This window comes from Mustela nigripes, chromosome 1 (genome assembly GCF_022355385.1).
Source record: "Mustela nigripes isolate SB6536 chromosome 1, MUSNIG.SB6536, whole genome shotgun sequence".
In the NCBI taxonomy this organism is placed as follows: Eukaryota; Metazoa; Chordata; class Mammalia; order Carnivora; family Mustelidae; genus Mustela; species Mustela nigripes.
Window position 1 is genome coordinate 235961424 of NC_081557.1, and position 144179 is coordinate 236105602.

A 144179-nucleotide genomic window follows, 5' to 3' on the forward strand; every position below is an offset into this window, starting at 1 on the left:
TCGGTCTTGCAGTTAAATCCATTCAAGTAAATAGTCAACCATTTGAAGTTCACCTCCCCACCAGAGCTCTTCTCTTCTCATTCTTCCTCCTTCAAAATGGCGCCATTTGCCGGGAGCTCATGTAACGTCAAGGCAAGGGGGAGAAGCTCTGGATCTTCATGTTGGTCTGTGGTCTTTGCTGGTTTCTGATGCAGCGGGATGTTTAACGTAATCTCTGGGGGTTTGGTCCTGGTTCTGATGCTGATCAATGGAGTCTGTGGCCAGTGAAACTGTTTGCTTTTCTTTCCCTGTGTGGGGAGAAGAGGTTTATCTAGCTCACCAGAGCATTCCACGGTGCTGGCGTTGTGGACCCTTGGAGTCTCAGTCACATCGTCCATCAGCCCCCTGCCTTGGGTGTTCATGGCAACCTTTGCTATGGGCACCCTGGTTATGTTTCCTTCTCCACGGGGCTGGTGAGGCATGGCAGGGGTGGGGAGTTGGAGGCAGGTGGGAGCATGTGGGGAAATATCATCATAAGATTGTGGAGAACCTAGAACCACTAACACTATCTTAGGTGTATCTATCCAGTCACCAGCCTCCAAAAGATTATTCTACCTCTCACGCCATATTGGATTTGAAGGGAAGTAGAGTACCAGCTACAATATTCTTTGACTTTCCTTGAGCATATCTGGGGTCCCCATTGGATTTTGGATATCTCATCCTGTGCCAAAATATTTTAAAAATTTATGCTCATCCTCTTGCCAAATTTTGTTTTGTTTGTACTCTGGACCAGAACTTTTGCCACCAATTTCCTAGTCTCCCTCCCACATTTTGCTGCCTCCTCCTCCCTGTTGGGTGAGCATGACACAGAATCCACAGATCACAGTGGAGGCTGATCCGTTGGAGTGCTATTGGCTGATGCCCATGGACTCTCTGCTGAACCGTCATGACAGTGCTCAATGGTCTGTCTGGCTTGAAGATGAAGCAGTCACAATTCAGACATTCTGCTTCTCTTTTGATAATATCTAACTTTCAAAACAATTGTCTTACAATGGACCTCCTGGCTGGCCTCTCACTCTTCAAATCATTGAATGCCATTATCCCAGGTATGAGAAGTCCCAGAACGTCATGATTAAAGCAAATGAAAAATACATCCATTGATATTTTCCAGAAGTACGGGCCCCTGGACAGCTCAGTCGGTTAAGCGTCTGCCTTCGGCTCAGGTTGTGATCTCAGAGTCCTGGGATGGAGCCCTTCATTGGGCTCCCTGCTCGATGGGCAGCCCTCTCCACCACTTGTGCTCTCTCGCGCGTTCTCTCTCTCAAATAAATAAATAAAATCTTTTTATTTTTCAAAGAAACTTTCCAGAGGTAATATTTCATTATAAAGGGTCATCCTTTTAAAACCCATAGTTTTAACCCACTTTTATATACCCGGTTACCTTCTGGACTTGGCCTCAGTTCTCTACAGGTGTTTCAAATTCAGTACATCTCTAAAGTGAGCTCACCAAGGGCTTAACCGAATTCGCTGCTGCCTCTATACTCTTTAGTTAAGTAAATCGCAATCCAGGGATCTGGTTAAGAATGTGGATTCTGGGGTGCCCTGATGGTGCAGTCCGTTAAGCATCCGACTCTTGATTTCATCTCAGGTCATGATCTCAGGATTGTGAGATGGAGTCTGCTGGAGATTCTTCCTCTCCCTCTGCCCCTTCCTGCCCCACCCCCACTCCTGCCGATGCTCTCTCTCTGTCTTGCTCTCAAATAAGTAAACAAATAAAATCTTAAATAAATAAATAAATACATACATACATAAAAAAGAATGGATTCTGGATTCTGTACTCAGATTGCCTGAGTCCAAATCCTGATTCCATCACCTACTAGCTGTGTGACCTTGGATAACTTACTCGACCTCTCTGTGACTCTGGTTCCTTGTTTACAAAATGGGGATAAGAGAAATATCTCGGGTAAAACAAAACAAAAACAAAAACAAAAACTCCAGAAGGATCAATTGAATATCTATTTAAAGAGTAGTAAGGGGGCGCCTGGGTGGCTCAGTGGGTTAAAGCCTCTGCCTTCAGCTCAGGTCATGATCCCAGAGTCCTGGGATCGAGCCCCACATCGGGCTCCCTGCTCAGCAGGGAACCTGCTTCCTCCTCTCTCTCTCTCTGCCTGCCTCTCTGCCTACTTGTGATCTCTGTCAAATAAATAAATAAAATCTTAAAAAAAAAAAAAAAAAAGAAGAGTACTCAGAACCCCCAGTCCCCTCCTTGCTTCAGCTGAGTGTATGGCTGTCATGTCTGTTCTCATCCCAGCAGAAGCCTGGGGTTTTATTCTCTGGAGAGGAATCTGAACTGCAGGCTACCAGGCATATACCCTAACCCCTAACCCTAACCTAAAAACAACAAAAACAGTATCTCATGGAGTTGTTAAGAGGATTAAATGAGCCAATTTCTGTTAAGTGCTTGACACAGGGCTATGTGATATTAGCTCCATAAAACTGTACCACTACCCACCCAGTTACCCGGGCCAGAGACCTGGAGTTATTTCCCATTTCCCGTTGTCCCATCACTAGTCACCAAAGTTCATTGACTTTAACTTAACACCTCTTGAGCTCATTCCGTCACTAACTCACTTGCCAGTGCCTTAGCCCAGGCCGTTACCATCTCTCATGGGTTTCCTGCAACAGCTTCCTAAGGGATCTCCCTCCCCTTTTTCCTTCCCTTTCTGTCTGTTCTCCATGCTCCGGCCAGAATATCCTCTCTAAGATACAATGCTACTCATTTCCTTGATGAAAATGAATGACTGATTCCCCACTGCGCTCAGGATGGAATCTTATGCCTGAATCTTATGCCAAATCTGCTCTTCCTGCCCCTTCCCTTCCCTGCCCCTTCCCCCCCGCGCTCGCACACACCCCCATCCCAGAAGACTCTCTCTTCAAACTCACATCACAAGCCTCACCCCTATTTAGGTTTCACTTCTTTTGTGCTGTTTACAGGCCCTTTGCTCCCTTTATCAATGATTCCTTCTCCCCCTTCTCAGCCTTCAGAACCCAGCATAAATAGTTTCCCCTCTCCAGGAACAGCTCCCTGAACCCTGAGTCTGGCTTAAGTATCCCTCCTCGGTACCCCACAAGCCCCCAAATTTCTCTATCCTGACAGTTCTCTCACTGCACCAGAACTTTCTTTCTTTCTTTTTTTATTTTTAAACTTTCTTTCTTTTAAAAAAAATATATTTTTATTTATTTGACAGAGATCACAAGCAGGCAGAGAGGCAGGCAGAGAGAGAGGGGGAAGGAGGCTCCCCGCTGAGCAGAGAGCCTGATGCAGGCTTGATCCCAGGACCCTGGGATCTTGACCCGAGCCAAATGCAGTGGCCCAACCCACTGAGCCACCCAGGTACCCCAACACCAGAACTTTCTTGAATGCATCACACAATGCTTACTATATAACCGATGCTCAATAAATGTTCGATGAATGAATGGAAGTTTGTTGGGTAGACACGTAGAGGTAAGAAGAGAACTTCCAAAAAGAACAGAGATCGTTTGTTATAATGGGAGAGAATGGTGATCAGGGAAAAGGAGCATAGTCAAATCTTCAGCTACCAACATGGCCTCTGGTCCATCAGAGGGGCCGCCAGAGATAAATGTCTGGAAAGGCCAGTTCTGACTATATGTGACTGGCAGGAGATAATTCTAGAGGGATGCCCAGGGGCCAGATTATAGAGGGCTGTGTGTGCTGTAAGCTAATGTCTGAGCTTCATTCGGTCAACAAGGCAATGCCAGTGAAGGTTTTTGACGTGTTATTCAGGTTTGGTTTTAGGGAGGACCACTCTGGCTATGATGTGAAGGGTGAATGGGAAGTGGAGAGGGAGTAAGATCAGAGGCGGGGAGACCCATGAGGAGGCCGACTGTGCCACCGTTGTCCTTACAACATGGTAATAGGTACTGCTGGTGCTTCGTAGAGAAAATGGGATGCTGTCTCTTACTGTGGAAATCTCAAAACACAAGGAGCCAGACACTGCCTCATGTGATTACCCCACGGTGAGATTAATCTTGGGGGTAAAGAGGTACACAGACACTCAGATTACCAGGGGGAACATGCCAAAAAGCAGAAGTGGAGTCTCAATGGCCAATCTCCCTGCCATCAGTGGGATAGCTTAGCTCTATTTGGGACAGAGTATTTAAAAGAAAGCATCAAGCTATTGTGGTATGGTTTTTTAAATTTCAAGTTCCAAGTTGTTTGAATGAATGTATTTAACATCTGGGTGAAACAGCTGTTCTGAGAGATGCATTGAAATATGTTTCACCCAAGAAGGAGGGCTGATACTGAGCCAACCAAGTCTCTTTCCAGACTCCCTCAGAACCATAGAACTCTTACCGTTTTATGGCTTGCCTCAGCGTTGAAGCTCCTGTGAGGGAGTGAGGTAGGGTTCAGACGGGACGTTGGTTGTTAAATCTGTAAAATAATGTCTACGCTCTCATTTCCCGAGTAGACCCAACAAGGGCGTGAATGGTTACTCTTCCACCGACAGCTGTGAGGCCTTGGCAGTCATTTAGCTTCTGTCTGCCCCTCAGTTTGTTCATTCATGACATGGGACTTAAAAGAATGGTAACTGCCTCATGGAGTTGTCATGAGGTCTTAGTGAGACACTGTTTAAAATCTTGGTCACCACGTAGACAGTCATGCCGTATTATTTAATTTAGAGCGTCACTGTCATCTTGGGCAAGCCATGTATCCCCTTTGGGTCTCAATTTCTTCCTTGATAACATGGAGATAAGGTTCACCATTGTTTCTTTAGGCCCCACCACAATGCTTGGCACATAATAGATGTTCGACTGCCCCCCAAAACACCTTTGTCGAGTGAACAAATGAATGAATGAGGAGAACAGGAAGGAGAGGCATGTCTTCTGTAACTGTCTTAGGGATTGTCCTGAGGGTCAAGTGACATAGATCTGAAGACAGCCTTCTGTGGACAGTGAAATGCTATTCAAAGGTAAGATGATAATAATATTACCATTTTAGAATAAAGACGTTCCCTTGAGTGGCATGTCTTTCCAGGATTTTATTCAGTATGTCTCATATGTGGGCCATTGGTCCTTAACATTAGTCAATTAACTCTCCAAAGGTCTAATTATTTGGCCCCTGGCAACTCAGAATTCCTAGGTTGAGCTCCCTTCTGGGATGTCTTTGTGGCACATGGTCATGAGCAGTTGGAGGACCTTCCCGATCCTTAGTTATTTTCTTTATCCTACTGGGTATAGCCTTAAATGCCAAAAAGAGAACTTTACTCCTCAGTTTATTGAACAAGGGATTTGCCCTTACTGAAAAATGTCCAACCCTGAGTGACTTAGCTCATTCTTTCCCTTTCTGGAAATGGAGTTTCATACAAGGGACGCTGGAGTGCAAGAGATTTGGAGCCACAGGGAATAAAAGAAGGACAATCCACAGGGCCCAGGAACTCCTAAAGATTTCCTGTCCCACTCTCTGCTGTGTGTGCTGGTTTTTATTCTTTCTTTTCCAATGACCTTTATGGTGATATGACTATTAGGAAATAGTGTAAACTTCTAAAATAAATAAATTAAGTCCTTACAAAATGGGTATATGATAATTACCCCCCATCCCCTCTACCTACCCAGATACAAACCCTTGTCCCCAAGTCTGAAGTTAGATGATCTGGGTTCAAATTCAGACTCCTCACTTACCAGCTATGTGACTTTGGGAAAGTTATTAAGGCTCTCTGCCTCCTTGCTTAATAGTAGCAGTGGTCTCAAGTATGAGAAAAATGACCCATGTGAAACTGATCTATGTTGTTAGAGGTCAGAGTGGTGGTTACCCTTGGGGAGGAGAAGGGGACTGGATGGGGCCATAGGAGTTTCTGGGATGGAGGTTATGTCTCATCTGGATGCTGGTAACATGGATATACTGTTTCTGACATTCTTCAAGCTATATGTGATATGTGCACAATTCTAGATCTACATTATTTTTAATAAGGTTTTAAAAATCCATGTAAACTACATGACTTGATCAGCATAGACGTTACTGTGTACTCATTACACTGTTAAATTTTTCTTACCTCTTGCTGAATGATCACCCTCTTAAGACTTTAGCATTATTTCCAAGCATAAAAAAAATGAGTAACAGGAAGAAATACTCACGGAGGGCAGGAGTATATTTGTACTTCGGTGTTAGGAAATGATGCAAAATAGATTATTTTCTCTATCATCTCTTATGCTCTGAATGCTTCCTTCTAGAAATGCTGGAGCCCATTTAGACTCGGCCACATTTCCAGAATTTCTTAGGGGTGCATCTTATTTGGAAAGGGGAGATTAAGGGCCTGTCAGGAGCTGGGTTTACTTAGCACCTTATGTAAGATTACGGCCCCTCAAGGGGCCGTATTTGAATCAGGGTTGGGGTGAAGCTGGTGAGGTCGGTAGAAATAGCATTTCCTGGTGCCACCGCTCTTTAGAATAAAGGTCCTGAAAACAGAGAGGAAAATTCCCTGCAAAAAGTAAACTGACCTGGCCCAGTGTTATCATAATACCATAGCTCAAAATGTCTTGACCCAGGGCCCCCTAGCAAGGTCACCTCAGAAACAACTGGACCTCAGCAACTTGTCTTACCTGCCTCAGAATGACTAAGGCCTATTTAAGCCTCGTGGTTGGTTAATCATTAATGAAGATTTTTGACAAACAAAGTAGAGCAAGCCAAGAAAGAGGGATGGCTAAAAAATAACTCAGGAAAGGTCATATTTTTTGCAAATGCAGGGTTTGATATCCCATTTGATTGTGGGTATAACTGTGTGGAACAGAGTCACAGGAAAATACAAGCCCACCGAGGAAGCCAGTAAGGCTTGGAAGATACTCCTTGGAACCCTCCTCTGCCCTCACAGCCCTGGGGAGGACTAAATTTAGGCCTCCCTCATCTTTGATGAGAAGCCCGCCTGTCTGTAGGGCTGCCAGGGGGAAAGTGGGGAAGCTGTGTCTGGCACATGTAGCTGCAGTCTGATTTCTGAGAGAAAAGGGAAGAAGGGTCCAGAGGCTGGAAAGTGGACCTGAGGAAGGAGGAGGTGGGGAACCCTGAGAGGCCGGGCTGCCCTACAAACTCTGCGCCATGAGATCAAGGTTGGTGGGCATCACCCGGGACCAGGAAGACAGAACGGCAGGCGCAGCCCAATAGGGCAAGTGTTCAGAGGCACCGTGCTGTCAATGGAGAGAAAGCTCTGTTTCTCCGCAGTTTAGTAAATGCAGGGCGCCGCCATTTTCTGGAACTCAAAACTCTAAGGAAGAATGATTTAGGGTTCTTCCCACTTCCTTGTTTTAGGGGCCAAATCTCTTCCGTTTACAGCTAACACAGGCCCATAAACCCTGTTTAACGCTGAATGGAACAAAGGTCGAGTTTCTTCACTGCACACCCTTTCTCTTTCTCCAAGACAGACAGCCCTACTCAGCTTGTTCCGGGTACCTGACAATTCCACGTTTTTTTTTTTTTTTTGGTGGCGACTTCCTGTTCCCTCTTCTTTCTGCTCAGCTTCCCTGACTCCTGCTCATTCTGTAGATCTTGGCTCAGATGCCACTTCTTTCCCTGAGTCCTTCTGAACCCCCTGCCCAAGCCTGCGGGGCTGCCTCTTCCCACTTCAGAGGGCTTGTGACCCTATCGTACCAGGCCTGGGACAGTCAGTTTTGTTGGCTGGTGTCTCTCCAGTACCTCACGCTGTGCTGGCACACAGTTAGCATTCAATAAATGGTTACTAAACCAATGAAAACAAAGAGGAATCAAAAGGGGTAAAATGGAAAGGCTTAATGAGTTAATATAGCAGAATGCATTCACCCTGCAGGGGAAGGGGAAGGAAATGTGTTTCTTGAGTACCTACAGCAATTAGGCTTTTTTCGATTCATTAATTCATCTGATTTACCCAATAACTTTGTTGAGGTCTGGACTAGTATGTCTATTTTACCAGTTAAGAAACTGGTGCTCAGAGTGGCGAGGTGTCTTTTCTAAAGTCACGTGTCTGCTAAGTAGTAAAGCTGGGGTGTTACCACCCCCCAGGGAGGTGGCCTCCAAACCCAGCCTTGTTCCACGAGACCACGGGGCTTGCCCACAAGGACAAGTCTTTGGGCAACCAGATTATTTCCAGGTATACTGGTGTGAGAAGTTAAGAGACAGAGGAATACTGAGTATCCAGAAAGGGATGACTGAAGAGGGAAAAGAGAAAAAAAGGCTGTATCCAGTCTGACAGCATCGAACTTGAAGTTGAAGCAAAACCCAGGTGGTCTCCTGAACCTAATGAGGTATGGTATTAAAGCTGAATCCTGCCCTTGACCTGGGGTGGTCAGAGGTGGGGAGTGTGTCAGGAAAGTGGGAATGCGGGGATAAAGTGAGTACGTTTGTATCTTCCTACCCGGTCATTTTTTTAAAAGCTGAAGATGTAATTTTTTTTTTAAGGGTCATGATACCAAAAATGTCATTTTGTCAAAAGAGCCATGCCAAAATGTCACATTTCATGTTAATCAAACAAAACCAACTCTGGTAGAAGCTGAGTGCCCAGAAGACTTTACAATAAAGATATAATACCATGTAATAATTGAGGTAATATATTATATATTTCTGTTCAATAGTCAAGCCCCCCAATATCCTTGAAACCGAGTTTGATAAGCCAGGAAGGTGAATTACAGCTAACAAAACACGCCCCACACTGTCCATATGCCACGTAACAGAACCCAGTGAGTGTTGGACTGGCCTGGGATTATCCTTCACTAGAAAAGACAAACCAGAGCTTTGTTTCCTAACATTCTGACTTTCAACTAGATAACTGCTTACGTATATTGTCATGACAGTTATTTTTGGAATAAAAAGGGGGCACCTATTCCACTGAAGAATCAGAGAAGGGAGCAGCTGACTTCCTGTGATAGTTCTTTCATCTTCTCTATCATCTCTGGTCCAGCTTGGTAGGTAGAATTCCTTCAGTCTCCCAGAGTGGACATTTCCGGCAGCTCCACTTAGAGCTGTGAGGTCTTGCAGGCTGAGAAGAGGCATTTTCAGCCATTCAGCCTTCGGTTCTCACCCAAGCGAAGAAGTCGCCTATGGAAACATACTAGAACCCAATGGAAAACTGCACTATAGAGAAGCTTTGCTTTTCTCTCTCTGAGCTCTGAGGTGGGATGTTGGTGTGACTGGTTTTACCCACTTCCAGAGTCAGTGTACTGTTCACAAGCATCTGGGATGTGGAATCTGAGCATAAACTGCAGTTCAAGTCCTTCTCAGCTGTGACACCTTGGCCAGTCACCCTGCTTACTTCCCTGAGTTATTGTGAGGTCCGCATGAGATTATGGAAGCCAAAAAGCCTAATGAGTCACATAATCATAACTTTTGTCCCTGCTCACCATGCTGTTTATCTGCTCAGTCTGTGTTCTCCCCCCTGCGGAATGTAAGCTCTACTTGTGCAAGATTTTGTGGGTTTGCTCAAGCTGTGGTTGCTACAGCACAGAGTCAACCTGGCACCTAGTAGAGGAGTGATACACATTTTGTACGATTATTCTTTTTCTAATGAGATCAATCAAACTGTGATTCTGTAATTTGCAGGGCGTCTCTACTCTTCTTCCAGAATAAAAAGAAATCAGCAGATCTTGTTGCCCTTGAAAATATTGCCTAGCCATCTGTCATCTTGGGATGTTTGGCAGCCCCTCCTGCCTCTGAAAAAGGGCTTTATCTTTTTAAGAGGAAGCAACAACTTATTATTCCCAGAACCGTGAGAAGGAAGGCTGTAAGCCAGACTGCCCGAGACTGAAAGGTAAAATTCTTAATCAATGGTAAAGCCACGTGGGGCAAGTTTTTTAGAAGTAATTCCATTGATAACCCATCACCTGCCCTTGAATCATTTGACTGGCTTTGCTAATGGATATTGTCTGAAGTTAGTGATGCTCTCTAGAGAAAAGGGAAGCAAGTTTGCTAACCTTGCTGTGCACCGAGAAAATGAGGAACGCAAGGCTTTGGTTTCTGAATGCAGTGAGGGACCTTCAGGTCGCCCAGCACTTTCACGAGATCACCTAACAAACTCAGTGTCTCGTCAGCGGCCTCCATTTAGAGGTCTGAGTGTGGAGCTCTTGGGATCATAAACTTGAGGACTCACAGCAGCGACAGGCTTAGCCACACCCTATGTAAGTCCAGATGTTGAATATAATTTGGGTGCTAAGCCTTCAACCACCTAAGCTCAAGTCTGAGGATACGGATAATTCACAATTTTTACTTAAAACCCATCTTCAATGTAATTCCAAGCCAAAAACATGATAGTAACTTGTTGGTTACTCTGGCTGAAAATACTGAACTAGTTGTTTTCTTCCACTTTGAAAGGGTTTCTCTGGTCTTGTTAGGGAAAAAAAAAAAAAAATCAGTATAATGAAAACACAATTTAAAATAAGGTCTGGAAACTGCTTTAAAGAAAGCTTTATTTACTACATACATCCTAAGAATGTATTGTAAATGGAGGAAAATCTAAATAAATTTAAAAGCTTTTCAAATACAAAGCAACTAAAGATAACTAAACTGCTAACATGTTTGAAAACAGAGAACACTAAAGCTTTTTTTTTTTTAATATTTATATAGTTTGTTCTTAACCCTAAAAAAAAAAAAAAGTTCACATTTCAAGTTATAAACTTACCTCAGTAGTGTATGTGAAATGGTTTTGAAACAGAAACAGACAGACCATAGAGAATAGGCTCACCAAAATCTGTTTTTAGGGTAGTTTGGTAGTTGTCATGTTGAGATACCAATTTTTTTTTCTTTTCTTCTCATTATTGGTTTTTTTTTTTTTTCTTCCAAATAATTTACAGGTATATGTAAAATACAGTAAGACCGCTGGGTCAGAGTCTCATCTAGTGAACCTCTGCGACAATCCTTCACTGGAAGGAGTTCTTTCACGCTAAGTCAAGGGACGAGGATCTGATCCAAATTGCATTTAGTTGATGACACACTCTGAAAGGTTCGATGCAGCTTGCTGGGTACATCACCAGGAACATTGCACAATCATCTTATGTCATTTAAGAATGATGGAAAGAAATGTTAGAAATGTTTAAAGGCCTTGGTAGGCACTCAATAATTTTATAGAATAGTTAAATAAATATTGCTTATATATAAAAAATTCATCCCACCCTAAGATGAGGGGGAGGGAAAAGGCATTTGGGAGTTTAATTTAAATTTTAAGACAAAACTAAAATATTTGCTAAAGGCGTGATCCTATTATTAATCCATAAATAAGAATTCAGCCATTAGCAAAAATTCAGTGAGTTCAAAGATTTTATAGATCTCTAATGTGACATAAACACACAACTGTGTCCTTGCTACCTATTGCACAGCTCAATTCCTTGATGGAGCCTTTTAAAAAAGTTCCAAGTTGATGTATTTCGTAAAGCAGATGACAACCTTATCATTTTACTGTATTTTACATTCACTCTGCTGAACAAAAGCCTGGAAACAGGCACAACACTGCAACAATACATTTACTTCCTAATAATAAAACTTTTTAATAACATTGAAATAAAATGGTTTCACTCTGCATTAAACTCTATACCATGAACTTCCGCAACATAAAACAACTGAAAACCAGCATTAGATTATGTACAAGCTATCTTTTAACTTCTAGAGGTCTCTCCTCCTCCTCCTGGATATGCACGTCCCAAGTCAGCTCACCTACCACGTGCACAGCAACGGAGGAAAGCCCTGCTCAATAAACATAGTATTACCAACACCCTTGACGATCACAGACATTTTGCATTGAAACATGGTAAGTCAGCTAGAAGCATAACTTTCTGCGACAAGAGTCTCTGGGGGCCTTGTCGACAATAACATTCACTGTCTCTATAAACTCATACTTCAAAAATGAGTAAGATAAAAGCGTTAGAAAAGGAACTAAGGTTTTATATGAGACATTAAATAACTATGCAAAGATATCTTATGGAAACTATTAAAATCTTGTGCTTATGCATACTCTGCTATTGAAAATACCTCCCCAACCAAGACAAAATAAACAAACAAAAAAAAAACCCCAAACAAACGAAACAAAAAACCCCCAACAAAAAAACCCCCCACAAAAACCCAGAAGAAGTATAAAAGCTATCAATGCTTTCTCTATCAGAGTAATTCATTTGCCCTAGACTTGCCAGACTCGGAGGTGGGGGTGGGGATAGGAAGGAAGGAATGAGTAGGGGGGTAGGGAGGCAAGACACATGGAGAAGAAAGGGGAAACAGGGTAATGTGGCAGGTAAGAGCTTTCCAGTGTTTGGACTCAGAAGTGTGACAAGTCTTTTCAACGTGGGCTTAAGGAGAGATCGAGTGTTTCTTTAAAAACAAAACAAAACAAAAAACCAGAACCGTCATAGATAACACATGGTAACACCGTCACCCCTTAAAGCCAGCTGAAATAGAGATTCTACTCACTTTAAAATTGCACTTTCCAGTATAACTTTTAAAATAATATTTTATGTAGTATTTTAAAGCACTATTGTTTGTATCTTTAAATATTGAATATATTTTTCAAAATAGTTCCCTAGCTGCTCAAGTGTGCTTTTCCATATATAGTTGATATATTATTGAAGGTACTACAAAATAGAAATCTCTGGAGTGCAGAAGTTAAGAAAATAACCTTCATACTGAAAATATATCCTTAAAAATACAAAAACAAAAACCTCTATACAAATATACTAACGGCGTACAAATGTCTGAGAGATGGTATTAAGGCACGAACCGTCGCGAGTCTCTTAGAAATGTATGAACAGGGTCTGCTAAGTGGAAAACAGTCTTTAAAAAACAACAACAACAACAACAACTAGTGGAAACTTCATGAATATAAAATCTTTCAGGATGATACTGGATAACATTCTTCACTTTCAGGTTTCAGGAGTGCGGTAATGCCGCACGTTCTTTCTTCATAAATAGTAAAGTGTTCCTTCAGGGGTAGTCTGTGGTCTGCCTGCACTCTCCTCGCCAGTGTCAGTATGTCTGGTAGACGTCGTGGATGGGCACTGGGATAGCAGCGGCGGGGAAGGCCTGAGGTATGTAGCCCGCGTAGCCTCCGTACACGGCAGCGGCCGCATTCTTCTGTAGTGTGGCGATCGTGGCAGTGGCCGGAGCAGCGAACGGGACGTAACTGGCCCCGTAGATTCCAGCAGTGGGAATTCTCTGAACGTTCGGAGCCACTGTGTACACGGGGGTAATTGGGCGGCCCTGAAGGGGGAGACACAGAAAGGCCCCTTAATGACCGCGCCCATGGTGCCCTTCCCATGGAGTCAACCCGTGGACTCATTCTTCCCATTCCTGGAAGGGGACAGGAAGAGGTGAAGGCAAACGTTTTCATTCTCAGGGCAAGGAGGCAGCCAGGTAAAATAAATAATTATTGTAAGGGAAGGTGGTAAGGGCCATTAAGGTAAGCTGGAGATGTTGCGCCCTCAAGTCAAGGCTCCTGTGAGTTCAAAAGGTCAAAGTGACAGAACTGCTAAGCTAAGTTTAAATACTTTGGAATCTTCCATCTTGCCATTCCTTTCCAACGGCAAGGAAGTTGGGAATCTACCCTTTGCTCAGCTGATCTCACTGTAATTAAAAATATGGTCCGGGGGCACCTGGGTGGCTCAGTGAGTTAAAGCCTCTGCCTTCAGCTCGGGTTGTGATCCCAGGGTCCTGGGATCGAGCCCCACGTCGGGCTCTCTGCTCCGCGGGGAGCCTGCTTCCTCCCCTGTCTCTCTCTGCCTGCCTCTCTGCCTACTTGTGATTTCTCTCTATCAAATAAGTAAAATCTTTAAAAAAAAAAAAAAAGAAAGAAAAAAGAAAAAAAAAATACGGTCCATAAAATATATGCCAGTGCCTCCACTCTTACTTAACTGAAGGAACATGGTGCTTCAAAAATGGGAGAGGACAACCAACTGTGACAATGTTATGGAACCCAGTGTATAGATCTCCACAGGGGCAGCTTTGGAAGCTGTGACCTGAAAACCCTGCAACCACATATAATTTTCAGCTGGTGTCACTGATGACTTTGACCATCTCTCACCTAAGATAGGATACCCACGACGCATACGGTTGACCCTCAAACAACAGGGGTTTGTTTGAGGATCTACTTCCATGTGGATTTTTCCCACTATGCAGCACAGTACCTATATGTATTTTCTCTTCCTTATAATTTTTCTTACCTTATGACTTTCTTACTGTAAGAATACAGTACCCAATCCATGTAACATACAGAACGTATGTTTCATCGACTGTTTATTTAGCAGGAAGCCTTCCAGTCAACAGTAGGCTGTCAGTAGTTATGCTGCCATGGAGTCAAAAGTTACATGTGGGTTTATGTACAACTGCGTGGAGGGTGGGGGAAGGTGGGCACACCTAACCCCTGCGTTGCTCAAGGTCAACTGTGCAGGTGGCTGTAGAGGCTCAGAAAAGGAACTAACTCACTTGGGAAGTTGGAGAAAGCAATGTTGGAAGCAGAGACATTTGAGCTGGGTCTTGAAGGATGAGGAGGAGTTTCTGCAGGAGAAGGCAGTAGGGAACGGCTAGCTCACTCACTAAAGCTTCCTTACTGCAGACACCACCTCGGGCTCCATCAGAGTCCCGGCTACGTGCTCTCGACTCTACCTGAAAGTCTAACATGCTACATTTCCCCAGCCAACAGGTGTAAAGAGTAAAGACTGCAGCTCAGTATTTCCCAAAGGGTTTGCTCCAGAACCAGTTCCGTGAGATGCTTTATGGCAAGGGGGATTTGTGGTGAAAGAAACACATGCTTAACAAAATACCTAGTATGCCTTACGTTCCTCACGATGCCCTGCAGTAAATGCCTATACGGCCTGTCTGTCTTCGTGCATCTTCAAAATAAACAATTGGGGATATACGAAATGGAGAATTCAATTTTTAAAAATGAGTTCTTCCTGGATTTTTGTAAGGGAATTAGTTATCTTTCCCTAACAAAATTTGCAAATGAGAGTCATAAAATTACGTTCAAAGGTGACTCACCATCGAAGAGCCATTTTTTCCACCGTAACCAAAATAATAATTATACTAAATGATAGTAACAACCGAGGGACTGTGGTCTGCTGGGCACTATTCTAAGTGCCTTATTTGTATGATGTTCTGGAATCATCCCAATCATCCCAACTACCAATGAAGCTGGTACTATGATTATACGGAGAGGTCTGATGTGTTAAATGACTTGCACAAGGTGACACAGTTTTTAAGCAAAGGAATGGTGATTCTGGAGCCTGCACTTTTAGCCCTGTGTTAGCTCATCTCCTACAACACTAAAACAGCAAAGATCTCATGGGCAAGAGAGAAACTTCAGAACTGGGAAGATGGTGTCTTAAAGCAAGACACAAGCCCTCTTTTCCAAATGGGCAGACATATATTCAGTGACAAATGCACAAAGGGATGAAATTGCAGGGAAGGGGACATCCGAGAGAAACCTCTCCATGTGCTAAGGTAGAGCTCAACACCTAGGCCTGGAAGGGTTGAGCATGGGGAGCTGGCGGAGGAAGGAGCAGAGGAAGAGACCTCATCAAGGGGAAATGCCTATCCCTGTTCTACTTATACCAGAGGTTTGTGAAGATGGAGAACTCTCTGAGAAATAAATTTTAAAAAATGTCTATGCCAGTAAATGTTTCCTTCCGTTACTTACAAAGCCTTTATGAAGTGGAGGATATAAAGTGGCTGAGCAGGAACATGCCTGAGCATGTGCAAGATAGAGGAGAACAACCGAAGGTGTTCCACAGGAAGGTTCTAGAAGTAATGCTGGGAGCAGGTTTCTAGTGTGGCTCCACTCGGAAGAGTGTTCTAGTCACTCATCAGCAGCGCTTAAAATGCTCCTTCCGCTGCTGCAATTTGGCAGAGAATACAGGGGTGGGGACAGAGAGCCAAACGTTCAGAGAGCCCAGGGTCAAAGGACTCAGAGGGAGGATGCAGAGAACAGAGACTGGCGGGTAGGCACCGAGGCCGCTCATACACAAAGAAGTCATTCTCAAGTTCAAAAGTAATAGCTCCACATATGTTGAAGGACGGGGTTGAGGGGGGGGTGGAATCTCCATCAGAATAAACTGATCGTCACTGTCTACTGAGCAAACTCATAAGCAAAGACTCGGAACAGAGACCCTGATGGCAACACCGAGTGGAGACTGGTCAAAGACCGAGAATAGCCTGGAACAGTGAATATGAGAACGGGAATCTGGGACACCACGCACCACGGACAAAGTGCACGAGTTTCTTAGTCAAGGGAACTCTGACATTATTACCAGAATTCCACTAAATACTATTTGGAGGTTATTGTAGATATTTACAGTCAGGCCACAAGCCATAGCTACGCTCAATTGCCACTTAGAGTGTGAGTCATTTACGACTTACTCCTTTTCCAGGTTTTCAAAAGTCCAGACTCAAGGAAGACCTGACGACACACCGACACAGGAATATATTTCAACTGGTGTGACCCTTTCTGAATAGCACAGTAAGACTGTGCACAGCGAGGGCAAAAGTGACACGAGGGCCATGTGATGGGTCCCCAGTCTGGCTCTAATCTCTACATCACTGGGTTCTAGAACCCCAGCTGAGTTCTACCCAGTGGGTGTCTTCAAGGTGCGAGTCTAAGAATCTGCTCTGTAAACATACTCCCTGGATAGTTCTGACCCAGTTAGGGAAGAGAGCCCCAGCCTGGGTATCTGTGCTTCTTGACTAAGAAGGTATCTGAGAGCCACTGCCTCATGAAAAGTAGCTTTAACATGATTTTTTTTTGTTTTGTTTTGTTCGGGAGAATGACGTATCATCAATAGGTATTCCCTATGTGCTATGCGCTGATGATAAAAAGAAGATACAAGATGTGACTCTCGGTCTAGAGGAGCTTCATGAGTTGGGAGACAGAACAAAGCGGCAATCATTCGCCAAGGTATAATGTGGGTAACGAGACATACAGGGGACAGGATCTCCAAGGCTATGGTGGATGGGGAAGATTCCACAGAAGTCACGAGACTGAAGACACCACAGAGTAGAGAAGCTGTGAGCAAAGGTGGGGAAGGAGGCTGGAACCGTGAGACTGGACTTGGAGGAGGAATGGGAACAGCTGGGTCTGCCTGGAGGAGACGGTTAAGGACACATTTTGTAATGTTTCATAGATCTCTATCTCTACAGGCAGTTCTCTCTCCACACACACTGTATATGGATATATAGGTTGAAATATTTATACACAGAAGGGGGCAGAGAGAACTTTACTTTTTAGAGATTTTATTTATTTATTTGAGATAGAGAGTGTGAGACAGAGAGCATGAGCTGGGGGGCTGAGGGAGATGGAGAAGCAGACTCCCCCACCCAGTAGGGAGCCGGATGCGGGGCTGGATCCCAGGACCCCGGGATCATGACCTGAGCTGAAGGCAGATGCTTAACCACTGTGCTCTGAGAACTTTATTTAAAAAAAAAAAAAAAAATTTATTGAGTTATTGAGAGAGAGAGAGAGAGAAAGAGAGAGCTCAGGGAGGGAGACAGAAAGTCTCCAACAGACTGCTCTGAGCACAGAGCCCGACGTGAGGCTCGATCTCACGACCCCAAGCTGAAATGAAGAGTCAGACACTTAACCGACTGAGCCATCCAGGCACCCTGAGAGAGAGAATGGAAAAAAAGAAAAAATCTTCCTCGAGCTGCAATTTGGAATGTGAAAGCGTGAGCTATCTCCCTGGACTTTGGGAGTCAGCCCCTTAGCAGTAAGAACAGAAGTTAAAAATTACCCAGCGTCATTAAAAAAAAGAAAAGAAGTATGTACACTATCATGGCACTGTGAAGAATTACGTGTGTCATTTTTGTATACGGCTTCCCATCTTTAATCCAGTGATGACCTTAGGGTAGTACAATTATAATTTTGAATTTTTCTGTCCTGACATGATTTATAGGACCCATTTCTCCCGTCGCCCCATCCCAGGCTTCATCAGAGAGCGAGGCACACAGCTGATTGTCCTGCCGACCGGGAAATGAATCCATGCTAAAGAATGGAGGCCTCCCACAAGGACGTTGACAACCCCAGCCAGAGCTCTACCTGGAACGGTGGCGGCGTGGACACAGTGGGAATGACGGCGGCAGCGGCGGCTGCAGCCGCTGCGGCCGCGGCGGCGCTGGCTGGGTCTGGCTGCACGGCGATGGGGCTGATCATGTGCTCCATTGTGTGGATTTTCCCGTCCTCGATCATTTTAGGGGCTGGCGCTGCCTGAAACATGGAGTACTGGGCCCCGATGGCAGGGATGGCCACTGCAAGAGAAGGGACAAGGGAAAATGCGTGTCGCTTGAGAGTCCATGAGCGAGATCCATCCTTTCTTGTTATTTTGCAAAGCCAAGTGTGGTGGTCATGGGCCTCGCCAGCTAATTAATGCTCCCTGAGGCCAGGTAACAAGGTGCGAGCGAGGAGGAAGAGAGGGCAGCTGGCAGGTATGCTCTCCAGCTCCCTGCTCATCCTGCAGAAGGAGGAACCACGTGGGACCAATGGTGTCTCCCAACAGATGCTCACGGAGAGATCTCCAGAGTTAGGTCTCCGCACCAACGTTTTTCCTATTGCCTCTACAGAGAACTCTAATCTGGAATCCCACTCTTGATTTCCTACAGCACAGGCAAGGGCCTTCTGACCGAGAGGAGAGGCTCAGAGTGAAACACGAGATCAGAGGCTCGAGGCCCCACCAGATGTGGGCGAGAGGGAACCTGCCTGCCCTCATCCCCCACCCGGCTCATTACCAGACCTGCCACCCTTTCACTTTCACGTTTTAAGAAACAGGTGCTGCTAAGGGTTTCCTTCTGGGAATTCAGAGGTCTGTGCATGCCTTCCCCACTCTGTTTTAGCTTTCAGCATTACTGATTCAAGCAAAAATACTTAATAAAAAACGGCAAATGCCCTCATCTTCTAATGTCCACTCATAGCAGCGAAGCAGGCAGAGTGACTGGTTTGGGGACAGGCCCCGCCAACTCAAAGATGTGATCTGTGAGTCAAGTCTCTATTTTAACCAGGGCTCAAACAGACAGCAGGTAATAAATGCCGACATCTGATAAAGACAGGTACAAGGAAGAAATTCTGGCTCTGGTTTTGGAGGAGTCTGAGTACGTGGTACTACAGGTGTGCTGAAGGGTAAGCAAGAATATAAAATGCATACAGAGTGTGCTTTCACGTTTTTTCTACAACTATACGTATATTTATTCTACTACAAACTCACTTGACATAAGGTAAAGAGACAAATGATTGCAGGCTAAACCACGGTACGATCTTTCAATAAAATGGACCTAAAACTTTCACCAAATCCTTCACCTACCTTTTCAATCACAGGGTCTGTGGTCATGTATTTCAACATTGCCCTGGTGTTTCTCCTAAAATATAAAGTCCTAATTTTCTGGATAAGCTAGAAAGAGAGGACATGGGGATGGGGACCTGAGGTGATTAGGAGTTTAAGCTACACTGGGATTTTACTGAGTAACTCTGGATCATTTTTGGCTGTCAGCCCGCAGGAATTTCTATGTCAGGCCCCAGGACACGACTATATGCTTAAAGATGGTCTAAAAGCTCTTTTCTCTAGTTAAATCTTAAATTAGCACAACTTGCCAACAGGAGTCCCTTTTCCAACAGGAAGAAGTGACAGCTCCCACATCTAGGCTCTGTCTTACGGCATTAGGGACATCCATGATCAATTTAACAAACTTAACAGTGTCAGTGGCATTTACAGGGAAATCCAGTGTAAGGAGTCACTTGACTGAGAATTTGCAACACTTTTTCACAGGCCAAAAAAAAAAAAAAAAAAAAAAAAATCGCTGGATTATCAAAAGGAAGCTCTACTGGGAAAACACTTTTTAAGCCCTACGTGGCAATGCAGACTCCTGGGATCTCTTAGCTAGGGAAAGGAGTGTACAATCCTCAACTAGAAGAAAGTTGGAGCAGCTGAGCCTTAAGGGGAGGATTCTCTCCAAGAGCTTTTCAATCTGCCCTCCCTGAAACCGGGAAGAGGGCTGCGGGAGGATGGCTCTGACCGTCCACGAATGAGGCTTCCCTACATTTGGACACCTGTGTGGTGTGAGCTGGTGCTACGCTGCCCTCGGGATTCGAGTTCTTCACAAGTTTGGATCAGAAAGACCTGCCTCCTGTTAGGTTGACCAATGGGCACTAGTCACAGGGGCAAACTGGTTTGTGGGGCTTGCAGGTGAAAGCAAAGTTCAAGGTTGCTGGCTTGAATTATATGAGTGTCCTTACCCCCAATCTACTGCTCCAGCAAGGCGGGGAGAGAAGAGTGCTGGGAAGAAATGAGCACCCTTCAAAGCTTTCACTGCTGCTTTGTTCCCAGGTTTTCTGGCTTGTTCTAAGACCATAACAAGGGACGCTTGTGTTTTGTACTCGCGAAGAAATTTTTTACCCTTTCCACCAACTCTTGGAACCAGCAGCGATCAGCCGTACCTTGTGGCTGCTGACTGCTGGTGTAGCAAAAGGAGGGAGAAGACATTCTGGGCCAGCAGAAGATACAGAAGGATCTCCCAGTTTTCTGTGTCTTCTGCCACCCCTCCTCACCACTCCAACTCGGTCACAGATTGAGAAACAGGTTAACCTCTGGTGACACCCATTGGAAAAACCCACCACTGAAAAGTTTGACTTGAACATGATCCAAGGTAGAAGAGCCCCTTAAGTTCTAGAGAAGGTGGCTCAGGAGGGAGTCCAAGTCTTTGCCTGACCTCTGGCTGCCTGTGAGAAGAGGAACACACGTGTCAATGAAGGAGCCCGAGGAAATCTTGGGGTCACTTCAAAGACAGCGCTGGGGTTTCAGCTGAGTGGATATGGACTATCTCTGGTTTATACTGACCTGTACCAGGTTTAATGGCAACGGGATTGACAGCAGAGATTTCCAAATTCGGCACAAGCTCATATCCTTTTTCTTGTTGCTTTCCTTTCCCTTCATGGTATCGGCTATATATACCACGGCCAGCTGAATATCCCCCAAGGTAGGAACCCCTGGGCCCTGGGGCTCTGTTGCCAGCTGCACCTCGACCTCGGCCTCGTATGCTGCCTGCTTGGAATAACAACACAAAAAATGGTGAGCATCCAACAGGTGACGGTACAAGAGGCAGACCTTAACTCAAGATTCTCGGCGTTACGGTGTTTGCCCTAAGTCTAGTTGCAGGTGCTGCTCTAGAATGAGCTGGTAAGAGGCTTCCAACATTCTGTTCCAGCCTGGATTCGTATCCTAAGCACTTACAGTCATGCAAGAGATGAACTTACATGGCAAGTTCCTAGGACTGTGACTGCAACTTCAATAAAGAACAACATTCCTCAACTGCAAAGATGTTGTATCTGTAAGGGGATCTGCTGGCTCACCTTCCTCGTCGTATGGTAAGAAAACTGGCGGAGGGAGGGTCAAGGAACTGATGAAAGTCACACAGCCAGTCAATCTGATGACAGCAGGACTTGGAACCTAGGTATTGGTTTCCCGGTGTAATGCCTGGTTTCACTCTATCCTAGCGAGTAAGTTAACTACCACCGCCATGCAAACAACATCCTAAAGATTAATTTCACAAGGAGGCTTTAACTTAAGTACCCAGACACTGGTGGACTAGCCCCAGATCCGGTAGGTCCTGCAAAGGTAGTGTGCAAGAAAATGCTTGCATGCCCCCGTGATTGCAGGGCTCATCCCATACAGAGGAATGACCTGCGTGTCCCCCAATGCTATGGAAACAAATGCTCTACGTGCCCGTGAAGAACAGACCCCAGAACCGACACCCAAAGGAGGGTGGGTGAGAGGGCGGAGGAGCCCATCTAGCAGCTCAGCAAATTACAGCCACAACACCCCTGATGCTGCCCGGGCCATGTGGTTCTCGGCACCGCCCCCCCCTCACCCCCACAGAACAGCCCCCACTAACCTTTCACAAAGTAGTCTCTGTTGGGCCCGATGAGCGCGTTGTAGGGGTAGCCGTAGTAAGCCAGCGTATAGGGGTCGCACGAGTACACGTAGCTGGGCTGCTGCACCGCCGCCTCCGCCACGCCGCCGCCCTTGGCCGCCTTCTGGTAGCGGGAGTACTGCTCCTTGTCCACAGGCTTGGCCAGCGTCACCTCGAGGCACGAGCCCTCCAGCTCGGTGCCGTTGAGGTTGTTCATGGCGTGCACGGCGTCCTCGCGGCTGACGAAGTGCACGAAGGCGTAGTCGCGGATCTTCTTGACGCGCTCCACGCAGCCCGGGTTGAACTGGCCGAAGCTCTTCTTGATGGTGTCCTCCGTGGTCTCGATCATGAGGTTGCGCACGTAGAGGATCTTGACGGTCTCCATCACGTCCTCGTCCACGTCGATCTCGGGCTCGGCCCAGTCCACGGCGATCTGGTGGCCCCAGAGCTGGATGCGGCCGGGCATGAGCTTGCGGCGCGCCATGGCGGCGGCGCGGTGGCTCTCGTACTCGACGAAGGCGAAGCCGCGGTTCTTCATCTTGTCGGCCGCGCTGGCGTAGACGATCACGTCCAGCACGCCCTCGGTGACCTTGGCGATCTCCTCCAGGATCTCCTCGCGCTTCTTCATCTTGGGGATGCCGCCGATGAAGAGGCGGCAGTTGTCCACGCTGCAGCACACGCCGAGCAGGCGGCCCGGGCGGATCTCGTAGTTGTTGAGCTCGCGCACGGCGCGCTTGGCCTCGCTCTTGTGGCAGTACATGACGAAGGCGTAGCCGCGGTTCTTGCCGTCGAAGTCCATCATGAGGCGCAGCTCGTAGATGCGGCCCACCGCCTCGAACACGGGCACCAGCTCGTCCTCGTACACATCGCGCGGGATCTTGCCCACGAAGACCTCGCAGCCGCGCTGCGGGTGCGGGCCCTCCCAGCCGGGCGGCGGGCCGCCGTACTTGCGCTGCCCGTTCTCCTGCACCATGCTGTAGCCCGTGCGCTCCATCAGCGCCAGCAGCGCCGCCTCGTTGGGCGCGCCGGCCACGCCCTCGGGCACCTTGGCCGAGGACGCGGCGGCCGAGTCGCTGCTCATGGCTGCGGTGGAATCCTCTGCGGTCATAATGTCAAAGGCATCCACGGCTGCAGGAGACCTGGGGGCAGGGAGGAGGAGGCAGAAGGCAGGGTGAGTGTGGAGTCCGCACCGCGTACAGCCCCAACCTGGCTACTTCATTCTTTTAAGACCTGCGAGACTCACGCCTTAACCGGCAGGTGGTTAGATGAGAAATAAATACTGCAGCTCGAACGGAGTCTAAATTAGCCAAGTTGTTTTGCCGGAAAAACCAGAAGGGACTCGGGAAAAAAAAAAAAAAAAATCAGAAGGAGCAAGGACTTCCGCTGAATCAGTACCCCCAACAGCTTTGAAGCACGGTGAACCTGCTGTAATTGGGAGTGAAAACCTCACGTTCTTGCAGCAAATGGGAACATCTTTTGCTCAACTCCTGCACTGTCGACTCAGACTGATTTCCCTTTCGTTATATAGCATTTTACCCCATTTATTTCTTGGGCAGGCAGAGGCTCTTTCTTTGCTTTTTTTTTTTTTTTTTTTTTTTAAAGACAATCTTGTCCTTTAGGAATGGACATAGAGCAGTGCATTTAAGTTGTCAAGGAAAACTTGGAGGACGTGTTATTCTACAGGAGAGAGCTGTGTGCGGAAGCATTTTCCTAGAAAGAAATGGAACAACCGCACTGCCAAGGACGTGGCCTAGGAGCTGTGGCAGGAGCTGGTGAGTCGGATTTTTAGGTAAAAGTTTGGGTAGGAACCATGTATGGATTTGGAATCAGTCTACAAAGAGCTATATTAAGTTCAACTTGCGGGGGGGGTGGGGGTTTGAAGCAGCTACAATCCTGTGAGCCACAGTACGGGTTTTTAGGGAACTGTCACACGCACTATCTAATTTCTGATTTTCTTAACCTCATTACATGGAAAGCGGTATTATTACTCCTAATTTGTCTGTAGGCTCAGAGAGGTTAAGTAAATTGCCCATTTCACACAGCCAAAAGTCATCTCCTACCAGGATTTGATTCCAAGTCACCTGGTTCCTGATGCCACATTTTTTTCTTTGAAAGCAGTGCTGTGCAACAGAACTTTCGGTGAGGATTGGAAAAGCTGTCATTAGCCACTTGTGGCTACTGAACAATTAAAAGGGGGCTAGCGTAACTGTTGAACTGAGTTTTTTATTTTACTGTTTTAGTTAACTTAAAATTAAATAGCCATGGGGTGCCTGGGTGGCTGAGTCGATTAAACATCCTACTCTTGATTTCGGTTTAGGACTCGATCTCAGGGTCATAGGATGGAGCCTGCATTGGGCTCCATGCTCAGCGGGGAGTCAAGGACTTGAGTCCCTCTGCCCCTCCCCCCCACTAGTGCATGCGCACGCATGGGCAGGCTCAAGCTCTCAAATAAACCTTAAAAAAAATCCATATATAATAGTGTAAACCATTTCACCTTCACTCGTACAGAATGGGGCTCTGTGGAGATGATTTTAACTATACAGTAAGGTTATCATTAGGAGCTTTGTGCCGTGCTTTTGTAAAAAGGTCCTTTAAAAAACGAAGTTTATTTCATTTTTTGGGCTACAAAAGTATTCAGGTAAATTTTATGGAAAATTAAGAAAAGCAGGAAAAGAAATCATTCCTGTTATTCCTACCCAATGATAGCCAAAATTAAACTCTCCCATATATATATATTTTTAATATGATTTTTTGGGGGGTGGGGACGGAGCTTGGCTTCCAACAAATTTGCATCTTGTTGCTTTGCTTCATTTTATATGCATCCCTCCAGATTCTCAAAAACTCTTTGTAAAAACATATTATTTAATGGCATAAAGTTTCATCATTCAGCAGGAATCTGGAGTATGATCTATAAAAATTCACCAGAAGGAACCATATAGAATATTAAGGGAAATTTCAAGAATAATTAATGTAAGTTTAAGCATTTTAAAAACACACACACAAAGAAATTGGAGGGACACGACAGAAATCTGAGATGTTTATTTGTCAGCTGGCTGAACAAGTACTTTCTTGGTTCACCTGCCATTAACACCAAGGGGCAGTATGATTTCATGGGGAACTGAGTGGCCCCTGGAGCCAGACTACATGGTGTTTTTTTTTTGTTGTTGTTGTTGTTTTAAAGATTTTATTTGTTTATTTGTCAGAGAGAAAGAAAGCACAGCAGGCTGAGGGAGAAGCACACTCCCTGTTGAGCAAAGAGCTGGATATACAGCTCAATTCCTAGTCTCTGGGATCATGACCTGAGCCAAAGGCAGCTGCTTAACCGACTGAGCCACACAGGCATCCCTAGCCCAAGTCTTTCAATTTCAGGGTAATTTGACACTTTCTCAGTTCTTTTTTAAAAAATATTTATCTTTTAATATTTTTAATATATTTTTAAAATATTTATTTATTTGACAGAGAGGCAGGTAAAGAGAGAGAGGAGGAAGCAGGCTTCCTGCTGAGCAGAGAGCCCGATGCAGGGCCCGATCCCAGGACCCTGAGACCACGACCTGAGCCAAAGGCAGAGGCTTAACCCACAGAGCCACCCAGGTGCCCCACTTTCTCAGTTCTTTAAAAACATGTTTCATATGGCTTCTATTCTTTTATTTCTTTTGCTTTTTAAGTGCTTGAGACTGGTTTGACAACAGAGCTACTTATCATGAAGTCTTTTTTTCTATTACAAATCTGAAAATGATACATTTGTGCCTGTAGTTTCTCACTGAAACAGAAATTTCAATATCAGATTTGAACATGAAGCTCTTCCCTTACTTCAAAAGGGAGATAAGGATATATTGTTAAGAAGACTATTGGTACAAACATGTATGTGACCTGGGAAGGAAATGCCAGGACATACATAAACACGTATGAGGCAATGAAAGATCTTACATGTTGTGCTACATAAAACGTTAAATGAAGTCCAGAGGAAGACACCCTATTGCTCTGAGATGAGCAGAGTTGACTTCGTGTTTTCCTAATTTTACTCTGAAATTACCATTTTACACCGAGAGAAGTCTTATAAGGGTCAGGCTATGAGAGTCATTTCCAGTGGCAATTTCATTAATTTTATAAAAATTTTTGATTGCTTTCAGTTTGAAATCTGATGGGTCAGTAATATAATCACTCTTTAAAAAAAAATCACTTCCTTTAAAATTGTTATAGCTTATTTCTTACATCTATAAGCCAAGAAGTCTTTTTTCCCGAGCTGTCATCATCTGGAATAAATGAATCGTGTTATTGTCCCTCTTTCCCCTTTTTCTTTGGCCACTAGGAAGTTCAGGATGAAATCTGCCACTTCAATTTTAGTAATCTTCAAAGACATTATGACACAGTCTCACGTTTATCTAATTTTGGCTATAGTGTCTTTTTTTTTTTTTTAGTCTTCTGTATACCTTGATGCCATGAATTCAGCTATTTGTATTATTCATCTTATTGTTCATATATTCCCGGAGGTCATCTCACTTAATTTTGGAACTAGGAGAGGAATGAAAGCATCTACACACACACACACACACACACACACACACACACACACATTTGCACCAGACACTGATGAACGTAATGTCTAAATGAACTGTCTTTTACACTAACTAAAAACACTGACCTACAAATAAATGAGAACCACAGTGATTCTCACTTATTAGCATGGCTATTATAAAAAACAAAACAAAACACAAAATGAGCATTAGCAAGACCATGAAAAAAATTGGAACCTTTTCACATTGCTAGAAGGAATGTAAAATGGTACCATTACTGTGGAAGACCATATGGTGGTTCCTCAAAGCTTAAATCTAGAATTGTCATAAGATCCAACAATTCCACTATTGGTTATATACCCAAAAGAACTGAAAAAAGGATTCAAACAGGTATTTGTACACCAATGATCCTAACAGCATTATTCCCAATAGTCAAAAAGTAGAAACAACCCAACTGTCCATTGGATGCATAGGAGGACAAATGAAGTGTGGTAGGTATACTTAGTTGAATATTATTCAGCCTTGATAAGGGAATTAGAACACATGTTACAACTTGGATGCACCATGGAGACATCATGTTAAGTGAAATAACCCAGCACAAAAGAACAAATATTGTATGATTCCAGTTATATGAAGTACCTAGAACAGACAAATTCAGAGACAGAAAGTAGAATCATGGCTGTCTGGAGATAGGGAATGGGAAAAGGGAGCACCAGTGTTTATAGAGTTTCAATTAGGCATGATGGGAAAGTTCTAGAGGTGGACAGTGATGGTTACGCAACAGTGTGAATGGACTTAATGCCACTGAACTGTATACTTAAAAAGAATTTTAAAATAGTTAAAATGATTAATTGTTATGTATATTTTACACAATTAAAAAAAAAAAAACTCAAAAAGAAAGTGAGAAAGCTCAGAGATGCCAAAGGAACAACAAAAGAAAACCCCATAAAATTAGGATTTCATTAGAGGCCTTTAAACAAGGAAGTTTAACACATTCATGAAAATCTTGTCTACAAACTCCATTCTCCTTATCTTTATGTCTATTGTACTATCGTTAAACAAATTATATGGTGTGCTGCTCAATGAATTTTTAAGGCCAAAGGCTTCAATATATAAAAAAGATATATGATTTATTTAATGCCTTAAAAAAGGGTACTATACAGCTAATATGACCCTTCTCTCAGAGACGGAACAATTAGACCAGCTTTAGACCAAGAGCCTGGTAATTACGACCATGGGCCAAACCCAGCCTGCCATTAGCTTTTTTTTTTTTTTTTTTTTAATATTTTATTTATTTATTCAACACACAGCAAGAGAGATCACAAGTAGGCAGAGCAGCAGCAGACAGAGAGACGGGGCAGCAGATTCCCCGCCGAGGAGAGAGCCCGACGTGAGACTTGATCCCAGGAACCCCAGACCATGACCTGAGCCGAAGGCAGAGGCTCAACCCACCGAGCCACCCAGGCGCCCCTGCCATTAGTTTTTTATAAATAAAATTTTATCAGAACACAGCCATACCCTTAAAGGAAATATTAGCTATGATTGCTTTTGTAGTACCACGGCAGAGTCAAATAGTTCAGAGATGATATGGCCTGCAAAGCCTAAAATATCTGCTGTCTGACTAGGTAGAGACCAAGTATGCTGACCTCTGCTCTAGGAGATGCACAGTGAACATCAGCAGGGGTAAGTAGCATAGATTGCTACCGCTAAGTATTTCAATCACTTCTCCCTCAGTTTCCTAGGCTGAGCAACGACTTTATTTCAGGACCAACTTTTAAGTTCTAACATATTTCAAAGAAGGTCGTCTTGATCTGCCTTTTCCCGTCCTCAGTCTAAGTTACTTGACCTTTAAATATGTAGCCAAGTTTATGAGACCTAGAAGAAGAGAGAGCTGGTGAAGGTGGCTGGCTCGGCTTCCAACACTTATATATGCACAATAATAATTTTTTTCAAAGTTCATTTATTTATTTGAGAGAGCGAGTGAGTGAGTGAGAGAGCACAAGCAGGGGGAGGAACAGAGCCAGAGAGAGAAGCAGATTCCTCGCTGAGCAAGGAGCCCAACGTGGGGCTCAATCCCAGGACCCTGAGATCATGAGCTGAGCAGAAGGCAGACGATTAACCAACTGAGCCACCCAGATGCCCCAAATAATTTCTTAAGAGACACCAACACAGAAGTTCATTTATATTCATTCATTCTGCAAATATTTCCTGAGCACCTACTATGTGACAGCTACGGGTAGACCTCGTTTTCATGGAGCCTACCTTGGAGTTAACGGAACTAGAGAATTATGCTACAAATCCCAAAAAGCTGAGAATGAAGGCATCTTGTATTTGTGCTCAATGACCAGAGACTGCTTTAAAAGAGCTGTACCTCTTAATTATTAATTGTTAATATTATTAACAGTTTGTTTCTAATAAGGCTGTCATTTCCCAAGTTAAAAGCATAGCCACCATCACTATTGTGTTTTAAAAAATTCGTTTAGAATACCTTCTTCGGAAGGATGGAAGTGTATGTATACATGTGTGTTTTTTGGAGGGGGATGTCTAAGTAATGAGAAATACCATCTTTTGAATAACGAGATTCTTGTAGTAGAGATGTGGAAACAATGAGTAATAAGTACACTTTATAAGCTGAACCTTGTGAGTAAAAACAACAACAAAAATTTGGATAAACGGCACAGAATTATCCATTCAATATAAGTTGTGTGTTTTTTTTTTTTTTTTAAGATTTCATTTATTTTGCGGGGTAGAGAAAGAGAGAGCGGGTGGAGGGAGGGACAGAGGGAAAGAATCTCAGGCAGGCTCCGTGCTGAGCCCAATGTGGGGTTCAGTCTCACAACCCTGAGATCATGACCTGAGGCGGAAATCAAGAGTTGGACATTTCACCCACTGAGCCACTCAGGTACCCCAATATAAGATAATTTAAAAATAGATCTGATAGTCTGGTTTGGGTTGCCTAGCAGGGACCTAGGGCCAGAACTTGGCTCCTCTGGTTACCAGTTGTGAACCATGGAGAAAGCCACCTAACCTCTTAAGCCTCCATCTTCTCATCTTTAAAATGGTGACAAAAACAGCTAATGTTTCTTAAATGCCCATTATGTGCCCGGCAGTGTGCTAAACTCTTTATTTAATGCGTTAACTCGCTCCAACCCTCATGACATCTGTGCGGGGCATTATTATGCGCTTCACTTTACAGAGAAGGAAACTGAGGCACAGAGAGATTAAGCAGATTCTCAGTTCATGAGCCTCAGAGCTGATATTTGCGTCACTGGCTCAAGTCATTGGGCATCTGCCTTCGGCTCAGGTCGTGGTCCCAGGGTCCTGGGATCGAGCCCTACATCAGGCTCCCTGCTCGGCTGGGAAGCTTGCTTCTCCCTCCCCCTGCTCCTTTCCCTTTCCCACTGTCTCTCTCTAGGTCAAGTAAATAAATAAAATCTTAAAAACAAAACAAACTGTTAGAAGAAATTTAACTTAGAAAAAAAAAAAACTGAATTTGAGATGAGATTCTTGCTTTTGTGTAGGAGTCTTCTGTGTGCAGGGAAACAAGTGCTTACCCTGGCCAACCTCACGCCAGTTAGTGTGGGAAGCCTAGCCCGCGTGTTCTGGTGTGGACTGGTGTACCAGATTCTCCCAGATTCCATTCCTAGCAGGTAAGCTATCTGGCAGTGTAATTCTCCACTGGCAATGCGGCTCAGGCACCCAAGTGTAAGCCTGTTTTGCACCTAAACTTTGGCTACAGCAGTCTGCGGAGACTTTTCCAGAAGGAACCTGAAGAGACTTGTGCTGGATGCAAAGGGTCCAGTCATCCGCACGGATGCCAGGTCCCCTGAGGCAGGACCATCCCAACATAACCCATCCTTGCACATGCTAAAAATGCTTCTGTCTTCATGGAGGGCTGCTGGCTTACAAACATGGCAATATATGTGAAACATTTATTCACAGCTGGGCATATAAAACAGCGTAGAATATATTTTCAAATCCAGCCATTATTCTGACCTATTAGCCAGAGTTTTTGTTGTCTTTGTTTTAGGCCAAGTTCGAGCTTGTCAGAGTAAAATAAAATTTCAGGGCTAACTCAGACTTAATGCAGACATAAATCAAGGATTTAAATTCTTAGTAGTGGTTCAGAGTATCTTTTGGGAGGACTTTAACTTTGAACTGGGACATTTTAGAGGGCGAGGAATACCACAGTACTGGGAAAATATTTCCCATGTTTGCCAACCAGTCTTTACCTAGGATTAAAAACAGAGTGCATATACTCTAGGATTATCCAAACTACTAGTTAACTCTGCTTCACGGCTATAAGGATGTATGAGTGTGTGTGGGTGTGTGTGTGCATGTGCGTGTGTGCACGTATATCATGTACCTGAGATTAATGTGCAATCTGGAATTCACGGGAGAGTTTTATTTGCTGACGAACACACTGCAATTTGAAGATCATATACAGCAGTAAGCAGTGTCTTCCAGCACCGGCTGGAACTTAGTTCGGTGGAAGGATTTAGGATGTATTCATCCAAGCGGTAATTCTATCTGTTTGTGGTTAGCTTTCTATTTTGATGTCCCTTATTTGTACCACAACATTTTTGTCTTTCCTGACAGTCAATTCTTAGGCATGGCCTCACAGACTGGTAAAATAAACCATACAATATATTAAAATACATAACATAATGGAAGATTCTAGAAGAGTGAAGACTTTAGAGTCAAAGAAAAAGGATTTCAAATCATGACGGTATCACTGTCATATGAGGCAAACTACCTCAGCTCCATGCCCATAGGTCCAGGATGGCTCTAGTGAAAGCACCCATTTCAGAGGACTGGTTCCAGGATGAAGTAACATTTAATGCCACAAATCAAGGGCAGAAAATATCGAAGGCCAGCTTCTGCAGAAAGCTGCCAAGGTCTGGCCTCACCCTGAGTGGTTATCATATTGCCCTGGGCCCACATTACCACCACCCATTAGAGTAAACAGCAGAGAACACTCCCACCACCAGGCAGGCCTCTGGCACTGGGACATTCCTGTTACCTCAGGGTTTGGAAAGCCATAAAGGAGTTCCACTCAAAATGGAGGCAGACTACCTGGAATTTACCTTGGAGGCCTGAACAGTAAGCTCAAGATTCCAGTAAGCTCAAGATTCCAGCACAGGCTCTCCCCACTGCCACCCCTCCCCCCATCCCTACCAGCAACCCCATGCTATTGGAAGGCATGGCACTTGCAACACATAAAAATCCTTCCATGACTCTCTCTTCTTTAGGTAAAATCCCAAAAGGGATAAAGAGGCAGTAGAATAGAGTATTTGGGGCTGTACCTCTGTCGGCTCCCGGCTAATCTGAGAAGAGTTAATTCTCCAAGGGTCTCACACTGTGTTGATGGTTGTACAGATTTTGTTAGGGCAAAGCACACCATTCAATGAATGACTGTGTTTGATAAACAGATGCAGAAGCCAAGAGACTCACTTTTCCCAGGCCATTTCTATCAACACATCCTCCAAAACGAGGCATTTTGCTGTGGGTTCCCAGGGAAGCTGGCTGTATACCATGAGAGGGGAAAAGCCACCCGCTTTTGCAGTAGGAGTGAGTTTTCTACGGGTGTTTCGCAGCCCACAAATACTGTTAAGGATCTGTTATCAGGTTCCCTTTCAATAGACGTTACACGCTTGTATATTTTTTCTCAACAGGTTGATGGGGTAATGCCGAAAAAATGAATCCCACAAAGCTGACATATATCCCTCTCCTGAATTAATGTTTTCCCAAACTGTAAACAAGCTGTAGAAAAGACTTCTAGTCTCAACCCTTATCTTGGCTCCTTTGACCCAAACCTTTGAGGGATTTGGCAAGGAACAGAAAGGCCGACTGGCAGAGACAGAGAGGAAAAGGACGAAGGAGAAGCAGCAATGCTTTGATATCATATAATAGTATGTTGTGTTCTGCAATTTGTAAAATTCTTTCACACAGATTTTCTAATTTCACAAAATCCCAGAATCTGAGCTGCAAAGGGACCTCTGGTACCCTTTAATCCTAAGTTTCTCAACCTTGTTCCCACTGACATTTGGGATGTGATAATTCTTCATTGTGGGGAGCTGTCCAGGGCACTGTACCATGTCCTAGCATCCCCAACATCCACCGACTTGATGCCCACCCCCCTACCATGTGTGATCATCCAAAATGTCCCCTGGGGGTGCAGGCAAAATTGCCCTCTCTTGTGAATTCCTGATTGAGTCTATTTTTTCCTCCTAAAAATCTTTGTATTCATTTGAGAGAGAGAGAGAGAGAGAAAGGGACGGAGAAGCAGGCTCCACACTGAGCAAGGAGCCCAATGCGGGACTGGATCCCAAGACCCTGAGATCATGACTTGAGCCAAAGGAAGATGCTTCGCTGACTGAGCCACCTAGGCGCCCCAAGTCTGACTATATTGTGGATTGATAACCAGATTATATACTTGTACATGGCAGGTATTAATTAAATAGTAATAGAAGTTATTTTATACTCACTACTCATGGCACAGACTTGGCATCTTGGCCTGGCTCTTACTGCTGCCGAGACTGAGAACTGTACAACATCCTTCACAGGTCCAGTGTGTCTCTGACACCAAACTACTCATTTAATTTGTTTCAAATTCAATTTAATTCTTCAAACCAAGCAACTACCACCATACTGCCCTATCAGATGGATACTTTCATCAAACTGATTTGTCCCCGCAGGCAAGCCAACAGGCGTGGGTCCCACAAACACTATTTCTGGAATCAGCCTAAGGATCTGCCAAGCTATAGAAATGCCTCATTTAAATTCAGACCTCTCTACTACATAGCATGGGAAAACTGCTAGCATCTGGCTTTTAAGACCCGAACCCTTCTCAAATGTCCCTGCTGGTGTCTTCAGTAATTTAGAAAGCCTTACTCAAGAGTCAGCATTTTGTTTTTTTTAAAAGACATACTATGAACAATCACTACAAATGTTCTGGACCCCAGTTCACTGGTACTATTGTCAACACTTGTACTCCTTAGGCAAGAGGCAATGATCTGATGAACTAGATGATTCAGCAATATTCATGGATGCATTTATTCATTCATTCACTCATTCATTCAAATGATGATGGGACACATGGCTGTGTGCCAGGCTGTGCTAGGTCTTGGGGATATGGTGGTGACTGGCATAGCCCTTGGGCTTCCTAGTCTACCAAGGCCAGATGAAGAAGAAGGAAAGAGAGGAAAGAGGGTTGAGTGAAACCAAGAGCCAAGATGGGCAGCCACATAAGATGACTCAACCCTAGGAGGTCACACATATCCTTTCAATGTTTTATCGAGTGTCAAGGTTATGACAGTGGCTTAAGCAAGTGTACCAGCAAGAAAGACCATGGGTCAAAAAAGCAACCAGGGAGTTGCCCAGCTGTAACAAGGACTGAAAATCTGCATGTATCTGCTTTACTTATATTTACAGACCATTGGAAATTCTTCAAGAGTGAAGTTCTCCTTATCCTCCTATACTTAGAACTAATACATGATCATCTATCACCTGTTACAAATCTAATATATACCCAATGACACTGTAATCCAGTAAATTCATTAAAATCGTAAAAACCAAAGTCCATTTTATCAAGCATCTTTGCGACACACAACCTCTGTTGACTGCTGTCTTTAGCACAGTGGGGATTTTGGAGGAGGACACCACTCCCCAGTGTGCCTCACTTACATGCCAAGAAGAGAGCAGCCCTGAGGGAGAAACAGAACTTAAATGCAAGTCTCTCTAGAGGGAAAGAGATGGACTAGAAATAGTATCTCATTGAGTTTCCGTAATGTTTAAAGACCCCTGAGTTAACGATAGCTGCCATTTTGGAGCACCTGTTATACGTATAATATACCTTTAGGAAGACACTTGATTTTTCATGTCATTCCTATGAGTTGAAGTTTACAATGTGGGCTCTAGAGTAGAGTAAAGTAGGCTCTAGAGTAAGTTTTGTTGGAACATGGCCATGCCTATTTGTTTAGATACTGCCTATGGCTGACTCATGCTTCAACGGCAGAGGTGAGTTGCTACAACAGAGATAGTCCAGCCTGCAAAACCTGAAATATTCACTGTCTGGCCCTTTACAGCAAAAGCCCCCTGCTCCAGGGTCAGATTTCCTGGGTTTGAGCCCCAGCTCTTTCCCTGTGTAGCTGCATGATGGTAAGTCATTTAACTGTTAGCTGTTTCTGCCCCCTTGTAAAAACCAGGCGCTTGAGACTCAGATCAAATAGCTTGAGTAGGATCACTCAGAACTGAAACTGAGCTGATGACACACCCAAGCTCTCCCTACCCTGGTACTTTGTTACTCTGTTTTTGCATTTTTCCTAGCGATAGCAGGGTTAGCAATAGCCAGTGTCACCAGAGTAAACCCATGATCATTGCAAAGCAAACACTGGTTCAAGGAACCCCAAGTCCAGACCCTTTCCACCACATGCCTCAGTGCATCTTCCCACCCTCCCCGTCCTTTCCTTGAGCTTTCAGATTCCCAAGGTCTGTCCCATAACCAGTTTCTGGCCCTTTGTGAAATAGTGAATATATTCCAATTGTATCTCTAGACTTAAAAATCCACTGAATTCAGCAGGTAGAAAGATAAAAGGGCTAGAATTCACATGATCTAGATGCTTCCATGAGAAGGTGGGATTGCGATGAGGTGGTGGGGACAGTGGGGACACCACCAGGCTCTGGGGCCAGACTGCCGGGCTTCGTATTCTGGCTCCATCACCTCGTCCTCCTGAGCCTCAGTCTCACCACCTATAAAAGGCTGATAACAGACCTCCTGATGCTGTGAGGATTAAATGAGATAATACCTACAAAGCACCCAGAAAGGTACCTAGCTGAGGTAAATGCCCCAATCCCATCATCATCATCGTTGTTGTCGTTTCAACTACTGGGCAAAGCAGTAGATGTGTTTCAAGGATGTTCTCTTTGTAGAGAATTATAGAGCCACAGTTTAGAATCACACATTTTCTGCTTGAGAACGTAATTTTAGAAGCCAAAGAATTTGAGGGACTTTGCTTCAAAATTGGTGTGAACAAACTGGAAGGGAACTTAGGTAGATAATGCTTTCTCTTTTATATGCAAGTACTTTAAGATGCTGTATATGAGGGGCGCCTGGGTGGCTCAGTGGGCTGAGCATCTGCCTCTGACTGAGGTCATGATCTCAGGGTCCTGGGATTGAAACCCACAAGTCTGGCTCCGTGCTCAGTGGGGAGTCTGCTTCTTCTCCCTCTGCTCCTCCCCCTTGCTCGTGCACGTACTGTCTCTCAAATAAATAAAATCTTAAAAACAAGACAGTACATGTGAAATATGTGGTTAAAATCATGCATTTTAAAGCTAATGTTAATGTAAAAAGTAGCCATGTTCTTTTTGAGATTTGTCCAATTGTATATTATATTTTTTTTTTACTGCTGCTAAGTAGACCTACACTACTGCTTTGTGCCTACTCATTGAATGTAATAGACCCTAAATACTGTTTGCTAACTATTAGATATTAATTGAAATTACTAACACAAATTTAAGAAAGTAACCTGAGCACAATAGTCTCAGAAAAACTTATGTGGAACCACTTGAATTTAAGAACTGGTCATTTAAGGGATGGTCATTTTTATTATAAAAATATTCTTTAATTCACAAAGGGATTAATACTAGAGTTCCTTTACAAAGTAAGTCCTCTATGTCATTTAGAATATGACTGATGTTATTCAAAGATTGATTTCTCCCTACATAGCCTTCCTATGTATATATCTTCCCTATGTGTCTATACGTACCTATAATACCGTGCAAAAGGATCAGTCCCATTTTCCTGATGGAGGAACTAAGAACAAGGGTGATTAAGTCCTGAATCTCAAAACCACAATTAGATAGTGGTAAATTCAGAATTACAATTTAATTGAGAAGGCTTATCTTTGGGGTGATAATCTCTAGTTTAACTTCTAATTGACAACAGTCTGTTTATATTCAAAAGCAAACCAAACCCAGGCAGTCAAATACAAGAGAGTTCCAGATATAAATAAATACATACATACATATAAATATAAATATATATATTTACACATACATATATATACATAGACTTTTTAAAAATTCTAAAATTTATGTGCAAAGGATACTTTTCATTCATTGAGTTTCTTGAACTTATCTCAAAACAGATTAAGAAAGTGAATTTTCTCAAACATAAGCCTACACAGTCTTTATAACAATGTATAAATGCTATTCTTTCCCGCTCCCCAACTGCAAACAATATTAGTGGTTTGTAAGTAGTAGTTATAGAGTAATGATATGGTCTAGTATTGCTATGTCATATTGTACCAGAGTACATGTTCTATAGGACGTGTTCTTTTATTACCTCTTGGTGCTATACCAGATGTACTATACATCTTTGTAAGGAAAAGTAATTTTCCATGGTCTCTTTGTTTTTTTTGTTTTTTGTTTTTTTAAGATTATTTATTTATTTATTTGACAGAGATCACAAGTAGGCAGAGAGAAAGAGAGGGGGAAGCAGGCCCCTGCCAAGCAGAGAGCCTGATGCGGGGCTCGATCTAGGACCCTGGGATCGTGACCTGAGCTGAAGGTAGAGGCTTTAACCCACTGAGCCACCCAGGCACCCCGCCATGGTCTCTTTGTAAGGAAAGTCACAGGCATACTGCCTGTCTCAGAACAAAGCCTCTGAAACAGAGTGACACAGTCAAACATTAGCTTCAGTGTTAGGTGTGACCTTCTGATTTATTTGGTTAACATTAGTCATTTCGGTTGTGACTAGGAAACATTATCCGCTCCCACAGGGGAAAAAAAAAAAACAGATCCTGTTTAACATGGATGTCCTTGCAGTTCACTGACCAGTATCTCAAGGCAATAGTTACAGCGAACTCGCATTTGGCCAATAATACTCTTAACATCGAGGAAGCCACGGATTACTATCTCCTCAGTGTTTAAGTTGAATGTGGGTTTGGTTTTTTTTTAAGGTTTTTATTTATTTGACACAGAGAGACAGAATGAAGGAGGGAACACAATGTGGTTTTTTGTTTTTTTTTAAGACTTTGTCAGAGGGAGCACAAGCAGGGGGAACACCAGGCAGAGAGAGAAGCGGGCTCCCCTCTGAGCAGGGAGGCCGATGTGGGACTCAATTCCAGGACCCTGGGACCATGACCTGAGCCGAAGGCAGATGCTTCACTGACTGAGCCACCCAGGTGTCCCAATGCAGGGTATTTTTGAAGTTAAAAATATTTTCAAATACTACAACACTCTTTTTTATAAGTTTTTTTTTTTTTTAAGAGTTTAATTTACTTGACAGACAGGGACCACAAGTAGACAGAGAGGCAGGCAGAGAGACAGGGAAGGAGGCTTCCTGCTGAGCAGAGAGCCCTACGTGGGGCTCGATCCCAGGACCCTGGGATCACGACCCAAGCCGAAGGCAGAGGCTTAACCCACTAAGCCACTCAGGCGCCCCTACAACACTCTTTCTTGACAATGTGACCATCATAGGCTCTTTGTGAGAAAAAAAAATATGTATATAAAACGAAGTGAACTTCCTAGTGGGAGACTAAGACAGCATGCATTAGAACGCATCTTTAATAAAAAAATACTTTTTCTTTTTATTCATTAAATATTTAATGTTGTTTTCCCTTTACTCAGCTTTCTAGCTTCATTTTATCTCTGGTGATGGTTGGACTTATCATTACTATTATATTATTATTTGGCATTCGGTGGGAAACAAAAATGATAGTTTATTGAACAGGTTTTTCTAGCAAAAGAATGGCTGAAGTCAAACCCTAATGCCCAATAAATTAATTCTTTATTATAAAAAACTTGGAAAAGAAAGGAAGAACCGTGAATTCATTAGCATGAAGGAACTTGAGTTATTCCGGGTGGGCATCTGTGAATATTGTGGTATGTTTTATCAACTTCATTTGTTTTTCAGTTTTCAAAAAAGACTCAATGGGAAAAGGAACCATCTGAGAGGTCCTTTAATAACAGAAAAAGTAAAATTCACTTTCTACTATGGAGGGATTTTAGGCTATTTCTACTTTTATCTATACCACTTGAAATGTATTAGAAAAATCAAAACAATATGGTTTATTTCATTAGCTCTCACTGAAGCTTTCCAAAGGCAGGGAGGCTGATTTCAGTATCCTAAGCGCCTAGCACTGAATGGAGGGATGTTCCAATAAAAGCATGAATGAATGAAAGAATCACTGAATGAGCACATGAGCACTGTCTTTTCTAAGAAACATGGTAAGATAAATCTACAAAGAGAATTTTACTATCATATATAATTACCAGCAAATTGCTTTGGACATTTTTTTCCATTTATCTACTTACAGGCAACTTCCGTGGTTTACCTACATCCAGAACTGTGTACAAAGAGCCATATCAGGCAGTGTATGGGACCAAAAGGAGCCCATTAAAGAACAGATAAGCCAGCTTTGGAACAGGAGCTGGCATTGCTGATACACAGCTTAGACAACAGTAGCGTCAAGGGACAAAGCTATTTGGAACCCATCAATGGAGGACACCCGATGCAAATGTTAATGAACCTCCTTAGAAACTTCCTGGTAGGGACGCCTGGGTGGCTCAGTCTGTTAAGGGTCTGCCTGCCTTTAGCTTGGGTCATGATCTCAGGGTTCGGGGATGGCATCCCGCAGCCAGGTCCTGGGGAGCCTGCTTCTCCTTCTGCCTGCAGCTACCCCTTTTGTGTTCTCTTTCTCTCTCTGACAAATAAAAATTTGTTTAATAAATAAAATCTTTAAAAAAGAAAAAAAAAAAGAAACTTCTTGGTAGAGGAGGCACTGGTCACTGGTCAGAGAACTATAGAATCTAAATGACCTTTTTTTTTTTTAATTAGCTGATATGCTTAGCTTCCACTATGTTGTTTCAGGGTAAGGATTTTAAGCCACAGGGAAATAGGCGCAGACCATGCCTGACAAGGAAGTCAGTTTCCAAACGCTCCTTGACACGCAGGTATTTCGAGAGGTTGCGTGTTCCAGGGCTTGAGCTTATGAGCACTGGCTGGGAGACGGTCCTTATCTCCTTGGTACTGCTCTGCTCTGGGGCACTTCTCTGCTGTATCGGTAGGGGGTCTTGATGAATTGGAAAACAGATACAAATTTATCTGATACTAAATATAACAGAATTTCACAAATGCTTATATGTGAAATCCAAGGCTTGGGATCCAGTAATGTCACTCACTTATCTGTCTTTCTCCTTTCCATGAATGTGCCACGCAGGGACACCTCTTACTACAGAAGGACAAAGGTGGGAAAGCAGCATCAGAACTTCTAGTTTCAGTGGGGGAAAAAAAGAAATCACTAAGTGCTGCCACTGTTCCTCCTCTTTCATATTTCCCTCACCATTTTTCCGATTATTTTCCTCTCATTCTCATCTCAAATTCTCATTTAACAGCCCTGGTTTTCAAATGTAATCACCTAGGTTAATAAATACCCCGGAGTAACATACAGAAATAGGGCAATGCTGTGTGATTAGCTATTTGCTTTAATCCTTAAATCACACACAAACACACACACATCCCCTACTTTTTAAAGTAGTACGAGTAAGTATTCACCATCTGAACAAAATATAGGAAGATATGGTTTAAAAGCAGGGAAGGGAAGAGAGATTGTCAATTATAAATTATTTAAATGCTATACTTATAAATTTTTTTTAAGATTTTATTTATCTATTTGGCAGAGAGAGAGATCACAAGTATGCAGAGAGGCAGGCAGAGGGGGTGGGAAGCAGGATCCCTGCTGAGCAGAGAGCCCAATGCGGGGCTCAATCCCAGGACCCTGAGATCATGACCTGAGCTGAAGGCAGAGGCCTAACCACTGAGCCACCCAGGTGCCCCACTTATAATCTTTTGAGGTAGAATTTGTAGATATTTGGAAAGACACAATGTTGCTCTACTCTGAGCAAAGATATTCATTAAAAGAAGGAAGAAAAGAGAGCGAAGGGAAACCAGTTTTCCCAGTCTCTGTAATTTAACTAGGCAGTTAAAGTTAGTTGGAAATTTACATAAAGTTCCACAGGCTATAAAAGTTCCACAGAAGCAGAACCATATGAATTAGAGAACTTCATAAAATATAGACTTAGATTTTAAGAATAGAAATGAATAGAAAATATATATCTAGAGTTTTACTGAGCCTAGGGCATTTAGAATGAAATTTTCAAGTGTGAGGAAGCTTATGATTTTCCAGGTGTATTAAACTACGTGGGATCATTTTTGTAGACATAATTGCTAGTCACATCTCACACACTCTGTAATTTCACTGTGTGCACTTGGAGTTGATATTTCAATTGAAAAACGAACAAACTGGTAAAAATGCCCCAATTTGGGCTGGTCATTTATTCCCAGCTTCATAGAGAAATAGCGGATATTCTTTGAATTAGTAAAGTATGAAATGACTTTAATGCTTCAAGGGAAATACAGTATACCCATCTTGCAAACGGTTTTCAGAAAGTATGGCTTATCTTATCCCACTCTACATCAGAAAATTTAATTAGCTTATTTCCTTTTTCTCCAAATCCCCTTTTATGGCAAAGAGAAAATGAGGACCTACAACAGCAAACAGTTCATTCCTCATATCAGTCCTCATGAAAACCCAGAAAGAGGGCAGACTGGGTCACAGTTTGTTTCTCATAGTTTCTGAAGCCAGACGGAGCCTCAGCAGATTTAATAAGAATGTATTTGCAATCTGGACACCCAACTTCCAAGGTCATCTATGGCTAAGAATCGAATCCATGTGGAGAATTCTGCCACAGTGGGTTAATTTCATGTGGCTTAGTGAGGCGTTCTTATCTCCAAGCCCGTGAGAATAGCCGGTCTGGCACAGACCTTTGGTCTTGGTGATACCAGGTGCAGCTGACCCAGCCTGGGACTTTGCTTCTTATCCTCAAAATCCTCCCGTGAAGGCTAAGCAGACCTTCGCATTTCCTGCTGGAAGCACGCCTAGGTTCTGTCCACAATAAAACAGAACCAGGATAACCGGAAACACGGTTTGCCCACGGAACCGTGGCTAACCCGGCTGGGTTTCTCTAAAGCCACGCGGAGAGAAATCTATTTGTGTACATAAACAAATAAATATTTACTGTAGCTCACAATTCACAGTCACATTCAATGTGGAGTATCCCCCGTCTTTCCCTCTGCTGCCAAGTATATACACGTGTCCAACACAGGTGCGCGCACGTGCACACGCACACACCCACGCGCATCCTTTCTCCTTCTTAGCCTAAAATGCTATCTAGCCCTGCTGTTCTTTGGCCAGGGATTTCATCAAGCATGTTTACATCAGAACGCCTGCTGATCCCAGCCTCCACCTCACAGCCGTATCCTAGTTACCACAGTGGAGCCGAGAGGTCCCTAATTGCTCCAGCTTTCTCTCACCTGCCTGTTGGGAAACCACCTAAGCCAACACTGGGAAGAAAGGTAAGTGAGGATGAGCATTAGGTGGGACTATATGTGCCATCTGCTTAACGAGCTGGCACACATCTACCGAGACTCGATGGAATCGAAAAGCACCGCTTTAAGAACCCTGGTCTGGGGCACCTGGGTGGCTCAGTGGGTTAAAGCTTCTGCCTTCGGCTTAGGTCATGATCTCAGAGTCCTGAGATTGAGTCCCTGCTCAGCAGGGAGCCTGCTCCCCCCACCCCCTCGCCTGCCTCTCTGCCTGCTTCTGATCTGTCAAATAAATAAAATCTTTAAAAAAAAAAAAAATCCTGGTCCTTACCATACACACTATTAAACTCTTAGAAGAAAAATGTATCTAATATAGTTTCATATTTCTATAAACTATAGAAAATCATGACATTAACTTGGCATTAATTTCTTGGCTATGACACCAAAAGCACAGGAAGCAAAAGAAAAATAGATAAATTGGATTCCATCAAAATGTAAAACTTTAATGAATTAAAGGATACTATTAGCAGAGTGAAAAGGCAACCCATGGAATGGGGGTGGGGAATCCCTTCAAATATTTAAAATCTTAAGGAATTAATACCCAGAGGGTATAAAGAACTCCTACAATGCAACAACAACAAAACCAACCAATTTTAAAATGGGCAAAGGGCTACAGAGGCCTTTCTCCAAGGATGATACAAAAAATAGTCAACAAACATATGAAAAGATGCTCAACATCAGTAATGATCAGGCAATGCAAATCAAAGCCACAATGATGTATTACTCATACCCATTAGGATGGCTATTATTTTAAAAAAACAAACAAAAGGAGTGTTGGCATGGATGTGGATTGCGAATGTGGCTGGTGGGAATGTGAAATTCCCATACTGTGCAAAACAGTAAGGGGGTTCCTCAAGAGTTTAAACATAGAATTAGCATATGGTTGACCAATTCACTATTAGGCATACACCCAGAAGAATTGAAAGCAGGAATTCCAACAGAGAAAGGTACACCCACGATCATGGAAGTATTATGCACATAGCCAAAAGATGGAAATCACCCAAATGTTCATTGATGCATGAATGGGTAAGCAAAATGCGGCATATACAGACAATATACATGACCCTTTAAAAGGAAGGAAACTCTGACACCTGCCATCACACAGATGAACCATAAAGACATTATGCTAAGTGAAATAAGCCAAGACCTAAAGGACAAGTACTATAGTATATAAAAACTTTCACGAGTTACCTGGAATAGTCAAATTCACAGAGACAAAGTAGAATGGTGGTGGACAAGAGCTGGTACAGAGTGAAGAATGGGAGCTATTGTTGAAGGGGTACAAAGTTGCAGTCTGGGAAGATGAGAAAGTTCTGGAGATGAACGGTGTGTACAGTAATGTGAATGTGTTTAGTGTTTCTGAACTGCACACCTAAAAATGTTATTATGCCTATCTTATCACAGTAAAAAAACAGTCATGGAAAACCAGCAGAGTTAATATGTGGAATAAAAAGGAGGAAGGAATGAAGATTTTCAAAAGAAAGTGGGAAAATGATTAGGAAAATGACGTCCTAGGTTACACAAACAGAGACCAATGACTGATATACCAGCTTTTTACCTAATGAGACTTTTAAACTCGGTGTGATCTAGTCAAAAAGTGTCCTTATTCCAAGGTTAAGATTAGAGCTAGTCTGAGAAGTATTACAATCTTTTCACGCTTTTAGATGTTGGATGTTTGTTCCAATATATATTTGAAAATAACTTTTTAAAGTACAAAACAAACCAGTATTCCAAAGTGGCACAAAATCTGCGTAGGGATGAATCCAACAAATATTTATGAAGTATCTATTTTATGTTAATATGCAAAGGATGGGTGCCTGGGCGGTTCAGTGGGTTAAGCCTCTACCTTTGGCTCAGGTCATGATCCCAGGGTCCTGGGATCGAGCTCTGCATTGGGCTCTCTGCTCAGTAGGCAGCCTGCTTCCTCCTCTCTCTCTGCCTACCTCTCTGCCTACTTGTGATCTCTGTCAAATAAATAAATAAAATCTTTAAAAAAAAAATGTGTAAAGGACAATCTATGTCAGAGAGCTAGATCAACTGGCCAGTGGCAGACTTTCTTGCCCAACTTTAGCTCGGTCTCCTGAAATTGCTCAGTAGAGCTCAGTAGCTGAGTCATACAATATTAGCATTTCTGGTAATGGTGAAGGATAGCCAAATATTCATGAACTCAGTTATTCCTGAAACCTCTTGGTGTGTTACAGAGTTTGAAAATCTGATAAAAATCCATGAACAGTGTAAACATAGACTTCTCCTTTGGGTGTGTGTTTTGGGGCCACTGGTGCCAGGGTGAGGATGAAGATTAGCCAGAACTGATCTGTAGATTTTATTACTTTAAAATTCTTTTTTTTTTTTTTTTTAAAGATTTTATTTATTTATTTGACAGAGAGAAATTACAAGTACACTGAGAGGCAGGCAGAGAGAGAGAGAGAAGCAGGCTCCCTGCTGAGCAGAGAGCCCGATGCGGGACTCGATCCCAGGACCCTGAGATCATGACCTGAGCCGAAGGCAGCGGCCTAACCCACTGAGCCACCCAGGCGCCCAAGATTTTATTACTTTAAAATTCTAATCATGATTCTGCAATGCTCTCTATGAGGTCCGGTGACCACTCCTTTGCTTTAGGAGTCCTTAGCTTCTGGTATTTTATTCATTACTCACGAATTACAGATATTAGCACTAAAAGAAATTGTAGAGGCCATCTTTAAGGAGTTTTCCTCTACTTTTTTTTAAATATTTAAAAAAATGATTAACTTGAAAACTTTTCCTAGAGTTTAAAATGCAGGAGAACTTTTTCTCTTTTAAAGAAGACAAGTGCTTTCCTGGCTGGATAATGGAAGTTATACAATACATCACGTTGTTCAGTTAAGTTTAAGGTTATCTACGTAATTATCTTCATTGTTGTTTCCACCACCTGGGGACTTACGTATCTTTACTAAAAACCACCTCAGATACTCATTAGATATAGACAAATCGAGCATCTCACTTTAAAGAAGAAGAAGCAGGCCATGAGAAGTTAAGTGACCTGTCCAAGGTTAAGTATTTTTGAGTTTGTTGTTTTGTTTGGCCTCATCGACTGAACTGGGTTTCTTGTAGACAAGGAAAAGATCATCCCTTGTTCTCCTGAAGCACATAGTTCAGAAATGGACAGAAGTGGTGACGACATATACCAAGTAGATAAACGTAAGCCTCATATATGTTTTTCCCCCAAAACAGATCCAAGAGATGGAGGGTGGGACACGGCAGCACTGGACGGTATTATCTTCTACTTTAGAAACCTGGTATTGGTTATGGCTGGGGCTAGGAGGGCAGAGGGAAGAGGCTTTTATTTCCTGAGCTTCTGTGATAACATATATTTTATCTTTTTAAAAGATTTTATTTATTTATTTGACAGACATAAATCACAAGTAGGCAGAGAGGCAGGCAGAGAGAGAAAGGAGGAAGCAGGCTCCCCACCAAACAGAGATCCCGATGTGGGGCTTGATCCTAGGACCCTGGGATCATGACCTGAGCTGAAGGCAGAGACTTTAACCCGCTGAGCCACCCAGGCGCCCTGAAACATAGATTTTAAACAAGAAAGTGATAGAACTCAATCTTTACACGTATACCTGAAATGAAGATTGTCATATACAATGGGTGAAGAGAAATGGGAGGGCAAGTATAATTTGAGATGTTTCTAGAAGACAGTCTGATGATATTAAGAGCTTTACAGTATTCATTAAAAATAGTTCATTTTCATTAGCCCCATGATTCCACGGATAGAAATTTACCTCAAGAAAATAATCAGAGACAAAATTTAGAGTCAAGTATGTTCATTACAGTGATATTTTTAATGTAATGAACATAATAGAACATATTTATATGTGAATGCAACCAACAATGTACAGTGGTATAGAAATGGCTAAATAAATTATGGCATAGTTGTAGGCTAAAAGATCGACCTCATGTTCTCAACTATGTTAAACTTATTAAATAATATTTTACAATATATATGAAATATTTTTAAAAAAACAGAAAGAGGGGCACCTGCATGGCTCAGTTGGTTTGGCATCTGCCTTTGGCTCAGGTCATGATCCCAGGGTCCTGGGATCAAGGCCGGTATCAGGCTCCCTGCTCAGAAGGAAGTCTGCTCTTCCCTCTCCCCGTGCCCCTCTTCCTCTCTAGTGCTTGTGCTCTCTCTCTCTCTCTCGCTCTCAGTCTCTCTGTCAAATAAATAAATAACATCTTTTTAAAAAAAACAAACAGAAAAGGAATAAATATACCATAATGTTAACTGTGGTTATCTTTGGACTGTGAGATTATAAGTAATTTTTCTTTTTTTTTTTTTTTTAAGATGGTATTTATTTATTTATTTATTTATTTGAGAGAGCATGGGCAGGGGCAGAGGGAGAGGGAAAAGCAGGCTCTCCACTGAGCAGGGAGCCCAATGCTGGGGCTCGATCCCAGGACTCTGAGATCATGACCTGAGCCAAAGGCAGATGCTTAACTGACCAGGCACCCCATAAGCAATTTCATACTTTAAATTTCCAGGTTTTCTTTAATGAATATGCTTTTATTTTTATGTTTTTAAAAAATTTTATTTATTTATTTAACAGAGAGAGAGACAGCAAGAGAGGGAACACAACAGGGGAAGTGGGGGAGGGAGAAGCAGGCTTCCCGCTGAGCAGGGAGCCCTATATGGGGCTCAATTCCAGGACCCTGGGATCATGACCTGAGCTGAAAGCGGACACTTAATGACTGAGCCACCCAGGTGCCCCGTAAATATGCTTTTATTAAAAAAACAAAAAACAAAACAAAAAACAACAACAAAAAAACCCTCTCCAGAGTCCCTGAATTCAGTAGATTAAGCCCAGAACCCAACCTAGAGGGTAAGAATATAAGGGACCTGGAGGAAGGGGAGTTGTGCAAGGAAAGCAGTTGTCGGGTATGTCACTGTCACCCCAGCACCACCACCCTGACATACAAGGATTTACTGTCTACCTTTGGGAGCTTGGTGAGGGGTGTGGCTGGGGCTCAGGAGGGCCGTCCGTCCAAGGTTCAGCCTCTTTCCTTCATGCTTGCTGCATGCATAGGACTACCACTCACATAATACTAATACCTTCTCTATGTAGAGAATTCTGTCCTTGGCAGCGTGCGTTTACATGGGTTGTAATTCACTGGATTGCCAATATTGGGGGAGTCTGGTATGACAGTTATTTTTACCTTATATGAAGGCAAGGAAGCAGAAATTGGAGAATGCCATGAGGATTGTTCAAGAACATACAAGTGTCTCTTCCAGCTTATGCAAAGGCCCCTTCCTTGTGTCCCACACTTTCAAAAGACCGCTCTGATGGAAATACCCTTGACCTCTCCCTTGGGTGGTGCAAGAGGGAATTTATAAACAATACCCAATTATTCTTTGTCTCTTAACTCCAAAGATGCTCACACATACAGACAGTGGTGATAATCTTTCCTCTCGGGTCACAAAGATATAAACTGAACAAAGATAAAGATTTCTGTGGTGGGTTTAAGATGAATCATCACATTGTATAAACTACCAAGACTGTCATATAAACATACACCAGATACATACTGCCTAAGTAGCTGATGTCTTAGTTGCTAGGAATGGAAATTTAAGGTTTTCTTCAAGTGAAAAAGAAAAGAACACTGGGAGTGTAGTCAACCAAAAACCCACTACACTTTTGTTTGCCTGGTCCTTTATAGGATGTAGAACAAGAATATACAGGAAAATCCAGGAAGCTTGCTTGGGACTTTTCAGTTCAAGGCATGCCCTTTGAGGCAAATTCTGAGAGATTTAAAAAAAAAAATGCTAGGAATGTCTTCAATTTCATTATCATTTTCATAAGTGTGTTAAAAGTTGGGGGCCATTTTCTTTAAAAAATGGACTACCATTATTCTATCATGTTCTCTACAAACCAAGAAACACAACCATTTATTCTTTCCTTATTCCTGAAGGAAGCAGGGAACAGGAAGAAGAAACTGTCCAACTTCTTCCAGCTTTTGCGTTTTTCCCTTCTGCCTTCTTTAGAGTATCCATGACTTCAAGATGAACAACACAATGTTTAGGAAGAAACAGCCTATACTTTATGCTCAGAGGTTCTTAAAAAGAAGAGGTTGGTGCCCTATTTACAGAGATGATAGTATCTAGCTGACAGGCTGCCCAGTAATGGATCATTAACCCTGTCTCCTCCTGAATCCAGACAGGGTCTCAAAACTGACCAAAACAAGAACTGTGGACATCCACCACCAAACAAGGTCACTATGAAGGCAACTTCCTATTCTGCCTGAAAATGCGTAAAGACTCTTTGGAGAATGTTCTTTACTCGGGAGTTCTACAAAAACCAGGATTTGGGATCCTAGGATCATCTTTAAAGTCATGATACAGAAAACATCCAAAGTAAAGAGGTCAAGTTCAAGATGAGGTATTTCAGATGAGACATTAAAATATACACTAAGCACAAAACTTTTATTTCACATCTGGAAATACAAAGTTTTCTCCCCTGAAGACAATTAAAGGAGCTGGATTACCAGTTTTCAAATCAGTTTTTAATTTTTTTGTTTTATATTACTGCTTTGTTTTGTTTTTAAGATACAGCACCCTTTCTTACACCAAAAGTCTACGTGGGTGCAAAAACAGAATTGATAAAACAGAAAGCTGGAGTGCCTGGGTGGCTCAGTCAGTTGAGTGGCTGCCTTTGGCTTGGGTCATGATCCCAGGGGGTGGGGATCGAGCCCCGCATCGGGCTCCCTGCATGGCGGGGAGTCTGCTTCTCCCTCTCTCTCTGCCTGCTGCTCTGCCTACTTGTGCTCTCTATCAAATAAACAAATAAAATTAAAAACAAAAAACAAACAAAACAACCCAGAAAGCTGGCTGAAGTGCAGGCAAGGGAGGCATCCCCATTCATTCTGCTCCATTGTCAACTGTGGCCAGGTGGGGGGCCTGCAGGACTACAGGCCTGAAGGACCTGTAGGAATACAGAGGGCACGGTTTGGAACCTGCCAGTTAAATGGCCTCTAAAGTCAGTTAAAGCTCCAAATTGTTTTGCCTTGACTATACTGCGTATTTCCAAGAGAGGCAAAAAGCCTTCAATGAGATCCATAAGCTTATGGCAATACTAGCAGCAAAACTAAGCCAGGAGCTGTTTTTCACCCTTATTATCAATGATCTACGAAAGAAAGGGAGAGAGAGGGAAGAAGAAAGGGGAGGAGGAGAAGGCAGGCAGGCAGGCAAAATAGCCATATCCTCAAATAAACCAATCAATCAATCAAATCAAATCAAATAAATATAATCAAATATAAATAAATAAATAAATAAATAAATAAATAGCTGTTAAACTAGTTCTCAAAGCACATAATCCTTACCCAAATCTGTGAGGACAGCTTCCTAAACGCTGTTATTCTGGGTAATACCTAATGATCAACCTCACAGTATTTGATAATTTTTAAAAATGTGCAAATTACAAGGGGTGTCCCCAAAATAATTTTGCCCTGTTGAGGCAAACGAATACAATTCAGATTCTTGCCCTGTTCCTTTATTAGCTAAGTGAATCCAGAAAAATGTATTCCACTTTTCTGAGCCTTGGTTTCTTCATCCATAAAGTAGAGATTTTATGGAGAACAGAGACTGTATGAGAACAGAGGAAGGACTGCGTGGAGAGTAAGAATATCAGGTACCATTCCTGGCACATACCAGTTGTGCAGAATTGTGAGTTTTCTTTCTATAATGGCAAAAATTCCCCTTTAAAAAATAACATCATGGGAACGGGCATGTAGACTCTATGAACTGAAAGCAAATCATTAACGTATAAATGAAATTATAGGCTTTATATAGTTTTGTGCTATAACCTAATGAACAAAAGAAGGACTCCTGATGTGCCTCTCATGGGTATTCAAACAACAGAAAATTTCCCCCAAATAGAATACTTAGGCTCAACTGTTAATTTCCAGAAAAAAATGTGATTTTCCAGACTGACTCCAAACACAACCCCTTTCATAAAATATTTTAATATTGTTTTGCACAAATCTTCAAGTAAGACCCATACGCCACCTCTGTCCTACGGCTTTACATTCCTCCTGAAACTATATTGGGTTCCCCAGGCATCGAGTTTGAAAATTCTGCCTCTACTACCATTCCTGGATTTTAGTGTGGAGGGGACTGTCTTACTGAAGGCCACGTGATTCGGCATGTCAGTAAAATTTGCGGGGCAGTTCCTAGAGAAAAGAAATGGTTTCCAGACATTAACTGGGTTGCTTAATTCACTTCAGCCTCCCCATCCATGCTGCGTTTTTTGAAACAGCTGTGGATACCACTCATTATATCATGGAGTCTTTATGAAGACCTACTCGGGAAATCTTCCTAGATTCTGGAAGAAGGAAAAGCTATTCTGAGCAGAACATCTGGTCAATGTTTTAATGGGGGGGGGAGGGGCATGTGAATCTTAGGGTTGCTTCTCCCTCTTCAACAAATGGCGGGTCTGAGGGTGAATGTCCAGTGGATTTATGACGGCTGTGTTCCATCTGTTTGGCCACCCTGATTTTTACCCTTTCTTCTTAATCTTGTCATACCATATGCAGTTTAGAAAGCTGTTCCGAATTCAATTTTGGAATGACAGATACCTGAAATTAATAAATGCATTTTTTCCAAAAGGACACCTCAGTCTAATATCATTTTCCATGTCATGTTCCGCTTCTCGACTTCATCACGAACCTAGGCTAAAAATAACTTCTCATCCTTTCTTAAGATAAGCCAATGGCGTACACTCAGGGATGCTAGTACATGGGCCTACAGCTACCAGGAGACCATCAGAGCAAGAGTCAGATAAGAGTTCAGATAACAGAATCCTTACTCAGCCACCAGCAGCGTTTGACCACGGGCATGCCACTTAACTCTCTGGGTCTTAGCATCTTCCCGGTGTCCTAAACCAGTTACTAACACCCCACGTGAGAGCTGTTACAAGGATAAAGGAAGATATTACAAAAGCATCATGTAAACTGCCATCCAGTGGCTTCCACCTGGATGGACTACATTAGTCTCCCAACTGACTCTTGTTTTATCTGCCCTTGCCCACTGCAAACAATCTAGCTCTTGTAGTAGGCCAAGAGATCTTGATAAAAAACAAAACAAAATCACAAGCACAATTTGAGCAGGACTTGACACCCTCCTGCATAACCTCCAACCTTTTGTACGATATGCCCTTTAAATAAAGTCAATATCCTTAGGACCGCCTATAAGGAAAGCTTCGGGTCCTCTTCCAACCTCATCTTGCGCTCCCAATGCTTCCAACCCTTACCAGTCCCCCTGCCCAGCTGGCTTGTTCTCATCCTTAAAGATCACTCTTCAGAAGCCATCTCTGGATGCCCTAAGATCTGTTCCCACAACACCATACAATCTCTCCTTGTACTCCTCTTAACACTAAACTGAGCTATACGAGATCGCCATTTTGAAGGAAAAGAACAGTAGAACAAATTGGCAAATTTATATGGTTCAACCTTATAGTTGTTACTGGTATATTAATGGTCTTCCCTAGTCGGTTGTAAACTTTACCAGGGCAGAATCTACTACTATAATCCCAGTGCCCTACAACCGATCCTAACACACGTAGGTGCTGAACTGTTTGATTAGTATGAGATGTTGTCACTACCTTTTTAAGCGCATTGTTCATATATGGTCACTGGTGGTAAAAACCATGCTTTTATTCAAATGCAACTTCTACCTTCTGTAGGAATAAAATGAAGAAATGGAATGAAAAAAATCATTTTTTAAGATCGTCACTTCTGGCATCTCATGAAGACACAAGTTTCTAGTAAGTGCAACATACCTCCTCAGGGATAGAATTTAGCCCACTGGTGTGGTACCATTTACAGATTTGTGTTTTTTCACTCAAAATGTTTCTCACTGAAGGGCAGAATGAAAACAATTCTCAAGGGAAACCAGATGATGTGTGTTCATTTCTTTTTATAGCTTTTGCCACATGACAGCAAATTAGCAAGTGGAGAAAGGAAGCATCTACAAGAGTGCTGGATTTGAAACTGAGGGATTTTAAAATACACTTCCCTATGGTATTCAAAAAGAATGCATCCTACCATGTTCCCAGATCACCCCACTCAACTATAGCCTGGCTTATGTCCCTAATGAAATGAACAGCGCGAAGACCAAGTCTGAGCCAAGGTTGGGTGACGTGCAGGATAGGCTACGCTTATTCGCAAGTGATATAACTTCATAAAATTAATAATGTTAATAACAGCTAACACTCACTGAGTGCTTATAATGCATAAGGTACTGTGCTAAGCATTTTGTGTATACACTGTCTTATTTAATCATTACGGCAACCCCATGAAAAGAGTTCTCTGGTATACTCATCCTGAAACTGCCCATTGCCTAAGGTCCCTCAGCCCTAAGTGATGAAGCTGGAATTCAAACCCAAGAGGCCCGAGACCAGAATCTGCATTCTTAATTAATTCTGCGCCATGGCAGAATCTGATTGCTTCCAACTGCATCCTTGTCTGGAAGAGTAGAAAACTAAAATTTGTGCTTTAACGAAAATGACAAATTACTTTGTGTTTCCATATTGCCCTGTCAGTGTCAATTTATGAGTCAAACCTGTGAACGGCAAACCCCCGATTTGTCAAAGACAACCGTCTAAGAATTTTTTCAAGAGTTCCAATATTCAGCTTTAAACAGGAAAAGATATTTTCAACCTGGGTTAGAAATAAGGATAGAAGTGTAACTTTTTGGATGAAGAGTAGAGAATGTCAGATACTCGGATATATCACAGGCTTAGAAATCCTGGTTATCCAATGGGTTCCCTAGATTCTTGAAAGGCTGTTATACTCTTTGAAAGGGTAATGCTTGGGGCACCTGGGTGGCTCAGTCGGTTAAGCATCTGCCTTTGGCTCAGGTCATAATCCCAGGGTCCTGGGTTTGAGTCCCACATTGGGCTCTCTGCTCAGCGGGGAGTCTGCTTCTCCCTCTGCCCCTCCTCACACTCGTTCTCTCAATCTCTCACCCCCCCCCCCCCCCCCAAAAAATCAATAAAATCTTAAAAAAAAAAAAAAAAGGAAAGAAAGCATAACACTTTGGGAGGTTTTTGACAGGTCAGAGACTCCACAAAAGGAATCAACAGTCTCCAATTTCACTTTCTACTGCTCAGTGAACAATCTCTAACCTGACTGTTGTCTCTTGCTAACATTTAAAAAAATTAATCTACTGCTTTATATAGCAAAGAAAATGAACACACTAACATTCACATCATAGAAAAACAATTTTTTAAAGAAACACAAATTACTAGTTCTTGACTTAATGATTCCCAGGTGGCCTCGCTCCCTGCTCCCCTCCATCTTTGTGCATGGACATTTGACCCTTTTTATAATATGCACCTTGGACCAGTGAAATCTAAGGCACCAGCTAGTTACTCATTAAACTTGGGTGCCAAGGGCTGACTTGTACAAATTATGCTGTTAACTGCCCAGTCTGGCCTGTGCGCAGAAGTGGAAAAAAGCAATCATCCTCGCTGCGAAATTCTGTCATATCGGCAGAATTGAACTACAAATTGCAGCAATTCGTGCCTGACCTCTGATCTGTGAAGTTAGTCTAAACCTTTGAACCTCAGCTTGGAATTGAGGAGCAGCACGGACTCGTACTGGGGAAGATGGCTAGCAAGTCTTCTCGGCTGTGAATAGTTAACTGTGTGACGGCTGGTCAACCTGCATCCACCTCGCCTAGAGTCTACTTCTTATAGAACGGCATTTTAATAAATAAAAGTGGAAAGTTTCAGGAGTGCAAATTTGTAACTAAATATGTAAAAATGAAAATAAAGGAAGGGACTCTGAGATAACTTGAATTACTGGGCACTTAGTGGTATGTACACTAAAAAAAAAAATCTCCTTACAAGTTGGACATAAAGAGTTTTAATTAAATACTTAACAATTTTTTCCAATGGTGCCACGTCTTGTATGTTAAAATTTTAAACAAGTATATTATTTAATTTCAATGATAAAATACAAACCCATATTATGCCATCTCTGGGAAAAAGCAACTATGGGAAATCAGACCTTACCTTAAACCCAAACTTAGCTTCTGATACCAAGCATTAAATGAAGAGGAATGAGTAAGTATAATAATAAACATTTCTTATGTATACATTTTGTCATAACACTGATTCACCACATTTTATTCATAACGAGGAAGGTTTTCCTTTTGAGAATTAGCTTCAAATGCTACTCAAATTGCTCCATTTCCAGGTAGAAAGCAGTGAATATTGTATTTCTCTGGTTTCTTTGAGTTAATGTTAGAACAAGTAGCACAAAAAACATAACTAAACTATTCTTTATAATGAAAGTGAAACTTATAGTCTTTAAAGCAGGAAACCTACCCTTAACTAATTCCATTTCATAAACTTTACTACTGGTTTGAAAAAATCATTCTACAAGACAGACTTCTTATACCAGACCTTTTTTTTCAAAGAGGAAATGTCATTATTGCTAAATTTATGTAGCACTTAGCGCAACACTAATTCCGCTTATTTCTCTTACCTTTCGTGATCACATTTCTTAAAATCACAAATCTCTTCTCTAAAGACTGACTGAAATGACTTTGGAAAATGAAGGTGGACATTACTTATGCTTCTTATCCCATCGTTAAAATAGCAGCGATCTGTGAAAAAATGACTTTACTCTATGAAGGCCTCACTTTTTCAAGTATGCAAAGTGAAGAGCTTCTGGAAGAACTAATTAAAAAAAAAAAGTTCATAACTTAAGAAATTAGGTTTTGTTACCGGTAAGGCAAACAGCAGTATTTGAAACTACCACGAAGCTCTAATTTCCCTTTTTTGCCTTCAGTTAAAAAATGGATCATTTGCTTATTCAACCTGATCTAAATTCCTTTAACCAAACACAACCCTCTCATCCACTCTTTCAATTAAAACAAATAAGGGTGTCCCCTACCTTTCCAGTCCTGAAATCTGGATGCGACAGGCTAATAGTAACAAAAGCTTTGCTTAAGCAACCTTCGCTCCTGATCTCAGGAACTGCGTAACACATGTGTCCTCATTGGTCAGTGAGCTTTGGCTATTTAAATGCCTTAGGAGTCATTTGCTAAGGGCACTTGGAATGAGCTTTGAGTGGGTGGTACGGAACGCAGGCAGGTGTTAAAATCGCCAGATACAGAATGCTCAACACCAGTCTGGAAACTGAATGAAAACCTACTGTAACATAGGGATTCGGGGAAGGCCCAAGAAGACAAAAGCTCAGATTCAGACATGAATCTGAAATCTTCTATTCCAACACCACTACTGACTACAAGGAAACAAACGACCTTTTAAATACATTTTCCTAGAATAAGACAGGTGCCCACGATCTTGTATGGAGATGCAGACAAGATAACCAGTAGTTGCTACATTGTCGTGGGAATTAAAAGAATGAATACATGTAAGTGCTTAGATAAAAAATAAAAATGACACAGGAATTAAACCCTCATTTGATTTTTACTTTACTTCCAACATGGATCTGGCAAGGGATTTTCTGGTTGGAAGTGGAGAGAAATAGAAGAGCCATAGACAAAGACACCAGTGGTTAAACATGATTCATGGTAATGAAGTTAGCCCATACCTAACAACGGATTAGGAGGACTGGAAGCACCCAAGCAGAGTAAATACGCTCCTTTTCAAGCAGTTAAGAGATGGAATCTCATTGAAAGTCTCTCCAGAGGCTGGGCTTGTCAGTTAGAGCTGCTGAGAGATCAGGGGAACAGGGAACAGAGAGAGGACTGGGTGGGGGAGGGGGACATCCTGAAAGTGAGGTGGCATCTGGGACCCAAAGTCTCCTAAACAAGGATTAAAATAAGCTCCACAGCATATGAAGAGAGAAACAAATCTGTGATTTCAAAGTTGTGGTCTCCAGTTTTCCCTTAGTGGTTATTCTGTAATTGTTAATCTTACTAAATTCCAGAACATCTTCGGGATTTGAAATCGCCAGGGTGGGGAGTAAAAAGTCTGGGGTGACAAGAGAGGTCTAAATCCAGGTAACTGGTCATTTATCTACCTCAAAAAACATATATATTAACAGCATTATTACTCCTAAGTAGAATAATCTAAAACTATCAATAGAGACTAGAAAACACCAGCAGTTTACTAAAGGGCCCAAATCCAAAACAAGACTAAGGTTATCATCATGTTAAGTATTATGTAAAACTAAACTGATCAGTTCTGGACGGAGGAAAATTGAAGCAATCTCTCAACAACACGAAGGCAGTGTTTCCAAAAAACTGATTTTAGACCAAATTCTTTTTGACTACAAATGGGACCCTTTTGACTGCAAATGGGACCCCGGATAAATGATCAACCGAGTATTTTATACAAGAATTTTTACAAATTCTGGGTGCATGGCATGCCTTAAGCCTTAGAAATATAGTATTTTGGGTGTGTGAATGGGTGTGTGCATGCCCGTGTGTGTATACACTGGTATGCATTCTTATTCTGAACATTATCAAAAAGGCAAAGACTCGGGAAAGTCTTTCTCAAGAAGACACATTTTAAAAGTAAGGCAGTAAGGCCAAGGCAGCTTTTCACTGAATACCTGAAAGCAGGAACCACAATTACAGCTTGCCCTTTTAAAAAAAATCAACAACAACAACAACGCTTTCCTGCTTTTGCTTTGCACAAAGTTAATTTTAAAATACAGGCAAACATACACAACAGATTATCTACGGTCTTTTTAAAAACCATGCACACTAGTTATAACACATTTAAACAATACAGAAAAGTACACAGAGAAAGTAAAAGCCATGCTTCTCCCACTGCCGTTGGCATGGACTGCTGCTACGGAGCCCGCGATGGAGGCAAACTCTAAAACCGGAAGTCAAGGCCATGACTGCAGACACATCGTGATACCTTCGCTGGGTTCACTTCTGATACACCGGGCTTGCAACATCCCCAGAGGAGTGATCTTTGTCTCAACAAAGCACCTTTGTTTTCAGAGTAGAGTGACAGCAGGCAGATCTGAGGTCTGAGACTGGAGAGAAGAGGAAAAAAGGGACACAAGCAAAACAGAAGCTTGAGACAAAGACAAACTCTAAGGTATTTTGGAAAAAGGAACAAGAAACAAGGTCTCAGACAGGTCTGGGAGAGCAAGAAGTGGAATATAGGTGTAGACATGATATGAAGTCAGGAAGCTATTATGTAGGGCTATTTTAAATATAGGTGATACCTATTAAGGTCATTTTTACATGTTAATAGAGAGCATTAGGTTTTAATTTATCTAAAGACAAAGATAGGGATGACTGGGTGGCTCAGTCAGTTAGGCGTCTGCCTTTGGCTCAGGTCATGATCCCAGGGTCCTGGGATTGAGCCCCACGTTGGGCTCCCTGCTCAGCCGGGAGTCTGCTTCACCCTCTGCCTCCCACTCCCCACTCATGTGCTCTCTCTCTTAAATAAATAAATAAAATCTTTAATAAGAAAAAAATTTTTTTTAAAAAAGGCTGAGGTATAGTTAATACAGAGATCAAGTGAATGTAATTTGCTTTGTAGAAGTATATAGTTTTCCGGAAGTAGATTTTATACTACTTAGAATTCCACTATTTAGAATTTCAAAGTCTTTGCTGTATTAATGCATGACTAAGGCATAAAAAGAAGACACGTTCACATACACACGCACACATTCAAGTACCAGCTTCCACATGAAAAGGCAGCAGCCAGCGCACGGAATTGCGTCACAGCCCCAGTGGTGTCAGCAGCAACAGTGGGCTGTGAAACTAACAAACCCCCATTGGACAGGCGAGCTCCGAGAGGTTAAGGGCATGCATGGATATGTACAGGAGAGTCTTTTTTTTTTTTTTTAAGATTTTATTTATTTATTTGACAGACAGAGATCACAAGAAGGCAGAGACGCAGGCAGAGAGAGAGAGAGGAGGAAGCAGGTTCCCGGCCGAGCAGAGAGCCCGATGTGGGGCTCGATCCCAGGATCCTGGGCTCATGACCTGAGCTGAAGGCAGAGGCTTAACCCACTGAGCCACCCAGGCGCCCCTAGAAGAGTCCTTCAAAAGAATGCATGTGACACATAGAACTCACCCCGAGAATGACAATATGATAGCAAGGGTTCATTCCTTCAAGACAGCTTTTGGTTTCACACACACACACACGTGTACACACACACACACACACACACACAACCCGTACAAGGACCTGGCCTCCTCCATGAGGCATTGTTGAAATCCCTTTACCCGCCCTCTTCGACCACCACCGTGGACCAAGAAGCCTTCCTCGGCTTTTATAGACCAGAATCCACAAACCTGTATGACCAAAAGCACCACCGGATTCCCTTTTGATTAACTTGGCAAACAGCCCACTGGGATATCAACAGGGAAGAATTACATCATGGACATCACCATATTGGGGATGAAGAGTTTATCTTATGCAGACATTAGGAAAGGGCTTTAAATATATGGTGTCTTCAGTACAACTGCTTTAAAGAGTAAAACGACAATAGTAACTAATGGGTGTGTTTCAGTCACTCAATATTTATCACCACCTTCTAAGAGTCAGGCACTGTTCTAGGTTACTAAGGCTTTAGCGGGGAACAAAACAGACAAAAATCCTTGCCCTCAGGAGCCCTCGAGTCCTATGGGGCAAAAGACGTTTAATGAGTAAAGCAGTAAGATATACAGCATGTTTGACTCTGAAAGAGCTAAGGAGAAAATAACAGGAGGGAAAGAGCGTTAAGAGTGTGTGGCGGGAGGGGGATGGGCAGTGTCCCGCCTGGTCTCTGTCTTACAAGTAAATTTACTATTTATTACTTATTATAAAATTTAAGCATGTAAATCCATTATATTTCTAGTGGGATACACTATTAATCTAAGCATATAGCCACACTTGTTTAAATCATACGTCAAGTCCTTCCTATTTACATAGTCGTTACTCAATGTGGACACAGGCAAGGCGGCCGACATCTTTTTTTTTTTTAAGATTTCTTTCTTCCTTTCTTTGAGAGAGAGAGAGCGAGCGAGAGAGTATTTAAACAGAACAGGCAGGGGTGCTCAGAGAGCTCCACACACCCTCACTCTGGCTCATTCCCACCCCGACTGTGGATATGCTTGACTGAGTAACTGTCCCTTGTAAGTGTTCACCACGATGGGGACACCACTCAGAGAGAGGAAGAAGATAGAAGATTGGGACCATTCACTTTTCTTCAGAGTCTAGGGTTCCAGCCTCCACTACGGACTGAATTTATCCGAGAGCCCTGTCACATTGTACGTTACTATGACCACCGCAGGGACTCTCTGTGACTTCTCCCGCAACTCCAATGAGAGAATGAGCCAATAAATTAAATCCTATCCAACCAACTCCTTCCCTCCAAAGCTTTCCTCAAGCAAGGGACGTTTCTGCTGTTACCTTTAAATTTAAATGTGGCACAGAAGCACAGCCCCCCTTGTGCTCTCTGCTTTCCAGAAAAGGCAGTCCGTGGAGAGCCCACAGGCTTCAAGCAGCTGTGTTTGCTACAGGCAAGAGGACATCTGGGGAGGCAGCCAACGAAGGGGTACAACAAGATGGAATCATCACCCTTTCTTCTGTCTAATTTTCACTGAAATTCTTCACCTCCTTCTGTAATAAAATAACGGCAGCCACCTCCCCTCTATTGTCCTTGTCACATGCCAGGCATTGTTAGAAGTGTTTGGCATATATTAACACACAGAGTCCTCGTAAATATATTTTGAGGTTTGGGACGAGTAGGATCCCCATTGTACAGAAGAGAAAACTAAGGCACAGGAAATAAAGTAACCTGCCCAAGACAAGTTGGCAATGGTGGAGTGAGGATTTGAACCCAGGCACTCTGGCTTGTGGAGATCGCACTTTTTTCCACCTCTGGATAAGTAGACAGTATTCCTACCCCCACCCCCGTCTCCTTTCCCCCTTCCCTATCACCGCCTCTCTATCGACTCACACATCCTTCCCCTTGCTGCTCTGACTTGGCCAGTCAATGGGCATTTCTGCACTTAACAGGAAAATGCTCTGGAACTTTGGAGACACTACCCTGAAGCCGGGGAGAAATCTTTGAGACTCGGTGAGCAAAACCGTAACTTATAAAAGCCACAGAATCTCATTTAAATCTAAAGATAATTCTCTTAGCATTTTCTCCTTAAACTCTTCCTCTGGCCTAGGCAGCATTCTTTATTAATACACAGAACCCTGTTAGATTTTAGGGCGATCCCTTTCTGGCCCTCAACCTAGCAAACTGTGGCATCTCATAAGCTAAGAAATTACCTGTCTTTACCCTTTGTATCCTGTGGTCATGGTCACAGACTTTTTCTTTTCAAAAGAGGAAGTTCAGAATAAATACGGAAGGCGGGTAGAAAGGAGATACCAATTACGAAGTCATAAATAATGTGTAAAACCCAAGCCCTCTGTTTATCTTTCACCAGAGAAAAGCCAGCTAGATTAAGTCACGATGTAAAAAGATGATTTCCTCCCATTTCAAATGTGCAGTCAGGTTAACATGCACTCAGGAAGCGTGTGGTTTGGCCAAGTATTATGTGAGTTTTGCTTTTTAATAATTACTGGAGTTCTAATAATTTCCTCCGAATTACCACAGAAATCCCCTACCATCCTGGCTATACCGAGTACTATGCTTTTCCATTTCAATAGGTATTTTCTGAGCACTTTCCATAAAACTCCAAGATATGCTCTAGTACCGGGGTGGGGGGTGGGAGGTGGGGGGCAATGCTGGGGGTGGAGGGCTAGCTGTGGAAGGGTACCACAGTCAAAGACCTGGACCCTGATGTGGTCTCTATTAACTAAAAAAGAGCTAACCATCTTTTGTATATCACATGTATATGTATATTATATGTATGTATGTTAGAGGGAAGAGGCATAGAGAAATGCAATGAGGGACAAGAAAGCAGGGTTAGGAGGAATGGTGGGGGGGCTGTTGCTTAGGGCAGCCAGGGAAGGCCTTCCTCTCTTGGGCAGAAACCTGATGGGGAAAAAAAAAAAAAAGAAACCTGATGGAGTAAGGAACCAACTGTCCGAAGAGAGAAGGCATTCCAGAAGGAAGGGCGGGCTACACAAGGGTAACAGGCGTGACGTATCTGAAGAAGAACAAGAAAGGGGCAATGCGGCAGATGGACATTGGGTGAGCCAAGAAGGTGAGGGTCACGTGAGGGCCTTAGTAAGGCAAGGACTCTGGGTTTTATGGGGCCGAATGGAGGATTCCAAATAGAGAAGCAGCATGATCTGATTTTTCTTTCCTTAAGATCACTCCGGTATGGCGAAGAAGAGATCACAGGAGAGCCAAGGAGGGACAGGATGGAGGCTGTTCCGGTCCTTCGGGATAGGATGATGGTGTAAACCATTACAGAGTGCTAAGCCTGCGGTGGTAAGAAGCAGCTGACCTTGCATCATATCCTAAAGGCAGAGCGGACAGAACTGGCTAATGGACCACCTGGACCATGGCGGGGTCCACGATGACAAACATTTTCAGCCTCAACCATCAAGAAAAGAGCGGTGCTCTATGACGATCTCAGCAACACGGGGCAAAACCTTTTTTATGGCACGGCCTTCAGTCACAAGCAGTAAAAACACCAATATATAGTGAGTGTTGTTAATCACCAGGCAGCATATTGGAATATTATTTCTTTAAAAAAATCTCAGTTTAGCCAACCAACACCTTGAGTCCTTCACTTCCCTGCTAACTATATCAGGCATGAACTCTGCAGACCTCTCTGGTCTAGTTTTCTCCAGCACTTTTAAGGTCTTTTAACTCAAGAGGAGGCAGGCACTATGGAAAATGGACCATGGGGCCAAGCAACAACAACAAAAAATACACAAAATGGCCTCAGGGACCTGCGTTATTAAAAGCAATAAACCATGCATTTAAGAAACACACTGGGTAGGTGAGAGGGACGGGGGGTATACAAAAGGTCCATACTCTGGAAACCCTGCCCAACTTTAAGGACACAAAGACTTACATAAACAAGCACCTCCCTAGAAAACTTCCGGAAAGCTCCCAAGCCTCCCGGAAGGTGGAGTTACGGGGACTAAGGAGTAGGCGCCCCGCCTCACTCTCCAGTTCCAAGGCCTGTGCCCACCAGCTGGCCTTCAACTCCACCTGGCTTCCCCCTCCCCCACCTTAGCCTTCTGCTCTTCGGCTATTCCATACTCTTCCTCTCTTGGGCTTCATGACCCTGTTCATATGTAGCTCACTCATGACTATCATCGCCTTTTTTGATAGTCCATGACCGACTGACTGCCCTTCCCTCTGTCCGCCAACACGGACGGCGACCTACGATCTTCTTCCCTCGTCCTCCTACATCCCCGCCTCACAATTACATCACTTGGCCCCTGCTTCCCATCTTCCCTTTAAAAAGAAAATGCTACAGTCTCTTCAGATATCCTGTTTGGCTAACAACATGTAGCAGGCCAATGAACTCAGGTATCATATATGCAAGATACGTGTTTTTTTTTTAATCTCTCACTTCTATGTATTAAAATGACTCCCAAACCCAACAAAATGTTCAACCTCATTGGTAAGCAAATAAACATAAATTAAGGAAAAATAGATAAACAGTATCATTTTTAGTCAATAAAATCAGCAGATCTTTGCAGTGAGTAGTGCTAACATGTCACTCTTCAGGAGGACAAGTATCAAGCGATCAAAATTTTTCTGTAAAAATAGTAGTTTATAATCTACACGAAAAGCCTTAAAACCGTTCATTCTCTTCGCTTAGCAATGTCATTAAGAATTTATCCTAGAGAAATAATATAAAAGGAAGTTTATACACAAAGATGTTTATCTCAGAATTCTTTATAATAAATTTAGAAACTACCCAATGTGTGACTTTGAGGAAGCGATTCGATTTAAAAAAATTATATCAATTGCACAGTCACTAAAAATATATTTATGAAGAATTTTACTGTCACAAGTAAAGATTTATGACATGTGAGATTAAGGAAACAGACAGTATGGATAACTGTATGTACAGCATGCCCTTGGCTGAAACTAGGGAAATGAAAGCCAGGTGCATATAACAAAATATTGACGGTGGTTTGTCTCTGGCTAGTAAGAGTACTGAATACAAGTAATTTTACATTCTCTTTTTATGTCCTTCTGTATTTTAACATATTCCACACAAACATTTACATTATGTTTCTTTGACATATAGAGCTTTGATCATCAGAAAAATTTAATGATTCGATTCAACAGATCTTTTTGTCCTAGCCCACTCTCTCCTTTTCACCCCATCATTAAGTTCTGCCAATTTTTTTTTTCCTTTCCTTTCTCACTGATTTCACTCAGCACTAACCATGCACCGCCTTCCACCTCTACCCCTTTGCTTCCCTCCCTGATAATTACTTTCCCCCGCTAGTCATCCCCCAAGCAGGAGCAAGAACTGTCTACCTTAAGTATGGCTGGGATCATGTTACGCCTAGGAAGGGAATTTGATGTGATCCTTGGTCATCCATAACACTCCAAGCTTTTGATCATGAACTGCAAATCTTTGGTTAACTTCTGACTACAACCCACTGCCTAATTTCCCTTTGTTCCTCTCAACCTCGACAGACACACACCCACATGCAAAATCCCCCAAGACTACCTCTCTACCTTCTCTAATATATCCTTGTTTTCTTTCCTAACTCTTCTCTAGAATCATCTAGAAAGCCTTCTCATCCAGGCATCTACTGTTTTCCAAACAACTTTACTGCCACACAGCTTCGGCATCCCTTTTTTATATCTGTACATTTTGCAATCCAACTTGCCAAATGGAGAGAAATTCCTGTTTTATCATAACACTGCCTAAATAGCAAATGCTCCTAGTGTACATAAACCATAATTCCACTTCTGAAAATCAAAACTTAAAAAAATTTAAGATCATCTCTGATGAAAAATGAGATACATCAGGAGTCGGGTTTTTTGTTTGCTTACATAGTCATCATCTGCTTGCATGACAAGATGGTAGTTCCTCGGGAAGATTATTACCCAGGCATTTGCCTTCAATCTCTGTCCCCTGTTCAGCACAGACTCACAGGAATTCGCTAACTCGGGTGCTCAATGATCACTCTTCACAAGAATTCCAAACTGTTGGTAAAATATTTTTGACTTACAACATGGAAAACTTTGTTTATGAAAGGATCGTCATGAAATGCAGCCCTCACAGCTCAATCTCTTGAGCTGTTTGGTGAACAACTATGGAAACAGGAAGAAGGAAGGTTACATGAACAGTTGTCTTGGAGTCGTAAAAACATGCACGTGGCTGTCTCCCCAGGCCTCCTACCATATTTGGGCGACACTTCCCATGTGAAATTATCAGGATCTCTGACACCTCAGTGCTCTGACCAACACCTCATTTCTCCAGCTCTGTTTTACAAACAAGGAAACCAAAGAAATGTCCATGGTGTGGCTTAACACGTCGTTTCAGAGATGCCAATGCTGACGTGCCCATTCCTAAGTTCCAAGTGAAGCCATGGTTAAAACTGTGTTGAGAATCATTTTGATCTGAAGTATTAATAAAAATGACAATGTCAACCATGACTCCTGATAGTCACTCAAATGGGTGAATTTTTTAATTAAGAAAACACATTACTGTGGAAACCTACTCTTATGAAGAGAAAGTAGACATGTCCCTCAAACATAAAATATATGATTTACAGTTACAGCTTATTACATTTCTTGTTTAACTTTATTCAAATTGAACTTTAGACTTCCATTAAATAAATGGAAATCTAAACAATGAACAGGGGTTTGGGTCCATTTTGCATCTAATAAATTAATGCCAGTTCTTCTTTAAGAACTCACTAGAGTCCTAGGGTCCTAAGATTTTAAAAGCCACCTGCTCCCCGCCCCACCAAGAGGGAATTATTACCATGAACAACCTTAGGATGGTTAAGACTCATTTCTTAGCTCTTTTATGCCATAGTGGAACTTTTATTAAGGACTGGCAGATGGAACTGAATAATACAAAAAAGAAAATAATAAATCAGTGTCTCAAGAACTGAAATGTTCCTATGGTCTCTACCATCTGATGATGTAAGGGTTTTTACCGCTATATCATCTATTTTCTTCTTATCCAAAATCCAGTGTCTGAATTTGATATATAATAAATATACTCTCTCTCACACACACACATACACACACACACCCCTTTACACCTGCCTCAGTGTGTGCAGCTTACCTTGACATCTTAGCACTCTGAAAATTATTTAACGTGCTAGTGGTCTCTGTTGAACTAAAAGTTTTGGAAAATAGTAGACAGCCAATAAAATTTACTGACTACAAAATGCACTTAACCTGACAACTCTCAACACTGTTATTCTCAGCAAATCATAGAACCTTCTCTTATATTTTTAAATGTTTAAGAAGCCAAAACCTGGAGGGGCGCCTGGGTGGGTCAGTCGGTTAAGTGTCTGACTGTTGATTTCAGCTCAGGTCATGATGTCAGGATCCCGAGATTCAGCCCCTCGTGGGGCTCTGTGCTGACCACGGAGCCTTCTTGGGATTCTCTCTCTCCCTCTTTCTCTACCCCTACCCCCTACCCCCCAAATGCAGATGATCACTTGCTCTCTCTCTAAATAAAGTGCTGTATTTAAAACAACAACAACAACAACAAAAAAAGCCAAACCCTGGGGAAGTATTTTTGCGGCTGATTCCATGCCACTCTAATTGTCTAATTTAGAACCCACAGCCAGCCAGTCTCTTGAGCACTCTCTGTGCCCCATCTTTCACATCCTTGTATAATTATTTGTAAGCATGGTACACAAGGAACAAGCTGTACAAGCTCTATGAATTCATACTAAATTCAGTCTTCCAAAAAAATTATCTATTTTAATCTGTCCTTGGATAAAATTCATCTTCTTGATGTATGTAGAGTTTAAAAACCCGATTATCAATTTGTAGGCTCATGAGTTATTGTTTTCACTTTTTCTCAATGCATAGACTAGTATTTTCTAATTTTTCTGGACCTACAGGGACAGGGAAAAGGGCAATCCACATCCTTTCTACTATTTAGTGATGCTCTTCATAAAAAGGTTTAATGGGAAAAGAGAGAGAAGGAAAGGGAGAGATAGGAAGAGAGGGAGAAAACTGAGTAACTGAATACTATTCTACTATTGGTAGAATACTATTCTACTATTCTACTATTCTACTAACTGAATTCTACTATTCTACTAACTGAATACTATTCCACTATTAGATCTTGGGGGAAAAAATCCTTTTAGAACAATGGAAATAATTATTTCTCCTTAATAATCTCAGAGATGCTGTGAGGGGAAAAACATACAGTATGAATGAAAATGTTCTACATTTTCAGGAAAAGAATATATGTTATTAAAATAATGTTTGCCTATTGTTTTAATATTAAATATTAATACTTATATTCAAGTGGTTAACAAGCTAAAACTATTATCTAGTTAGTTAACATTTCTATTAAAATATTACTTTTCTTGAAGGTTTTAGGATAATCTTAGCTAATACTATTCATAAATAACTAGAGGTTGGTTATATTTTCAAATATTTTCCAGGATGCTAACTGAAAGTTTCATAGTGAGGACTAATCCACACCTTTTTTCTTCTAGTAAAATTAATGGCCATTCTTTGGCTGAAGAATTAGACTAACAATGTATGGATTTTTTTTTTAATCCCTGAGAAATGCTTGTGAGACACATAAACAGGGGGCGCCTGGGTGACTCAGCGGGTTAAGCATCTGCCTTCGGCTTAGGTCATGATTTCAGGGTCCTGGGATCGAGTTCCGCATTGGGTTTCTTGCTCAATGGGGAGTCTGCTTCTCCCTCTGCTGCCACTCCCCCTTCTTGTGCTCTTTCTCTCTCTCTGACAAATAAATTTTAGACACATAAGCAGCAGGCACAGTACATGCCTTGAAGCTGAAATGAGAACACGTGACTTACCACCCCCCACCCCCCCTAACCCCCATGGAGCCTCAGATAACAGGACTTAATATTAAGCTCCTCTGGGGAGCTTAGAGATGGGCACTTTCATCCCCTCCTCAAGAGAATTTAGGGTACCAACAAACTTGAATTAGAATTTTTTAGTGATACCATTTTATTAATTTATGGTACTCTCATCTTGAGCTTGTTTCCAATTTGTTCAGGAAAATACATTTCCTGCCCTTGTCCTTATCATTATGATACACGTGGACGCTCAAATAAGTCAAGTCTGCAATCTTTCAGAGAAGGAAAAACCACTTGTTTGGAAGTAACACTCCAGGAGGAAATGTGTCTCAGCACCTGGGAGCAAATGCAGGTGAGGTTCATCATGGTAGCCTCTGCGGGTGAGGTCACGGATGATTGGCAAAGAAGTATGAACGAATGGAAACACAACTCCAGGCTCTTTAGTTGCTTTACATGGTGGTGGCCCTGCCTAGGCCTGTCTGACTTAAAAGCAACAACAATCAAGTGAGAACAGCTAACCCTTACTAAGCATCGGCCAAGTACCAACTCTGAGCTAAGTACTCCACACGTTATAGCTCACCGATTCTGTGCAACAACAGTATGCAGTAGTAACCACCTTTATGCTTATTTTGCACATGTGGAAACTGAAGTTTACAGAACTAAGTTGTCCCAAATCTCACAGAATTCACAACCAGGCAGCCAGGCTCCAGAGTCCATGCTTTGAGCCCTGAACCACAGTGCCACACAAACCCCACTGGTGAGAAGTCACTGCTTCATCATGGATTCAGTTCCCTTGTCCCTCTGTCCCCAGAGGGAAGGTCTGAGGTACCCTGAGTCAGCTTCAACAATGGTCATTCACATTTACAAATTGTCTTGAGAGATGAAGAATGAAGACAACAGTTAAAAGGCAGTAAACAACCAAACCTCCCTAACTTTAAAAAAGAAGAGCCAACTAAATCTGAAACAGCGTAAGGGAAGAATGGAAATCAGTAAGAATAAGGATTCAAATGGAAGTAAAGGAAATGGAGAATATAAAATGAATAAAGAAAATCAATGAAGCCAAAAGTTGGTTCTTTTGAAGAGATCAACAACACTGACAAACCTTTAGTGAGAATGAGCAAGATAATAATTAAGACTCAACTTGGCAAACTCTGAAATAAAAGAGGAGACATCACTACAGACACACATCAGGTTCAGATCATGATTACTACAGTAAAGTGAATATTGCAATAAAGTGAGTCAAATGAATTTTCTGGCTTCCCAGTGCATGTAAAAATTATGTTTACACTAAACTGTAGTCTATTAAGTGTGCAAAAGCAGTATGTCTAAGAAAAAAATGTATGTGCCTTAATTTAAAAATATTGCTAGAACATGCTAACCATTATCTGAGTTTTCATTGAGTCATAATCTTTTTGCTGGTAGAGGTCTGGTCTCAATGTCGATGGCTGCTACTGATCAGAGTGGCAGTTGCTGAAGGCTGGGGAGGTTGTGGCAATTTCTTAAAATAAGACAACGAAGTTTGACACATCTTCCTTTCATTTAAACACTCAGGAGTCACTGCAGTTATTTACTGACCTAAATTCAACATTGTGTCTCAGAAAATATGAAGGCCCAAGGAGAGAGAGAGAGATGGGGAACAGCCAGTCAGTGAAGCAGACAGAACACACACAACATTTATCAACTATGTTCACCATCTTATATGAGTGTGGCTCATGGAGTCCCAAAACAATTACAACAGTAACACCAAAGATCACTGATCACAGATCGCCCTAACAAATATAAGGAGAAAGTTTGGAATATTGCAAGAATTACCAAAATGTGCCACAAAGAGACATTAAGTGAGCAAATGCTATTGGAGAAACGGTATTGACAGAACTCCTACAACCCAATAAAAAGACAAATAACCCAATTAAAAGATAGGCAAAGGATCTGAATTCAACATTGCTCCAAAGAAGGTATACAAATGGCCAAAAATCACATGAAAAATGCGAAACATAATTAGCCATCAGGGAAATGCAAATTAAAACCCCAGCAACATACCACTTCACAGCCACTAGCATGGCTTGGGGGGAAAAAAAAAGGATAACAAGGGTTGGCATGAATGGGGAAATACTGGAACCCTCATATACTGCTGGTGGGAATGTAACATGGTACAGTCACTTTAGAAAACTGTCTGGGAGTTCCTCAGATTGAACCCAGAGTTACCATATGACCCAGCAACTCTACTCCTAAATATATACCCAAGAGAAATGAATTACTTATGACCACACAAAAATTTGTACATGAATAACCATAGCAGCATTATCATACCCCCAAATAGAGATAACACAAATGTCCGTCAACTGATAAATAAGATAGAGAAATAAAATGTCATAGAGTCACACAACAGAGTACTATTCACCACTGAAAAGGAACAAAGCATTGATACTTTCTATAACATGGATGAACCTTAAAAACATTAAATTAAGTGGAAGAAGTCACAAAGACCACATACTATCCTGATTCCATTTATAGGAAAGGTTCATAACAGGCAGATCTTTAAAGACAGAAAGTAGATTAGTGGTTGTATGAGGCAGGAGGTAGAGGGGTGAGGAAAAAGTGGAAATGACCGGCAGTGGGTACAGGGGATTTGTTAGGGAGGGGATGAAATGTTCTAAAATCGATTATAACGATGCTTACACAACTCTGTGAATACTCTATAGCCAAGTGAATTGTATACTTTAAATAGGTGGATTATATGTTATGTGAATTTTATCCCAAATAAAGCTGTTACGGAAAGGAAGTGGGGAGGAGAGGAGAGGAGAGGAAAAGAAATGAGGAAGGGAGGAAGGAAAGATAGACCCAGCGTGTCAAAGTGGAAAGATGGCCAATGTTGCCACTCACCATGCCCTTTCAGAAGGATATATTTCAAAAGCTCACCCCAGATTTCTCCCATACCAACCATCAGGCCCAAGAAACAAAATCCCGGCATGCAGCCGTGGTAACTGTGATGTTCATGTTACACGTTCTCCCCTAATTTCATGTCCAACTAGAACTTTACAGGTAAAATCTTACCACACAGAATAATATTACACAGGAGGTTGGGACAACGGTATTTTTATAGCCTGGTAGATGGCTTAGTGCTCCAGCTCTGTGTTACTCTTACAAGGAATAGCTTTCCAAGAACATGCTTTCTCTGGTCCCCACTCACTCAGCACTCCCCCTGGGCCGGAAGTCCCCCACGGTATCTGACGGTGCTTTCCTAAAGATGGGAGTCTGGGGGTCAGAGCACTGTTAGACTGAGCAATGTGTAGTTAACCTCCCTTCCCAGCCCCAGGAAACGATGATTTTCCTTCCCCTTATAGCCTCGTCCTGGGTCAACCCTCTTCCTTCCAGCCAACCTTGCTTTCCAATATCCCAGGATGGCTTAGAAGGAAACAAGCTTTGGAGTCTGGCAGACAAGAGGGCAAAAACTGACCTGATTTGATCACTTTCCTCTTAGTACTCTAGGTGAGCCTTGAATGTCAAACTTGTAAAATGAAGATCACACAGTATCCAAATTGTTAAAAAAAAAAAAAAAAAAAAAAGAAAACGTACTTATAGGGGCACCTGGGTGGCTCAGTGGGTTAAACCTCTGTCTTCGGCTCAGGTCATGATCTCAGGGTCCTGGGATTGAGCCCCTCGTCGGGCTCTCTGCTCAGCAGGGAGCCTGCTTCCCCCCTCTCTCTGCCTGCCTCTCTGCCTACTTGTGATCTCTATCTCTGACAAATAAATAAATAAAATCTTTAAAAAAAAAAAAAAAAGTACTTGTAGGGGCACAAGCATGTCTCAGTCCGTTAAGCAACCAACTCTGGATCTCAGCTAAGGTTTTGCTCTCAGGCTGATGAGTTCAAGCCCCACACAGGTGTGGAGCCTATGTGTAATAATAATAATAATAATAATAATAATAATTCTTTTTTCCTAGATTTCCACTATGAGCTGGGTCTGTGAATACACACGTGAGTAAGACACAGACTCTGTAGCTGGGAAATTCAGGGTCTAGTAGGAGACACAGAAATAGTGACAGTTATTATAAGGCAATGTGATAAATGGTTGTATAGTACAAATCCATGATAGTATCATGAAGGAGGAAGTGTTAATTCTCTTAAAGGTAGAACAGGAGGAAGAAGGCTTTATGGTGTGGCTGTGAGACTTCAGTAAGACAATGTGTCCACAGAACCCTTGGCACATAGCCGCTGTTCAAAGAGTATGAAGTTCTTTCCCCACTAAGGGCCCTAGAAATTCAGAAGAAAAAAATAAGTTTTGTCAAGAGAGGTAAAAAACAAAGCAAAAACAAACAAACAAAAAACTGGACAGGACTGTTCCCTGCTCTGGCCAGGGTATTATCAAGGGCTAATTCAACTAAAGAAAGCTGGGCCTCACTTTTTATTTCTTCCTGCCCATAAACATAATACCTAGAAAGACAGTAACGTAATACATTTATTTATAACAAATACATGCAGATACAGATGTCCTGGGGTGCATCTTGTGTGTTTTAACCCGTAATTCTACCTTTGCCAAATTGTAACATCCAGTAAAATGTTCAAAAAAAAATCTGGATTTTTTTTCGCAATCATCAGACGCATCTTTACTGACCCCCTGCCATTATGAAGCACCAGGCAACAGAGATGTAAAATCGAATTTACAACAAGCTTAGAAACGACCAGGCAGGGAAAACCAACCCTTAACGACTATAACACAAGGCGGAACAACACATTGTTTTTATTCCCCCACAATAAATTACTCATGAGGTTTCCTTGCTCTTGGAACCAAGCAGGGAAATAATATTGATGATAATGGGTGGTTCCTGGTCAGACCTGTCCTCCTAATTTTGAGAACTAGATATCTGCCAATGGGCTTCCCCGGGTGAAAAAAAGACATGCTCGATTCTCAGTAGAGACAAGTCAAGTACTCAGTGTTCTCCGAGAAAAATCTTGCTGGAATGGTAAAACCTCTACTGGTTATCAAGAGGCTTCGCTGTGCAGATAAACAACCTTGAACGTCAGTAGATCCATGGTAGTACAAGGAACAGGGTGTAACCCAACTTCGGAGTCTGTGGCATATGATGAGATCAGTAAGGACATCGCCAATGCCTCCTCCGTCCTGCCCAAATGCAAGAACACCATAAGCCTGAAACTGACAACAAAATGAAACCAACCCCGAAGACAACAGACAGGCAGACAGAGAAAAACTATCCCGATGACCCATTTTGAGTGCTTCGATCCTGTCTCGTGCCACCCTTCGGAATCTGAGTTAAGTCAATCTATGTATCCACGGACTTCCCATATAGAACTGCGTTTGAGATACTTGCTTGTCAACTGGTTCCTGAAGCTACTGGGGACGAGAATTCTGTCCCTTGCAACCCAAAGAGTCCCAATTAACAAAGGTTATGGAACCAAGAAAGTGACACGGTAATCCCAGGGGACCCATCCACTCTTCCCACACTTTTTCCCAGTCTGCTCTCCAGCTGCCGCAGAAAGCTGCCATTTTTCCTCCTCAATTCTTTAAGTAAAATTTTAGTTGGTGCTTCTTCACCCTGACTAAAGAGGGCATCTCATCATTTTGGGTCTAATGGAAGAACGGTGTTAATCTCACGTATCTCTGAAGAGGAGTGCTAAAACTCAAAGGGAGAAATGACAGAGGACATTCTGATAAAAACAGGCTCCTCCTAGAAGTTCCGTATTTTTAGCTTCTGAAAAGCGGTCAGATTGCTTTCTCTCTCTCTCCCTCTCTGTAACAGAATCTTACAGAAGACTCTTGTGTTCATGGAGAGAGCCTTCTGGCGATGATTCTAGCCAAGACCACTGACATGTGGCCTCTAGGCCTGTCTCTCCTAGGTCTGTCTGCCGACCTGAGCGGCGTTCTCTGGGATTTGCTCAAAGAATTCAGAAATAACTGATCATTCTCACATCTCTCTTTCCTTTCATTTTATCTGCCTTCTCCTGCTTCCCTCTTAGAAAAAGGCAGAGTGTAGAGAAGAATAAACAACAAAATCTATGGGGAGGCAACTCTGACAGGAAGCCATGGAAAACCCATTAAGAGAATTTCTGGCCAGGCTTGCACCGGATCGGCAGCTGTGTGGGCTAAGAAGACACTGGCCATAAATCTGTTGGGCACCGTGCGAAAGCAAGGCCATCAGCCGGAAGGATGGTTTCCAAACCATCACTCAGTCTAACCTATTATATACCAACCTTGGTTGGAGAACTAAAACATATTAAAAACAAAAACATCACCACGACTGCTAGACTTTCTGGAGGGTCCTGGGCCTTCGTAGTTTTTTTTAAAGCTCCTGCAGCTGATTCTAGTACATAGCCAAGGTAAAAAAACACTCGTTTATACAGATCTCCAAACAAACTCTCCAACCATTGCTCAGTTGCCTGAGTGGTTTGGGCTATCACCCAAAGGGCTACCAACAAAGCCTAGAGTGTTCTCTCCTTTCTTCTCCACAAGCAGATGATTAAGCTTCACTTACGAAATCTTTACTGAATAGAACCCTGAACTAAGCACCTTCCATACATCATCTCTAATCTTTATGGCCACCCTGGAGAACAGTACCATTCCCATCGTTAGTTAGCACAAGAAACAGAGACATGGAGAGGAAAAGGAATTTACCCAAGACTGCCCAGCAAAGTGAGAGACACAGAGAGATCTGAACCCCAGCTTGCACTCTCTCCACATGATAGCCCCTCGTCATGGACTGTCTTTACTCTGGGCTTTACTTTTTCTTTTCTTTTTTTTCCTTCTTACTTTTTTTTTTTTTTAAGATTTTATTTATTTATTTGGCAGAGAGAGAGATCACAAGTAGGCAGAGAGGCAGGCAGAGAGAAAGGGGGAAGCAGGCTCTCTGCTGAGCAGAGTCCGATGCGGGACTCAATCCCAGGACCCTGAGATCATGACCTGAGCCGAAGGCAGAAGCTTAACCCACTGGGCCACCCTGCACCCCCCCCCTCACTTTTTTTTGCTTTTGACATAATCCAAAGTTGACATCTTACTAATATCCAACGGCATATGCAAATAAGCCATTTGAAAACTAGTGAGTCTCAGAGAAATACTTGTAAATTCAAAACGAGCTTCTTTTATTTTATATCATGAACTGTAAATGCTTATTATTATTTTTTAAATTCTCCAATTCTAGAAAGCAGAGACAAATGTCAAGAGCTGTTACCAGCCTCCCCTTCAGAACCCTAATGTGCACTTGCAATTTGAACTTGCTTCACTGAGCAGACTAGGTTTGCCCAGTTTAGTAAACATACAATTGGTCCGGTCTATAAAATCAGTGGTGAATCTTTTCGTAACAGAGCACGAGGACGCCTGTTATCAAACACTGATGCTCCTTTAAATTCCGTTTCCTAAAATACTTAAATTATTAGTAAATCTGGAAATTCTCCCTTAGCTTCTAATTGCTAGAAAACATAAGGCATGCATGTACACACACACACACACACACACACACACACACACGTTTCCATTTCTAACACAATGTATGAATGGGACTGTGATTTGGTACTTTATTACAAACCAGGAATGCTGCAATTAGCTTCAGAAAGTCCGACTGAGTGAGTTTATACTTCTCTATGGCATTACCGTCGTACACCTTATGCTAACAGTAGGTACTCAAGAAATACTTGTGAACAAATATTTAAATGAGCAGGGAAGACAGCAGTGCAAAACTCGGGGGAGAAAGGCTACCCCATGCAGACTCATCTCTGTTCCAGACAGCCACCCTTTTCCCGTCAGAGGATCCCACAATCTCACTGATGGATGGGACCCCCTGCACACACGACCTGACCCCTTGGCAACCTAATCTGGTTTTCTTACAGCTGCAAGAGTTAGAAAATAATAGTCCAACCCAGGACATGCTTTTGTTCAGTTCTAAAGAAAATGCCTGGGGTGCCTGGGTTACTCAGTCAGTTAAGTGTCTGACTCTTGGTTTTGGCTCAGATCATGACATCAGGGTTGTGAGATCCAGGCCTGCACTGAGCCGGTGCTGGGCTCTGCTATCAGCATGGAGTCTGCTGCAGATTCTCTCATCTCCCTTGGCCCCTCCCCCTGTTTGTTCTCTCTCTCTCAAATAAATAATCTTTAAAAAAAATTTTTTTTTAAAAAGTTCCCATTTGTCAGGAGGGTATGTTGAGGTGAGTTAAGACTCGTCAACATTTTGCTTTAGGGCTCCTGTGGTTCCCTCAATTATAACGGATTATAACCCAAAGACAGTTTTCTCTGATGGGAGGAGGGATGGCATGCAGAACTGAATGTACTTTGGGGTTGAACTGCTCTGAGTGTGAAGGCAGACTCTGGCATTTACTAAATGACATGTCTTTGTTCAGGACCCCTGAGCCCTCTTTGCCTCAGTTTCCCCATTTGTAAAGGGGATGAATGATTCCGAGCTAGCAGAGCTATTGTGAGGCTGGGGATTATATACATAAAGTACTTGGTACAAAGTCTGACACATGGTAAGGGCACAGTCAAATGGTACGAGCTGACCAGCTCTCACCGACCACAGTGTTGGGGAAAGAGCGCTGTTTTTAAATGGCTGAGGCTGTTCACCAAACATCGTGTGGCTAGCAGTGTGGGCCAGCGGGAAGCGCTGGGCACAGTGGAGGCAGAAAATCTGCCTTTCACTCACCAGGTATGTGACATCAGCTTCTCTATTTCAGCTTTCTCGCACACAAAATCAGTATATTTTACATCTTGAAATTTTTTTAATTTTTTATTTTCTTTTTCTTTTAAAGATTTTATTTTTTATTTATTTGACAGAGATCACAAGTAGGCAGAGAGTCAGGCAGAGAGAGAGAGAGAGGAGGAAGCAGGCTCCCTGCAGAGCAGAGAGCCTGATGTGGGGCTCGACTGGGATCATGACCTGAGCCAAAGGCAGAGGCTTTAACCCACTGAGCCACCCAGGCGTCCCTTATTTTATTTTTCTTAAAGATTTTATTTAGTTATTTGTCAAAGAGAGAGAGAGAGCGCAAGCAAGCAGAGAGGCAGGCAGAGGGAGAGGGAAATAAATACAGGTTCCCCGTTGAGCAAGAAGCCTGATGCAGGGCTCGATCCCAGGACCCTAGGATCATGATCTGACCGAAGGCAGACGCTTAACTGACTGAGCCACCCAGGTGTCCCTTGGAATACCTCCAAGATATTCAGTCGAATCAAGAGACTTTGACACCCACGGGATCAGCACGTAGAGCCCTGTGTGAGTTAGAAAGCAAAGTACTTCTGATCCCATTTTGAAAGACATGAACTTTGTCTCTCAGGAAATTTCTCAGCAAGTCTGACTTGAAACTCATCTACCTTTCTTAGGGTGATTGAACGTTTTTTTTACACATAAACTTTTAAACCCGATCTTTAAAAAAAAAAAAAAACCCTCAAAAGTTGTCAAATACAGACTTTAGAATGCACTGCATGCATGTGAAAAGAAAAACTCTTTATAAGCAAAAACATGTATGTATAAGTAAAGGCTCCAACAGGAGATACCCGCCCGCCCGATTGCGTAAGAGCTAAGTCTTCAATAATGAGGTGGCACGTCTGGTGTGGTCTCCGGCAGGATGGGGTTGCCCCGATGTCATCAGCAGTGAGCCTGTTCAGTTCAGACCAACTGTGAAGTCATGAAACTTCCCTTAAGCTCAGTTTCCTCATCTGTACAAAAGTGGCAGTCACCTCCCAGGGTGATGGCATAGGTTAAGTAAACAGCCCAGGGAGAGCCCTTCGTAAACAGACTCTCAGAAACCGACTTTTCTCTGTCTACCCTTTTCAGGTGATAACATTTCCACCCCACCCTTTCTTCGATCCCTTCACTGGAAAGCTCTGGCACATGAAGGGAATGATTCTCAGCCGCTACAGCCACGTTCTTAATTCCCCCAAAACTCTTAAATGGTGGTCTGTTCTGACAATGGGAGACTATCCAGCAATGAGAAATAAAGTGAAACAATGTGGACAAATGCCCCAAGCACCAGACTGAATGGAAGATGCAGAGAACAAAAGAACACATATGATCCCACTGTTAGCAAGTTCAAGAACAGCTGAAGCTAATGTATGGTAAAAGAAGTTAAAATAATGGTGATCTTGAGGCATGGGGGTTGACTGAGGAAAAGCACAAAGGAGTCTTCTGGGATACTGAAAAGTTTCTGTACCTTGATCTGAGGGGTGGCTACCCAGGTGCATATAAGTAAAAACTTACCAAGCTGAAAGAGTTGTGCATTTTACTGCCTTTGTTATACCTCAATCACTAATATTGAAAATAGTATTTTTTGAAGATTTTATTTTTTAAGTAATCTCTACCCCCGACATGGGACTCAAACCCGTCACTTCAGATCAAGAACTGCATGCTCCACAGACCGAGCCAGCCAAGTGGCCCTAAAATAATATTTCTTCAAAGCATTTATTGGACTTAAGCTTGTCACCTGGAAGTTTCTCTCTTGTGCATTCTTCTAGGCTCTTTTTACATTGTCATGGGTGATAAATGTAGTTATTGATACCTCTGCAATGGTAGAATTAAAGAATACTCATATATAAAATTTTACAAGTAATTGAATTTGTTCCTTTAAGCAAGAATACTTTATGAAATGATTTGTAGTCCTTGCTATCATTTTAAACAGACACAACTGTGCACATTCCTCTTGGTGAACCAAGGTTATCCTTAGAAACTTACCTGGGCAAGCTGGGCTGAGACTAAGTAGTAACTTCAGGACCTTTGCTTCTATACTGATGACAGGAGTCTTTGTCCCTTCCCTGCTATTTCTTACTGTCACCTGGCTGTCTCTGAGGATCCCGATCTTTCTCCTTTGTTTTCCTTCATGCCTTTACTCATAAAGTTGGCACCTATTTTTTGAACGCCCAGTATGTACTAAGCACTGGAGATTATCATAGCGATAAGCCATTCATGATCCATGACCTAATGGGACATAATTTTAGCAGAGAAGTCAAGTATAAAATAAATGTGATGACTGTCTTAAAGGGGGAAGCATAGGACCTAATCTAGGAGGTCTGGAGTGACATTTTAGAACTGAGAGATGATTGGGGTGCCTGGGTGACTCAGTGGATTAAACCTCTGCCTTCGGCTCAGGTCATGATCTCATGGTCCTGGGATCGAGCCCTGCATGGGGCTCTCTGCTCAGCAGCCTGCTTCCCCATCTCTCTCTGCCTGCCTCTCTGCCTACTTGTGATCTCTGTCAAATAAATAAATAAAATCTTAAAAAAAAAAAAAAAAGAACCGAGAGATGAAAAACAAGCCCAGAGTGAGACCTTAGTAAGTATTAGCTGAATGAATGAGTGTACACTTAATGATCGTGAGCCAACAGAGAAGCTGGCGTTCTGAATTACTGTGCACTGGGAAACTGGGAATTTTATCAGAAGATGCCTAAATCAAGAGTCAACAGGCATTGAGTGAGGCCCTGATGCATTTATGCTTCGAGGACTATTTTTTGCTTAAAGACACTGAATTACCAGACAAGCGAATAATTTTTACTCATTGCTCAGCTAACCTATATATATTCAGTTTCATGCCACCAAAACAAAACCAGCCCCAAATAGCAATAGCCCAAATTTTTATGATGATTTCTCCAGCTTGCCTGCATAATTCTGACCGCCAGTGCCTATGTAGGTGACTTTTCTGGTAGAGTCCCCCAAAGCGATCTGGAAATGTAGTTGTCACCCATGCACACTTCCATGGGACAGCCGGGCCCCAGCATGAGAAAACAGCCAAGACTCCTTGGGTTTTATCGAATGTTGCAAACTGCCACCTAATTTATGTCTGAAGAGGTCACCTTCATGACATATTACAAATCCAGAACTTGCTAAGGGATAGAAAGATAGGATGACAACCACCTTTGTGGAGAGACCACATAACGATGCATCTTCTTCCAAAACCAACCTGATCCAGAAACACTATTATCACGTCGCATGGAAGAGCAGCACGTTTAAAATGACAAGAGTAAGAGCCAATTTACTCAGGTCTTCACCCTACGTGTGTAGCCTTTGGTGATCAAAGTTTCTAAAATTTGGTAGGTCGTTGGAACTAAAAACCTGAAAAAGCTGAACGAAGGAACTACACCAAATAAGGTTTTTTCCCAATGATGTCAAGTGAGGAATGACAAGTATCTGGAAATGGTACATTTTTAGACTTTTTCCCAGAGTCTTTTGGTTCATCTAATAAGATTTCAAACATAAAGCTTCACCCATCTAGTTCAGACTCCATGGAATTCATGCACGAACTCCTATTCTACTTGGATTTTTCTGGCATCACAGGTGGTCGAAAGTTTCCCAGACCCAGAAGCATCGAAGCGCAACTGTGGGACAGACAGGCAGACAGCGAGGATTCTTCCATCTGTTTCAGACTCTTAAAAGGGTCGTAAGAAAAAGTTAAACCACTCGCTGAAAGTTACACAAACTTTCAGCCGTCAGGGTAGTAAAACAACTCGCCGCTAAACCTGATTTTGTGATACGTGTACACAGATGATCAAATCTGATACCTCCGAGGGGAATGAACTCGAGGTCTTTTGACCCCCATGGCTGTTAGATTTGGTCCTACTTGCCTAAATACACAAAGCCACTGTGAAGTTTTCCCCATGAAGGAAGTTCCCTCTAATTCTGAAACAATCATTTCTTCTAGCCATTTTGCAATGGCTGGGAACTTGTCAGAAGAAAGACTGTTGGCTTCTTACTGCCAGTGTCACTGGGCAAAACGTCCAAAAATCACTCCCCCCCCCCCATAATCAGTGGGCTCTTCGTTTTAGCTCTGTCTTCATACTTACGTCACCCACTACATGGGCAAATGGACCAAAGATCCCATGTTTGTTATAGTGCCTATATTATACCGTGATTCCTTTCCTCAGGAACTGGGCATTATAGACATCTTTCAGAGCTAACCTTTTTCTAGATTTTTCCTATTTATTGTTTGGGTTTTAGTCACTAATAACATGGTTGCAGGTATGTGTATTGAGGAAACCATTATTATAATTGATCAAATATTAAATACTCAGTTAAGGCTCTAGTTTTATCCTATGTACTCATGTACATAGGATATGTACATAGGATAGTACTCATGTACTATGTACATATCCTATGTACTCATTTTCATCCTATGTACTACATTCTAGCTTCTTCTTCTTCTTTTTTTTTTTTTTTGGTTAAAAAAAAAAAAGCCAGAATGTAAATATTTAGTATTTCCAAGAAGTATTTAATCCTTAGTTTTTCAAAAATGATCTATGAACTGTATACAGTTGTTCCTAGGGAACGTGTTCTAAAAACACAGATTTGAGGAAAAGAAGCAAGCTTTCCAGCTGACCATGATTCTGGTATCTTGTCAAAATTCAACAGAAAAGGTGGAGAAGAAAGAAAGCTTAAGAGTATGTTCATGAAACCAGAAACCACCATTTAGCAAAAGCTATTAATGGCATGAGTCATGGGGCGCACCAAAGTGCAAGTCACAAGGTTACAGGTCGCCTCCTAGAAACACCACACCTGGTTCCGAATTCTTTGCTAAAGCAAATGCTACCATTTGATTCAGACCGTTGGAAAACCTCAAGCCCCGGAAGACCTCACCTTGCTCCCCGAGACACCCAAGTCCCTCGAGCAAAACCGAAAACAACTGACCGAAAGTGAAGGTTTACAATGATCCAGGGACTCTGAGCACCGAAAAATAGTTTGCAAAGCCATTATTTTTGCCACTGCTCTCTCCTCCCCTCCCCATTTCTGCCCCTTCAGCCGAAGGCAACCCAGATTGTTTATAACCTGAAATTCTAAATATTTATAAACACGAAAGTACGAAACAATGTACCTACCACACACCTGGAGCTCTCTTTCCCCGGCTTCTCTCCTCCCACACTCTGGCAACGGAATGCCCTTCAAAACCATGGCTCAGTGCTTTTGGTAAATGTTTTACGAGACACTAAACAGCCTTGTGTCCCACCCTCAGAGCAAACACCATGGACAGAACACAATATAAGGGTTGCAAAGATATCGTGTGATGCACAATAATGCAAATCAACAGGCAGAATCATTTCTACACTTCCCCTTAAGAGAGAGAAAAAAAAAAATTCCAAACTTAGGGGGGAGTGCAGGCTAGGCTAGCAGGAAGGGCTTGCAGAAATAAACCTTGACTAGTTGCGCCTGTGTGTGTGTGTGCGTGTGTGTGTGAAAGCGGCATTATGATAAGCCATTGTTCTAATCCCCAAGCAAGTCTTGGCTTGCTGAACTGAAAAAGTGTCAAAGGCAAGAGCTAATAAAAAGTAGAGTTCACCCCTGCGCCTGTGGCAGACCCAGGAGCCCCTGTACATTTCCCCTCAATTTCTATTCATTAGAGAAAATGCAACTTGAAAAAGTCTTCCTAAACTGTCTTGCGCAATGAACCAACCGCACTCGCTGTTTTCTTGATTCCCCAAGTAAAAACCAACTCTGCTCCAAACCAGAGGTTTTGCATTCCATTCAAGTTAACAATTACAACTGGAGGATAACAGAAACTTGCTGGCACTGAATTATTAGCATACCCAGAATGTCAGGTGCCTCTTGGTACCACTGGGGTTAACACGATAAAGAGAGGGTGCGCTCTGGGATTGTCCGTCTCATTTTACCGAAACTACACACGGAGACAGCCAGAGTCGGGAGCCCAGGGTGGTACGCGCCAACCTGCTCTGGGAGCTCCGAGTAGGACATTCTGAGAGAGGAGAAAGGAGAATTATTTAGCAACCATCAAGGCTACTCGTGGAAAGGAGACCAAGGCTGCCTACAGGAGAAGAAATAATTAACTCTGGCTCTGAAATCACACACAGCTAGGTTAATCCAATAAGAAAACCCATCCTCCATCCCCACCCACTCTGCCCCAGTTCTAGGAATACTCGAAGTTTTGCATTTCATACCTTCAGGATGTCTAGCAGGGCAGAAAGGAAACGGAACATAGAACTGAGATCATGGCTTTTCTACGTGCCAGCTGTGTGACCTTGAGCAAATCATTCCACCTCTCTGAGCCTGTTTCTTCATCTAGATAATAAAAATTCTAGAACCAGGAAATCCAGCCCCAAGAACTGACAGTTCTCCCCATCTGAGAGTTAGACAATGGCAAAGAGCAGTTCTTGACATTTTCAAAACTTAAGGTCTTCAAATCTTAAGATTTGTTGCAACTTACTTGGTCCCTCTACCTTGTGTAGACAGGTCCTGTTTCATTTTCAGTTTCCTCATATTTACAGATCCCCAGGTTAGCGCTACGCTGAAGGCAACTGACTTTACTTCTCTTTGGTCCAACTGACTAGTCCGCCTTCGGTGGGTGTCCTAAATGGCAGTTTATCTGCCTCCCAGGGGCGATCCTGAGGGGCCCCCCAGCCCTCTGCCTGAGCCGTCCTGCCCTTCTGTTCTCACACTTCCCCTCTTCATGAATCCACCTGCCCCTGGCCAGGCCTCCACAGCCAGGCTACCTGCCTCGTAAAGTCTCATCCTGCTCTCACTTTCCCCTTCCTTCTCTCTTGCTGTCTTCTCTTTCCTTCTTTTTTCCCTTCCTTCCCTCTGCCTCGCCCCACTGAGAGCGCGCATGGGGACGTGGTGAAGAGCAATTACTCTTCTCATCCTGTTTCTTCCATTATTTGGTGGGTTGTCTCAAACACCCCATGAGGGAGGAAAGTCAGATGTTTTGGTCACCCAGATTCTATTGACAAGAGCCGTGCGATCGAGAGGTTCAGCTGGTCTCCGGCCAACCGCTAATGGCGCCCCGCAGCTCGGCTTTCCTCACAGGGTTTCCCTCAGCCTCTCCAGGGTGGGCTAACGCCTCGCCTCAGATGCCCCTCAGCGCCCCCGAAGGCCCCCCCTGGTTTCTTCGGTTCTCTCTGCCCATCTTGCCCACCGCCCCCCGCCTTGGATCACTCATCTTCTTGTCTCCTTCCTTCTTCCCTCTTGGCTGGTCAACCTCTTATTCTGTTCCTAGGGCCTCTCTCACTGAACCCCACAGACCACTTCTGATTATTGCTATCCCCGCGTGCCTTTCCTTCCACAAACCCAACAGGAGCAAATCTCCAAAGGATGAAACTGAGAGCCTGGGAGACAATTACTCACTTCCTGGGAGACTTTCCTTACTAGAGCTCCTTTCGGGTCACATATCCCATGACAACCTGCACCCTGTTACGTGCGTGTATGTCAACGGCTTTCTGGACCACAAGCACACCCAGGCATGGGTCTGGGCATGGAGTCCAGGGCTAAGGGCTAAGGAACATACTAGAATTGGGGTGGGGGGAAAAAATAAAAACTGAAGACATACTACTTGAACCTAAAGCCAGGCCTCCATGGAGTACATTTTAGGTCGAAGTGGAGACCTGAATTTGGGGTTTTAATATCCTTGTTTTGCACTTTTTTCCTTTTTCTTTGTATTCAAATAAGGATAAGAAAATTTGGTTATAAAGACAAGATAGCATCTAAGCTATCCAATTGTGCCATGAGACCAGCATCATTCAGGAAATGTCTGCAGTGACCAGGCTCTGGACATGCGTTATGTCGTTTACTGTCATCAGACAGGAAGGGACAGGGTCTGAGAGACCGTCCCTGGGCAGGCAGCTGTTAATGACCGAACTGAACATCAGAGCGGGTCTCCATCCTCACTCTTTGCCTGAGCGGTCCTCATGCCACACACACACCACAACCTGCCCTCTCCAAGGACATGACTACTGCCCCAATCAAGAGCCACCTTGCTGGTGTTTTCAGCCACTCGGTGCTCAGACCCTGCCTGACCCCATTCTTCTTCTCTATTCCTTCTCCTTGGCCTCCCCACCCACGTCCCTCCACGTTTTTTCTGATCCCAAAGACAATCTGTCCTGTCCGCTTTGCAATCTGTTGGCAAACCCTAATACAGGGGCCCTCTTTGGACCACAAAACCTGACCATATAGACAGCGTGGCTCGTCCCACTTCCAGGAGGCTTTTTATATCCATTTCTTCTGTGGCTACAAATTTGGATATTTGACTTCAGACACTGCAGGTTGGGTTAAAATTCCCTGTGCGATTGAAACAACACTTGGGGTGCTACTGTATTCAAATATTATATTTCATGCAGCTCAGAGACCCAATTCCATGTTCCCAACAAAGAACCATGCCTTCTCCGCCATATAAATGCTTCATAAGAGCATTTCCCCATTTCCAGACATGCACTTCTAAGTCAAGATTTTGCTCCAGTGTGTTTACGCCAGTGTGCAAGTATACCCCTGAATTTTTTTTTTAATTAACATATAATGTATTGGGCACCTGGATGTCTCAATCATTAAGCTTCTACCTTTGGCTCAGGTCATGTTTCCAGGGTCCTGGGATCGAGAGCCCTGTGTCAGGCTCCCTGCTCCACAGGAAGTCTGTTTCTCCCTCTCACTCTCTCTGCTTGTTCCCTCTCCCGCTGTGTCTCTCTCTATCAAATAAATAAAATCTTCAAAACAAAACAAAACAACAAAGCAAAACAAAGAAACCATATAATGTGGTATTTGTATCCGGGTAGACCCCTGAAATTTTTAACTGCAAAGTTCCAATAGGGCAGAATAATCGAATGCTGGGAAGTGCTACTCTATTGTCCTGGGCCTGTTCCTGAGCACCTGTCCATTCTAGAAGGCCCCTTCTAGCTTAGATACCCTTGAGTCTAGCAAAGATTTGTCCTGCAGGATGATTCCCCATTCTGGAAGGGATTCTGAATTCCCTTGGACACTAGGGAATTCAGGGCAGGAAGCAGCAGAAGGTGAAGACTGTATTTGGAATTGTCAAGACGCCCAGAATTTTTCAACGGCCTTGGCAGTCCCCCAGATTACTCATGCCTCTTCAGTTCTCTGGAAGGGGGCTTCAGAGAACCCTGTAAGCACAGCCTCAGAAACTGCTCATCACCCACCCCAGCCTAAACTCACACCCCAAGCAAAGTGTCCTCACACCTCTTGATGTTCCCCCCAAGTCCCCCAAAGAAGGAGAGGCTGGAACATATGAGAAGAACAACACATGATGAATCTGCTCTGTCCAACACGGTCTTTCACTGGGACATCATTCCCTAGACCAGCAGTTCTCAAACTGAGGTTTCTGGGCACTCTGAAGAACCCTTAGACTCTTTCGGAAGTCTGGAAGGTCATAACTATTTTCATAATAACTCTAATATTTTTGCCCTTTTCATGGAGTTGACATTGGTCAAGAGTTGACAAGAGGTAAAGAGAGTGGTGGGTACAGCAACCTAGAATAAGACAGAGGTAACTTTTTCACCACCGGGCACTCACAAGTTTGTTTTGTTTTGCTTTGTTATGTTTTTTTAGAGCCCATTTTCCTCAGGAATATACTTGATGATGCACGAAAATGTTAATTTTATTATACTTTAACTCTTAAGTATAATCTTTATAATCTTCTGTGTGATCCAACGAGAAGGACACACGAAGCTCTCCTGCTGTGCACCAAATTATGGGGACAGTCCCAGGGAAAATCACTTTTGTGGAACACAGGAGATCTGCAGCTGTTTTTGTCACAGAACAGCATTTTTGCCTGAATGAATGACCGACAGACAAAAACCAAAGTTATTCAGAAGTGGGATATTTGGCAGACATTTTCTGGGAAATGAACGAAGGGCGCAAGTTACGTCCAAGAACATAACTGACAGCATTTGTTTCCAATGATAAACCTCGAGCTCTCAAGTCTAAAGTTAAAATTACAGAGAATCTGTGATTGTCATCACACATTGGATGGCTTGCCAATAAATAAAGGCTCTTCAGTTGAGATTAGTTGTGATGTTAGCAAATGTGATTTTTTTTTTAAAGTATCATATAACAAAATGTGTCAATATTTAGAAGATCTTCACAACTCAGTAAACCAATATTTTCCATGTGACCAATTCATGATGTTACAGATTCATGACTGGCTTAAAGAGCCATTCAAAGTACAAGATAAATGGACGGCTTTTAATGTTATAGAGTGCGAAAAGTTGATACTGTTTCAGATTCCATACTGCAACTAACTTTTAAGAAACTCTCCCTTCTTGGGGCACCTGGGTGGCTCAGTGGGTTAAGCCTCTGCCTTTGGCTCAGGTCATGATCTCAGGGTCTTGGGTTCGAGCCCCACATCAGGCTCTCTGCTCAGCGGGGAGCCTGCTTCCCCTCTCTCTCTCCACCTACTTGTGATCTCTGTCAAGTAAATAAATAAAATCTCAGAAAAAAAGAAAAGAAACTCTCCCTTCTTGAGAGTTTGGATTCTGTATCAAATAAGAATGTTTATGATTATCTAAAAAGACTGCTGAAATACTCTTCCCTTTTCCAACTACAATCTTTGTGAGGCCGAGTTTTCTTTACAAAATTTTGTAAAAATAACATCAGTAGATTGAAGACAGAACCAAATATTAAGAAGCAGCTCATTTCTATCAAGCCAGTCATGAAAGATATTTGCAAAAAAATGTAAACAATGCACTCTTCTCACCATTGACTTGTTTTTGGAAATATAGTTTTTTATAAAAATGTTTTTCATGTTTTTGGGGTACCTGGGTGGCTCAGTGGGCTAAGCCTCTGCCTTCAGCCTAGGTCATGATCTCAGGGTCCTAGGATTGAGCCCCGCTTTGGGCTCTCTACTCTCTGCTCAGCAGGGAGCCTGCTTCCCCCTTCTCTCTGCCGGCCTCTCTGCCTACTTGCGATCTCTCTCTCTCTCTCTGGCAAATAAAATCTTTTTAAAAAATGTTATTCATGTTTTTAACACAAGAGCTCACTATTGTTATTTTTGAAGGAATTAAGTAAATATTTTTAATTTCTCCATTTGAATTCCTAACACGGTCAACAGCAAAATGTACAACCCACATAAACAAGGGTGCTGTAGGTCCCCCAATAATTTTTAAAAATGCAAAGATAGGGTTGCCCCCTAATTAGCAAATACAAATGTGGGGCACCCAGTTAAGTTTGAATTTCAGATGAATAAGAAATGATAATTTGTTAAACACACCCATGAAATATCTAGGACATACTTATGCTTTAAAAATTACTTACTGATTATCTGAAGGTTATCTGAAGTTAACTGAGCATTTTTTAAATTTTCTTTGCCTATTAAGAGGTACCCAGACCCAGAAGTTTGAGAAACACTGTACCAGACCACACCCTCCACATCTGTGCTGAAACACTAATGCCAACACTTATTAGGCATCCACTGTATACAAGACCCAGCACTAACTTCTTGGCATACACTTCCCCTTCAGTCTCCCCCCAATCCTACATGACATACTCTTACGATCCCTATTTTACAAATGAGGAAATAAAAACCCCGAGAAGACAAGTGAAGCTAATTACTTGTGGAAGGCAGACCTGGAACCCACGCCCTCAGTCGCCAAAATCTCAGCTTGTAACTCTAAGGCTTAGATCACTCTGGATAATGGAAGATTCCTAAAGATGATGGTTCTTCTGCATATTTGCTATTCAATCTCTGATGCTTCTCAGCTCTCACACAGCTGTGTGTTCTCAGCTATCAGAGCCACAGGGAAACCCAAGAGTGTGTGGCAGGGAGTCCTATCCAGAATTGGCCATGAATTTTGACCCAGAGCAACTTCTCTAATGGACACTCCCCTGGGTATGAACAGCGGCATTGTTCTGGGCTGAAAATTCTAGAATGGAGCAACAGTGCACAGGCACTGCTCATCGTTGATAATTGCAAGCCACTGGGATTTGGTGCTGAGCTAGAATCAGCCTTGAGAATAAACCGGGAATTTCTCCAAATGAATCTGAACGAAGTGAAGCAAACATAATCATTGTTGTAAGCAAGCCAAGATCCTGGTTTTTGTAAGATCATGACCCAGGCCACTGGATATATTTAATGAGCTCAGGCTCAACAGTAAACAAACAAGGGAAGGTAAATTTTTTTTATGATCCAACACAGGGGTAAGAGTATGTATCCGGGGCCCTGTGATCTGCAAATACAAAAGTGAATTTGCCTGCAGCCAACTGGAAGCCCCGCCCCCATCACCCAAGGTTAGAATATAATGTAGAAAGTGGTAAACAGAAAAGCAGGGAGACAGACGCCAGTCTTTCACATGGGGGAAATTTCTTTGACAAAGGGAAGATTTAGGTTTCAAATTTTTTTTTTGTTTTGCAAATCTGGATTTTTATCAGATGGGAGGCAAACTGGATTATACTGGGAGCAGTTGTGTATACAGAAGCCAAGGGTGAGAGATCTCTGAAAATGAGCATAGAAGAGAGAATGGGACAGGGGAAGAGAATAAAAGATCAGAGATCAGAAAAAGAAAAATGCCCAAACCGGAGTGTTGGATAATTAAGAAGAGGCGCATTTTAGAAACCAAGACTTGCTGAAAGCCTAGAGGACAGTCTAGGTGGAAAGAAATTTTTGGGAAACCCAAGGGACAGCTGAAGGAAAAGCGTCTTTGTTTTACTTTGAAAACTCTCCACTTTGCAGTTCGCCTCAGGCCCCCCGCCCCCCGCCCCCTACGGGGCTGTTGCCTGAGCTCAGACCCTGGCCCAGGCCTGCCCAAAGCCCTGCCCAAAGCCCTGCTCACCCCTTTATCCACTCACTCAATCTGGATCCCCCAAGCGCTAAAAGGGCAAGGGGCAAGAGAATAGGGGCACTTGGGTGGCTCAGTGGGTTAAAGCCTCTGCCCTCGGCTCAGGTCATGATCCCAGGATCCTGAGATCAAGCCCCACAAAGGGAATCTCTGCTCAGCAGGGAGCCTGCTTCCCCACCCCACCGCAGCCCCCCCCCGTGATACCGCCCCTCTCTGCCTTCTTGTGATCTCTGTCAAATAAATAAATAAATAAAATCTTTTTTTTTTTTTTTTTTTTAAAAAGAGAGAATAAAGAACAAATGGAGAGGCAACTCTGGGCTCACTCTCAGATAAGCAGAGGAGGTGGAGGATTCTGGAAGTTCTCCCCTTCAGGGGGCCTTCGGAATTCATTGTCATGACTGCTGACTGTCAAGGAGGACCCAGCTGGAAACTGTAACTCATCAACTTTCCAAACTCAGACAGACTCCAATTCCCAGGACTAGCTTGCCACCTCAGAATGGAGTCAAGAGGGGCGCCTGGGTGGCTCAGTGTGTTAAAGCCTCTGCCTTTGACTCGGGTCGTGATCCCGGGGTCCTGGGATCGAGCCCCGCATGGGGCTCTCTGCTCTGCGGGGAGCCTGCTAACTCCTCTCTCTCTCTCTCTGCCTGCCTCTCTGCCTACTTGTGATCTCTGTCTGTCAAATGAATAAATAAAATCTTAAAAAAAAAGAAAAAAGAATGGAGTCAAGAGTCCTGCCTGCTTTAGACATGAAGGTGACAGAGCTGGGTGGCCCGCCTACTCTGCCCCAGCCCAGCAGGCTGCATTTCCTGTCTTCCCAGCTCTCCACAGCATGGAGAACATGAAGTTTATTTCCCATTTTGTTTGAGACACAGGCCCTAATCACATTTCAGGAAGCCCCTTGCCTTGAAAAGTGGTTGGACTGTACGTGAAGGTCACTAGTGGTTACTGTGGCCCCAGATAGTAAATATTTTAGGCTTTGCAGGTCATACAGTTTGTTAACCTACGTTTCTCTCTCTCCCTTAAAATGTAAAAACCATTCTTTGCTACCTATAAAACATACAAGAACAGACAGCGGAGCAGGCCAGGTGGCTGGTTCCTCACTTAAAGTGACAGCAAAGGGCGGGACGGCGGAGCGGGGGGCAGGGGTAGACACGCAAGTGGTGACTTCTGCATCCTGTCTGGATGAATAGAGTGTTAAGCATTGTGTCAGAACGTCCCTGTCTTGCTGACAAAGGCTATCTTGTCCTCATATTCTCTGCTTATGGGGTCATCTTGCCTTTGCTGGGATTCTGTTCAAAAAAGAATTCAGCTGTAGATCTGGAATTAAACCCTGAAATGCTCATCTTAGGTATTTGCAAAATGAAATAAACAACTTTTAAAAAACGCTAGAATATTTTACAAGTTTTTATTATGTGTGTGTGTGTGTGTGTGTATACATTGTGTTTAAAAGTGAACACTCCAGGGGGCACCTGAGTGGCTCAGTTGGTTAAGCGACTGCCTTCAGCTGAGGTCATGATCCTGGAGTCCCAGGATCGAGTCCTGAATCGGGCTCCCTGCTCAGCAGAAAGTATGCTTCTCCCTTTGACCCTCCCCCTCATGCTTGCTCTCTCTCTCAAATAAAAAATAAAAGTGAATATTCTAGGGACACCTGGGTGGCTTGGTGGTTAAGCATCTGACTCTTGGTTTCTGCTCAGGGTTATGATCTCATGGATCGTGAGATCGAGCCCCATACTGAGGCCCACACTAGGCTCCCTGGCCCTCAGCGGGGAGTCTGCTTGAGCATTCTTTCCCTGTGCCCCTCCCTAGTCACACGCATGTACACACATGTGCGCACACGCACCTGCTCCCTCCCCTACTCTCTCAAATAAATAAATAAATCTTTTAATAATTTTTTTAAAAAAGTAAGGGTGAACACTCCATTCATATCACAAAAATGCAAGCCTGGAAAAATCCTCTGATACAGCCTAGACTTCAACTGTTCATGTTCAAGGAAATGGTCCTGCTTCAGTTAAATGAGAGATTCCAAGTCACATACTAACTGGCAGAACTGGGCCCACAAACTCCTCACTTCCAAATTAGTTCTCTTCTAACCATTCTACTTTACAGCACGTTGTCAAATCAGTACTAAAAATCAACCAGACAAATCTTACAATGTACTTGCAATATGCCCAGCACTGGTGAGGCACTCTAGGGATACCAAAAATAAAAAAGGATGACTGCCCGTAAAAGGCTTTTGGCCTCACTGAGAAAACAGAGCACACATGAAAACACATATATGCTGTCGTACATTGTTACATAACTCTACAGGCAAAACACCGGCTGTTCAATATGACAGCCGGTAGCCACACGCCGCGGCTGTCAAGCACTTGAAATGTGGGTACTGTGACTAAGAAAGTGAATTTTAAATCCTATTTCATTTTATTTAGGCACGTATGGCTAGGGGCTGTGCTGCTGGGCATCACGTATCTAAAAGAAAGGTTCTACATCTGGATGGAAATGATGTAACACACATTCTGTCACTTTCCCCTCTGTGACCAGGACAGGAACCACAACAGATCATGGCACTCTTTCCCTGTGAGCACACACGGGCTCTCGGGCTATGTTCCATGGCCGACACCCGGTCATAGATAAGACGACCTATGTGCCACTCCTGATCCAGAAGGGTGACAAAGGTGAGCTGGAGAAGGAAGGACCTGAGCTGAGCTTGGGAAGGTAGATTGGACAGATAAAAAGGAAAGGACAGAAGGCCAGCTCTGAGAGCAGAAGAGCGGAGTAGAGGGACTGGATAGGGTCCCCCCTGGCTCTCAGATGGGGAGGACCTCAGACGGGGAGGGCGCTGCCCAGAAGGAAGGGAGTACTGGGTAGGGCGCAGTGGGAGATAAGGGGACAGGCAGAAGGTAGGGCTAGACAAGGAGACCTTCGGATTCCAGGAGTCTGGACTCTTCTCAAGAGCAAGAGGCGCCCCTGAAGCTTTAAGCAGGATAATGACTGGAAAAAAACACGTTTTTGGAAGGCAAATCTGACAGCATGCCAGAGAGTGGGTTGCCTGATGACTATACACAGAGACCAGAAAGAAGGCTGTTCCTCTCATGGTTTGGGGATTCCTTTAGGAAAGTCATACTTGTTTATTAAAGAAAATGTATAAATCACAGAAAAGCAGATATAAAATGAAAATCAGACCTCGACTGTCCAAACTCAACCACGGCTGGCATTTTGCTGTAGTTTCCTCCGGGCTGGATTTTATCCTTTCCTAGCTATTGCAATAATTCAGGAATAATTATGACTAGAACCAGAAAGGTGGGAAGGGTGAAGGAAGATGAAAGACCAGAGAACAAAGTCTTAAGTGAGGCAGCAGGACACAGGGGCAAGAGCATTCACACCAAGGGATCTGAGTTCTAGGCCTGGCTAGTTCCATGGGCCTGTCTCAAACTCCAGACTTGATTTCCTCACTTTAAAAATCAAGGTACGAGTCTCGGGGTGCCTGGGTGGCTCAGTCAGTCAAGCGTCCGCAGACTCTTGATTTCAACTCAGGTCAGACTCTCAGGTGGTGGGGTTGAGCCTTGCATTGGGCTCCACCCCGGGTGTGGAGTCAGCTTGAGACTCTCCCTCTCCCTCGCCCTGTACCCCCCACTCCCACTGGCACGCCCCCCCCCACTTGACTCTCCCTCTTGCACACACTCTCCCTCTCTCTTTAAAAAATCCAAGGTACCAGTCTAGATCAACCTCTTAACCTATTCTAACTGACGTCTCATTAAGGGTCAGAGGAGATTGTTGAGAATTTCCCCAGACATAAAATGCAACTAAAATCAGAATATATGTATGTCGGAGCTTATTTTAAGTGACTACCACCTAGAGACCGCAAGAGTTGTCATAAGACAAAAATGCTCCCTCCCTCTCGAAACCGTATGAACAGCATAGGCCCCGTTGTGGGTCTATTAATCTATTAAGATTTTAGGTGTAAAGTGATAAAGCCATATATTCTGAGCAGTATTGTAGGGAGGAAGTCCACGTGTGGTTCACAGGACTCACAACACGGTGGTGTGAACAGGGGATCCCTTCTCTGCTAGGACTGCACCAATCAGTGACAGGTGTCTTCCTAGGAACCAAAGGATTTTTAAGGACCCATCTTCACAGACCACAGGGAAAACAAAAACAAAAACAGCTGCTGGAGAACACAGATTATTTTATCCTGGAAGAGTAATAAACCACCATTCGCCAGGTTAAGAACCAAGTATAGGGGAACCTGGGTGACTCAGTCACTAAGCGGCGGTCTTCAGCTCGGGTCATGATCCTGAGATCCTGGGATGGAGTCCTGCATTGGGCTCCCTGCTCAGGGGGCAGCCTGCTTCTCCCTCTCCCACTCCCCCTGCTGGTGTTCTCTCTCTTGCTGTGTCTCTCTCTGACAAATAAATAAAATCTTAAAAGAAAAAAGCAGCAGCATCAAAGTCTGACCCAGTGCCTGTCCACAACAGACAGACATGAGAGCCAATGATTAATTTTTCAAAAAAATACTGATGGCTGGGCTTCTCAAACCAACAGAATCAGAGTCTCAGTGAATGGCACCTGTGTACCGGTGTTTTGTTTGTTTTTTTGTTTTGTTTTTTTTAAGTTCTCAAAATGACTAAAACCTGAAGTACAAACAGATGTCCCAAAACAGGGTCACAGAACAGTCTGGAATCCAGAGCTGACCGAGCGGTTAAGAGTTGGAGCCAGTTCCTTAGTGAGGGGGAAGTGGAGGCCAGCAAGGTATCCACCCGGACACTTCATCATTTGCATAGCAGACTCCATATACTTTCTATTTCAGACCGTAGGGTTTGTCATTTTCACTACATCTCGTCATCATTTCCACTCAAGCAGGTGGATGCGGCCCAGTCAATGAGCTTTGGTCAACGAGCCTGCCTTTTTCTGAGGCTCCCTCGGCCCTCTGCGAAGCCACGAGCCCCACCTCGGTGTGGGGGCCAGCTCTGCCCTATGCCTGTGCCACCTCGGGCAAATTACATATTCTATTTCATACTTCCATTTCCTCATTTGCCAAGTAGGTATCCCAATACCTTCTCCACGGCATTTTTGTGGGAATGGAATGAGGCCATCCAAGTAACAGACAGGGTAAGTAAAAGACTTCTTTGGTGCCTGGAGTACATGTAAACACTCAAGAAATGTTCCCTGTCACTATGACTCTCACCATCATCTCTAGGGCTCCTTCTAACTACGATGCCTTCTGACCTAAAGAATCCCTCAGTGACCGCACCTGTGGAAATGAACAAAATCAGGAGGTATCACCAACACCCCTAGATGCAGAGCCCCGGTCTGTGTCGGGCCCCTCTTTTGTGAGAGCCTGACTTCTCCATCACCACGCCATCGCTTGCTTGAGATGCCCCTTGTATTTTGCTGATCTTGGCCTTACTTTCAAAAAGGACCTCACTTATTCTGCAGACACTGATTTTTGGCATTCTTGATGAAAGCAATGCAGTTATTTTGTTACTGCTACCTTCTGGTGGCATAGACATCCTCAAGGTATGGCTGAAGTGCCCATCAGATGTTCCATTCCCATTTGCCCTTCCCACGGCCACCACGCACACAGCTGGGGGGAACCTATCTGCGCCAATGCGTGCCCCCACATGAGGCTCTAGCTCAACGTGACAGCGATGCATGTCTAATGACTGGTCTGGAGACTTTGTTCTTGGAAACTTTGGGGCTGACACCTCATTGTCACCCATGAAATTTGCCTAAGGGCTCAATGCTATCATTAGCCACAGGTGTCAGCCTCATGACCTTGGAGTACTCCTTCTCTTTGCTTTCCAGAGCACCAAACACCCTCCCACAAAGCATAAGGCCACCATCGACCTGTTATGCTGCCAAAAGACACACACATTGTGTTGATGCCCACAGTTTTCTTTTTCCTTGTCCATGGTGGGGACAGACATCTTCCATTTAGGAGGACAGTCCTCCTTTTGTCAGCCGACATCCGCTTGTCTGCCCGCCCTGTCTGCTATTGGCTGAGTCACAGCCCATATCCCCTTTCTACCTTTTCCGTTATGAAAACGGGTCACCTTGTTTTGCAAATAGCTAGTCCTCAAGGACCAGGCTGCCAAAGGAACACTGGCTCTATAAAACTTGCCCATATGAATGAAATAATTTAAAAGAGGGAAATTCGTCCAGCTTGGGATGAACCACAAACTCCCTGTGGAAACCAGTTTTTCCAAACGTATGTTCATTTGGGTCCAGGAAACAGATCTCAGAATCCTCTTGGTTCTAGGAAATGTCTTGTTAGGAAGTCCCAGCTTGACTGTGTCTATAAGAGGCTAAAAGCCTGAGTAGGGCCCAAATGCTCCAACAAGAAGTCTCGGAAAGTTCTTTAGCTTTTATCACTATGGTAATTACACATTGATAAACAGGAAAGGACTTTAGGCTTACTTCTGTGTAAGTTCTCAACACCAGCAGGCCTCACATCTGAATGAACACTGATGTTGAACTGGGTCAGATATCAAACAAGAGAAAAGGAGAGTAAGAGATCCTGATGATAGGGTGATGAGTTTACTCTCCGGCACATCTGGATATAGGTGAGAAAAGAGATCCACTAATTTCTACTGCATTTTCAAAAATGCCATTAAATTTTTGAGTTATGATGTTGCTTGTTCTAATTCCCCCTTGTTTTATTGTTAATATTTCTTCTTAATGATTAAACTTTCAATCTCTACCCCCCTCCCCCAAAGCTCTACACCCAATGTGGGGCTTGAACTTATGACCGCAAGAACTAGAATTGCATGTTCTAATGACTGAGCCAGTCAGGTGCCTCTAAACTTTCATTCTTAAACTCTTCTGGAGTAAGAGTAATGTCTGAGCATCTTTGTAACCCTCATGCACGTGCCCCAGGATCTTTCTTGTGGGGATCCTTTGTAGGCTTATCAATTAGGATCAAATTAAATTCCAGGCCCTCCCTCCCGTCCCCCCGCCCCCGCCCCGTGTGGTATTAAGTGATACAGCACAAAGCAAACAGTTAGAAGTAATACATAAGAGGAAAACATCCCTTCTATTTTTCAGGTGAGGAAGGAGAAAAGTTGTGTTTCAAACCTGTCTTTGGAGATTGCCTTGAAAAGGCTGAGGTCATTTTGTCACAGGTCCCTATTAAAAAGAATCTATTCAACTCATCTGCCTGACCTTTCTGTGTTTTTCAGCAAGTTTCCTTCATATGGACCACATGGGCTATGCTACATTTAGGAGATGACCTAGGTTCCATTGGAATTACAGTCTGCCTTCTTGGAAAATAATAATAGTAATAATGGGAAGATCATTTTCAGAGATTTTGGAAGAAGCGTTGCTAAGAGATCTGTTACTGACTAAATGAGAGCTACAATTCAGAAACATGACAGCACGTTACCACAGAAAACAATGTTTTTCGCAACCCACTCCTCCTCCTTTTCAAGAGCAACTTGGCATTTTCAAGTTGTAAGTTAAACAATATCCACTTCTTAATCTATTAACTCACTTGGAAGGGGAAACTAGGCTATGATGTGTAGGAAAGGGTCAGTATTCAAAAAGTCTTACTATTTTATGTCAAGTTTCCATCAGGAACTCCATCATCTTCTCCCCTTTTGCCTTTCTTGGGGATCTTGGCCGTTTAACCTCTGATGCCCATATCTTGCTAGGGAAGCACAACTTCCTGTGGCTTGAGAAAAATCAGGTAATAATCTTGACCCTACCTTTTGAAAAGGATTTGCCAAAGAGGTCACCAAAAGTTCATACTAAAAGTTCAAATTTCTTTTTATCATTCCTGGCGACTGATTCTCTTTTCCTCTACATGGAGAAAAGAAACCAATCTTACCTCAGACTGAGGTAATAAATAAATAAATAAATAAATAAATAAATAAATATAAATAGATTGATTGCCAAAAAAGATTATAAGCCTGTTTTTTTAAAAAAAAGATATGCCTGGGGCACCTGGGTGGCTCAGAGGGTTGAGCCTCAGCCTTCATTCAGCTCAGGTCATGATCTCAGGGTCCTGGGATCAAGCCCCGCATTGGGCTCTCTGCTCGGCAGGGAGTCTGCTTCTGTCTCTCTCTCTGCCTGCCTCTCTGCCTATTTGTGATTTCTCTCTGTGTGTCAAATAAATAAATAAAAATCTTCAAAAAAATAAACTTATAAAAAAGAAAAGATCTGCCTAGCTCTGGTCACCCCCTGAACTATACACAACTCTCGAAAAATGACCGCATCAAATTCACCCATGATTAAGAAATGAGCAAGCTTCACATGGCTAAGTCAATGGAACTGGGGTTCTGTGTGTAAATATATGTGTGTTGTACATGTATACATATGAACTTCTGAATCTGCCAGTTTAGTTTACTGACCAAAGTGCCTCAGCTCAATAGTACTCATGAGAGAAATATCAATCTAGAACGCTAAGATTTGAAACCTGAGAATCTCCTCATGGTCCAATAACGGAATCGGGGTCAAGTAGCTAGCCTCTGTCTGTTCTATTTAAACTAGCGTCTACTTTTTTTTTTTTAATCTGGCATTTGGGTGGGTGGGGGATCATATACAATACCAGTGATCCCCCTTCCTGATCCTCTTCCTGTGGGATGGTGGTGACGGAAATGAAGAACATAGATTTGGAGAGAATTTAAGGGCTTGGCAAGAAAATGGGCCTTGGGATCCAGCTCTAGGAAATAATGCTGATAGAGAAGGAAGAATTTATGTTGGAACCACAAGAACAAAAAAATCTGATCAGTTGGAAATCAATCTCTAACGGGCTTTAAGAATCCTTCCACAAACCTGACTAGGTCCTTATTTTGCGACAGGTTTCTATTCCTTGGAAACCCTCTCTCCCTCTCCCTCTTGCCCAGTTAGGTTCATGCCTATTCCTTCAAGCTGAGACCCTCACAAAGGTTTTTCGATTGGTACAGTCACTACCACTGCCCCCAAACTCCCTCTGCCTGGCAAGCTGTTGTTTCTTCTTTGGGACGCAATTAAAACACCACTTAGATTCCAAGAAACCTTCCCTGGTACTCACACCTCCTACTTAAGTTAGGTCCTCTGCTTTAAACTCCCTGAATTCCTTACAATTCTTCAGCCCACTCATGACACTTAAAAAAAGAAAGAGAGAGACTGATTTATTAGAGAGCGCGGGGAGGGGCACAGGGCGAGGGAGAATCCTAAGCAGACTCCCCACTAAGTGCGGAGCCCGACATGGAACTCGATCCCACAACCCTGAGCTGAAATCAAGAGTTGGACATTCAACCAACTAAGCCACCCAGGTCCCCCGACTCTTTTTCACTTCATGTTTGCCTGGACTACTAGACCAGCTTCCCAAGAGCAGAATCAAACCTTTCTGTCTTAATCTCTTAACTACCCAATACCTAACACAGAGCCTGGCACACAGTTGGAGCTTGGAAAATGTTTATTAACAATTTTCCTCTATCCATACTGATTTTGGGATTCATGTACTATCCCTCGTGGGGTCCTGTAAGGTTATGCAAATCTTCAAGCCTATATAAACCAGATCCATGTGGCTGGAGGAATCCTGCTCATTCTAGGACACTGACTCTAGAAGGATGTCTTTTCCCATGCATTTAACATGAATGCGGATTTGGATTCATTCACAGATAAATGGATGTGGACAAATCATTCTGAGGGCACAGCAAGAAGTACTGGTTGCAAATCCTACAATGTTGATTACTGGAGGGGAACCTGGCTTTGGATAAGAGTGTCTGATCTGGGGACTGCCTGCCTGGGAGGGGGCTCCACAATTTCACCTGGGCTGTCCCGAGGGCCAGCACAATTGCTTACACATTCCCAGGGCTACCAATCTCAAAGCCACTGTATGAAGTCACCAAAACAATTAGTTTTTCTTTCAGTGTTAGAATCATCAATTCTTTCTTTGATTCTTATTGATTTGCTCTTTAACATGAAAATAGTCATTCCTGGGGCGCCTGGGTGGCTCAGTCAGTTAAGTGTCTGCCTTCAGCTCAGGTCATGATCCCAGAGTCCTGGGATCAGGTTCTGCCATGGCATTGAGTTCCACAATGGGATGAAGTCCCACAATGGGCTCCCTGCTCAGTGGGGGTGGAGTGGGGGGGTTGGGAGTCTGATTCTCCTTCTGCCCCTCACCCCGCTAGTTCCTCTCTCTCTCAAATATATAAAAAAGATTGTCAAAAAAAAAAAAGAAAATATCCATTCCCTACCTTAAAAAAAACAAAAAAAACAAAAAACAGAAACAAAGCAAAAACAAAACAAAACAAACAAAACCTGTATTCTGTGAAAAACAAGAGGCAGAGAACACATAATGTTGGTCATTTGGGGATTTTATTGGGAGGAGGACTGTATTTCACTGAATCTAATTCTCCAAAGGACGCATCCCAATTTCAGACATGTTCAATGGTGGAGGAACAATGCATGCTAGAGTTATGAAATGCACTCAAAACTACAGGAAGAAATCAGTATGAAAAGAGTTTAAGCAAAATCATTCAAATGTAGCTCCTGTCATTCTCTGTGATCGTGGGAGTCCTCTGGGCCATTCGTGCACAGAGAGAGCACTCTGCCCTAGTTACACTAAGCGAACACCTAGAAACAGAAACAGTATGTGCTGGTTTAAAATAATAATAATAATAATAATAATAATAATAATACAGGATTAGCATTTGAACTTCATTATGTAATATTCACCTACTTTTTTCCACCCCTGGATTACATTCATTGGAGCCATGATGAAAACGGGAGCCAGCCTGACTTACCAAACCTCATCAGTGAGCCCAGAAAGGGCTGATCTCTCCTGGTTGATCTGATGCAAGGTGTTCTCCAAATGCCTGTTACCTGAACCATGAAATCAAAGGATGATACTATTGACCCAGAGACGGCTAATAAGGAGTGTGCAACTAGGACCACTCAGTGTAATTTTGGGGGGGGGGGGTAAGAAGAAATGCGGGGTCTCATTAACATCACACACCCTTCGTGTGTGCGCATGGCTCAAGGAAAGCCACATAACCAGGCCATACAGGAAATTTCCACTGGCCCAAATACACAGAGAGAAAAAAAAAGGACACTTACATCTGCCAGTGTGGGCTCATATGAACTAAAAGGACAAGAAAATCTGACTCTGATGAGAAGGGAGAAATTTCAAGAAATGTCGACAGAAATGTCCCTGTCGTGTAACAGGGAAGGGAAGCTCCAAGGTTTGCCCACGTGCTCAAAACTCAGATCTACTGCCTGCTAGCTGGGCAATCCCAGACACTTTATTCAACCTCTCTGAGCCTTCTCTTTCTCGTCTAATATGGGCCTAAGATCACCCACCTATTAAGGACATCGTGACAATAGATAAGATGACAGATACGAAGTCCTTGGGGCCCCGTACGAGAGGAAACTCAGCGAAGGACAGCTATGATCATTACCATCACTGAAATTTCCCTCGGCATGTGTCCATTCCCTTGTGGTCTTTTAGGGTCAATCACCAAACACTCAAAAAAATCTGAAAGCACTGTGAGCTGTTAAGTATTTTAAGTGTTCCTTCACCTTCGAAAGCCCTAGAATATTCTAGAACTATTTAGCTTCATCTTTAAGTAAATGCATTTGCTTGGCTAGGCTCTGTAGAGCAGATTTATTAGGCCAGCACTCCAAGAAGGAAGAAGATCCAACAGAAGTCTCACCCCTGCACCCTCCAAGAAAGACCACGAGTTCACAACTGCGTGCGAAGAAACAAAAGACTGTGAGCTCTGCTGACTCCTGCGTCCAACTCAGGAATCGTCTGTTCCAAAGTTCTTCCCAACAAAACGGCCTAATTAACTAAGGTTGAGCTTTTGATTAACACAGAGTGTTTGAAGGAACTTTGACCCACAGAAACTTGGCATCTGACTTGCTTCTCGGAGTCCAATCTGTGTCACGAGTGCTGATTTCAAGGGTAATAAAGGGCCGGGCTGTTTGCTCACAGCAAACGGAGATGGTGCCGCGTCATGACGAGGCTTGGGCCTCTACTGGCCTCCGAACCCGGAGAAAAGAAAAGGAGTGCAGCCACTGTGTTGATTTTTGGAGTGCACACGAGGAAAGGCTATATATTTCCGAACCAAAAAGCACCTAAATTCTACTTGGTGTTTTAACTGAGGGTCAGCTGTTTAAAGAAACATGAATATGGTCCCAAGGTCAAAGTGATCGTAGCGGAGATCAGGTGTCCGAGCAGGTGCATGACGTGTCCGTTCTGATTCTGTCTTGGTGAGCAAACAGCATGCGGATGGTTCCTGCCTTCGCCTTCATGAACTTGTTATAAAATGCACATCAGACACCAGGCAAAGGCCACCGTAGCTGAAACTTTGCGTTTCTGCCTGTTAGGAGAGGGAAGGTCCCCTCCATCCCCCCGCCCAAATTCATATGAAGTCCTGACCCCCAGGTATATCAGAAGGTGACTGTATTTGGAGACAGGCCCTTTAAAGAGGTAATTAAGGTGAAATGAGTTCTTATGGGTGGGCCCTCGGGACTATGACTGATGTCCTTATGAGAGCAGCAGCTGTCGGCAGGCCAAGAAGAAAAACCTCAGAAGAAACCCAACATGCCGACACCTTGATCTTGGACTTCCAGCCTTCAGCACTCCAGAACTGTGAGAAAATGAATTTCTGTGGTTTGAGCCCCCCCCCCCCCAATCTGTGACATTTTGTTAGAACAACCTAGCAAACTAATAGCTCCCTGCTCCCCTCCCCCTTATGTCCAGGACCAGGCAGGTAACAAACAAAGGAAGTAAACGAAGAGCAAGCGATGGGTGTAGGGTAGACAATGGTGAACAGGAGACGGCAGGCTCTGTCTACAGGTATCAAAAATACTGGCAGGCCACACGGAATAGGTCCATGGCTTAATTATGCTGGTGACCCTTCAGTTTGCAATTCCCGGGCTAACCCAGTGCAATCTGACATTTAAAAACACCCACGCTTCATACTTTCAATATTCGTTCAACACCTCCTACAGGGCAGGCTCTGTGCCAGACACCGGGCATAGCAGTGGTGAATAAAATAGGCATCTTTTCTGCCTCTACTGTACAGAATGGTCTGGATGGGGGATCCAGGCACTGGGCTAGGCTCAAAATGCACAGAAGTGGTGGGAGACTATTACAAACTAATGCGCCACTGGCTATAATACACAGGGACCGGGTAAGAGGGGGAAGAAGCCAATTCCAACTCTGTCAAGGTTAATTGAGGAAGCTAAGAGCCAAGTTCTCAGGGCCTGGCAGAGAGGGATGACGGAGGAGGAGAGGGCGTTTTCCAGACAGAAGGAACAGCCAGTCCCTGGGTTGTGGGGACAGGAGAGCACAGCATCTTTGGAGAATGGCAACTAGCTGGACTGAAGGTAGGCCATGGAAAGCAGCAGGGAATACACCTGAACAAGGCCAGGAACCAGGAGTTCACATTTCATTGCGCAGTGAACCACTGGAGAATTTTAATCAGGAAGGTGACATTACCAGAACCGCGTGTTGAAAAGATCGCTCTGACCACAAGGCAGAAGAGGCACAGGCAAGGTGACCCATTACGGCAGGAACCAGGGAAACAGACACAGGGATACTTGGTGGTCAAGGTTGGGGAGGCAGGGTGAGAATCATCCTGGTGTTCAACCTTGGCCATGGGTGACACTGCCCAGGGACATTATGATTGTAAAGAGAAGTGCTGGGTTTTTTGTTGTTGCTGTTACTGTTTTTTAAGCCAGGAACTACTCTGATCAATGAGATCACGCATTTCTTAAGAAACTTTGAATTTCATTTCTCTTACATTTCACATCAAGAAACTAACTCCACTCATTCTTTTTATCCGTCAAAGGCACATGGGACTGTACCTCAGTTTCCACATCTGTAAATATGGAGGATAATGGCGCTCCCCTTAGGGGTAGGATTTCTTGAGCTCATTAATACAAGTAAGTACTTAAGTGCAATAAATGTTCGCTATTATGAAAGCATAAATAAACTTTAAAGAACACATGGATAATTAATGCCTGTGCAATTAAGGACAGTGCTCCCTGTCCGTGTGAGCCAGATTAAAAAAACAACCACAATGGCAGAGTAAAGACTTACATAATTGCCTTGGAAAGGCACTGCCTCTGACTCCCTTGGTCCCCAGAACTCTCACACAACCTCTTAGAAAAGTCCGAATATTTGTATCACCGTTACAGTAAATTTATAAAAATGCTTTGTCTCAGGTAAATGTTTTTCAAAAATTAAAGACTCAAGGGGATGGGGGACCTGCAAAAGGAAGACTACAAAGGGGCACAAGAGAACTTTCTGGAGAGATGGAAATTATTTTTTTAAAGATTTTATTTATTTGACAGAGAGAAAGATTGCAAGTAGGCAGAGAGGCAGATAGAGGGGTCGGGGGAAGCAGGCTCCCCACTGAGCAGAGAGCCCAATGCGGGGTTCGATCCCAGGACCCTGAGATCGAGCCCCAAGCCGAAGGCAGAGGCTTTAACCCACTGAGCCACACAGGTGCCCCAGAGATGGAAATTTTTTTTATCCTAACTGGGGGCAGTAGATCCACAGCTGTTATGTGTTCCACATTATCACTAAAAAAAAAAAAAAAAAAAAAAAAAAAAGTGCGAATTCTATTATATGAAAATTACATTTCAGAACAGATAGAAGGCTGGAAGACCAGGGAAAAGGGGCATTCAAGGGGAAATCGATACCTAAACCAAAGAGGAGAAAACAGATTTGTATGTAAGAACTTGCCTTAAATCTTTCAATTTCTAAAAACATCATCTCTTTCAATGGACAAAACTGGCAAATAATGTTTAGAAAAAAAATCTGCCTTATGCAAGAAACATTCTGAACAATTCAGAGGTCTTCCCCCTCGGTATGTCCCATCGAAAGGACAGCACTTACCCCGAGATTGACTGCACAAGCTGCCCTCTTGTGGCTCTGATTTATATTTCCTGAGCACAAACAGGACAGTTACAAACTTAAGTAGCGATCCCAGCCTGCCCAAAGACATTTCTCAAGGGAACTGAAGGTGGGTGTAGGGCCTCTTTGACCACAAGAGTGCCCGGAGGGCATCCCAAGTTTGTGTCACAGCCGAGCGTTAAATACCCAAGAAAACGAGGGTTACCACGGAACACACATGGTTTGAGGCTGGCAAGTTCCAGAGACGGTTGGTTGCAGTTGAAATTGTGGCTTAACTTTAACATACTCTAGCACACACTTTCACTTTTGCAACATGGCATCAGTGCGTACCAGAAGCCAACGTACATCTTGAACAAGACGGGTGTTGAGAGAAAACAGAACTGAAATTTTCAGTTCCACCAACCTTTGTACGATAGTCCCGAGGTATCTTTGCACAATGAAAGAAAACCGTCGCTGCCAAGCCACGCTCCCTGAACGCGGGCTTCTACGGACACTGGCACGCAGGGAATCTAGAGGTCTTGGGGAACATTAGCACCTGTTTCAAAGAAAGAAGGGAGCGAAGATAGAAGTGGACAAGAAGGAAAGAAAAAAGGAAGGGAAGGAGGACTGAACAGCACATCCTTTCAAAAAGTTGCAATAAAAAAAGATAAAAGATGGGGCGCCTGGGTGGCTCTGTCAGCTAAGGGTCTGACTCTTGATTTCAGCTCAGGTCATGATCTCGGGGTTGTGAGATCGAGCCCTGAGTTGGACTCCATGTTTGGCACGGAGCCTGCTTAAGATTCTCCCTCCCTCTCTGTCCCTCCTCCCCTACTTTCTCTCTCTAAATAAAAAAATAAATAAATAAAGATAAAAGATAGTACAAGCATTAACTAAAAAATGGCAACATTTTCCCCTTAGAAAGCAATCCATCTTCATACAAGACCTTTTGTCAAAGGAATATAGAGAGCAAAGATATGGATATAGATGCTGTTATCTTCCCTGTTAAAAATTTGAGTCCACATACAGTAGTAGTATCAGGTTGGACTAAATGAACTTACACCAAGGTTACACGAACTCCTGAGAAATGACTGCTGAATACATATTCTAGTAGAGTGATCTTTTAAAAAAAAAAAAAAAAAAAAATCCCATCATGTCACTTCTCTTCTCAAAACCTCCCAATGGCTTCTCCTTACACTTGGAATAAAATCCAAGGTCCTTCCCAGGGCTCCCCTCCAGGAGCCTGCATGGCTCTGTCTGCTTCCCTTCTGCCCCTCTCCCATTTCCTTTCCCCCCCTGGACAGACACACCACAAGCCTCCTGGCTGTTCCTTCAACTTGCCAACTCTTTCTCACCTCCCCGCCTTAACACTTGTGGTCACCCCTGCCTGGAATTTCCCTTCTCAGCCTTCCCTGTCTCGCTTTCTTTTCTCTCTGACCCAATTCAGGTATCTGCTCTAGTATCACCTCCTCCAAGAAGTCTTCCCTGACCACTCTGAAAACAGCCCTCCAATCATCAACCCGCACTCTCTCTCCTTTTTCTATCTTTATTTTTTTCTTTATACTTACAACTTTCTGATATTATATCATGTATTCATTTTTATCACTTTTTATTGTCTCTGTGCTTTAATGAAATACTAGCTCCACGGAAGGGCTTTCCTCTCCTAAAACAGGGTCTAAAACTAGTCAATACTCATTATTTGAGAAATGAACTATCCCTGTTTGCCGAGATAATAACCTGGATAAAACACGTTCCAACACGTCATCCCTGCCAACAAATCCTTCTGTACCTGAAGGTGTACCTGAACATGAAGCCTCTCTTATTGCAACAAAAGTCTCTATCCTGAACTTGAATCCCAGAGTGGTAGACCGTGGTTGACCAGCAAGCCAGTTCAGCCATTCTTTAGGGCCACAGATTTTGAAGGTAAAATGGGGCTTTAAAAAAACTTATAACCTACTCCAGTCTTTTTCTCTTTTTTTCTTTTTCTAAGATTTTAGTTTTAGGTAATCTCTAAACCCAGTGTGGGGCTCGAACTTGCAACCCCAAGATCAAGAGTCGTACACTCTACCCACTGAGCCAACCAGGTACCCCTCCGTCCTTTGTTTTGAAGTTAAGTACATAAGCTCAGAGGGCTGGCTGGTTTCTTCTGGCTCACTCAGAAACCGTGAACCAGTAACGGTTTTAAGTGAGCCAATAACAGCTCACTTAAAAGGATGCACAGAGACTGCCACATTCATTTCTATAATCTCAGGCCCCAGCGCAGTGCCTGGCTCGTGGAATAGGCTCAGCAGGAGTGTTGCTCAGTAACACCTGCCCTCAGTCCTGCCATCAGTGCTCATTCAACATAGCTATACTTCCTCTCGTGACAGTTTCACTCCAATTTCCTGCCTGAGAACCATTTCCAGTTATATGGGTCACATGTCATGATTTCCTGTCCTCTTTCCTTTTAAAATGCAGTCTGACAATGTACCAAGCAGGATAGTGTATCTGGGGGATGGTTTGATTCCAACAGAATTCAAATAGCCCAGCATGGAAAATACCTAGGAAAAAGTAGGACAAAGAGCAGGCTATGTATATGGCCATAGGTGCCATGACTGAAGTTCAAGGCAGGGGCCCTGTCTGCTCACCATCTGTCTTCTTGGAGCACCTAGCACTGTACCTTGCACACAGTCAAGGCCCACTGGCGGGGAGGGAGAAGAGAAGAAACTGATATGTAGGCTGAATTTCTACTCCGTCTACGATGGCTTCGTAATAACAAACAAGTAGGCTTTGTAATCACAGTCCACACCTGCTGGATGCCTGCTGGGTTCAGCACTTCACGTATGTCTTCCCACTGAATCTTCCCCAAGACATACGTGCCACCTGTAAGGGAGATACTACAACTCTGAAAATGAGCTATGTTTGGGAAGTCATCCAGCAGCCCAATATAGACTCTCCAGACTCAAACAAGACTCTACAGACCTCCTTTATTCCAGTATGTCTGAGTATCCACAGGCTTTGCTGGAGAAATCGTGATGTGTCTGATAACAGGATATTGCCCCAGACCCAGCTAGTAGCATTAAGCAAAGCAGAGTACCTGTGACATATTATCTTTCTAAAATCTGAAATATTCCAGATTCCAAAAACCTATCTGACCTGGCAGGTGTCAGGCAACGATGTCCCAGACTTAAACTCACGCAGAGAAATGAGCTGTCCATGGCCACATAGGTAGGCAGTGGCAAAGCCAGGACGCCAACCCAGGCAGTCTAAATCCGCAGGTCCTGCTTGAGGACACATATTATCCCATCTCTAATCGATGATATCAGCGTGAGCTGAAAAGTTTCCTCTTTCCCGATGCAGCTCCAGGAATCAGGATTCAGCAAGGCAAAGAGCAAACTTGTGATGTCACACATGAAGTCTGATTCGGACTAGCAGACACTCCAGCTAATGAGAGCTCAGGGATGGTCACCTGAGCTCTGTGGACTTCTTAGAAAGTCACGGTCACATTCAGGAAGAGAGCATTCAAAGCTTCTGGTGATCAGAAGTTTCACTATTCTGAAAGCCTCCCCAAGAGCTTCTGAAAAAAGTAAAGGTAGACCTGCTAGGGATCAGGGATAAATTTCCTACATTCTTTTGTAAAATTCCTCTACGAAGTGGGCTGAGGGAAAGCGTAAGTAGAAAGCGCATGTGTGTTTGTGCGTGCACGGAAGCATATGCTGACTTTCTCTTGATATACAGGAGGCAAAACACGCATAAATTGTGTTTTGGCTCTGATTTCCAGCCTCCAAACTAATTATTTATGGAAATAAAAGATGCTACTTAGTGTGGGCCAGCAGGAGTCTTACTTCAACAAGCACTTGGGGTAAACCCCATTCTTCAGATCTCAGGTCAAATACTGCTTCCCCAGGGGAGCCTTTCCTAACACCCCAGATTGATTGCTCCCCTCTCCCCCTATTCTTTCTTACTTCTCGGTTTAAGCTTTCTCTCCTAGGGCTATCATGATCTGTAATTAAATACTAATGAGTTTATGTATTCACTGTCTGGCTGTCTCCAACCAGATTATACTCCCCATGAGGGCAGGGCCCTTGCCTGTTTGCTTACCTCTTTTGTTTTTTTTTTTTTAAGAGAGCGAGAGAACACATACATGCATGTGCACAGTGGGGAACGGGTAGAGAGAGAAAATCCTCTAGCTGACTCCTGAGCACAGAGCCTGGCTCAGGGCTCAGTTCCTCAACCTGACAAGATCAAGAGTCAGACGCTCAGCCAACTGAGCCACCCGGGCACCCCTGTTTGCTCACTTCTGTATCTCTACCATGTAGCACAGCACGGGACCCACCCTAGTAGCTCAATGTGTATTTGCTGAATGAACGAATGAATGAATGGGCCTAGAATTTCACAACAGAAAACCAGCAGTTGGCCAGCACTTCACCAGCAGACATAAACAAGGTCTTCTGCTATCTGCGATTTGTGAATGCCTCATTGCCTGGACAGTTCTACTCAGGAGTTCATCACACACCACCCATCTCTCTATGGTTTTGAGTTGTTGCCTCACTTTATTATTATTATTATTATTTTAAGATTCTATTTATTTATTTGACACAGAGAGACAAAGAGAGAAGAAATACAAGCAGGGGGAGTGGAAGACGGAGAAGCAGGCTTCCTGCTGAGCAGGGAGCCCGATGTGGGGCTTGATCCCACGACGCTAGGATCATGACCTGAGCCGAAGGCAGAGACTTAACCACTGATCCACCCAGGTGCCCCACCTCACTTCTTATTTAACTTTTAAGCTGTTTAGAAAGTTAAACTGAAGCCCCAAAGTGCAGGAGAGTGTCAAATGAGAAAATCTGAAGTGAACATTGAAGATTTTATCTTTAAAAAAAAAAAAAAATTGCTTTAATGTGTCAAGAGTGCCCAGGGAAGACTGAGTTGTTTAACCATACAATACAGGATCTAACTCTGCTCATCCAAGTGACCAACACAAGAGCAAAAAAAATCTTAATTCAGCAAAGTTCTTTTTAGTTTCATGAAATATCCCCCTCTGCATCCTTCAGGTCCCACCCAAATCACGAAAACTCTTGGTGGCACAAAAGCAGGATCTCCATTGTTTTGCTAAGTCAGGCCCTTTATTACTGGGTAGAAAGAACACTTGGTCCTGATTTCTCAATTCCTCATTCCTGCTAGCAGCACAAAATACGCCCCTCGCTCTGATTCTCAAGCACACCAAAACACCAATGAAATAGATAACTCGATGTTCCTTCAATCTATATACAGCTGACCCTCGAACAATGTGGGAGTTAGAGATGTTGACCCCTACAAGGCCAACACTCCACATAAAACTTCTGACTACCCCCCAGCCAGACTTAACCACTAACAGCCTACTGTTATAATCAATAACACACAACTAACACACATTTTGTACGTCGTGTATATTACATGCTACATTCCTACAATTAAGTATGCTAGAGAGAAGAAATCTATAGTACTGTCCTGGGGTTATGGGGAAAAAAAATAATGTATAAGTGGACCCATGCAGTTCAAACCCGTTTGTTCAAGGGTCAAACTGTACTTCCAGAAGTTTTTAACATTTACTTTCTTTCTGGTCAAATTTATGATAGATGTTAGATTGGTGAGCGTGTCGATTTGTGAGTCATTCACCCATACCCAGGCACTCAGCTCTGGCGGGACCCTGTTCTCATTCGCTGCCCTGACTCTCACAGGGGCACAACAGTTAAAAACCAGACCAGTCGGCTGAAACAATGTTGTCAAAACACAAACCAACCACTGAGAATTTTCAGAGTTGCCAGGAATTTGCTAACATGGCCTGCCCGAGTCATGGAGTGGAAGGCTCCGCTAACGTCATCTGCAGACTCTGAAACCCCTCCACGAAGAGTGCAGAAAACCCCTAAAATGCATGAAGCACTCACTAAGGTCAGACTTTAAACTGAAAGGGTGTGGAAATTCTGCGCCGTAGCTGCCTGCATTTTCCCAGGGCACAGGTGTCTCAGACAGGGAAGATCTCACAGGGCCCTACACTCTCTTCTCACCCTCATGGGATCAACAGAGCTCAAAGCGCCCTTGCTGGGTTGAATTTTCTTAGAACTAATCAGAGCTCATGATATGACCCAGTTCCTCAGATGGAATGACACATGCCCTGGGTCTCCCGGCTCCCAGTGTAGTCTCAGGGTGACCCCATCTACCCCTCCCCCACACCTCACTCATCTCGAGTTTGAATATATTTTGTGCCTTGTAATGATCTAGGTCCCCTTTGCCGACCACCGTAACAAATCCAAAGTTGATGCCGTTCCCTTTTCTTTCATTGTTTCCCATATTTTTAACACTGGCTATGTGCTGGACACTGCATTAAGTCCAGGGCCCCTGGCTGGCTCGGTCAGTTAGAGTGAGGCTCTTGATCTCACGGTTGTAGGTTTGAACCCCACGTTGGCTGTAGTGACTACTTAAAACAATAAAAATCTTAAAATAAAAAGTAGACCATGTCTCTGGTTTTAATCATCCCAACAACCAGGTGAGGAGCCCACTTTCAGTGAAGGAAACTTGAGTCTCAGAGAGAGTCTCTTGTTTAAAGAAAGTCTCCTCAGGAGTGCCTGGGTAGTTAAGTTGGTAGTTCAAGTGTCTGCCTTTGGCTCACATCATGAGCCTGCTTCTCCCCCTCCCACTCCCCCTGCTTGTGTTCCCTCTCTCGCTGTCTCTGTCAAATAAATAAATAAAATCTAAAAAAAAAAAAGAAGTCTCCTCAGAGATAAGCTGAGAGCTTGGTCGTTCTGGCATAATTCCTAGGTCTTAAAATGAGAGTTCCCCCCACTAGACCAGAAATCTCTCCACTCATCTCTCTGGTCAGTAACATTAGCAGCCCACAAGGCATGGTCCACCCAACAGCCTGAAACCCACTCTACAACACATGCAATTTTACATTTTAACATCTCTCAACTAGCCAGTGTCTATATTTTCTCACTTTAAAAGCTATTATTGGGACGTCTGGGTGGCTCAGTTGGTTAAGCAGCTGCCTTCGGCTCAGGTCATGATCCCAGCGTCCTGGGATCGAGTCCCACATCGGGCTCCTTGCTTGGCAGGGAGCCTGCCTCTCCCTCTGCCTCTACCTGCCATTCTGTCTGCCTGTGCTCGCTCTCTTTCCCTCTCTCTGACAAATAAATAAAATCTTAAAAAAAAATAAAATAAAATAAAATAAAAGCTATTATTAAATCAATTTTATGTTTTTACAATCTATAGTCAGATTATAATGCAGGGAACAAGTCCCCTGAGAGACTAATCCTCAAAACCCACTAGATTTCAAGATATGCAAAATCAACTAGAAAGAGACCACCTGGTCTGCTGGCTTCGTGACTGTAAGATTCACATAATTAAAGAAAAAAATGTGACCATCAGAGGGAGAGGTGGTTCTCCTTTGGAAGCTCAGAAAAAAGCAGACAGGTAAAAGTTGGCAGTGCCCATTAGAACACAAATCAAGAGAGGAACTTCTTGTCTGTTTGTTTTATAAAGATTTTATTTATCTAGTTAGTTAGTTAGTTATCTGACAGAGAGAGAGAGAGAGGAAGAGAAAACAAGGAGGGTAAGCAGAGAGGGAGAAGCAAGCTCCCCACTGAGCAGGGAGCCCGGTGCCAGGCTCAATCCCAGGACATTGGGATCATAACCAGAGCCAAAGGCAGACAGATGCTGACCCAACTGAGCTAGCCCAACGCCCCAAGAAAGGTACATCTAAAGTCATGGGACTTCAGAAGGTTCCCAGTTCCAAAGATAACATAAGCCTACTTGAAAAAGACCTAAGGCTGCCCCAGGTCAAGGAGGTAGGCACCATTAAATCAGAGATCCCTCTCCTCCAAGCTCTAATTCCATGTCACCCAGCGGTCTCCTGAGCATGGCTGGCCACTCCCTTGTCCGCCTCAGGTTGAGAGAGAACCTCCTTATTTCCCAAAAGTAACCTTATCTTCAATTGGCAACACATACCAGTGGAGGGCCTGCGCCAAGCCATCATCACTGTGCTAGATGTCCACTCAGACCTTCTACCCCAGGGCCTTACATGGGAAGAACTTTCTCTCCCCTTGGTCCCCCTCATAGTGCCCTCTTCTGAAAGGCTGGGGACCACTGCACCGTAGTAGTTTTTCAAACTTCCCCAGTACCTGGACGGCCTGTCCAAATCAGATTCTCAGGCCTTGTTTTGCACCTTCTGCATCAGCACCACCAAACGAAGGGTCTGGAAATCACTCGTTTTAAACAGGGTTCCAGTAATTCTCCTCATTGGACAAGTTTGTGGACCCAGTTCTCTGGCAATTCATTTAGCCTATTGTGTAAGAAGCAATGTATTCAACGTGATACATCAGGGAATCAGAGTCGTTGTTTTTTTATTTTTTAAATGTCCTGATAAATGATACAACAGCTTTTATTAGAACCAAGGCCCCTTTTTCTTCATTCCTTTGCCCCAAATCCTACCAAGTGTAGTCCCAGAAGCTTACATCCTGTCCCACTGAAATCCCCCATGGCATTAGATTAGAAGATCACCGAGTGGTAGGTAGCCCAAGCTGGTCATATTCCAAATGCTAACATGATGCTTAGCTCATCGCTTTGAGAAAATGAGCTCTTAATATTTTTTTTTAAACAGCCAGGAACATCCCTGTCTAGGCTGAAGCCTACAGAAGTTTTTAGGTGCACAATACAGTGCTCCTTACAATATAGTGGATAACATATACACAGACGTATAACGTACCTACGAAATATCTCCTTTCAACTTCTGGTTACTCACTAGAAACGAAAAGTGGTTTCACAGATGTTATCCCTGTATGGAATGACATTGGCTCAATATATAGGACGACCCAGAAGCATTATTATTCTCAGACAAGGCAACATCAATGACGAAGTCACTGCAAGGAGTAAGAATTGTATTTGGTGTGGGTGAAGGTCCGAATGCCATACTCCAAAGAGGGTTAAGTTCAATGATAAGGTAGCAGAAAGAGGCAGTTTTAAATGATCCAGAGGGAAGGGGTCCATGTGTTATATTAGATTGGCATTCTTTAGCTCTTCCTTTAAAAAAAAAAAAAAAGCAAGATTGATTTATTTACTATTTTAGAGAGAGCGTGTACGCAAGCACACAAGCAGCGAGGAGGGGCAGAGGGAGAGGGAGAGAGAATTCGCAAGCAGACTCCCCGCTGAGCACAGTGCCTGGAGTGGAGCTTGATCCTGGGACCCTGAGATCATGATCTGAACTAAAATCAAGAGCCCAATGTTCAACCGACTAAGCCACCCAGGAGGCTCCCCTTTAGCCTTTCCTAGAATCAAAAGTTCATTTTAATTTGGTTGCTGACCTCTGAGTTGTTCACGCCTCAATGAGGCTGACTCTAAAAAAATCCTTTTGCTTCATATACAGCATTTAAACAACACTCTGATGATCCATGGAGTTCTCTTTCTTTCTTTTTTTTTTTTTTTTTTTTTTTTACCTTAAGACTGAACGGCTATAACAACAACTATAAAATGCTCTCTAAACATTGTGACTTGCTGTAATTACCCCGTAGGATCTCCAGAGGCCAAATTCTTAGAACCCTGCCATCTCGAAGCAGTGAAAATACCTCAGCTATCCACTCGTTGATCTGGATAAGAAAACTGAGATTCAGGCAGGTGACTTGCCCAAGGTCACATGGCCAGTCAGTTGGGCCCAGATGGAGGCCTCGCCCACTTCAGGCATGACGGTACCCAGAGAAGGCAGGGTCCAGCAGGCAGACCTTGGTGGACTTACCACCATGCTAACCTTCTCCCCCGCCCCCCATCCACTCTTTGAACTTGCGGATCCCAGAGAAGTAAAAACATTCCTCCCAGCGTGGCTCTGTTACCAAGGCTCCTTTTTCTTTTTTAAAAATTTTATTGTTTTATTTAAATTCCAGAACAGCTGACATACAATGTTCTAGGACCACGGTTGCCACACTGCAGTCAGGTGTGACCATTTGACTTAGCGCGAGCCGGTGGATAGAGAGGAAATGGTGGGCGTGTACCATGACGCCTGGCCCTAAAGCCTACCACACACTCTCTTCGAGGCTCCTTCCTCCTCCAGCTGACTGGGATAGTGAGGCCCAAGCAGCTCTGGACATGGTTGTGTTGGAAAAGGCAGAGCCACTCTCGGTCTGTATCTTCAAATGAGTTCACAGAAGCAAGCCACCCGCCAACCCGCAGACCACCAGCGTTGCAAAATATATTTCCATAGAGTAAGCCGCTGATATTTTGAGGTCTATATGTTACAGCTACTTAGACTCTCCTAACAAGGACACAGGCAATCTCTGGAGATTGGGAAAAGCGTGGCTTCAAAGCAGGAGAAATAAACAGCACAAGGAACACATCTGTGGGTTTATCTTCAACCACAAAACAACAAGAAGGAATCAACAGCCTTTTGGGGAAGAGTAAAATTTACCACACTTAGCTTCCTTCTAGAACACTCGAAAAAGCCCTATCTGATTTTTCAGAAAAGTTCAATTTTAAGTTGCCTTTTGAAAAGAAAGAATGTTAGGAATGATGTTCATAACCCAAAAATCTTTTTTGCCGCAGTGCAATGGAAATGATTCTGCAAGGAACACCAGGCTTGTGGGCCTCTGAAGCCTGAGGATCCTCTCCGCAGGCAGAAAGGAGGCTGGGGAAGAAGAGGCAGAGAAGCTTCCAAGCAAGGAGCCCAGAGGCTGAATGCCTAGAAGGAGGGTGGCCCTGGCATAGTGGCAGACAGTGTAGGCAGGGTGCTGGGAGTGGAGAGACAGGGCTGGAAACACTTCCTCTAGCAACCTCAGCCTTGGTGAGAACACAAAATCCGTCTGTCCGCAGATGCGACATTCCTCGTTCTGTACTTGGTCAAAGGAGGCAATGAATTCAGCTAAGCCTCCACAGCGTTTCTGATCTGATACCGCATGGCAGTTTCGTTACTGAGCGGCGAAATTGTGTTCTCATTTATCCCGAGCTGCCCCAGTGATGCTAAGTAGTACTCAGCAGGATACCTGATACTCCAGGACAGCATGGTTCACAGCCAGAGTACCAAAGGGCACTGACTGACACACACACACACACACACACACACACACACACACACCAGCCGGCTTGGTGCTGGAGCTCGGCCCTGATGCCCGGCCTCCAGTGGGCATTCATCTTTTACTTGCTGGCTTAGGGGCAGGTCCAGGGAGGCCAGGCTGGGGGCGGAGAGAGTTCACACGGGAAGCTTGGAAGAGCAGCTATCCACCAAGAGGCATAGGGAGACTTCAGTATTTTAGCAACCACCATGGCTGGACCAGTGCACACAACTAGCAATCAGCCCTGGTGAAGGGAGCAAGCTCTGGAAACAGACCTGGGCACAAAGAGTAATGCTGGGATGGGCCAGCGATGTGCATGTGGGTAGCTCACCACTTACATTCTCTGAGCCTCAGTTTTCTCGACTGCACAATGGGGGCAAGACCATGGATATGAGGGCACCCAATGCAATGCCTGAGATCTAGTAGGTGTTAGGTCCCCTAACCCCCCTCCCCAGCTCACACCATCTGCAGAGCAAGCCCATGGCACAGGGTGAGGTTGAAGGAAAAGTAGAGGATAAATGCTATAGACGTAGAATGAAAAGGATAGGACTGAAGGAAAGACAAGGGAAGAGGATGAAAGGGAAAACAGGTACCTGGGGAGGTTGCTACCTGTTCAATTAGATCTTTGGGTTAGCTGCAGGCTCATTCTCGAAATGGAACCTAGTAGATGCACTTGCTCTGCATTATGCAGCAACGGAACCGTGAAGCCAGTTCTGAGGCCAATGTCATTAAGAGTCTTTGGCTGTCTTGGCTCAAATCCTAGCCATTATTACTTATTATTATATGTAAATTATTATTTCATCTTATATAAATTAATAATATTAAATTAATAATATAATCATAATGATATAAACTACATACTGTGTAAAGTATCACGTGCAAATTATATCTAAATATATGTAAGTAAGGTGTTGCTTATTATTACGTGTAAATCATTTAAACTCTCTGTAACTCAGTTTCTTCATTTACACAATGGAGATAATCATAATACCCACCTTCTGGCTACTAAGGATGCGCCAAGTTAACAGAGGTAAAGTGCAAACAACGACAAAAACCAAAGCAAACCAACAAGCCCAAAATGCCTGCAGAGGTAAAGTGCCAAGAATGGTGCCTACCTGGTAAGGACTACAGAGCTTAGTTATTCTGCTATTCGCTGGTGGCACCATGAAGGAGACTGAAAAGCTCTGCCCCTTCTGGGAGGATCGATCTGTACAATGTTACAACAGAGCAAACACTTCCTGAGCACTGGATATTTTACTGTCAGGACTGTAAGTTCTCTCACTTAAGGATCACCATACTTACTGAAGATTCAATTTCTTTGATGAACTTGTATCCATTTCCCAGAGGACGAAATTTTGAAAGGTCAAGTGTGTAGCCCAAGTTCATAAAGAGGCCCAGCCAGGACTTCAGGCCAGTTCCATTAGACACCAGATTCCACTGTCTTAAGCACTATGCTCTATCATCTCTGCCTCCAAGACAGTAAAAGCATAGCCAGCACGCTTGCTGGGTAACACCTAATAATTGTGAACAGCGCAGCAAAAACATCTGAATACAGGATTGCAATCCAGCATCTGACAAAACCGAAGAAATGCAGGCTAGCCTAACAGAATTAAGATAAAGATCAAGGTTTTTGGTTGTCCAATATGGCCCAGTACAGGACAAGACGAGAGAGGTACAAAAATAAAAGCTAATGCTAGAGAATTAAGAGGCCACAAGTCTAATATCGCAATATCATTTATAAAGTTACCATGCTTTATAAATGAGGTAATCTAAAATGTTTACATATTAAACCACACCTTTATCACGACTTCTGTTATGATCTCAAAGAATAGTTCTCAGGTCCACGAACAAAATACCCAAGAATCCCAACAACATTTTTTTAAGTGTTGTCTCTACCATAGTCTTGGATGAGAACATGCAACATTGGAACAGCACTGGAAGATGCCATTTTGAACTGAGGCATAAATTTAGCATTTATCTTTAGTAAAATAATAATGGACCACTGTGGCATGCATTTATTTATTAATTTAGAGAGCGAGCACATGCACATGGAAGCAGATGGGGATGGAGAGAGAATCGGAAGCAGGTTCAACACCCAGCGAGGAGCCCGACGCAGGTCTCAATCTCACAACCCTGAGATCATGACCTGAACTGAAATCAAGGGTAGGATGCTTAACCGACTGAGCCACCCAGGTGCCGCTAACAGAGTGTTTTTTTTAAGGAGGGAGGTTTGGAACTGAGGTGATAAAAGTTGATCCTAAGGGTCATAACCAAGAAAAATAAATAGCACTATCAGAAATTGAAACATGGTATAAAGCCTTTGTAAACAGTGTGATCTCACAGGAACATAACTAAATGCGAGGTCTCAAATTATTTCTACAACAACAGTTTCAAATATAAGATCCAGCATCCAATCAAAGAGAAAAGGTACCTCAAGACATGAGTGAGAACCCGCAGAAATACAGGAACAAAACTAACCTCACAAGAAAGTTATTAGACAGAATATAAACTATGTTTATTATACAAAATGCAATTACCTTCAAAGGGTTAATAGTTGAGACTTCTTAGCACCAACAATGGAAGCCAGAAAATGGTAGAACGTTAATCTTTTGTGTGTTGGAGAACAAACCAAAACTATAAATTAAGAATGCCGTTTTCATTGAAAATATCTTTCAAAAATGAATAATGACATATTCAGCCAAATGAACAGGGTCCGTCGCAAGCAGACTGCCCCTAAAGAATGACCTTTAACAGAAGGAAAGTGGTCCAAGATGGAAATTCAGAGAATACGGGCTAGAATGAAGAGCAAGAAAAATGGTAAATTTAAATAAACATTGTTTATATAAAACCATCATGTCTTAAGAGTTTTCATAGAAACAAATAAATATTTAATAAAATTTAAATGCTATCAAGAGAATTAAAATACAACCAAAACTTTATGACAAGAGTAGCAAAAGCCAGAGAGTGGGTAATGGACTTAATTAAACACGGTCTAGTCACAAATAGATTAAATGCTAAAACAATTTTTTAAAAAACAGAATTCCCAATTTATAGATGGAGAAATAGAATGACACTACAGAGAACTGTTTGAAAATTCAAATACTGCCAACAGAATGGAATAAAAATCCAGAAATGTATCCAAGAAAATACGGGAATTTAGGAGACGGTGAAAGAGGACTCTCCTGCCAACAGTGACTGGGACTATTCAATAAATATTGCTGGGACATCTAGGTATTCATTTAGAAAAAACAAAGTTGGATCTCTACCTCCTCTCTCATATCAGGATAAATTTCAAGTGGCTCAAATGTATAAATGCAAAAACCTGAATCACAAAAATTCTACGGGAAAATTCTTTCATTACCTTGAAAAGAGATCTTTCTGACTCATAAACCAAAAGCCATCAAGAAAGACTGATAAACTCAACTATATGCAAAAATTTTTTAAACCACAAACAAAGAAAATCAAAAGATAAAGGAAAAGATCCACAACTCATACCACCAAGAACTCATTAGGGTAATATATAAAATGCTCATACAAATTAATGAAAAAAAGGGTCAATAAAGCAATAAAAGAATGGGCAGAGGAGATGATCAGATATTTGGCAGGGTACAAATAACCTTTATTTTATGAAAATATGCAAACTAAAAGTACACTGAAATATTTCTCATCTATCAGACTGGCAAAAATCCCAAAGTTTGATAGCAACATTTTAACGTAAGATATTGGAAGGCTGTGGGGAATCTGGTACTCTCATTCATTTCCAACAGGAGTAGATCTTGGTACAATCCCAAAAGAGGACACTTATCTATATCATATACCTATAATTACTGAATCTATTACACACCTATTATATCTACTATAATTATAATTGCATATACTCATTAATCTAGCAATTCCACTTCAGAGAATTTAACTTACAGATACATTTTTTTGCTTATGCAATGACATGTGTACATGATAATTTACTTCAGCATCGTTTTTAACAGTAAGACTGGAAAACAAATATTCATCAACAGGGGAGTAGTTAAATAAATTATGGTAAATCCATGCAACGGAATACAATGTGGCTTTTTTTAATACTTTTTTTTTTAAGATTATGTATTTATTTGAGAAAGAGTGACAGAGAGAGAGAGAAAGCACAAGCAGGGGGAGCAGCAGAGGCAGAGGGAGAAGCAGGCTCCCTGCACAGTAAGGAGCCCAACATGGGGCTTGATCCCAGGACCCAGCAATCATAACCTGAGCCACCCAGGTGCCCCCAGTGTGGCTATTTTTTTTTTTTTTAATCATCATGGAAGCCTTCAATGCACTGAGATTGAGAGGTCTCTAAAATGTACTGCCAAGTAAAGAAAAACAGTTCAAAACAACTCACCTGAGAGTCTACTTTTTGTGGAAAAAGGGAGTAGAAGCTACAAATGTGCCTACTTGCATAGAATAGATTCCTGAAGGACAGATAAGAAACTACAAAGTTGATAACTGTACCTAATTTATTTGAATGAAAACACTTAATAATGAAAAAGTTCTATCTTCATCATTATGCATTCTTTGTCAATTTAATTCTCTTATGAAACTCCTTGTTTATGCACTTAAAAGTACAATTTATTAAAATTCACCACAAAATTGTGGAAATATTTTCTATCCCTAGTGAGAACTGAACAGGAGAAAAGCTAATCCGATAAGCACATATCATATGCATTTTTTAAAGATGCTTAATTCCAGAAACATGATCTGCATTATCTCTGGGCTATGGGTTTACCAATGATATTTATTTTCACCCCTGTGTTCTTCTCCTCTAGTGGCCCGTGTTATTTTTGTAATTAGAATACGTTTTGTCCTCATAAAATAAATACTATAAAGAGGAATTGTCTTCAGTGGGTAAGAGAAGGAAGAAACTTTGCCTCTGAGGGTATGTAAAAACTGGAACAGTTTACTAATAAAGATAATGAAAATTTCCATCTCTGAAAAACTTTATAAATAGTATTAGACATCTTTGGTTTAAATATTCATTTGTTAAAGGCCAAAAGGTAGACCAGATGACCCTTTGCCGCAAAGGTTTTATAGTTGCTCTAGAGCAGCATTCAGAATATTTTTTTCATCTAAGTAGCTAGAAGGACAGGGGCTGATTGAACAGGTGAAAGAATTTAGGGGGTGTGAACAGTCTTTGGTTCCACAGCCTCTCTGCAGGTGTTCTGGGTCATTAGACTTTTAAGATTAAAAATCTCCTCCAAGAAGGTAAGGAGCTCCTCTATGGTTTTTATTCGGATTATTTCATTATTTCAGAAGCAGCCTAAGCAACGCGAGTACCATGAGAGGAAACAAGCTTTCCAGTAAGAGGATCAAATTTAATTACGATTTTTCTAAGAAACCTTGAAGATTTTTATTCGCGTGAATAAAAGTGAACCTCAGAGGATCCCCTACTGAGACAAATGAAGAGGTTAAGGCAAGAAAGAATTTCCACAGATTCTAGAAAACTCGATGAAATTACTTCTTCCAGACTGTTAGACAAACCTGTGTTCTGTGGGTATGTTTTAGAATTTCATAAACTTATGAATGACCCATGACCGTGGATGACAGGAGGAGAGTAGAGTGAGGCAGCTATCAAAGTATCAGGAGGGGCAAAACTGGAAGGAGAGAACGAAAAATGAAGAGACAGGTTACCAAGATGATCAGGTGGTCGATTTCCTAAAACATGGGAGCTGTTATGGACCTTGGAGCAATGGTTCTCAGCAGGAGCCATTCTGTCCCACCCTGACCCCAGAAGTAACACTGCAATTCCTGAAGACATTTTTGGTGGCAGATGCTACTGCCCCTGGTGCAAAGAGGCCAGGGACGCCGCCGAACATTCTACAACGCACAGGATAACGTTCTACAACAATCAACTCTGCCCAGGGCAGAGAAACCCTGACCTGGGGAGAGGCTATTGGCCCCAAAGAAACACTCAATGAATGCTATGGTTCACAAAGGGAAATTATTACCACAACTACCTTCAAGGAAATTATTACCTGAGAAGCTATCTACAAAGAAGGCTCACCAAGTTACCTGGCTTTGAAATTTGAATTATGGCTTGGTCCTGAATCCCCCTTGGGCCACTTTGATCCAGGCCTACTGTGTGCCAAGGGTGGCCAACCCCTCTGGGTTTGCTCAGGATTGTCCTGGGTTTAGCACTGAGGGGACACATGAGGCTATTCTGTTGACCAAGCGCACAGTGCCATTTGGTCATGCGTAATTTCTCTCTCTTGAAGAGAAAAATCTGGTTTCTTCATAGTTTTCTCTGTGCCTTTTCTCACACATAACAAGCTTCCACAGCCTGCCTCCAGAAAGGAAAGGGTTTAACCTCTCAGATGCTCTCCATCCCTAAAGGCTGCCTCTTGGAAGAAGGCCCCATGGGAAGGGTAGAGCTTCTTGGCGTCTCTGTCAACAGGTCATCTCATCTACCCCCCACCCAGCTCAGAGGTCCAGGTTCTCCTCTGGGTCAGGCCCTTGGAGAAACACTCCCACCCTGGAGGCCCACAGAGCTTGCTAGGAGGCAGGCTACACAATCAACATTGGTGGGGCCATCTTCCCTAACCTCCTCCTGGGGTGGAACCGGGCAATGGAATGCATTCCTTTCCTTATCTTTCCTAGATTATACTCTCATCAGCCTATTAGTTACAAATGTGAAACATTTGAACTACTATCCTCTGATCCATCCTCTCTGATCAATGGGCATAATATATATGAAAGCATTCCACAAGCTGTACAAGACAAAATGAATGTAACATATTAACGTCATCACAAGAAAATGTCTGTGTTTGAGGTTAGCGATTGACTGTTGTTTCTTGCAAACTCTTACAATGGCTATGCGGCAGGCACTGTGCTAAGCACTATGCGTGTGTTACCTTACATAATACTCACATAATGCATGTGTTACCTTACATAAGTGTGAGTATGATGCCCATTTCACAGATGAAAAAACTAAGGTAGGATGATATGAAAGAACTTTCCCAGGGTCACAGAGCTGGTGGCACTTAAGAGCACAGACTCAGGCAGGCCAGCTCCAAAGTTCATGCTGGATGCCACCTGTCACTCCAGCCATTCCAGGAGATGGAGGGGAATTGCTCAGATAAAGAGCTTCGCCCTCCCACCACGAATCATTAACTTGCAGCCCACTCCACGCGTTGGGTGGCCGGGAAGGTCACATGCCAGAGTAGAAACCCTGAGTGAGTCACTCATGAACACATGACTGTGTTCTTAGTTCCTTCTGGCTTTGCTTCCTGAAATAGCCTTCCTCGAGTGCTGAGCCAACAAATGGATTGGGACCAGTTTCAGTTCTGGGAAAAAGGCTAAATTCCATGTAGCCAATCTCTGAGTCCACACTCCAGCCCTCTGCATGCTAGTGACCTCAGTCTCACGCCGGCCACAGGGACTTCCTCAAACCGGGAAACGCCTGCTCACAAGGGTCCTTGGCCAACAGCAGGTTTGCAGACAGCCTTGGAGACATCACAGAGTTAAGAGTGACACGAAGGTGGCGCCTGGGTGGCTCAGCGGGTTAAGCCTCTGCCTGTAGCTCAGGTCATGATCTCAGGGTCCTGGGATCAAGCCCCACATCAGACTCTCTGCTCAGCAGGGAGCCTGCTTCCCCCCCTCTCTCTGCCTGCCTCTCTGGCTACTTGTGCTGTCTCTCTTTCTGTCAAATAAATAAATAAATAAATAAATAATCTTTAAAAAGATAAAAATAAAAAGTGACAGGAAGATAGTTCTGGAAACAGCTCATGCGCCAGTCCAAACATATGCAGACGGTATAATGAACACCTGGGTCCAATCCCTTGAAAAAATAAAGATGCCCCCTTCTGCTATTTATTCTGTCCTCCTGTGTCCCTTCTGTGGTCCTCTCTATGGTGTCCCAGGCTTTTAAACAAGATGTCTGGGATAACCTGATAGTTCCAAAGAGACAGGAATGCAGCCAGACAAGAAACAAAAAGCCCCAAATCTCTGCCTTATCACAGACACTTTCAAACTCTGCAGTTTTCTCCTGCTTCTGCAGAAATCTTACGATTAGATAGATGTAGTGTCATTGTGTTATTCCCTGGTAAAGAAACCAACAAACACACCCTGAGTTTCTCCCTGGCACTGAACAGATAGCTGAATAAATGATCTCCCTCTGATTCCACTTTCCATTTTGATCCATTTTCAGTTTTCTGAGCTTTATCTTTCTATAGCCTTAGCCGTGTCAGTGCTTACTTAAATTTCATGGTTCTTATACTTGAAAGCTTATCTTCATTAGCCTTTTCTAGAATTTTCTCTTCCACCTTCAGGTCTGGAGTTACCGTATTACTTAGGCTATCTAGAGGACAAGAGCCTGAACTTCTCTGTGCTTTAGTTCCTCCACCTGGACGCAGTTCTAGGACAGAGGGAACAGTCAGAAAGTATTTAGCACAATGCCTAGTACACAGTAGGCACTTAAAACACGAGAGCTACCATCAATGAACAAAAGCCCTCTTTTTTTTTTCTGCTAGTTGAGATTGTCTAGGTAGGTAAAATTCCGTTTATAACTTAAAAGTAATTAGAATAACAAAGATCTGACTTCAGGAAGAACTCAGTAATCCACTGGGCTTGTTTTCTGGAGGCTCATTGAATCAGAGCACTTTGCCACTTACAAGAAGCTCTGGGGAAACCCCCTGGAGCATTTTCCGCTGGGGGTCCTTCTTTGAGCCAGATTCTCCAGTGGTCTTGAAGTTACTATGCTGGGAAAGTGGACTTTAGGGTAATTAATGATCAGCAGAGATTCAGAGCACTTTCTACCACATTGACCCTCACTATACAGAAACCCTTACACAAAATTTAAAAAAAAAAAATTTTCTTTTTAAACTAAAAATACTTTTAGAGCACTAGCAAATTCCAACTGTGTCTAAATTCCAACATACCAAATACCACTGGCCTCGCTCTACTACGGAAATCTTTCTCCAGCTAAATTTAGTTAGCAAAATCAAATAATTTCATCTCATGGGTATTTTCTAAATCTGTTTACCTCCACTTATTTAAAAATAAATATATCTTAGAATCCAGGTGACTTATCTGGGTGCGTGAATCCTATTCCCTTCCGCGTCTTCCTCCTCCGGGTTTCTAATACTTTCTGTTAGTTGTGAAAGGTAATCAAACCCCACAACATTCAATGAGTTGAGGTTCCTCATTTGGAACCTAAATTCTGTATCCTCTTCCTGGTTTCAGGGTTCCAAGAATTCCTCAGAACACTACAGGATAACCTTTTGGATACCAAATGAGGAACCTCAGACACATGGTAGAAGCCTTCTGACCAGAAGCACAGTGACAGGTGATCTCCAAATTGGATGGAATCTTAAAATCGTGGTCGCCAGCATCCCCCAGTGAGTCACCAACCGGGGACAGCATTCACTGGTGTTCCCTGCTTGTGTCAGCTGTTTTCTGCTTGCCTATTCCATGTCTTTCTTTCTTTTTTTTTTTTTTTTTTTTAAGATTTTATTTATTTATTTGAAAGAGAAAGAGAGAATAGAGAATGAAAGCGAGGGAGCTTGAGAGGGGGAAGATCAGAGGGAGACACAGATCCCTGCTGAGCCAGAAGCCCGATGCGGGACTCCAGGATCACGACTTGAGCTGAAAGCAGTCACCCAACCAACTGAGCCACCAAGGGGCCCTCCGTGTCTTTCTTTCATCCTTCTCTGCAGTGGCTCACTTCCCACCGTATGGCCAAGCAGAGAGAATTCAAGACCACCCTCAGTCCTGCCCTCCTGTGATCAGCTCTGTAGTCACACCCCTACTCCACCACAAGCTTTAAATGGCAATCCCAGCAGTCTTCGTCTGGAGGTGTCTATGTATGCAGCAAGAACCCGGTCTTCAGCTTCCTGAATCTTCCTTTCCTGCTGATGACTGACTGTAAGTCCATCTCAAATCTAAAACCGCATTAATTATACCAAGTACATGAGATTGTTGGATGCTCCAAAGAGGCAGAAACTACTATTTTGATCATGTTGGGACTTATGGCCCTATCAAAAGCTCCCAACAAATGATAAAGAACAGATTGTGTGAGAACTTCACGCTACTTTTTAACACAAATTAAATAACTTTTTTTTTTTTTTTGCTTCTATAATATATTACTTGGCAGGACAACATGGCATCACTATCCCTTTAGCAATATTATCAGTCCAGAGTAGAGTCAGCTGAGATAAAGGAGTACTTCTGGAAGATTCATCAATTGTCCCCCTCCCTCCAGAGAATTTTCAGACCTGGGAAGCAAATGGAGTCATATGACTGTGGCCACAAATGATGCACTAAAACAGGCAAACCAACACACACACGTGACCACGTAGCAGTCCCGTGCACCAGGCACTGGGGGTACTATGGAAATGCTGTTACAGAGGATTAAACTGTTGTTCGTCATTCCTAAGATTGACCCAAAATATTTGGGTTTTGGATCATACTCACCCACATTTTCACTTACTGTTCCATGATGCTCCAAGTTCACACATACAGAGGGACAGTCCCCATCACATCACTCCAGGGTCTTAAAAGGAGTTGTGTGTTCCCTGTTCTCTGATTGATACCCTTCTCTCAGTGGCATCACGGAAGTATATAAAATAATTAAGTAATGGTATGAAACAGCGTTTGGTTGAGGGACGAAGTAATGGCGTGACCATTATAGGATTTTCTGGTCTTGCCCTTCCACGTGTACTCGGCATCCTTTTCCACCGCCATTTTGTGTCCCTGGAGGCTGACCCATGTGGACTAGTTCCCCTCACCCTCTGCAATCCCACTGAATTAAGCCACTGGAGGCCCAGGCAGAAGACGACGGGAAGCAGAGCAAGGTCAGAGTACTCTCCTTTGTGCGCCATGAAAGGGTGGCCACAGCCCTTACCAAGGCTCCTCAACTATTTTCTCTGGGCTCCTGGCAGTACTTCACAATCTCGTGTTGGTTTCCCTAAGCCCTGATAATGCCTTAATTAATTTCTCCTCAATTATCCTGTTGAGTGTCCACCTGTTTCCTGTTGGGCATCTGAAGGGGGTAGCTGCCTCCCCTTCCTCCCGCAAAAGATAAAGTCACTCTAGAAAGTGGCAATTGTTTCCAAACAACTTAGCTGAAAGGGGGGGGGGAGGGAAGGGGACACCTTATTTCAGGGATGGTCGCCAAGATTTCAAGCTCTTAGAACGAAAATCTAAGGAATGAGTGCCGTGTGGAAACACAGTGCCCGGCCTTGGGCCCACCCGGGAACCGAGAACTTTCACGCACACGGGGAAAGATGACTTCACATTAGTCATCAAATCAGATCACTTCAAGGCAGAAGAAATGCTGTGATGTAGACAAACAGGGAGGAGTCCAAGAAGGCCACTCCAAGTTATTGGCCCTGAAAGAGAAAAGGAAGGAGCCTAGTGGACATCTGAGGGAAAAACATTCTAGCACAAATGAGTTCGTGTGTCCTGTAGCAGGAACAAGGACACTGGTTTGTCTTGTTTGCAATTCCAGAACAGGAGTCTATGGCTGGAATCCGGTGATGGAGGCAGAGGTGAGGCAGTCGAGGGGGCCAGGGAGGTAGTTGGCTGGGAGTCCATGGCAGAGCGGTCAGGGGCTATGGTAAGGAGCTTGGGTTTTAGTCTAAATATAAGAAGATGCCACTGGAAAGTGTTAAGCTTTGCAGAAGGGCAACTGGGAAGACAAAGATTCTGAAAGCATCACATAGAGCTGTTTTTTGTGTGTCTTGGAGGAAGACATTCCCTCCTCCCCACTTGGTACAACCTGCTTGTGAAAGGATGGGGGGGTATGCAGTGAGATGAAGTTGTCCCTTGTCAGAGGAGAGCCCATAGCCCTGACAGTAAGTGCCTTATTTATTTATTTTTATTAGTAGGCTCCATGCCCAATGTGGGGCTTGAACTTAGGAACCTGAGATCAAGAGTCACATGCTCTACTGACTGAGCCAGCCAGGATCCCCCACCGTACCCCCAACAGACAGTCCTTTAAAAGATAACCTCAAAAGCACTCTGAGCATATGTCTGGGTCACATCACACACTGACACTGGGCGGGGGGCAGGGGGCATCAATGGCAACAGACTTGCAAGAGGGAAAAACACAAGAGGAAGCAAAAAGCAGCCACCAGCCTGGCTTCACTCCCCAACTCCAGCTGGCAGAGCAACTGTCCTCACGAGAGCCCATGCGGACCTCGCTCTTCTTTCCCCCCAGGACTCCCTCCCTTCCCCTGTGCCCACCTTAGCAAGAGGATCACCACCCTGGAGTCACCGTACAGGAATCCTGGCTGGCACCTGCCGCCCATTCCCTCCCTGCCTTCCCCCAGTCAAACACCAAGGCTTCTGAGCCCGCTCCCCTCCTCACTCCCAAACACAGTGTCTTCTTCTTCTACCTCTTCTCCTTTTTCTTTTTTAAAGAAACTGACTAGTTCATATTTTTAAATACAGATTTAGTTGACACAGAACACTGTATTCGTTTAAGGTGTACAGCATAATGATTTGATATTGATCGCCATAAGAAGTCTGGTTCACTTCCACCTCTGCTACCAAGTGACCTTGACTTCCCATATCTGGCTCTTCCTCTCTGTCCTGAAGCCAACCTCTTGCTTCAAGTTCTTCCCTCAGACTCTCACTGTTGGGCGCTTCCTTACAGGATTCCGTCCCTAACTCTAGTCCTCGCTGCCGAAGTGATCTTGCCAAAACTGGGAGCCGGTGTATCGCTTTAATACCAACTAGTCAGCAAAGCACACCAAGTCATGCGGGACCAGTTCTCTGCCCCTTCTCTGGGCTCATGTCCCATCTCAACTTTATCTTCCTGGACGGTGACCTAGCTATTCCCCACAAGCTACTGAACTCTCCAGAACACACTGTTCTAGCTGCAGGCTGTTTCAGGCGTCTACCCTAGGCCCTCCAGCTGTTTCTTCTCCCACAGGATGCCCGACTCTTAATACCTGCTCATTTACCAACAAAGCACCTGTCACTTCTGTCTTTTCCAATCATCACTCTGGAGCTGGTACCCACTTGTTCCCGCGCCTGCCCACACAGGACTCTCTGCCAACTTCCATTGGGACACCTGTGACATTTACTATCCTGACTTATAAACTCTCTCCCCAGACTATTTCGTAAGCACCCTGAAGGCAGGAGCTTCATCACTCATCTTTGTATGCCTAGCACCTACCAGGGATCTTGGCACATAGTAGGTGCTCAATACGTACCAGTAGAGATACGGAGTGTGCCAAGGATAGAAAATACAAAGTAGGGGAAGAGAAACATCAGGATCAAAGGCTGATTGCAGAGGAGGGTAAAGAACAAGAAAGGAGAAAAGAACTAAGAAAGGCTAACGATAAATACAAGAGCATGTAATTTTCATAAACTACTACTTGCGAATGAATGGCAGCTCTGACAGTCTTCCAGCTCCAACAGCAAAATGGCAGGTAGTGTCTTTGAGGACAATAGTGGATACTTTATAAGGCCAATTAATAATAACAATAACAATAATAACACAACTTCATAATCAACAATTAACTGAGCATGTCTCATATGCCAGAAAATTTACATGGATTGTAACATTTAACCCTCATAACACCGCTATCAATGTAGGGACCATTACTGTCCCATTTTATTGATGAGGAAATCAAGGCTTAGCATGTTTAAAATACTAATTAAAGGTCACACAACTAGACAATGCAGATCTAGAATTCAAGCTCAGGTCTGCCTGATTCCAAAACCTGAGCTCTTAACCATAACTGCTATGGTGCTTATAACACAAAATATTTAAATGCTTTGTAAAGTTACCTGTAATTAGAGTAATTAAACCATACTGTTGAATGGCTCTCTTAATCAGTTGAGTTGTTTAAAATTTCAAATTTTAGATGATGAGATTTCCTCCATGGTAAGGGGAATTAAATATGTGATATAGTTTTGCAATGAAAAAAAATATCTAAGACCACCTGGGTTTGGCAAGCTTTAAAAAAAAAAAAGAATTATTAAATACATTTTGTGATCTTCTGTGGCATAGAATTTGCTGTTCATGTTTTTAACGGAGCTCACTGTGATGTTTTCACAAGGTAAATGGGTGGCAACTCTGGAGACCATGGCATGGAACCTTTTGTCCTAATCCAACAGACCAGTGCTCTTCTGTATTAATACTGTGCAAGACACTTACATGTTTTAAATTTTGTGGGAGCCACATTTAAAAAGTACAAAAACCAGGCAACATGAATTTTAATATATTTTCTTTAACCTAGCATATCCAAAACATTATTATTCCAGCATGTAATCAATATAAAAAATCATTAACAGGGCCTGGCAGGCCCAGTCCGTGGAGCACGCGACTCTTGATCTCGGGGTTGTGAGTTCGAGCCCCAGGCTGGGTGCAGAGATGACTTAACAATACAAAAATCTCTAAAATACAGTTATTAATTACTAAATGAAATATTTCACATTCATTCTTAACAAAGTCTTCAAAATTGGGGTGTGTATTCTATCCATGGATAGCACAGCCCAGTTTGAATGCAAAATTCTCACGAGAAATCATCTCTATTACATAAAATCTACAGTTGAAAAAGTAGATTCGCCCACCCAGATTGCTCCAAACATACTTAGGAGTTTCCCAATAAAGTTGCATTTAACAGAAAAATCCTTTACTCTGGAGCCCCTGGGTGGCTGAGTTCGTTAAGCATCTGTCTCTCAAACACATAAAGTGCAGGCTCGTTCTCCCTAAGTGCTCTCTCAAATAAATAAATCTTTTTTAAAAAAAATACACTGCTTCTGTTTTTAGATTTGAATTAATTAAAAATTTAAGCTCTATCACGCTAGCCACATCTCAGTAGCCACCAGGAGCCAGTGGCTATCGGATTGGACAGCAGAGCTAGAGATCAAAGGGTCTGTTGGGTTTTTCTCCCTTTTCTACCTGCTCAAAATGGAAAAGTCAGAAAGCAGCAAGGAGTGCTGACTACAGTATGAAGTGCCCATTTGCTACTTTTGGAGTGAAGACACTTGCACTCACTCCTTCAAGTTGTACAACCTGTGGTCAAAAAACAAGGCAGAGGAAATAACTGTGAGGAACATTATTAATTCATAGCTTTGCTTTTCTAACAGGTTGTTCTTGGGGTCATTAAATGAATACCTAGTCCATGTGACCAGACTACTTAAAGATCTGATCCCAACAAATCCTTGTTTGCAAAATCAAGAAAACTAAGAGGATTAGGTGTTTCCATGTTAGCTAAACTAAGAAAACAGAGTTGCTGCTGTTTATTTTAAAACTTTACTGTGCACAGGGGGGAAAAAATTGCATGGAATGAAATTCATGTGCCAAATAAAAATGAAAAGGTGAAAATAAGATCAAATTCTTTCAGCCTAATTCTTACGTATCCTTTTCATTTCAGAGTCCCAGAGCAAGAACTATGACTTTTACTGCGGAAGTAAAGACGGAACTAAATTATCCCATATATATATCTAATTGTTTCATTAGGCTCTAATAAATTGGCCTTTAAAGGTCTTGTGTAATGAAAAAGTGCTTACATTACACAATTGCCTCTTACTTCTTTGCCTCATACTGACAGTCTTGGTTAACAGGACTAACCGCATTTGTGGGAGCTTCTGAGGCAAAATCCGTCTTCGCATCCATACTTCCCAACAAAATCAAAGCAAATTCAAGCATCTCCAGAAGACAGAGGTGTCTTGGCACATGATTGAGCATGATTTGTTAACCACACCCCTCCTGTTATTAATGAAATCGTGAGAGGTCATCTGTCAACCACTACACAAAAAAACAGCTCTTAAGGGCAGACACCGACCCTATTTTTATTCGTTGCTGATGCCCAGTGCCAAATATAATGGCTGGCAAACAGCAGGCACTCTAGAAGTATCTGCTGAACGAGTGAATGATTGAACACATGCTGGGCAACAGAAGCAGAGTAGGCATCCTTTGGTAGTCTGGTAGATGGGAAGCAAGATGGCCCCCTTTCTCTCTTCCCACATGACTCACATCTCTGGCTGCCCCCAACCCAAGCTCCTTCCCTGAAGTACATCTGATGTGTCAAATCCACCCAGTTCAACAAAGGTTCACTAAATGCCCAGCACTGGGCTAAACAGAACAGGACAGAATACCAAGAAAAAGAGCAGAAACGGTACTCATCTCAAGGGAGTTAACATGTTAGGGAAATGTCATATATGCCCTTCCCCCACCTCCCACCCTCTGCAGACCCGTATTGAACGTGGAGATAACCACGTTGTCATCTGACAGGTTTGTCCCGCTGAGGTCGGGGGTAAAGAATCTTGTTGAGTGGTGGCGGTGGTGGGCGTCTTTCCTGAAGACTGTGATCATCCCTGATGCCATACACTGGGAAACAGAAGAAGCTTCTCCAACCAGAGAAAAATCCGGAAGATGAGACTCTGACCATCAGGAACAGAAACTGCCGTTGAGGGTGTTCTCTTGGGTGTAGAGTCAGACTTTGGGAGGGCCCTCCTGGCTAACCGGACCAATGGCAACCCCTATTTCGTGGAAATGAGAGGGAAGGAGACGGGGAGCACAGGCCCAACTCCCAGCAATGCTGGAAAAGCCTTATCTTATTAACCAGAAGATCTAGTTGCATATTAACTTTCTGCGTTCATTCTACCCCCTCAGGCGTCCTATATATCCAGCCTAGACTCAAGTTTTAAAGTCAGAAGGGTGAGCCTGAGAATAGCCAGGTGGAGGGAATGTAATTGATGAGCCAAGAAGAAGGTGGTCCTTGGAAACAGAAGTCACAGCTAGGAGGACCAGGCACACCTCTTCGTTGGTGACCCTCTCCACTGCCAACCTGGAAGGTCTGACTTCCCTTCCAAGGATCTTTGGGGGCTTCCTTACAGAGGAGAGCACGTACACCCCTGCTGCCAGTACAGACAAGATGACGGGGGCAAGGAACAACTATTGTAGATAAAGGTGTGATCCTGGACACGTCACCACTTCCTTGGGCATCAGGGGGTCCTCATTCATCAAATGAGGGGTCTGGACTGAACAGAACCAAAGAGAAATTCCTACTCTGACATGAGCTACCACCCTAAATATTAAATGTGTGTTATACACCCAGTGTCTGAAGAACCGCGAAAGGAGGATGCTCCCTGCACTGCGGGCGTTGGAAAGGGCTTTGTGGAGGCTGCGGGGCTTCAACTGGGACTGGGAATGGAGAGGATTCAGGCCTCAAGAGAGAAGGGCAGAGGGAAAGGGGCAAAAGGGAAAACACAACAAAGACTCAGAGCCTTGAGCACGGGAATACCTGTGGCAAGTGGGGACATCTTCATGGCTGAGTTAAGAGGAGGTACTAAGGGGCTAGGGGCTGGGGTTGAGATGTGGGGGCCCCAGGCAGTACTCACAGAGGGGGCAGGGTGTGGGGTGACACGGAGAAGAGACCAGAGGCCCTGACTCCCCTCACCTTTCCCTGTGGTTCCAAACACTCACTAATAGATCCGTATTAAGACCATATGCCAGGCATCAGATGAGGGGCATAGGGGCAGACATATGAAGACAAAATAAGTGAATCTGCCCTTTCCTTCCACTTCTATGAATTCTTCAGCTTGATTTCACTAAATAAAATACTAGACGGAGGGGCCCCTGAGTGGCTCAGTCATTAAGTCTGTCTTCAGCTCAGATCATGATCCCAGGGTCCTGGGATCGAGCCCTGTACTGGGCTCCCTGCTTGGTGGGAAGCCTGCTTCTCCCTCTCCCACTCGCCCTGCTTATGTTCCCTGTCTTGCCAAGTCTCTATCAAATAAGTAGATAAAATATTCTAAGCAAATAAATAAAATAAAATATTGGAGGGGCTGGGCCGACATGCATTCCTTAAACCTTCAGAGCCTTCGTCTCTGGGTCTATATTATGGACATAAGGACACTCTTCAGAAGTCACTAGGAGGATGAAATGAGATGCCCTGGGGAGTGAGGAGGGCTGCCTCCCTGATTAGGATTGCTAATTAAATTAGAGAAGTCAACAGTAGTAAAAAGGTGGCAATTACAGTTCCAAAGAATTATGGTGACTTGCCCAGGAACAAGGTGACAAAGCCAGGACCTAAAATCGGGCCTCTAGCTGCCCTCTACCAAACGGCACCCTGACTGGCACTACCGTCTATGTGCTTCCTGTTTGTCAGGAATTTGCCAGAATCGCTCTTTTGCCTGGCCGGTTCATGGGGCCCAGATGTGTCTGCTCAGAAGGGGTCCCCTGCCGTGTGCCTGCTCCTCTGAGTTCCCACTTTGTGGGATGCAGAGCTCTTCCAGACCTGGATCTAGGGACAGGTAGGGACAGGTAAAGACAGGTGATGCGGAGTACAGACAAAGGCACTGGAGTGGAGGCAAAGAAAGCTACAAGATAAAACACAAGTTCAATGTGAACTTCAGATAAATAATCCATCATTTTCCTTTGCTAACTATGGCCAAGGGGAAGCTCCAGCCTGCCTGGAAGGTGAGTCCTATAGGCTTTGTGGGGGGAACATTCCAGCTTCCCAGAGGCTTTGTCGGTTAAAATTCAATACTTCTCCACCAAGGTAATTATTTCTGGGGTAGTTTCCTTTTACAAAGATTCAGTGAGAATAATGACAACACCTGGAAGGTCCCTCTGTATGTCTAATTCAAAGAATGGCCAACGAACTCTATCCAGAAATGTTAGGTTAGGAGAGGAAACCAGGACACTCCCCGAAGAACACTAAAGCATAGCACAGAAAACCTAAATGATTTTGTTCCTGAAATTCACTGACTGGGATGAGAGCCTAGAAGCTTCTTAGGTGTGACAGTAGTTAGACTGTGATCAAAAAGACAAAACTATTTTTGTTCCAAATACGTCTACTCTCTCAACTGTTGGTCAGACACAGCCACCTGCATTGGTCTTCCAATTCAGTGATGAGATGCTTATAGGTCTAAATTATTGTGCTACAATTAAAGACGCCAAAGAAAGATCCTGTTTTCACTGGCCCAAGGGAGGAGACTGCAGGATCAATTTATAAAGAAGAGTGGGCGGGGCGCCTGGGTGGCTCAGTGGGTTAAAGCCTCTGCCTTTGGCTCAGGTCATGATCCTAGGGTTCTGGGATTGAGCCCCGCATCGGGCTCTCTGCTTCTCAGGGAGCCTGCTTCCTCCTCTTTCTCTGCCTGCCTCTCTGTCTGCTTGTGATCTCTGTCTGTCAAATAAATAAAATCTTTAAAAATAAAAAAAAATAAAAAAAATAAATGTGGACTGACTACTGATTCAAGTTTTAAAGACTGATAATTGAAAAACAAAACAAAACAGGGGTGCCTGGCTGGCTCGGTCCCTGGAGCATGCGACTCTTGATCTCAGGATTGTGAATTCAAGCCCCATGTTAGGAGGGGCGCCTATTTAATTAAAAAAAAAAAAAAATCAAGTTTTAAAGACTGAACAGTCCTGGGTGCCTGGATGGCTCAGTCAGATGCCTTCAGCTCAGATCATGATCCCAGAGTCCTGGGATCAAGCCCCACATCGGGCTCCCTGCTCAGTGGGGAGCCTGCTTTTCCCTCTCCCTCTGCCACTCCCCTGTTTGTACTCTCCCTCTCTCTCGCTATCAAATAAATAAATAAAATGTAAAAAAAAAAAAAGATCGGGCAGGGCAACAGTGCATGTAAAATCAAACACGTCTTAGAGCCCTCATTTTGCCTGAGAACTGCCCATTTGCAACCTCTCACCTAGGGTCACTAAAAGTCCTAGTAGAGGCCCCTCTTTCTTGTACAAGGACCCCGATTTCCAGACTGAAGACACACTGCCTCACTTTGGTGGTTACCATTCATTACCTTAAAAAGCAACTGCCCAAAGGGTAGAAACAACCCAAATGTCCATCAATGAATGCACCGATAAGCAAAATGTGGTAGAGTCATACTACAGACTATTACTCAGTCTTCAAAGAGCAGGAAGTACTAATCCATGTTATACCACGGATGGACCTCAAATACATCATGCTACCTGCAAAAAAGTACAACAAAGACCACACAGTGTACATTTCGTTTCTACGAAATATCCAGAGTAGGTTAAATCCAGACAGGCTGAAGGCAGATGAGTGGTCGCCAGGGGCAAGAGGCAGATAGAATGGGGGCTACTTCTTAAATGAATATGGGGTCTCCTTTGGGGTGATGAAAATGTTTTGGAACTAGATAGAAGTGATGGTTGCTGAACACTCTGAAAAGTACCGTTGATTTGTACACATTAAAATAGTTAATTTTATGTTACATGAATATCACCTCAATTTAAAAAAAAAAAGGCAACAGCATCTGGGTAAGAAAATCAAGGAGTGGCAGATGTGTGGGGGCCATTTCACAACTATCTTGGCAGGTGATGGGCTCTACGTGGGGTACCAGAAGGGTTCCCCAGTGGAGAGACAACAGAGGGGGTCTCCGGGTAGGGGACCCATCTCACTGGAAGCCATATGGCAGGGAAAGCACACAATGTTCATGGACTGGCAAGAATCTGGTGTGAGGTAAATGTATGGAAACTGAATCTCTCTAAGTTTATACATACATTGGATGCCTAGGAGAGATTCGGTATGATAATCCCAGACATAATCACTTCCAAAAATAATTTTACAACTCAAGAAAAGTGCCTGTTCGTAAACCTAGCAGTGCTACACTTGTTCTTAACAATGTCTCCTCGCTTCCACCATTTCCCACTCAGATTTCTAGTGCAGAATCTTTGCCCTTTGCTTTAAAAGTCCAGTTTTCCCCTCAAATACTTCATCTCTTTTTTTCCCCTATACACAGGATAAATGTATATCCCTACATTTAGGGAATTAATTCCAAGGGAATTGTTTAAGAAGTCTCCTTTCTCTTGGCTCTTCCCTGGACTGAGATTTCAGTGGTGGGGAGTCTGCAAAACCTAGCATCAGTGCGGAACACAGGGAAGGCATCATTTCACAATCGTTAGCTGATTTTTTTTCTGACTTATACCACCCGGATCACACCTACTTTTGAGTAACGACTTGATAATGCACAGCTGGACTGTGTCCCTCAAGGTGTTTTTCTGACTATTCAGCAGCATTCATGAGGTAATTGTTACAACTCTGTGAATTAACATTTTCTTACCAAACTTGGTACAAAATAGAATCATCTCAATCAAATCACTTCACACCCATAAGTCTGGCTATTATTAAAAAAAAATTAACAGGAAATAACAAGTGTTGGCAAGGATGTGGTGATGAAACTGGAAATGTCCACTGTGAGTGGGAATGTAAAATGGTGCAGCTGCTATGGAGAAAACAGTATGGCGGTTCCTCAAAAACTTAAGCACAGAATTACCATATGACCCAGCAATTCCAGTCATGGGTATATACCCCAAAAGAACTGAAAGCAGGGACTCAATAGATATTTGTACACGAATATTCATAGCAGCGTCATTCACAATAGCCAGAGGGTTCCTCAAGCCGAGTGTTCATCCCCTGATAAGGAGATAAACAAAATGCAGCATATACCCGCGACAGAGTAGTATTCAGTCCTAAAAAGGAATGAAATTCTGAGACATGCTACAGCATGAATGAACCTTGAGGGCATTATGCAAAGTGAAATAAGCCAGTCACAAGAAGTCAAATACCATAAAATTTCATTATTATGAGGCATCTACACTCATCAAATTCTCAGACACAGAAGGTAAAATGGTGGTCACCAGGCATTAGAGGAAGGAGAATGGGAAGGTATGGGTTAATGAGTTTCAGTTTGGGAAAATGAAAACGTATCCCAGAGAGGGCTAGTTAAAATGGTAAATTTTAAGTCATGTCTATTTTATACCAAATTTTTAAGATTTCATTTATTTGACAGAGACAGAGAGATCACAAGTAGGCAAAGAGGCAGAGAGAAAGGGGGAAACAGGCTCCCTGCTGAGCAGAGAGCCCGATGCGGGGCTTGATCCCAGGGCTCCAAGACCATGACCTGAGCTGAAGGCAGAGGCTTAACCCACTGAGCCACCCTGGCGCCCCTTTTATACCAAATTTTTAAAAACCATCTTTCATTTCAGATGGTGGCCCAAATGCAGATCCCCAGGCTCCCACCCAGAGTGACTCTAATGCAGGACTCAGGCTGCACACACTCGAAAAAATCCCCTTCAGGTCAACACATTTTTTTTTTTAAGGTTTATTTACTTATTTGAGAGAAAGAGCAGACATATTCATGTGTGGTCATGTGCAAGCAAGGGACGGGGCTGAGAGAGAGAACCTCAAGCAGACTCCCCACTGAGCGTAGAACCCAACGCAGAACTTGATCCCAGCTCCCTGAGATCGTGACCTAAGCTGAAATCAAGAGTCAGATGCTTAATCGACTGAGCCACCCAGGTGCCCCCTCTTCATGTCAGTAATGAAATGGCATTCTGAACTTGAGTTTGGTTTACTAACCTCCCTATTCATTTTAACTTCGATGAAAACAGCTTGGGACACACTTTATTACAAAAGCATTAAATAAGCTTTTTATTCAATGACCCATCTTCATAAATGGGAGCCTTAAATAATACCTGACTACAGGAAAGAGACCCATGAAAGGCCACTTCAGATGTGCCCAAAACCCTGATAAATGAACATCCCACGGATCCACGGGAATACTTTAGAAAATCATTATTTTTCTACCCACCCCACCCCCCGCCCATCCACCCACTTCAAATATGAAACTTTCCACTCTGGCCTCTTTTCTAAGCCAGAACTGTGGCAGAGTTAGGAACACAAGAGACAGCATATTCTGCTACAGTCAGAGATGTTTCTCCTGATTTGAGGGTGATAACAGAGAGATGGGGGCTGTTGCACAACCGTTCTCAGATTGGTTCTTTCGGAGATGTTTTTGTGAAACAGCATGTTCCAGTGTCTTTCACATTTTCTGTACTGAGATAGCAAATCTGCACGGAGTGACATTGGACCAAGATAGGAAAAGTCAAGGCCTTGTGGGACGGCAGTCTTCTAGGGTGAGGGCAGAGCTCAGACGCAAAAGCCATCATTACACGCATACACATATTACTGGAAGGAGTTAACCACTGTCCTTGCTACTAAACCCCTCTCCTTGGCATTCAGGGCCTTGCCTAGCCAGACCTTAATACTCCTCTCCATTCTCTTCTCTCCCTTATGTCCCTTCATACATGGGCAAACTGAACTATTTCCTGTTCTCTATTTTTCACCTGGTATCTCTGTCTCAGTGCCTTTGCTCATGCTGTCCCAGTGGCCTCGAACGTTCTTGCTCTAAATTCCTTTGATCTGAATCCTTGTGCTTCCCTGCCACCTCCTTCAAGAACCCCTTCAGATTGTCCCCAGAGGGAAATCCCATCTCCTGCCTTTTCCCTTCCGATACCTTTTCTGTAGCGCTCCCATAGCCTTTCTGACAATCTAGCTTGATTTTTTTACCCTGCAGTATCTTTTTCATTTTCTATCATTCATTTTTTATTTCCCTCACTCACTCACTCACTCACTCAAATGCACCTTGAGATTGAAGCATCATTACTCTTTGTATCCTATCTCTGTTGACACTCACCACAGATGGCTCTTCCCCTCCTCTGCTGAGAGAACTCCGAGGTCTGACTGTCAGACAGACTGTCAGACTTGGAAGCCCAGAGACTCGCCACTACACTATCGAGCATTATTCAGCTATTACTTGAAGAGGAAGTAATCCGTTGGGACAATAAGCTGCATAATTCTGGCTTGGGAAGGGGGTTAGATCCATCACTCAAGAAACAAGGCAGAGGCATCATTACTATCATTTCTCTTCCTGCAAAAGAAACAAATATTCTCATCATAAATATTCTCAACATAAATATTCTTTATATAGCTTATGTTTAAAGGAGCATTTGTTCAGTCACTCTTAGCTGACTTTTGCCCATCTACCTGCAACCAGTGCGGACGTGATCTCTTGGTGTACATAAGCCAGAAATCCAAGAGACAGAAGCCAAAGAAAAGTCAAGGGAACGCAATGTGCCAAATGAGTGACACAGGCAAAGCGTGCTGCTAAGCTGGGAACTTGAAGGAGGGAAGAGGTGACTATCCTTGGAGCTATTCTGTCATAGGACAAATGGAATTTGCTGGTTTTGTACACACAAAGGTGGGGAAAGTGAGAGCAAGGGGGAAAATCTTTTTTTTTTTTTTTTAAGATGTTATTTATTTACTTGTCAGAGAGAGAGAAAGAGGGAGTGAGCAGAGCTGGGAGAGCAGTGGGCAGAGGGAAAAGAAGGTTCCCTGCTGAGCAGAGAGCCCGATGTGGGACTTGAGCCCAGGACCCTGGGATCGTGACCTGAGCCGAAGGCAGCCACTTAACTGACTGAGCCACCCAGGTGTCCCACAAGAGGAAAATCTTAAAGTAGAGGAATAAGATATAATCATTCAGGGATGGGAGAGGAGAGGGGAAAGGTTAATCATAGCTAGTCTTCTATGACAAGAGAAAAGGAAAAAATTTCTAGGTTATTTAAAAAAAAAAAAAAAGCCTTTTTGTCCATTTGAGTCTGCTCGTGGCCAAGGCACAGAGACCTACCTACCAATCTTTCCCCAGCCAGATTATTTATTCGGTGTGTGTGTGTGTGTGTGAATATGGTAAATGAGGGGTCACCAAGCATTTTTTTTTTTTTTTGTAAAGGGCCAAACAGTAAATATTTTAGGCATGATAAGCCATAGAGTTTCAGTTCTAGCTACTCAAACCTGCCACTTTGCACAAAAGCAAACGTGAACAATACATCTTTCCACTATATGCCACTAAAACTTTATTTATGGACACGGAAATCTGAATTTCACATCATTTTCAAGTGTCACAAAAGATTGTCTTCTTCTGATCTTTTTCCCCCAACCATCAGGAATGGAAAAGGCTCAGTATTATTTATGTGTACATATCATATATAGCGAAGAGGAGAAGTCATGCCAGGAAATGGTAATCCTGCATTTATGCTGTTGTGAAGAGAGGAAGAGGGTTGGGGTCAAGTTCACAAGGGGCTTCGGGTATCTGTCTCAGGTGTCTTCCTCATGTCGGACTGTGGACACTGGGGTGCTCGACATACCACTCCCTGTAATTTTCAGTAGGTCCACACTACTTCAATACAACAGAGTAAAGACTCGTCGAACGTATGTGCTCAAGTTTGTTTCATTTTTGCAGTCATGACTGTGTCCGTAAAAAATAAATTAAGCAGCGTTTGTCCAGGAAAAACCTATTATTTCAGCTTTGGAACCCCCATACAAGATTTTCCGCAGGATCCCAAGCAGTAAGGAACGGGCACCCAGCAACCATGAACTCACATCTCTTACCCAAAGTATCTTGGTTTTACTTCCACTTAAAGTATTTTCTGTTTTCTGTGACAGCATCTTTTGATCAACTGAGCATGTCAGCTACTAGCATAACTCTATAAAACAGTGTATTTTTAAGGTGGAGAGTTACACTACGTCCCCAACAGTTGCTTTCTGAAAATTCTTTAGTGTATTACGCATAGCAGAGTGGTGTGACAAGGATCAAAAGATTAGAAATAATTTCAATTAATTCCTTCTGGTAATATAGATAGAGGAATAACCATTTAATTTCACCTCAATTTCCAGTCGAAATAAAGTACATGTCCCATTGACCAAATTTACAGAACTTTTTTTTTGTAAAGCTTTTATTTATTTATTTGACAGAGACAGAGAGAGCACAAGTAGGCAGACAGGTAGGCAGAGAGAGAGGGGTAAGCAGGCTCCCCGCTATGCAGAGAGCCCGATGCAGGGCTCGATCCCTGGACCCTGAGACCATGACCTGAGCCAAAGGCAGAGGCTCAACCCTCTGTGCTACCCAGGCACCAAAATTACAGAACTTGAAAATGCTATTTTAGAGAATCAAAATATCACAAATGCTCTCTCTGAAGGAATGAAAAACAGAAAGTGGGATCAGAGTATAAATTAAGCTATTTATAAAAACTCTGATTTGGGTTTCTACATTCTTTTTCTGCCCAGTCTCCAGCATCCTTCTGTCCTCTACTCACGTGTGTTTAAACTCCAAATGAATATATCACAAAGTTCTTTGGCCGCCTGAAGGAGGATCTGTCCCTATACTCATGGGCTCGCCATCACTAAGTTCAGCAGACAATTAGTATTGATAAAAACTGTGCTCTAGAACTAAAATAATTATTAGAAGAAGTCGTCCCTGGGGCGCTGGGTAGCTCAGTCGGTTGAGCGGCTGCTTTCAGCTCAGGTCATGATCACAGCAGGTACTGGGATCGAGCCCCGTGTCTGGCTCCCTGCTCAGAGGGAAGTCTGTTTTTCGCTCTCCCTATTCCTTCCCGCCAGCTTGTTCTCTCTCTCTTCCTCTCTCTCTCTCCCCTCTTTTGCTCAATAAATAAACTTAAGAAAAAAAGAGAAAAAGAGGTCCCTAAAGTTCAAATGCCCCCAAAGAGAGAAAATAGAAACTTCAGGAAGGGAACTGTCAAACCTAAATCGGTAGTACCACCTCCAACCAGGAAAATGGGGATTGAGTTCGGCTGAGCCTCAGAATGGCAGATTAAAAATGGCTGTGAAACGGACACACTCCTCCCATTGAGAGGTGGGGTTTTTGTCCCTCCCCTTGAACTTGGGTGGGCTCTGTGCCTGCTCTAACCTGAAAGTGACAACGGTTCCAGCTTCCAAGCTCAGGCCTGAAGAGACTGGCAGCTTTGACATCCTTTTTTGAACACTCACCCTGTTTGTGCTGAGCTGACATGCCCCAACTACCTTGTAAGAGAGACCTGAGAGAAAGGCTTAAGACTGTCCCTGCCAAAAGGCCAGACATGAGTGAAGCCATTGTGGATTCTAGGACCACACTAGACACAAATTGAATACTACCAACAGAACCCTGTTGATGTATATATATTAGAAGAGTTTTCCAGCTGAGCCCTGCCCAAATCATGCACAATCATGAGAGATGGTAGATATTCGTTGGTGGTTATTTGACTTACTAAGATATGGGGTAGTATGTTGTACAGAAAGAGATCATCAGGTTCCCTGCATCATTCTGGAACTAATGCAACCCCTCATCTTTAATTTCTGGACATATGGCTTTCACTGGAAAGGGTCGGGGGGGGGGGGGGGTCTTAAGTGGTGCTACCCTTGACAGTAAAACTAGGTCCCAAAGATGAAAGTTAAGAGGAAGAAGATTCCACCTAAATATATGAAAGAACTTCCCAAGAGGGTTTTCCCCAATTCCCAGCCTGAAGCATCTCTTGGAAATGATGATGCAATGATGCCTGCAGGAATTTAAGGCCAAGATGGAAGCAGTGAAGTAACACAGCAACAAAACCCTCCACGTTTGGAATCAAGAAGACTGTGTCTAGATCTGTTTTGCTCTAATTACCTGTGTGTTTTATAGCAAGTTGCTTAACCTCCCTCAGTCTACTTGCTCACCTAACAGAGATATTAATACCAAGCTCAGAGAATGGAATGAGTGCCCGGCCCCTGGGAAGCTCTGGATGCACGTATTCATCAGATCACGATGAATACTGGAATGATGAAAAGGCACTGCTTGCTTGTTTGTTGGCTTGACATAATTAATTACAGACTTCCATTGTGGATTTATCATGTAGATGGTTCACCAGCCTTCCCTCCATCAGTGCCAGAGCCCCCTTCCATTCCTCCCTGGTCCTGGAGACTCAAAGTCCAAGTACAACCTCCAACCCAAGGGGCCCAGGGTCATGGACAAGACAGAAGCAATTGCTTCAGTTCAATCACTTACCCTGTACGTAAAAGCAAATGAAGAAATCTCTCTGGGCCTCAGTTTCCCCATCTGGAGAATGGGAATGATAATGAACCCTCATAAAGATGTTCTAAAGATGAAACGGAATAATGACCCTAAATGATTCAAATGTTGCAAAACAAAATGCAATTCTTAATTGCATAGCCAAACATGGCAATAATAAATCCCAAGACAGCTGAGCCAGATAAAAACTGAGACACACTCTTTAGGATCTTCAACTTGCCACTAGCTTCTCTGCTTAGTTTTCAAGGCTGCTGTTCATTTCTTTCTGGAAGAAGGCTTTTTAATTTAAAAAAAAATTTTTTTTTGCTAATTACCTTTATTTTCTTTCCATTTCTCAAAATACAGACTTTCACTGGAATACAACATATATAAAGGAAATGTACAGGTTAAAAGAGTACTTCTTGGGGCACCTGGGTGGCTCAGTGGGTTAAGCCTCGGCCTTCGGCTCAGGTCATGATCTCAGGGTCCTGGGATCGAGCCCCACAACGGGCTGTCTGCTCGGCAGGGAACTTGCTTCCCCTCTCTCTCTCCCTCTCTCTGTCTGCCTCTTTGCCTACTTGTGATCTTTCTCTGTCAAATAAATCTTTTTTAAAAAAAAGTACTTAACTGAACTTTCACCAACTGAATTTTCACTGAACACATGTGTCACCATCACACCAGAAGTCCCTCTCATGTCCCTTCCTCATCACCATCTACCCAAAGCTGACCTGCTATCCTGACCTTCAACATCAGAGATGTGTTCATCTATTTTAGGGCTTTATGCAAAAGGAGACCTTACATCTTTTGGAGTCAGGCTTCTCTTACCATTGTGTTGGTGAGCTTTAAGCACATTTTTACATGCAGTAATAGGTTCTCGTTCTATTTATATATAGTATCCCACTGAATGAAGAGACCAGTTTTTTAATTCATTCTACTATCGATGGACATCTGGGTTGTGTCCGGTTGGGAAATATTTTTAACGATGCAAAGGACACTATTAAACTTATCTTTTGGTGAACACACATACAGAATTCTATTGGGGATATACCTGGTTCATACTGTATGTATATTTTCAGACTTAGTGGATCCCCTTTTGGGTACCAGGTATTTTAATCGGTGCTTATTCTCTATTTCTCTCCCTGCTTCCAGGATGTTGCTACTTCATTTGACTTCCGCACACAACCAACCCCATTTAGCTTCGTTAAAGAGTACTAATGTTGGTTGTTTCAAAACATTCTATGATTTAGGAATGCTGTACCTGAAATGCTATTTCATGCAAGGTCTCCACTCGTTGGCCCTAAGCAATCATTTATTCATTCAGCAAACAATGTTCCCAGCCTTGAGACCCTGTACCTCCTTAGGGACATACTAAACAAGTAATACGAACATAAGACCAGACATCTCAGAGCCAAATTCTGGAGGAATGCATAGGACTGGAAAGGATTTAGAGAAGAAAAACTGTTTGAGCTAGTCTTAAGAAAGGAAGAAGAAAGAAAACAGAGGAGAGCAAGAAGGACCGTCAAAGGAACAACATAGATTTTAAGATTTATTTATTTGAGGGGCACCTGGGTGGCTCAGTGCGTTAAAGCCTCTGCCTTTGGCTCATGATCCCAGGGTCCTGGGATCAAGCCCCATATCGGGCTCTCTGCTCAGCGGGGAGCCTGCTTCCTCCTCTCTCTCTCTGCCAGCCTCTCTGCCTACTATGTGACCTTTGTCTGTAAAAGATTTTATTTGAGAGAGAGCGCAAGGTTGGGGGGCAGAAGGAGGAAGAGGAAAAGAATCTCAAGCAGATTCCCCACTGACCCTGGAGGGCAGCGTGCGGCTCCATCTCAAGACTCTGAGATCATGACCTGAGCCAAAATCAAGAGTCAGTTGCTTAACCAACTGCTCTAGCCCTGTGTCCCAGGAACAATATATTATAATGAAAAAAGTAGGATGAGTCCAGGCAGGAGGGAAGCCTGCTTCATGTGACAGTCACACGGGGTACCAATGCTAGATATAGAGCTTGAGTGTAGACTGAAATGGAGTTTTGAAGGCTCAGTACAGTGTTTGAACCTCATCCTGCAAGCTCCAATATCTCAATAAATATGACACATGTGCTGCTGTGTAAGTGGCTTTGGCTGCTAATGAGTACAGGCATTTTATTTTAGCAGTTTGGCTTAAACAGACATCAGAAAAGTACTGGGTTTTCCTTTAAGGTAGTGAGGCAAAATTCCACTTTAAATAAACGTATTCAGGGGAGCCTGAGTGGCTCAGTCGGTTAAGCATCTGCCTTGGGCTCAGGTTATGATCCTGGGGTCCTGGGATTGAGTCCTGCATGGAGTCGGGCTCCCTGCTCAGCGAGAAGTCTGCCTGTCCCTTTCCCTCTGCCCCAAACCCCACTATATCCCCGGCTTATGCCCTCTGTCTTGCATGCTCTCTTACTCTCAAATAAATAAAATCTTTTTTTAAAAAAATAATAAATTAATGTATTTAAGCAAAACAAAATTGAGCTGA

General features: G+C 43.3%; 1 protein-coding gene across 2 annotated transcripts; it reads right to left on the minus strand.

The window, feature by feature from the left end:
• Nucleotides 1-10401: 10401 nt before the first annotated feature.
• RBM47 (RNA binding motif protein 47) lies at nucleotides 10402-80599 on the minus strand. Of its 2 annotated transcripts, none has more exons than XM_059382881.1 (5): nucleotides 80511-80599; nucleotides 21857-23013; nucleotides 20803-21006; nucleotides 18018-18226; nucleotides 10402-13192 (listed from the first exon to the last, which is right to left on the minus strand). In XM_059382881.1, the coding sequence occupies exons 2-5, from the start codon at nucleotides 22980-22982 to the stop codon at nucleotides 12959-12961; spliced, it is 1773 nt and encodes a 590-aa protein (XP_059238864.1). In that variant the 5' UTR covers nucleotides 22983-23013; nucleotides 80511-80599; the 3' UTR covers nucleotides 10402-12958. The 2 variants fall into 2 exon arrangements, with proteins under 2 accessions (XP_059238864.1, XP_059238854.1); XM_059382871.1 differs by having other exon boundaries at nucleotides 20803-21009.
• Between the last annotated feature and the right edge of the window lie 63580 nt (nucleotides 80600-144179).

Coding starts and splice junctions, on each gene's coding strand:
- RBM47 (XM_059382871.1), bottom strand. CDS start 22,982: ATGACCGCAGAGGATTCCACCGCAGCCATGAGCAGCGACTCGGCCGCC. Junction 21,010..21,856: donor CAGAGACTACTTTGTGAAAG/GTTAGTGGGGGC, acceptor TGTTATTCCAAG/CAGGCAGCATACGAGGCCGA. Junction 18,227..20,802: donor TGCCATTAAACCTGGTACAG/GTCAGTATAAAC, acceptor CTTCTCTTGCAG/TGGCCATCCCTGCCATCGGG.